The sequence below is a fragment of the Dipteris shenzhenensis genome, chromosome 9 (assembly GCF_047967505.1).
Source record: "Dipteris shenzhenensis isolate YYH24624 ecotype China chromosome 9, Dip_SZ_1.0, whole genome shotgun sequence".
NCBI classification, from domain to species: domain Eukaryota; kingdom Viridiplantae; phylum Streptophyta; class Polypodiopsida; order Gleicheniales; family Dipteridaceae; genus Dipteris; species Dipteris shenzhenensis.
The window spans coordinates 5253160-5397338 of NC_141604.1; the positions used below are offsets into that span (position 1 = coordinate 5253160).

Genomic DNA, 144179 nt, shown 5'->3' on the forward strand with positions numbered 1-144179 from the left:
AAGACATCCATGACAAATGGTATGAAACTTACAGCAAATACCATTCTCCCTAGCATTAGAGATGTCAAAGGATACCAAGTGCTTGATCCTTTACTGCTTTCATTTGCCCTATGCCTTTCAAGTGTCTTTTTTTCTTCCTCAGAAAAATGTGATAAGTACTCATTCTCATCACACGAACACATTGTCTTTGTGTTGTACAAATAATCCTTGAGATTTGTTTTAGTAATTGCTGTTTCATTAAGGTTGAAAAATAAAAAATATATAGCTTCAAACATATTAAGAATTGTTCACAAAACCCTTAAAAGCTCAAAAAAAAGTAACACATATGAGCAAGAACTCACACTTACAGATTGAACCTTTGAAGAGTAGCTATTAGCTTCATTTCTGTTTCTTTCTTTGGAGTAATAAATCTTGCTAAAACTTGAATATGCCATGCCTTTGATGTCTTGAATTTCTCTTCGATTAGAGACATCCATGCAACAGTCTGGTGATTCCCCTCCCACACAAAAAACATCTTTTGAGACAAAAATGACCAATCAACATCATCAACAATCTATGCCTCAAATTCTGCATTTACATCCCTCTAACAAGAGTCCCATGATTGTTCAATTTCATCTATCAATTCTTGTGAAACACCATCCGGAAGTGTTGTAGATAAAATAAACATTCCATTCTGTTGAATATATTTTTCTACCTCTAGAGCTTGCTTTAGGCTATCCATATCAGCTCGTAGGCCTCTCACTCTTGTTTTTACAACACAATGACATAATGGGATCAAGGGAGCAATCTTTCCAGGATTGATTGCAAGAGATTCAATAACATCCTTCCCCTGACCAATATATCAAGTGCAGCAGAAAACTCTTGCTCAAACTCCTCATCTAGTTGTTTATCCTCTTTCTTTCTCTTCTTAGAAGATTCCTCCACAATTATAGTAGTGTCTTCAAAGTCTTCCATCTCCTTATCCTCTTCAACTCCAATTTCAACCTCTTTTTGAAACTCTAGGTGTAGATTCCACTTGCAAACTTCTCTTGCTACTTGTCCTTCCACCTCTCCTACCTCCTCATTCTCCTCTTCCACCTCTCCCCCTTCTCTTAGAAGTTTTTATTTTTACCATCCTGCCAATGTGACACAAATTTAAAAAAAGAAGTCATCGCATGGCATAGAATAGACTTACAAGGTCAATTAAGTCCCAGTGTTACTTCAATAGCATACAAAGAAAGCCCAAGAGGCTTCAAAATAGAAAATACCTGAAGCTGGATCATGATGCTACTAATTGAAGCTGCACTTGACGAGATGATGGGGCTTGAAGAGACTAGCTTTGTAGATCCAAAGGCTGATGAGGGGGTACACTGAGTAGTTATGTTGCCTTTTAAGAAAGAGATGAAGCACCTGTGACTTGTGAAAATGGTGGGGCATGTGGCTTGAAACCCGAGAGGGAGGGCTTGGAAGCCTTAGATGCAAAAGGAGTAAACGAGGTAGTCGAGGCCCAGTACAGGGGCGACTGGCGAACGTAATGGAAGCTATGAGTCCAAGGAGCAAGAGCCTCGAAGTCCAAGCGAAACCAACGCTTCTGTAGCAGGAGTTTATAGGACCGGGTAGCAGCACAACAACGAAAATGGGAGGTACAAGGAGTCTGCAGATTGTGAGGTTTGCAGCGTGGTCAGTGGGTTGCGAGGAGCATGGGTAGAGGGCCTGCTCTTGAATCAATGAATCATCTAACACTCCTCATAGGTAAGGAATTTTGTCATTTATTCTTCTAGCAAGCAGTTCTCTCTCAGCCCAATCCTCTGGCAAAATCAACCAATCATCCATGATGTATGGAATGAAACATGAATCAGAAGGGAAAGTGAATGATGCAAATATATAGCTTGAAAAATCCCACGAGAGGGAAATGGATTTGTGACTCTCTCACTCCTTTTTTATTACCTGTCCACCGTCGAACCAAGCACTATAAGGCACAGTCGTGCTCAGGTTCATGATTTCCGTGAGTCGATGAATCTGTCGCCTTGTCCCACTCAACGAAATTAATGAGTTTTGGTCTCCACTGCACAAATCGGTGACTTAGGTAGTTTAAAAAATTTCTAGCTCGCCCATGTCCTTGGTGCTTATCTATCAAGACTACTTAAATCATGCAACCAAAAAAAGTGTTTCTCACCTGTATGCGAGGATGGAAACTCCCGCCTCGAGAATGTGAGCTAGAATAGACAACATGGAGTCATCGACCCTTGATAAGTCATAGACAAGCGATATTCTGCCAGAGGTTCAAAATGGTTCATAAGATTGAGCAGAGCGGGAGGGAGAGTAGAGCGGGGGAGCATAGTGAGAGGAAGAGAGAGCGGAGAGCGAGGGAGAGTAGGGGAGCATAGCAGAGAGCGAGTGGAGAGCGAGGGAGAGCGGGGGAGCACAGTGAGAGGGAGAGCGAGTAGAGCGGGGTTGAGCAAGGGAGAGCGGGGGAGGAGAGCAGGAGGGAGAGCGAGCAGAGCGAGCAGAGCGACGGAAGGCAGGGAGAGCTTGGGAGAGCGAGCAAAGCAACGAAAGGCAGGGAGGGAAAATGGCCTTTAAAAAATTTTTCGTAAGGGCCTTTGTCCAATTTTAGAAAATGAAAGGCCAAAAGACCCCTTTTGTCGACGAAAGGGGTCTTTTAGCCTTTCATTTTCTAAAATTGGACAAGGAGGAAAAGGCCTTTTAATAAATTTTCCTAAGGGCCTTTGAAAAAATTTGAAAATGAAAGGGCAAAAGACCCCTTTCATCGACGAAAGGGTCTTTTGGCCTTTCATTTTCTTAAGGGCCTTAAGAAAATGAAAGGCCAAAAGACCCCTTTCGTCGATGAAAGGGGTCTTTTAGCCTTTTATTTTCTTAAGGGCTTAAGAAAATTAAAGGCCCCTCCCTCCAATTTTCTTAAGCCCTTAAGAAAATGAAAGGCCAAAAGACCTCTTTCGTCGACGAAAGGGGTCTTTTGGCCTTTTATTTTCTTAAGCCCTTTTGGCCTTTTATTTTCTTAAGGGCACCTTTTATTTTCTTAAGCCCTCAAGAAAATGAAAGGCCCTTAACAAAATAAAAGGCCAAAAGACCCCTTTCGTCGACGCAAGGGGTCTTTTGGCCTTTCATTTTCTTAAGGGCTTAAGGGCTCTCATGAAAATGAATGGCCCTGGCCCTTAAGCCCTTACAAAAATTAAAGGCCAACGTCGACGAAAGGGGTCTATTGGCCTTTACTTTTCTTAAGGACTCTCATTAAAATTAAATTTCACATTGATATTTGTAGAAATAATCATCCCTCTTCCATGATAAAGAACACCTTTGCTGGTAATGGACCACCACATGGCCTCGGCCGACCCAAGTACTTAACGCTGGCACTCGTTTTTATTATTTCAAATCATTACAATCAATGCATTTATTTTATTCACCATGACGAGATGACATATTGGCTATAGAAATGCTACCAAACTATGATGTTAATAGGGACCATGACTTATAATGATTATCATACGAATTCAATTGCTAATGAGTGATCATTTAATTAAACATCATTACTGTGTGAGGTTGATCATTTTTCATAATTGTGAGGTTTGTAATTTTACTGTGTGAGGTTGACATACAATTAAATATCTTTTTGATTAATTTTCAATTAATGATAGAGGCCAATAGACCCCTTTTGGAGAAAATAATTTTTATTTATTGTTAATGGAAGATAGAGGCAATTAGACCCCTTTTGGAGAAAATAATTAAATATAGAGGCCAATAGACCCCTTTCGTCAACGAAAGGGTTCTATTAGCCTCTATATTTAATTAATGGTTCATGAAAGATAGAGGCCCATAGACCTCTTTCATCGATGAAAGGGGTCTATTGGCCTCTACCTTTCATTAATAAATGATGAAAAATAGAGTCCAATAGACCCCTTTCATCGACAAAATAGTCTTTTGATGAAAGGGGTCTATGGGCCTCTATCTTTCATAAATAATATATGAAAGATAGAGTCCAATAGACCCCTTTCATTAATGAAACAGTCTTTTGGCATATTTTTAACATCATAATTTATATTCAAAAGGTTAGAGATGTGCTGACCAACCATTTCTTGTTCATCACAATTATAATTTATATCTATCTATCAACTTTAAAATACTTATATCAAATTGTCGGAATGAATATGTAGCAATAATGAAATGTCATTGCTAGCGAGACTGGCTTGCAATAACTCACATACGTGTCAAAGAAAGGCTAGGGATTAAAAGGTCTAAGAGTCCATGGTATTATAGTATTGTTGTTAACAAATGATAGCTAAATTTTACATCATGGTTCAGTACTATTGTCACACTTGTGCCAACTTTCCCAAGACCAATCTTACAAAGTTGTGACTATAAACAATGGGCAATGTGTGCAAAGCATTTGTGAGCAACTTTTCTTGCAGTAGACTCTTGTTTCAAATGAGTTCTTGAAACGAACACTCTACTCTTGATCTCACCCTTTGGACTTTATCTCATTGAGTTGCACAACTCAACCATTCCGTTCTTATGGAATCTGTCACAATTCAGAATGAGGATAGATCTTTGCATATGTTTGTTCACACTTCCGTAGGTAGAGGATTGTTGTCAGAGATGGTGCTTGCTAGCCATTTTCGATTCACACTTGGATCCATATCTGTCCATCAGCACTTTGGTGATAATGGGTCTAATTTGACAATGGAGCTGCAATATGAAGTCCATGACGATGGATACAAAATGTTTCACCTTGATGCGCAGTTTGGTAATATTTTCACCGTGAAGGGAAAAATATTCAAGCTTGATGACAATGAAATTCAGAAGACTCAAGTGCACGAAAACAAAAAAGATTTCTACTCTATTTGTAACAAAAATGATGAGGTAAGGAAACATGATTCAGCTAGCAACATTGAGAATGACAAACAACATAGTGTCATTAAGATTATTATGCAACTACCTTGCATGAGGCCTATCAGAAGGTTGAAATGCACATCACTGTGGATGAGTTGCCTTCTACTTATGATGGTGATGTTTTCTTTGAGCTACCAGCTACTTCAATGAAACATCGCACAAAAGGTATGGAGTCAAAATTTGATGGTCATGTTTGGAGTGATCCTATTACAACAAATATAGTATTTCCTAGTGTAGTTCATAGAAAGGAATGTGGAGGTCACCTCCATTGTATAAATGCAACTTATGGTTATAAAAAAAGAATTGGGATAGAGAATGAGACACAATGGGATGGGAGATTGATTAGAGTGGCCCCATCAAATGTGTCAATTGAATCATATGGCTCGTTATCATGTATACATTGTGGTCATCCACCAATTTGCTTGGAGAGATGTTACTGTGAAATGTTACTCTGCATGCCATAATGTAGAGATGGTGTGAATCTTACTCGTGCAGTCATACACCATGGCCATCATAATCATCCCATTGGAGATGGTTTGACTAGAAGAACAAAGGATGCCATTAAAACCAAAGTTTCTGAAATGGTGAGGGCTGGTGGTACTATATGCCCTAAAGGAATACAAAATATAATTGTCCAAGGCATTATTTTGGAAACTTTATTGTCTAAAAGAGTGCAAGATGGGATTAAGATGTCGGATGTTGAGCTACAAGATTTGCTAAAACAATGTGAACCTTTGCTCAACAAAAGAAGGTAATTACCATAATATTTGTTATTGCATTGGTTTATTAAATTATGTTATTGACAATGAATATTGACCAACATTATGTCTGTGTATAGATTATCAAGATGGATCGAGGAGGGTCGACATGACTCTCGACCTATGTCAGATGGGCTAGATGGAATTTTATACTTGAAAAGACATTGTAGATATAATTATTTCCAAAGTGTAGTGTTTCTTGAATAATTGCAACATAGTTCATTCAGCAGGTGTCATGTATTTAAAATGTCTACCCAAGGTTCTGGTTCAGGGGATGATTTGGTAAATAAAATGAGACTTGGAGGAGAATCGGGTCATTGTTGGGTGTTGTTTGACTTTGTGAAGCGAATGAAAGATTGGACTACCATGGCTTGCCATGTGTATAATCCTTTTATCCAAGAGTTGCAAACAATTGCAACTTGTGACTTAAAGGTGGAAGATACTGACGCACAAATTCTATTTTGGGATACTCTCAACAAAGTAATGGTTTCAAAAGGGTTTGATAATGCTGAATTCAAAGGGTTCATGGCAGATGAGGCCCAAGCCAATTGGAGAGTTGTACGTGCCACTTTAAATGGTGGCCCTGACAATATAATGGAAGGGAAAGAGCGTTCTTGCCTTTTCCATTGGTAGCAAAGTCTTCATTCCCATGCAAAGGCATGTATAAAAGTTGGCAGCCAAGAGGAATTTAAAATCTGATGTAGATGCTAGAAGGATGCCTCTACAAAGCAAGCTACAGAAGTCGAAATGAGAAGCCTAAGGGCATGGTGGAATGCAGGGCATGCAAGTGATTCAGACTTGCCATGGCTTGAAACTTGGTTTGCATGGTGGCATGCTAGGATTTCCCATTGGGGCCACTACATTATAGAGGTTGGTTTTGTATTTCTCTTGAATTTTTTTTAATCATGTTTATAATGTAATTTTGCCATTATAATATCTCTGCAATGCTTGGTTTGCAGAGTATGTTAGATAACGAGAAGTACTTGATACCTTGAACAAATCTAGCAGAGTCTATTCATGGTAGTTGGAGGGCTAGATTGAACCATGTCAAATATGTTGGTCTCTACAATGCCTCTATCAGTGACCTCTCAAATGTAATTTTACCAAGCTCTAGATACACATCTTTTTTGAAGGGCTAGTTTATCGGAAGTGGGCCGAGTCTAGAGACCTTAAAAAAAAGATCTTCAAAATCTCGAATTGACATTAGTGCCAAAACAGTTGTTGATCTAACAAGTAATGTTGCAAAGGAAATGGGTGTTGTATCTGAAGTATGTTTTAATGATGGAGATGACAAGACTGTGCGAAGGAAAAGGCCAAAGTCAATGCCTTCAAATATATGTGAGGATGATAATCACCGCCCTAAGTATCGTTATGGAAATAAGAAAAGATACTCCATGTCTCCAAAATCTAGTACTAAATTTGCAACAGAGAGTTTTGAGGATGATGATTCCAAGAGTGTACAACAATATGAAGTGCATGATGCAAATTGGGCATTACGAAGAGTTCCTATAACAAGCCAAGCTTGGCTTGGACAAGGAGGAAAATGTAACAAGCTTGTCAATATAAAGGATCGTGAAAATCGACGTGGAGTTGTTGCACCATCATTCTTTGGGAGGATTCAAACACCAATTGGAGTGCGCTCCCAAATGATTTGGTTTTGTGGAAATGATGTAACCCACACGTGGAAGCCATCAACTAGCATTACAGGTATTCCAAGACCATCACCAGGAAGGTAGAAGGTTCAATCGGAACATCCTTGACAAGTGTAGAGATTGCCAAGTTGACAAGCTCGGGGTTTGTCATATTAGGAGTATCAACTCCGATGGTCGGTGCAAGTTGTGCTTCACCAATTCAAGCCCATGCTGAAACAATAGTATTGCATGAAGATCGACCTCGGCGTCGAGATGGCAAAGCAATCAGATGGCGAAACAAAATCTCCAAAGAAATGGAAGATAGAATTCAGAGGTCATTGGTCATGAAATGCATTGTCAAGGACACAACAGTCGTGAAGGCCATGGAGCATGTTGAGCTCATTGTTTCTATAGAAGGATCAATGCAAAAAGGTATTGAATACAAGGTTGACATTTCTCCATTTCCTTCTTGCAATTGTGAAGACTTCACTGGACAATCATGCAAATTGGATGCCTAGATTCCATGCAAACATATTTAGTACATCTTCCTTTCATACCTTGGATTGGATAGCAGAAATAATATGTTTGTTCACCAAGCCACCTTGAGTAAAAAAGAGATATTCCAAGCATTGTCCCACATGCCTTGAGGTTTAGTTTTTGGAGACTGTACTTTCATGATGGTCAACAGAAAATGGAAGGGCTATTATAATAATCCTTTTTCCATGAAAGTTTTGAACCACAAAAATGGTATTTTTTGGGGACTAAACCTTCATGATGTTGAATACAAAATGAAAAGATATCTATAATAATCCTTGTTTCCATGAAGATTTTGAACCACAAGAATAATGTTTTTGGAGCCTTTTGCATTTCTCCTTGTGTAAAATTTTGGTTTGTTTCTCTACTTTTTGATAATTGTGGCAAGATGCTTTGTAGAAAACTTATTTGAAATAACATGAACTCAACACATCTAGTAGCCAAATACCAAACTACGAGTAAAATATTGACTTAAAATTTGGCTATATTTGTTACATTTCCTTTTATACCTTGGATTGGATATAAGAAATCCTTTTTTCCATGAGTAATTTGATAATTGTGGTAGGACATTTTGAAGGATGATTTTACATCACAAAAGTTTGAACATGTCTTTTATGTGATAAATTATGTCTTCATTTTCATTTGCATAGGTTGAAAACTTATTTGAAATAATATGAACATGTATTGGAATATACAACAAATAACAAAATAGAAAATAAAGTGAGTGTATTTGACTTAAAATTGGGCTATATTATTTACATATTAATTATATGGATAGAAAAGATAATATTTTTGGTCACCAAGCTAACTTGAGTACAAAAGAGATCTTCACAGCATTATCTTGCATGCCTCAAGGCCTGGTTTTTGCTGATTGCACACCTTCATGATGTTGAACAAAATTTAAAAGAACTATTATAATAATACTTTTTGCGATGGAGATTTTGAACCACCAAAATAATTTTTTGGAGTCTTTTTCAATACTCCTTATGGAAACCTTGGGCTATTTCTATACTTGATACTTGATAATTGTGATAATTGTGATGGGACGCCTTGTAGGATGATTTTACAATCACAAAACTTTGAACATGTCTTTTACGTGATAAACCATATCTTCATTTGTAGTGATGTAGGTTGGAAACATATTAAATTTGTCAATATAGAATAATTAGAAAACTATGAGTGAAAAATATTTTGACTAAAAATTAAGCTAGTGTAACAAAGATGTAGAATACTAGATTTTGCTAAGGTCGAATGTAATCTTTCTTTTTTTTGGTGGACTATACATCCCTTTTAATCAAAAAAGGGGTCTAGCAACTTCAAGATTTGTTTTTTGGTTATTGGTTATTGTGGTTTATTAGTTTACAAGGATAACCACTTCTTTTATTGAGCAATATGGACCCTTTATATACAAAATGGTTTCATAATCATGGCCTCATTTCATGAACTTCAAGAGTTAGAAAACTTGTTTAGTCAGAAATGAGGATATCTATTTCATTTCTTAAGCAATATGACCCCTTTATTCACAAAAGGGGTCCATACACTTGGATTGTTTTCATAAAATTTGACACAAAAAAAACTACATTCTAATCCAATTTGCTCAAGTGCTCAGATGGTTTTGCTCAAAAATTAGAAATCCCCAGTAGAGACATCCAAGTTTGCATCTTGTGGGATTTGGTGCAACCCATACCATCACATTTACACATTAATGATTATGGTTTCCTGCATCCTTTTCACATTCTCCTATAGTTTTCTTCTTTCCCCAATGCGTGTTATAAATGTAAATAGATTGGTCATTTTGCTCGGTATTTTGCCTCATCCTCACATCCGTGAAGGCCTCTTTACCTCTCCCTTTGGCTTCTCCTCCTCTCCTTTCTAACAAGTTGAACCATCCCCATCATAAAAAAGAATGGATACGGGTGCATCCTCAAGAGAAAGATTCTATTGTAGTGTGTCCAGTGACCTTGTCAAATCCTTTTCAGGCTCTCTCATTCAAGGATATTCTTATGCTTGCTCTTGAAGAACAAATCTCCCCAATGGATACTCCTAATGTTCCCATCTTCTTCTACCTCTACATATACAGGTGTTGATGTTTCTAGTCCGTATGAGCCTTCATCGATTCCGCAGACTCATTTTCTTGGAAAGAAGTCATCTCTACCTTCTCTAGTTGCTGAATCTTATTCATATCAGCTACTACTGTGGATATATCTCCTTCAGATATAGTTAATGTTGATAATGAGGATACAAATGTGGATTTTAGAGAGTCAAATATACAAGGGCCCTCTCATGAACCTAATGATGCCCAACCAATGTCAGATTTAGCACCTACCTCTTCATTTTCCTTGGACACTTTCCATCTCTAGTTGCCATAGATTTTTGACCCTGTGATTCAAAAATTTCGGGTGCCTGCTTACCTCAAGAAGAATCATAAGGGTAAAAAACATCTTCATTTTATTGATGGTGATGTAGTTCCTTTACAACAGTTTTTGCATGTAAACAATCTCACTATGGAGGATATCATGCTAGGTGCCCCCCCTCGTGACTTGTAAACATTATCACTTTTCAGATAGTGTCCTGGCTTTTCCCAAGAGCATACTTGTAATCTTTTTACTTTTGTACTTCTTGGTGGATTTTCACCTCTTTTAAGGTTTCCCACAAAGAAATATAAGATTTCACTTAAATGTGTGTGTGTGTGTGTATTTATATATTTATATCTTTATATTTGTATATATTTATATTTAAATATAAATACAGAGATTGTACTATGCTTTTAAAGCCACATGCATCAAGATTTTAAATCAAATGTTGAGATATCAAGCTCTACCCCCGATATATCTCCTGGATGACTATCATTTATGTCACCGCCTATGTTAGTTGTACTCGTGGTGTAGTTAGACTACCACGTATGTTTTTGGTTTGGGTTCACATATGAACCACGTATTCTAGGGTTTGACATATAGGGTATTTCCCTCTTCTATTGTATTATTGTTGTGTGCAAAAAGTGAAGAAAGGCTTCACCCTCCAACCTTGTGTCCTCTCTCTTTTGTGTGTTGTGAAGAAAGCTGAACTTGAGTCTCCTATCTCTCTCCCTTATTCTTTACATGGTATCAGAGCCTTGTTCATGGTAAGGAGCTCAAGAAAGCAAGCCAAGTTTGTGGTGTCCTGGTAAGAGGACCAGTGTTGCTTTCCTATTTCGAGTTTGGGAGCAAATCTCTGTAGGTAGCACAGCCAGAAGTGCAGGAGTGCACTGTTTCAGATTGAGAGGCCCTTCGCAGTGTGGCGAGAGCGCAGTATATGCTGCGGGTAAGGGCAAAGCCCTTGGTGACTTTATTTTTTTGATTTGAGGCTGTTTCGGGGCCCGTTTCGAAGGCGGAAGTTCTTCGCAGGCACTCAAAAAAAGGCCCTGTTTTTCGCTGTGCGACCACTGCGCAGCTAGTCGGTGGAAAGTGCCACAGAAATTGCATCGTATGCCTGTGTGCAGAGATATTGGGAGTTGCAGATTCATGCCTGTTGCCTGTTGATGCAAAATCGTCACACTAGGAAGTGACTGTGTGGTGAAATACCACTTTCGTCAGTGTTGCAGATCTGCCCCTGTGAGGCTCTTTGCAGAAGTTTTGCTATTTGCCCTTGTGAGGCATTTGCTGTGTTTATAGGTTGCTGTTGCAATTCGTGATTTGTAAAATGTCTGAGAATCTGTCTACCATTGTCAGTGAGAAGCTTGACAAGAACAACTTCCAAGCATGGAAGTTCAGGATGACAAACTTCCTTATGGGAAAGGGAGTTTGGGAGTACATCAGTGGTGAAACTGCAGAACCAGTTTTGGGTGCTGCTCCCACTCCTGCTGAATTGAAGGCCTTTAAAGAATGGCATGAAAAAGCCAGAAAATGCCTGTATTGGCTGTCTGTTAGCATTTCAGATTCTATGATTGTGCATATACAGGATGTAGAGACGCCTAAGGAGGCATGGGATACATTGGTGAAGCTGTATAGCACAAATACCAAAGCACGAAAGATGCAGCTAAAGCAGGAGTTGCACAATGTGCAAAGGAAAAATCTGAATATAAATGAGTATTCCTTGAAGGTGAAAGGCCTTGCAGATTCTCTTGCCTCCATTGGAGCACCTGTTGATGATGAGGACTTAGTGTCCGTGACCTTGAATGGTCTTGGGAAAGATTATGCACAGTTTCGGACATCCATTGGAGTCCGTGAAACATTTCCTGATTTTCAGGAACTTATTGCTCTCTTGTTGAGTGAAGAGCAAAGGAATGGTGGTTCAGCCACCTCAACTTCTCAAGAGACTGCTTTCTACTCGAATACAGGTAGAGGCAGGGGTAGAGGAAGAGGCCGTTTTGGTGGCCGTGCAGGAAATCATAACCAACAGCAACAACAGGAAAACCAGTCCTATGGAGGAGGACGTGGTAGTTCTAGACAGGGGGAGCCAAAGAGGCCGTGGGTCATGGCAAAGGAACCAGCAAGTAAATAGCAGCACAGAATGCTATTATTGTGGAAAGCCTGGACACAAGGAGAATACATGCTATAAAAAGCAGAATGACATCAAAAGTGGGAAGTTGCAGCAAAGCAACTATGCATCATCAAGTGGGCATGGTGATGACAGAAATGAGCACCTTTTGTGATGCAGCACATGGTTAACTCCATGTCAGGAGATGCTGCAGCTTGAATTATTGCAATACTTGCCAATAAAAGATCTTTGCTTAAGAGGCAGGCACTAGCGGAGCTTGTCAAGCTTGAGGGAGGTCAACCACCAAGGGGCCCACCCCACACTGCTCACAAGCGTGAGTGGAAGAAAGCAATGAAGTCAACGAGGGAGGATCCCAATGTGCAGCACGTGGAGGCACGAAGGATCCAAATGGAGCAATATGGAAGCGTGCATTTTGGAGCAGGGGGTGTTGAATCATGGGAGACCCAATTTGTAAGTATCGATCTCTAATTATATTGTTTATGTAGTTTATTAGGAGGTTGTTTCTTTGTACTAACCCCTCCACAAATTGTGTCATCTTGCAGCTTGATATCGTGGGCAGGTACCCTACTCCTGTCAAGACAGCCCACCACCACCACCATCACAGAGGAGATACATGGAGGCACTTCTATGATGACGGGTTGATTACTGAGGAGCAGTATATCCGAGGTACTGGAGCACCTCCCCAGGTATTTTAAAGTAGTTAAATAATGTCAATATTATAAGTAAAGATTTGATTTTACATACATTGATACATGTTGTCCCTCATTTATAAGGCCCTAAGGCTAATCAGGATGAAGAAGATGAGGAAGAAGGGGGCGAAGAAGGGAGAGAGGAAGGGAGCAAAGAAGGGAGCGAGGATGCGGAGAACTTAGATTAGTCGTAGAAGTAGTGCTAGCTACTCCTTTTTATACTTGAAGACACTGGCTTGGCTTCGTGCCTCTCTTGTATATACACTCCTCTTATTTTTTATACTTGAAGCCACAGGATGTGGCTTGGCTTCATGCTATATGTACATACAAGCACTTTTTGAGCTATGAATTAAGATACACTCCTTTTATTTTTTTGGCTTTCAATTTCCTTATGCAACATTCTATTAATGAATGCCTTGTGAACTAAACATTTTGGAGTTGAAATATTTTATTTGGAATTATAATCGTCGGCTATAGACGTGCTTGCAATCATGCTAATTAAAATATAGTTGGCTGAAAGAATTAAATTGCACAATATGAAAATGGGATTCTTGTAACTACATAGCATACACAACATACATAGCAATCTGTTCAACCACACAAATTTCTACTTTTATTAACAAAAAAGATTCTGTAGAGCATCTATAAGCGTGTCTATAAATGCATCTATGTACGTGTCTCTGTTTTTTTTTTAATTTCTATCCGAGCATTTATTTATGCATCTATAAGCGCATCTATAGGTGCATCTGTCTGTTATATAGACACACCTGTAGACACGGGTCTGTAGACATGCCAATAGATGCACAAATAGATGTGCCGATAAGTTTTTTTTTTAAGTTAAGGAAATGCATCTGTGTGCATGTCTGTGGGTGCTTTGTCTTGTTGTGATATAACTTTTTCAAATTAGTATCACACATTCATAATTAGAGGAATTCTACAAGTGTAATTTAAAGTCTTGAAGGTTCTTTTATGATATCCTTCAACTCTTGTATCTTGAATTTAGCATGAATTACAACATAATGAACAATCAAAATACGATTTGAATTTCGTATTCTACATGATATTAGATCCCAAAAACTCATGCTACTCTCCATAATATCCTATTGAAGACACATATAAAGTATGGCTGAGTTTGCAACTTGTTAGACATGTTAAAGAATTTGCAAAAGATCAAAATTTGCCCCATTGTCAACATTCTATCAGCATTCTCTAAAATTACATTTGAGGCCATAAATCATAATAAGTATGATTATCTAGCTCCAAACCAATCAAAAAATATGTCTTATAGTTATCCTTAGACTCTAGAACTCACAAAATAACAAAATACTCATGCTAATTAAGAAGTATCACCATTTTATCTAAACCGAAGAAAACAGCTTGAAATTTTTGTGTTAGATTAACCTTAAACTTTAGGTAGAACTCAAATTAGTAATAGTTGCAACTTTTAATCTATAATAATCAAAACCCCAAAATGGCTTACTAATACTATTTGAATAATTGTAGGAACTGCCTAAGTTAACAGGACACATAAGTGTCCTAGGACATTTTTATGTCCTTCTACCAAACTAGTGCTAAATTAGGGATAAAGTAACATAAAGTTTATGTCAATTCCATGCTCTTGCAGCCAGTCCTGTCCCCCTTGATTCACTGGTGGTGTGGAGATATAGACTCCGTAAAGTTTGGATGGCTACTTCATCTCAAAAGTCAAACTTCACCCTATGGAGGAATTTTGTTTGCAAATTTTCTACCAAGGATCGCCTCAAAAATGGAAACACATATCTCTAGTTTGTTGTTTTTCCTCTGTGGCTTTGGAGAACCATCTCCGTTTATTTTAGAGCTGCCTGGTCCTTTGGTTGCTTTGGCATAGCCTCACTAGCTAGTTTGCACAGACACAAATCCTCATCTAACCAAGGTGGAAAATTGCTTTGCCGGGAGACCATTCCTCATTGACCAAACCCCAATATGTCATCTGGCAGTTTGTTCGAGCCACAACTATTAGCAACCGAGGAATGACAAACATAGAGAGCTCCCCTCGAATTTTGTTGATAGGTCTAGCACCCACATATTAGATCTCTTGGCTTATTTCAGAAAATCAAGCATAGTGCTTCAATATGGATTGCTTGTAAGGTGGATTGCTTGCCTTACAGGCGGCGAGATAATCATCTGATGTATCTAACTCCTTTCTTTCATTAATTTGATTCACTGCGCCAAAAAAAAAAAAAGAACATTAAGTTTAGAGTGTGTAAATTTCTAAATGAACAACGCATTAAACGTTCGGATATTACACATTCCGAAAATCCATACTTGGGCGCCAGCGTGATTGGGTGGAAATCGAACTGTATGAGCCAATTCAACTCAGCGTCAGTAGGGTTCCTCTTCAGTCTGTGGTCGCGTAGTATCTTAGATGCGCGAAAATCCTTCAGATACATTTTGCAGGACAGTGCGCTGTTGAGGTTGTAAAATGAATTGCCAAGGGGACTGTCGACAGTGAAGTATGTGGTGGAACCAAAGTCGAGAACGAAAGCACGACGAAAATGAGGATGCAACGAGCTCCCGTTCGTGTCCACAATGTAAAAGCGTCTGTTGCTATCGATTCGAAGGACGAAGTAGTGCTGATGGTAATTCACGATGTAGACCATATTCTGGGATGTAGCGATCTTTTGATCCCAAACTAAGTCAAACTCTTGTTGAGGAGGAAAAGCTGCTCCAGGATACGGTAAGAAAGCTGAACTCTCATCTTCCGTTTGCGTGATTTCACGCACAGATGGTAAAATTTCCCCCAGGTGCGGATCACGTCCTTGTCGCCAGATACGCGGCCAGACAACCTCAGCATCCTGGAGGATGCGTGTGAGGTCAGAGGAAGAGGGCACTGCGCAGTTAGGATGTTGCAACATCCATCGCGCCACCACCGCGGAGAGCAAAGCGCAAGAGCTAGCGAGTTCAGGCACCGACTGATCGAACTCAGCCGCGATAAGGTTGACGGTCATGTTGACAGCGCCGTTGCGATCGCAGGGGACGCAAACGCGGACGCGTTTGTATGGAAACCCGGGAATAGGAAGGGGTATGACAGGAAGAAGGAAGACGGGTAACTGAGGCAGCAGGTGAATGGGAGGTGGGTTGTAGGAATCGACGTAAGCGATCTGTGCATTTTCAGTCTGTGTAGTTTCAGGCTGCTCGGATCCGGAGGGCTGCTTATCACCATCTTGAGGGTGCCTGTTCACTTTGTTGGGCTTTCGTTTCTTGGACTGCATTCTACGTAACGTCGCTTCCTCAATCTCTCAGGCTCATGTAGATCGATTGCCGATGATCTCTCGTAGATCGATTCTTTTGCGAAAAGGAAATCGCTCGTAAATCGATTGATTGAATCGATCAATTAGATCGTAGCATCCTCAATCTCTCACTCAGGCCCTTGTAAATTTGTTGCTGATGATTGCTTGTAGATCGATTAATTGAATCGATCAATTAGATCGTAGCAAGAGACTAAGAGTCATTAAGTTGGCGCAATGCTTCCTGTCAATCTTTTGGTCCAGACTCTAAAAGTGCTGCTATCAGAAGGCTTGTCTAAATTTGCTTGGCGTGCGCTGATGATGGCTTCCATAAGTCATTAAAACTTGGCGCAATACTGATCATCGATCAATTAGGTCGAGCAGGCGTCATTAATTTGGCGCAATGCTTCCAATCAATCTCATATTAGTCTAAATTGCTGCGGCCTGTCTAACTTTAGCGCTCTACTCAATCTCTTATTAGTCTAAACTGCTGCGGCCTGGATTGAATCGATCAATTAGATCGAAGCAGGAGACGATAAAGTCATTAAAAGTGAGTCTAGTAAAATTAGACGGCTTGCCTAATTGCTCGACGTGCAGCCTGCATCGATTCACCGACTGCTGGCTGGCGGCGCCACAGTCCTTGCCCTAAGTTTTGTAAAACTGTCGGGTGCATTGATTCATTGATTGATTGACGTGGGAGGCACCTTTCCGCTACGTCGCTTGATACCAAAAAAAAACACTGCCTTAATGTGTTTATTAAAATGCTTGTGTTTTATTAGTTTGCGTACTTTTCCACCAATCTTTTCATCCAGCGTCAACTTCACCACTAGCAAGTGTAACCTTTGAAACCGCGAGAAATGACTGTTTGGTTGCTTTTCGGGCACTTTATCAGCATCAGAAAAGCCACTTCACTAACAACTAACCCGGACTAATGGGGCTCTTCCCTTAGAGCGTTTTGACATTCTTGGGTCAAGAGTGACTCATAAGGATGATGATAGAATGCATGTGCTCTCAAACTTTTCAAAACAAGCTTATCTCTCTACATGACTTTAGTGAATTAAGTCATAAAAGACACCTACAAGAAAGCATTGCTACCACGATTGCAAACATAGGAAAGATGTATTTTTTGCCACATCATTTAGCGCAACCTCAAATGAGTGGCATTGATATGGTGTTTAGTCTCCTTATAACACCTTTATACCATGCACAACCACACAAGAACCATTGATGAAGATGCCCTTTATTAGTGTCTTCTTTGGATGCTGATGATCTCACAGCAATCTATAAAAAAAACATTGGATCTATTACATTGTGTCACAAAGTCTTAGTTCAATGATAAAAACTACATAAGATGAATCCAAATAGTGAAAATTTGTAATACTTCTCTATTCCATTGAATTTTTTATTGATATAGTATTTGGAGAAAATTACAAAGTTGATATTTGCATCAATGTAAGAATCGATAAAAGCATTTTTTAAAAATGACTATGTAATCTTGCTTTATTAATCAAACACATGTCAGATTATCTCATAAAATGGATGTGGAAATTGTAGCATGTACTGATAGAGTTTAATGTGGATGAGATATCATTCGCATGGCTGGGCATGTATATTTACTTTTTTCTTACCATCATCATGAGTGTTAAAAAATATGCATTGGTGTGCTCCTAGGATATCTATGTGTCTCTAATCCACACCAAGCTTGGTAAGCACAAGCATGACTGCAATAGAATATGCATCTGTGTGTGTCTTTGATCCACACTAAACTTTACAAGCATAGGTATCTCACTTACATTAAGGCCTATCAAAGTGTCATACCCATAGAAGAGACACATAGGCAGCTAGAAGAACACCAATGCATATTTTTAAACACCCATGCATGGTGCCTGGTGCATGTAAGGAACAAAGAAATATGCATGTCCATCCATGCAAATGATATCTCATGTGGGTGCTTATATACTTTGCATGGGCCTTGATATTACTCACACTTATTTCTCGTACAAGCTATCATATTTATCAGATATCATTTGCATTTCTCAGCATGCATATTTTTGTGTTCTTACCAAGTATCATGCATGAGTGTTAAAAATATGCATAGATGTACTTCTTGCCTATGTATGTATCTTTAATGGGAATGATAATTTTTATATGTCTTAATATTCCTAACATTAAGTCCCATAGAAATATCCATAACCATTAGATACCATTTGGATGGTTAAGCATGCATATTCCCTTGTCTTACATGCATCATGCATGCGTGTTAAAATATATGGATCGGTATACTTCTAGCCTATGTGAGACTCTTTGATTTATATGTTTCTTTGCACAGGCATCAATGTGAGTAATATCCATGCCCTTGCAAAGGTTGGTGTGGATCGTATATCATTTGTATTGGACATGCATATTTCCTTGTTTAGTATCATGCACCATGTGTTTAAAAATATGCATGATGTACTTCTAGCATATGCACAACAAGACAAAGCACCTACAGATGCACACACAAACGCATTTACTGAACTAAAAAAAAACTTATGGGCGCATCTATTTGCACATCTAGAGACCCGCATCTAATAGCACGTCTATATAGCAGACAGACACGCATATAGATGCGCTTATAGACGTGTAAATAGACGCTCTACTAGAAAATTTAAAAAACAGACAGACGCATCATTAAACATGTGTATAGATGCATTTATAAACGGTCTTATAGATGCTTTATAGATGTGCAAATAGATGCTCCTCAAATAGACAGACACGTATATAGATGCATTTATAGATGCACTAATAGATGTGCTACATAATATTTTTTAAATTTAGAGAATGATGTGTATGTTGTGTATGCTATGTAGTTATAGGAATCCCATTTCCACATTGTGTAATTCAGTTCTTACCGCCAATCGCATTTTAATTAGCACTCTTGCAAGCACGTCTATAGCCGACAATTACAATTCCAAATAAAACATTACAACTCCAAAACGTTTAGTTCACAAGGCATTAATTGATAGAACGTTGCACAAGAAAATTGAAAGCTCAAAAAGAGCTTGTATGTACATATAGCACGAAGCTAAACCACATCATGTGGCTTCAAGTGCAAAAAATAAGAGGAGTGTATATACAAGAGGCACGAAGCCAAGCTAGTAGCTTTAAGTACAAAAAAGAGTAGCTAGCACTACTTCTACAACTAATCTAAGTTCTCCACATCCTCGCTCCCTTCCATGCTCCCTTCTGCGCTCCCTTCTTTGCCTCCTTCCTCGTCTTCTTCCAAGGCATTAATTGATAGAATGTTGCACAAGAAAATTGAAAGCTCAAAAAGAGCTTGTATGTACATATAGCACGAAGCTAAGCCACATCATGTGGCTTCAAGTACAAAAACTAAGAGGAGTGTATATACAAGAGGCACGAAGCCAAGCCAATGGCTTTAAGTACAAAAAAGATTAGCTAGCACTACTTCTACAACTAATCTAAGTTCTCCACGTCCTCGCTCCCTTCCACGCTCCCTTGGGTGCTCTCTTCTCTGCCTCCTTCCTCGTCTTCTTGTGCAGGGGCCTGTAAACAAGGGACAACATATATCAATGTATGAAAAATTAAATCTTTACTTATAATATTGACATTATTTAATTACTTTCAAATACCTAGGAGGGTGCTTTAGTAGCCTGGTTATACTGCTCCTTAGTAATCAACCCATCATGATAGAAGTGCTTCCATGTATCTCCTCTGTGATGGTGGCAGTGGTAGGCTGTCGCAATAGGAGTAGAGTATCTGCCCACGATATCAAGGTGCAAGACGACACAATTTGCGGAGGGGTTAGTACAAAAAAATGACCTCCTAATAAAGTACATAAATAATATAATTAGAGATCGATACTTACAAATTGGGCCTCCCATGATTCAACACCCCCTGCTCCAAAATGCACGCTTCCATATTGCTCCATTTGGATCTTTCGTGCCTCCACGTGCTGCACACTAGGATCCTCCCTCGTTGACTTCATTGCTTTCTTCCACTCACGCTTGTGAGCAGTGTGGGGCGGGACCCTTGGTGGTTGACCTCTCTCAAGCTTGGCAAGCTCCGCTAGTGCCTGCCTCATAAGTGAAGATCTTGTATTGCCAAGTATCGTAACAATATTTGACTTGGCCCATTTATCTGTGAACTGAATATTGGGGGGGTTAGGATACCTAGAGCGAACAGCAGCGAGGGTCTCATCAGCCAACCTCTTTGGCTGGTCTTTGTAGTGGATAAAGCAATCTCTATAATTGTTAGTAATTATAGAGCGCATGAGGGCCATGATGTCCTTTCCCTGTGCATCCATCAAGATGCCTCCTGTCTGAGTGATGTCATAGAAGATCATACCATCACCCGGAGGCACGTCTAAATCATTTGAATCATCATCGTCCCCACCACCACCCCTCCCAAAGCACTATGCCATGCATCCCGTACCACTCTCCCTACTACTATGCCTGCTACTATGTCGTGTCGAGCTAGTACATTGGCCACTCATAGCTGGAGACTGGATGGGACTCCATGGACCACTCATAGCTGGAGACTGCACACGGGACTCCGTGGACCACTCATAGCTGGAGAACTGAGTCTCGACTGCACAAGAGTATGCTGACAGCTCTGCGAGATAGAAGGACCTCCTAATGGCATGGGGGAAGGGGCATAAGATGGCATGGGGGAAGGGCCTCGGCTATGTAGCCGACTGGGTTGTGCTGACTCTGCTGGGGTAAGCTCAGTTGGTGTGGGGTTGGGGTGGTTTGGAGTCTATAGTGTCGACTCTTGGGGGGTGTTTAGAGTACTCGTCATGTAGCCGTATAACTCCCCAAGACTAGGAGGGTGCCCTAAAAGGTTATATAACTCCCTAAAAATGGTCTCACGGAGATCAGGTGAGCCTGAAGAGCTTCCTGGCCACATGATGAACTGGAAAAAAGAAAAAAAGAAAAGAGAAGAGAAGGGAAGGGAAGGGAAGCATCTAAAAGTATCGGAGCACGTCTATAGACGCGTCTGAGAAGCGTGTCTATTTTTGCATATAACAGTGTGTCTATAGATGCGGCTATCTGTGTCTGAAAATAGACTAGACGCATCTATAGACATGCCTATAGACACGGTTTTAGATGTGCTGTAAGACGCGTCTATAGACGTGCTCCGATAGATGGACTATTCTAAAAAGTGAAAAAGGACATGTGCCCGACACAAAAGCATAACACTAATACCAAAATCATTCGTTTATTGGATACGACAAAGGACAAATCCAAAGAGAGCAACTTCCAAAGAAGATCAACCATAAAGAGACTTACCTTGGATAGAGGTATGGAAGCTTCTTGTCCTTCTTCAAAGTTGCTTCTCTTCCTTGTTCACCCTCTTCTCCTGTAAGCCTGGAAGTAAGTGTGGGTGCCTTCCTCTTAAGTGTAAGCCTGGAAGTAAGTATGGGTGCCTTCCTCTTAAGTGTCGAACTGCGGATCTATTAATAGCAAAGCAAGCAAGCCACGTGAAGCTTATTTGAAGAAAAACAAAGCAAGCGTGCTAAAAGTAGATTTGAAAACTGCATCTATAAGCGCATCTAATGGCACGTCTATATGCGCGTCTAAATACGTGTGTAATTGCACGTCTAAATACACAGAGCAGACGCGGTTTTAGATCTGCCTATAGACGCACATCACAGAACAAATAGACGTGGTTTTAGACATGCCTTTAGACGTGCCACAGAGTTTTAAAATTAAATATTTGAAGAAAAGCAAATTTTTTTGGGTTGTTTGTTTGTAGGATGTCTTCATCTTCAACAAGGAGCTCCAGTGAGGATGAATCCCTCTGTATCCACCATCGTGAAATGTGGTTTGAGCAAAAAATCAAATGTATGTGTGATCGATGTCGAGGAAACATGTATCGTGCACATAGGATTACACTCAATCACATCTCAAAGTATGGAGAATGGGATGCGACCGTAAACATGGTAAGTGTTAAAGAGTTAAGGTTGATTGAGATACCTATGGGTGTTCATATGTTTGAGTTATGATCCCGTTTTAATTTGATACAGAATGTAGTGCCATACCCGCATATGTTGCCCTATGCTCACCATGAGGAGGCGAAGCGCCAGTGATATGAGGTGGGATCTTCAGGAGGGACCGTTACGGATGCATGGGGTGATGGTGATAGTAGCCCTCCACCATTACCTCATGAAGCTGTGGAGGAGGTGTTTGATGATATGGTGTGGGATTTATATGTCCATCAATCCGAAGGGAGCGATGATAGCATGGAGTAAGACGATGTTTTTACCGTAGCATCGACTCCACTATTTGAGGGGTGCACATTCTCTGTTCTACGTGCCTTCCTTGAGTTACTAAACTTGCAAATTATCTATGGATGAAGCAATGCAAGTTTGAATGCATTACTCAAGTAAGCTTTAAAGTCTATTTTGCAAATATGGTGAATTATGCTAGTGGGTCAATTACTCGAATGCTTTTCCTCATTTATGGTCTTCACGTGCAGGCTATTGTGTAAAATGCTTCCAAGGGAGAATAAATTACCGACCTCAAGAGATATGGCAAGGCAACATGTGACCTCTCTTAGAGGATTAGATTACAAGTGCATCCACGCATGCGTCAACGATTACGTTTTGTTTCATGGACTACATAAGGATGCAAGAGAGTGCCCTACTTGTGGAGAGGCAAGATATAGAGCAAATCTCAAAACTTTGGACGTGCCTCGTAAGATTCTGCGACATTTTCCCATAATCCCTCGCATCCAACATATGTTCAAGTGTAAATCCATTGCAGAGGTCATGTCATGGCATTCCTCCCATCAATCAACCGATGGCAAGTGGAGAACTCCCGCAGACTCTCCTGCGTGGAAGCATATTGAAGACACATGGCCAAGCTTCAAGGAAGAACCTAGGAGCTTGAGACTTGGATTGGGTATGGACGGTGTGAACCCATTTGGTCTCAAAAGCATCTCTTACAGTGTACGGCCAGTGATATTGGTGAATTATAATCTTCCACCCTCTATGGCTATTAAGAAAGGACATGTTATGCTATCCCTTCTAATTCCAGGGAAACATAAAGTCAAAACTCCTGATATTTATTTGGAGCCTTTGATTGACGAGCTAGAGATACTTTGGAGAGGTATCGAGGTGCATGATGTGAGCAGACCTCCCTCATCACGAGACTTCAACTGCAAAGCAGTCTCGATGCATGACTTCCCAGGCTATGGCAAGTGTTCAGGTAAGCATTGCACTTTTAATTATGAGTAGGCAACCGATGTGGCACCTTGAACCCACCTTCAACTCTTAATTGCATCTATTATTCAGGTCTCACTACATCGGGTAGTTTGTGGTCCTTCGCTAGTTGCCTCACGGGCACATGCATTGAATAAGGTCATCTATGAGAATCACCATCGATTTCTCCCACCTGATCATCCTAGATATGTTGCCCCTTGGAATGAAGTCCTCCCACAATCACTCACTGCAGGAGATTGGATGAGAATTTGGGATGGTTCCATGACTCCTCCACCACTTGGCATGTTCCGGTAAGGCCCTTGTAACTATTGTGTGCTATATTGGCTAGAAATAAAGATTGCCCGCTAACACAAACTTTTGTTTAGATGCTCCATCTTTTATCGTTTACCATATTGGTCCCACCTCAAGATCAATCACCTACTTGATCCCATGCATATCTTCAAGAATGTGGCATCTACCATTTGGGAGCATTTGAATGGGACACGAGATTCCGTAGGCATAAGGGAGGATCTACGTACCACAGGGAGGATGCATGAAGCTTGGCCACAAGAGAGACCAAATGGACATGTTTTTTTACCTTGTGCACTGTGGAGGTTATCAAAGCTAGAGATGGCGGCAGTGAAGCACGCTATTACTACAATTCGTACTCACAATAGATGCATGAGGTGTTTGAAGGGAGCCTTTACAAAGAGCAAGAAAAGAGGTGTAGAGCAACTATATGGCTTGAAATCTCATGATTGGCACAAGATGCTCCAAGTTTTTTCCTTTCAAATTTGTGAGTGAATAATTATAAGTAACTAATCAACCACCTCCTCGTGGGTTCAGTTCATACTACCTACTAGTATTTCTCGTAGTGCATCGAAGGAGGTGAAAGATTGTATTTACAAGATGGGCGAGTTTGTGAGGTACTTTACATGATACAAAATATGATGCGTATCAATGCTCCATGCAAGGTGTTCATATTGCTAATATGGTGTACTTTTTCATTTCTAGGTATGTGAGCTCAAAGGAAATAGATCCCACCATGCTTGAGAATGCTCGAGTTATGTCAGTGGAGGTGGTTTGTTTAGTGGAGGAGACATTTCCACGTTCTATTCTCACAAGCCAACTACATCTTATAATGCATTTGGTGGATGAGATTGCTATATGCAGTACTATACATGCACGATGGTTGTTCTTCCTCGAGCGCTTCATGAAGACATTGAAGGGCTTCGTCAAACAGAATGCAAGACCCGAAGGTAGCATGGCCGAGGGTTGGTTGGCACAAGAGTCACTTAAATATATTTTTGAGTTTCTTGTTGATGTGGATAGCTCTCTCCCACGACTATGGCGAGATGATGAAGACCTAAGGATGACCTCTATTGTGCCTCAAGGGAAAGGACACAACAAAGTAATAGACATAGAGTTGCATAATAGTATCAACCTCTATTGCGTGCTTAATAGTGACGTGATGAAAAGATGGGTGACAAGATACGAGGATGCAAAGGCAAGAAGACAAGAAGAAAGGGCCCTCTTTCGTACACACCATGGATCTCATGTGCCATACCCTTAGTATCTAAGAGCACTTCCAAAGGATATTCATGTGGATTGGCTACTTGATGAAATGGAGAAAGAAGAGAAAGACGAGGGGATGCATATCACAATGGAAGAATGGGAGTATGCTAGGGGATGCATGAGCAAGGTTAGTATATAGAATGTTATGCATAAGTTAGGAGCTGTCAATAACTTAGATTGCTTATTTAATTGATCTTTTCTTGGTGTAGTGCACTATGTTCAATGCTATATGGTGTGAGGGCAAGCATTTTCGAACACAACGGATTGATGATAAGAGAAACACACAAGATTGCGGCGTTATTGCTAGCTTTGAGGGAGCCAATGGAGCCATGGATGAATATTGTGGCATAATCCAAGATATTATTAAGCTTGACTTTCGACACCTCTTTGTGTATGTTTTGGATGTAAAGTGGTTTAAAGATGTGGTGGAAAGAGGCCCTAATGCAACAATCAAACGCCATGCAAGTGGCTTTGTAACTATTGACTCCACAAAGTTTTGGCAAAGTAGGAAGAACACACTAGTACTACCGCAACAATGTGAACAGGTACTGTGCACACATATAAAAATACTCACTTTTAAATATTTGATTGTATTTGTGTTTGAATTAGGTTGTCTATAAACCAATGGTGGATAATGATAGATGGTGGCATTTCATACCTATTATGCCACGTTCCAAAGTGATGTATAGTACATTTACTAATATGGAGCGTATGGAGGATGATCATGGCCATGGAGGTGATGATGACCATGATACGAGAGAGAAGGATGATCATGACATAGGAGATACAGATATTGAGGCCATTATCCATGAGGACGAGCCTACCATTGGTGATGTTGATTTCGATGAGCACATGAGTAGCACAAGTAGTAGTGGGTTGAATGTATTTGTAGATCTAAACACTTGTTTGGATTTTGAAGTAGATAGTTTGGTAAGGGTTGATCTCATTGAGGATGAGATTGAACCGTAGCCCATCATTGATATTGGCAAAACTATTTTACATATTGTCTCATTCTCCTCACCTCACTTAATTATTGTATATGTGGGCTTGAAAAAAAGCATTGATGTTTTTGTTAAAATTATGTGCTTTGGTAATCATGGGCAATGTTTGGAAAGCAATGATGTACACCAAAATCTCACTTTCTATATTCTCTATTTAGCATCTAAATATGCGTCTAATTCTCAGTGTAGACATGCAAATAGATGCGCTTATACACGTGCAAATAGACACGTTGATAAACACAATGTTAATTGGGCCCATATTTTCTCAGTGTAGATGTGCTAATAGACATGTTAATACACGCGCAAATAGACGAGCTATTAGATGCACCCATAATTTGTCTATTCAAGCAACACCTATAGATGCACCCACTATTTTGTGCATCTATCAAGCGCATCTATAGTTGCTTTGTGTTGTTGTGATGTGTGTGCTCTCTATATGAGAAAATATTTGACATGGTTCTTGGGTGCATAGTGACCTAGAGGCACACAAATTCTTGTCCCATTACAAGACACAAAGCCATGGATTTGGCCTTACCCTGTTGAAAATTGATCAGCTTAGGCTACGGGGTAAAAATAGGCATACACACCCTAAAACATGGCCTTGTGCCTCTCCAACTGTAATAACACCTAGCACTAGTCTTTATACCATTAGAGGCATACAAGTCTTGTACCATTACAATACATGAAGCCATGGATTTTGCCTTATCCTTATTGAAATTTGATCAACTTAGTGTACAGTAAAAAAAGGCATACACACCCTAAAACACAGCCTTGTGCCTCTCTAACTACAATAACACCTAGCACTAATCTTTGCACCAACTTACCAATTTTGGTCCTAACTTTTACCATCAATTCCCAACATCCCCATGCAAGACTAAATTTTTCCATCAATTCCCAACATCCCCATGCAAGACCAAATTTTGCCATCAATTCCCAAGATCCCCATGCAAGACCAATGTTTGTACACCCACACATGTCCTACTACATGGCACTAGGGTTTTCTGTTAAAAAGTGCATGTGTGGACCTATTTCTAAGACAAGATTTCGTAAGGTACTTGGGCCCATAGCTAGTACATTGGGCACTCATCTCTGGAGAAGGGACTCTCGACCGCATGGGAGTACGCTAGCAGCTTTGTGAGGCAAAAGGGCCTCTTGATGGAAGGGGAGAAGGGACTCTAGAATGCCACAGGGGAGAAGGGACTCTTGATGATCATAGGGGAGAAGGGATTCTTGATGATCGGCGAGAAGGCTGGCAGCTCTGTCGCCTCTACTAGGTTGTCTTGACTCCACAGGAGTAATCTCAGCCAATGTCAGTATGGGGTGGTTTGGAGTTTGTACTGTCGACTCTTGGGGGGGGTGTTTTGAGTACTAGTCATGTATGTGTGGAAGGGTGCCCCAAAATGTTATATAACTACTATAATATGGCATCCTGAAGATCAGGTGAGGCTCTTGAAGAGCTTCCTGGCCACATGATGAACTGTAGAAAAGAAGAGAACATTTCCATCATGCATGCAATCCCGTGATTTCCATCATGCATTCCCTCTTTCTTTATCTTGCCCTCATGTTGCAGTCCAATTTCCCTCATGCAATCACTTATTTCCATCATTCATGCAATCCCTTATTTCCTCACGAATGCTTAAGGCATTGAAAATTCGACTTAAACATGCATGCAAGGGAAAGAAGAAAGGAAAGAGAATGGAGGATGGGAGAATGGAAGGAGGAGGGAGAACTGAGGGAGAAGGGGGAATGGATTAAGGAAAAGGGAGACGGGAAGGGGAAAGGGAATGGGAAGGGGAAGGAGAAGGAGAAGGAGAAGGAGAAGGAGATGGAGATGGAGAAAAATGTTTGTCGAAAAATGTCTGTCGAAGCACATCTATAGATGAAGCAAATAGCATGTCTATAGATGCAGCTACATTGTTTTCCCTAACAATTGATGCGTTGTTAGATGCGCTCTGACAGACATTTTTTGACAAAGTGTTGAACACGATCGATGCCTGACACAAAAAGAACAAAAATACCAAAAACATCCTTTCCCTGCATCAAACAAAGGACAAATATGAAGAGAACAACTTCCAGAGAAGACCAACTGACAAGAGACTTACCTTAAATAGAGGTATGGAAGCTTCTTGTCTTTCTTTAAAGCTTCCTCTCCTTCTTCTCTTATGGCTTCCTTCTTAACCCTCTCAGTCTTGTATGCTTGGGGATGAGTGTGTATCCTTGGAGATGAGTGTGGGTGCCTGAAGCTATGTGTGTATGCTTGGAGACCTGTGTATTGAAAGGAAAGCAAGCACAACAGAATGAGGAAATGAGCAAAATATAGGTTTCAAAACTAGTTCACGTGTCTAAAAGTGCGTCTAAAAGCACGTCTAAACTATGTATTAGATGCACCTATAGATGCATTCCATAGTACAGAGAGAGTACAGACGTGCCTATAGATGCACTTTTAGACGTGCTACAGAGTTTTCTCATTAAATACTCAAGGAAGAATACATTTTTTGGGTTTTTTATCTATAGGATGTCTTCATCTTCAACAAGTACTTCCAGTGAGGATGAATCCCTCCGTATCCACCATCGAGAAATGTGGTTGGTGCAAAAAGTCAAATGTATGTGTGATCGATGTCGAGGAAACATGTATCGTGCACGTAGAATTACACTCAATCACATCTCAAAGTATGAAGAATGGGATGCGACCATATCTTGGGTAAGTGTTAAAGCATTGAGGTTGATTGAGAAACCTATGGGTGTTCATGTGTTTGATATATTATCCTTTTTTAATTTGATACAGGATGTAGTGCCACACCCACATATGTTGCCCTATGCTCATTGTGACGAGGTGAAGCATCGGTGATATGAGGTGGGATCTTCAAGAGGGACCGCAATGGATGCATGGAGTGATGGTGATAGTAGCCCTCTGCCATTACCTCATGAGGCCGTGGAGAAGGAGGTGTTTGATGATACGGTGCAGGATTTATTTGTCCATCAATCCTCAAGTAGGGATGATAGCATGCAACAAGACGATCTTTTTACTGCAGCATCGACACCACTATTTGAGGGGTGCACATTCTCTATTCTACATGCCTCCCTTGAATTACTAAACTTGCAGACCATCCATGGATGGAGCAATGCAAGTTTGAATGCATTACTCAAGTAAGCTTTATAGTCTATTTTGCAAACATGGTGAATTATGCTAGTGGGTCAATTACTGGAATACTTTTTCTCATTTATGGTCTTCACATGTAGGCTATTGTGTAAAATGCTTCCAAGGGAGAATAAATTACCGACCTCAAGAGATATGGCAAGGCAACATGTGACCTCTCTTGGAGGATTGGATTAGAAGCACATCCATGTGTGCGTCAATGATTGCATTCTATTTCGTGAACCACATAAGAAGGCAAGAGTAGGATAGTTCTATTTTGTGAACCACATAAGGAGGCAAGAGAGTGTCCTACTTGTGGAGAGGAAGATATAGAGCAAATCTCAAAACTTTGGATGTGCCTCATAAGGTTCTGCGACATTTTTCCATAATCCCTCATATCCAACATATGTTCAAGTGCAAATCTAGTGTAGAGCCATGTCATGGCATTCCTCCCATCGATCAACCGATGGCAAGTGAAGAACTCCCACAGACACTCCTACATGGAAGTATATTGAAGACGCATGGCCAAGCTTCAAGGAAGAACCTAGGAACTTGAGACTTGGATTGGGTATGGACGGTGTGAATCCATTTGGTCTCAAAAGAACCTCTTACACTAGTGATATTGGTGAATTATAATCTTCCAACCTCTATGGCAATTAAGAAAGGATATGTTATGTTATCCCTTCTAATTCCAAGGAAACATAAAGGTCAAAAATCTTGAATTTTATCTAGAGCCTTTGATTGATGAGCTGGAGGTACTTTGGAGAGGTATCGAGGTGCATGATGTAAGTAGGCCTCCCTTGTCACAAGACTTCAACTGCAAAGCAATCTTGATGTGGACGATGCATCACTTCCAAGGCTATGGTGAGAGTTTAGGAGCATTGAACTTTTAATTATGAGTAGGCAATTGATGTGGCACCCTAAACACACGCAATTGCATCTATTGTTTAGGTCTCACTACATCGGGTTACCATGCATGCCCTGTTTGTGGTCCTTCGCTAGTTGCTTCACGGGAAGATGCATTGAATAAGGTCATCTATGAGAATCACCATTGATTTCTCCCACTTGATCATCCTAGATCTGTCGCCCCTTGGAATGAAGTCCCCCCACAGTCACTCATTGTAGGAGATTGGATGAGAATTTGGGACCATTGCACGACTCCTCTACCACTTGGCATGAGCCGGTAAGGGTTTGTAACTATTGTGTGCTATATTGAATGAAAATAAAGATTACACACTAACACCATCTTTTGTTTAGATACTCCATCGTTTATCAACTACCATATTGGTCCCAGTCAAGATCAATCACCTACTTGATCCCATGCATATCTTCAAGAATGTGGCATCTACCATTTGGGAACATTTGAATGGGACATGAGATTTCGCACGCATAAGGAAGGATCTACACACCACAGGGAGGATGCATGAAGCTTGGCCACAAGAGAGGCCAAATGGGCATGCCTTTTTACCCCGTGCACCATGGAAGTTATCAAAGCTAGAGATGGTGGCGGTGAAGCAAGCTATCACTACAATTCATACTCCCACTAGATACATGAGGTGTTTGAAGAGGGCCTTCACAAAGAGTAAGAAAAGAGGTGTAGAGTGATTATATGGCTTGAAACCTCATGATTGGCACAAGATGATCCAAGTAAGTATGACTTGGCATAATCTCTTTTTCCTTCCAACTTTGTGAGTGTAGAAGAAACTAATCAACCATCGCTCATGTGTTCAGTTCATACTACCTACTAGCATTTCTTGTTGTGCATCGAAGGACGTGAAGGATTGTATTTACAAGATGGGAGAGCTTGTGAGGTACTTTACACTATACAAAATGTGAAGTGTATCAATGCTCCATGCAAGGTTTTCATATTACTAATATGGTGCATTTTTTTCTTTCTAGGTATGTGAGCTCAAAGGAAATAGATTCCACCATGCTTCAGGATGCTCGAGTTATGTCAGTGGAGGTGATTTGTTTAGTGGAGGAGACCTTTCCACATTCTATTCTCACAAGCCAACCACATCTCATAGTGCATTTAGTGGATGAGATTTCTATATTTGGCACTGTACATGCACGATGGTTGTTTTTTCTTGAGCGCTTCATGAAGACCTTGAAGAGTTTCATGAGGTGAAATAGAAGGCCCAAAGGTAGCATGGCCGAGGGTTGGTTGGCACATATTTTTGAGTTTCTTGTTGATGTTGACAGCTCTCTCCCACGACTATGGAGAGATGATAAAGACCTAAGGATGACCTCTATTGTGCCCCAAGGGAAAGGATGGAGCAAAGTAATGGACACCGAGTTTCTTAATAATATCAACCTCTAGTGCATGCTTAATAGTGATGTGATGAAAAGATGGGTGACAAGATACAAGGATGCCAAGGCAAGAAGACAAGGAGAAAGGGGCCCTCTTTCGTACACACCACGGATCTCGTGTGCCATACCCTCAGCATCTAAGAGCACTTCCAAAGGATATTCATGTGGATTGACTACTTGATAAAATGGAGAGAGCAGAGAGAAACGAGGGGATGCATATCACAATGGAAGAATGGGAGTATGCTAGAGGATGCATGCAAAAGGTCAGTATATAGAATGTTATGCATAAGTTAGGAGCTTTCAACAATTTAGATTGCTTATTCAATTGATTTTGTCTTGGTGTAGTGTACTATGTTCAATGCTATATGGTGTGAGGGCAACCATATTCGGACACAATGGATTGATGATAAGAGAAACACACAAGATTGCATCATCATTGCTAGCTTTGAGGGAGCCAATGGAGCCATGGATGATTATTGTCGCATATTCCAAGATATTAATAAGCTTGACTTTTGACACTTCTTTGTGTATGTTTTGGATGTCAAGTGGTTTAAGGGCGTGGTAGAAAGAGGCCCTAATGCAACAATCAAATGTCATGCAAGTGGCTTTGTAACTATTGACTCCACAAAGTTTTGGCAAAACAAGAAGGACAAACTAGTACTACCGCAACAATGTGAATAGGTACTATATACATATATAAAAATACTCACTTTTTAATATTTGATACCTTTGATGCAAGGAAAATAACATGTTTGTATTTGTGTTTGAATTAGGTTGTCTATCAACCAATGTTGGATAATAATAAGTGGTGGCACATCATACCTATTATGCCACATTCCAAAGTGATGTATAGTACATTTACTAATATGGAGCACATGGAGGATGATCATGGCCATGGAGGTGATGATGATTGTGATACGAGAGAGGAGGATGATCATGAGATAGGAGATACAGATATTCAGGCCACTACCCATGAGGACGAGCCTGCCATAGTAGCACAAGTAGTAGTGGCTGAATGTATTTGTAGATCTCAACATTAGTTTGGATATTGAAGTAGATAGTTTGGCAAGGATTGATCTGATTGAGGATGAGATCAAACCATAGCCCATCATTGATATTGGTAAAACTATTTTATATATTGTCTCATTCTCCTCACCTTACTTAATTTTTGTATATGTGGTCTACCAAAAAGCATTGATATTTTTATTAAAATTATGTGCTTTGGTAATCATGGGCAATGTTTGGAAAGCAGTGATGCACATTTATGAGCATGCAGCAAAATTTTACTGTATGTACTCTTTGCTACACGTTTATAAATGTGTCTAAATACACATCTAAAAGACAGTGCAGATGCACTATTAGATGCATTAATAACCATGTTATTAGACACGCTAATAGATGCACTAATAGACACACCCGTATTTTCACTAATTCTATCTATGCCTATAGACGCACTCGCTATTTTGTGCATCTATCAAGTGCATCTATAGTTGCTTTGTCTGGTTGTATCAAGTGTCAAAATTTTAGAGTCCAATACATGTCATCATTCTTTGGACTCTATCAAGAATTAAAAATTGAGAGAGATTCAAAAATTTTGAGAAAATTAAAATTTGAGGAATTCATATTCATAATTAGTTTGTGATAGAAATATTGACCAATATTTGGATGCAAATATTGGTTTTATGTGTGTAGCAATTCCTACATTGAATCCCATCACTTTTATTTTGAGAGCTTGCAAGCTTCTAGCCCACATAGTCTCATCCATCCAAACCTTCCACTGAGCTCTCCCTCTACTTCTTGATTTGGAGACACACTTGCACTAGGTCTGAAGACACATTCTACCCTCCATAAATGAAATTAAAACAAGTGTATCATGTAAGTTTTGTATTTTAGATTTGCGTTATCTTTTTAAATTTTTTATTTTACGGGCTTCTTTTCTTTGTTTCTAGATGAAGAAGAAGAGGGGGAGGAAGATTCATGAAGAGAAGAAGAAGACGGAGAGGAGTCATGAAGGAAAGAAGAGGAAAAGGAAGGAATGTGTAAGGAGGAGAGGGGGAGACAAGAGGAGGCCTCTTGACCTCCTCCTCCCTCCCTTCTCCCTCTCCCTCCTCTTCTCCCTTTCATAATTCATATTTTCTCCCCTTCCATTACCCTATTTAAAATTATCCCATCCTTTATCTATCCAATTATACACTCTACCCATATCCAAGTCCCATTTACATCCCCTACCCTACCTTACCCTCCCAAATCCCTCTTCCCTCTCTCAAATACTATCTTTCCAGTCTATAAAATTCCATGCTTATCCCCTCTCTATGCCCTTCCATCTTTTCCTGCTTTCCCTATCCATCCCTTCCCGAATTGATCCCTTCCCCTTCTTGTATACGCTCTCTATTTTCTTCTGTTATTTCCTCTCTATCCGTATCTATTCCTCTACATCCTCTCTATGCAATACCTTTCTCTCCATCTGCTAATTCAGCCTAGCCCATAATCCTATTCCATGCCCTTCCCCCTAATCTTGGGCCAATGTCCTTCCCTTGCCAGCCATATCACATCCTCTTTTAAACCTCCCAATTTATCCGACCCCGCTTCATATCTATCACTTTCATTCCCTCCCTTTACAACCTTTATCTTTCTCTATTCCTCTCTATCCTCTCTATTCATACCCTTTCTCTCCATCCCCTGATTCAACCCATCTCTAATTATATAGCATCCATCTCCTCTTGAGCTCCTCTCACCCCTTCCTCTCCTACCCCATCCTGTTCCTCTCACCCTTTCTCATATGCTTCTTTCTCCTCTTCATCCCCTTCCCCTTCCTACTCATATGGCTCTTTCCCCTCTATCCTCTTTTTTCCTCTCCCCATACCCTCTATACTCATCCATATACAATCCCCTCTTTTCCATCCATCCTCTCCTTCCACTTCCTTTCCTCCTAAACTCCCTATTGATCCTAAACTTTCCTTCCATCATCCCTCCTCTTCCATCCTCCCCATTCCACTCCTCCATGGCATTCCTCTACCTTCTCTTTCCCTACCCATCCCTTCCCCCTTCCCTACCTTTCCCCTTTCTCATATGCCTCTTCATCCTCTCCTTGCCTTATGATCCCTTACATCCTCTATCTCCCATTCCCCTCTTTTTTTATATACCAAGAATCCCTTTCTTTCGATGCCTATTTAAAGATTATTGTGCATTTCTATTTTTTTCTCCCTGCTCATTAAATAATGGATCATGTTTGGACAATGTACCTTTGAATGCAAGATGGCAAGTGAAGGTTCAAGCAGAGGGGAAAAGAACAGATTCTCAGACACCACGTGACTGATAAGAAGATGCATAAAATTTGCATCAAGAAAAGAGAGCAAAGCACTTAATACAACACATTCATTTGTCTATATATCACAAGCTACTTCAAGGTCTAGGGAGAGAGAGTACGGGTCAACATATATGATCTAGCTCGGGAGTTGGAAGTGACATCGTAGAAGATGGCTCCTAAACTTCCACTTCTCTTGCCTAAGATGTCCCTACGATGTCAATGATCCAAATTGGATCATGTTGGATTCAAGCGGTAAGTGGGTCATCAATCGAATGCATCAGCTCTATAGCTCTGCCTTCAAGAAGGTAAAGAAGGGCTTTCAAAAACATCTTAAAATGAAGAAGGATTGGGTGTTGACCCAATTGACAGATGAAGAGTTTATGTCCCACTAGATTCAGCAAAAGATAGCTGCACTGCTCAAATCCAGAAAAGAACAAATTCATAGCGCATCAAAAAATAAGAAATGCAAGTTTGCTTGTCCCATAGCAATGATTGGAAAAATATTACGAAGGCGTTGAAAGCGGAGCCCAAGGAGTTTGATCAACTTAGGCGTGAGAGACAAGGATCATCGTCTCCTTTTCCTTATAAGTTCATTAGCTTTCACTTCTTTTAGGGTGTTTGTAATGTAGCATCTAAATCATTCAAACTAATAGGTATTTTGGTAAATGTTCATCCATGAAAATGGGCATGGCATATACAAAGGAAGAAAATAGATATGCCTATGAAAATGGTACAAAGGACCTATTTCGAGATGCTTGAAGTGAGCAAGGAACACAAGCTCTTTATTGATGTAAGATCTTCAAATGATAGATTTATTTTCAAATGCTCAAACTGAATAAGCAAAACATATACCAACCTCTAACACATGTGCTTGTTAGGCAACTTCCAGATTGAGACAAACTCTTGGTAGAGTCTCGACAAGATTCCTTAGTAGGAGCAAGTGGAGGGGAGCAACGAGTCTAACAAGTGGGCCATTGTATATGGCATGTAAATATGTAGTAGTGATAAGTAAGAAGTAGGAATTGATCAATTGGCTGTAGTACAAGCCAACAATTTTGTACTCAAATAATGTAAGTATAGAAAGGAAATTGCCAAAGTAGACTTTTATACAAAAGGGTAGATGGCGAAGCCCTAATCTTCATTTAAAACAATTTCATCCTTAAAAAATCGTCAATTATTTTCTTGAAATGGCATTACAAAAGCTAACATTTCCTTTGATTTAAGCATCAAGATTTTTGGCAATACAACTTTGGAAATTTATTAGTGTTGATAGTAGCATTGATATTAAGTTAAAATCAACGTTTAACAAAAATGGTTATATCAATGGAATTATTGACAATTTTTCATCATAAATATCAATTATTGGTGGAAATATAGATGCAATTATTGACTAAAATCTCATGCTCTTGTTTCAACGCCAATATTGATACCCATATTGACGATTTCCAAACTTTATATATTTATGTAATTTTCATAAAAAAGAGAGATACCCATATTGATTATTTCCAAACTTTATATATTTATGTACTTTTCTGTAGTATACATCATTATATTTACCTCTTATCAGTAGAAGAGATCATGAGTCTAAAGGCTAATACCCCCATGCTTGGATGCTAGTTCACTTGCCTAGCTGCTCATGAGTTTGCATTCTTTAAAGATAAAATGCACATCAAAAGCACATATGTTTGCATAATTTCAAGTAACAATTCACCTGAAAAGCACATATATTTGCATGTAGTGTCAAAAGTCATAAATCTACTCTCCCTTCTTCAAGGCCCATGTTTGTATCACCACACAAGACATGGCAACAAAATATTTCAATGCACTAGATTCCATGGCTCCTACTAGCCCATTCTCTTTGATGAGTTTTCCACAAACGGAATCTTTCATGTCCTTCCACTCTAATCACTACATTTCATCTTTTCTATATCCTACACTTCATACCTTTGTACTTTTAAGCATCTATGGAAGACAAACATTTGAAAAACCTAGTCTTGCAATTATTCTAAGGGTAGTAGCATAGATACAATGCTTGAAATCGTTTCCCCCTTAGACCTGAGATATGATATAAGTTAACTTTACAAATGAGAATGTGAAGTTCTCTCTTCTAGGTTGACTTGAGTGCATGACGAAAAATTTGAATACTTACCCAAATCATGAAATAATCACTATATTAGGAATTGTACTTGTCTAAGCAATAAAAATATAAATAACCACTATAATGATTATGTAAGAGGTGCAAGTCACCACATACTAATATAAGAACTCGACAAGAAGAATACCAACTAAGTAGACATATGATAGACTAAAGGCATAGTCAAACTCATAGGTGAGTAATGAGTGAACTATACTGAGGCTGAATGTAATCCAAAGTTTGGTGGATTTACTAAGAATGATTAAGTAAACAATGATGGAAGCACATAGAAGGTGGTAAATTTATGGCAACAATCCTGGCTATTATTGAGTTACTATCAATGGAAAAATACGTTCTTTTTGCTATTCTACCTCCATTCTTCTTCAATCAAAGTCTCTAATGCATATTTCTCTTTTCTTATCTTGACTACAAGCTTCTAAGTATGGCAAAGGAGCCTAGTGGTGAGCATAGATAGTGGCAAAGGAGTCTAGTGGTGAGCAGAGATAATGGGACGAGAAAGAGACTTCAGCAATAATCTTGATGGAGATGGTAGTGAGGATGGATGAGAATAGGATTGGGGGATGCAAGATGAGGAATTGGAGTAGTCAACTAGCTAGATTTATTCTACCTATAGCAATCCCACAACCATTCATCTTATGGTTGATTTCCCCTATGATGTTTCAATACCACCTCTTCATTTTCTATATTACTTCTATATTCAAGTATGAGTTACAATGATGACAACAGAGTTTTGACACTCATGAGTGAAGAAATGTTTTTGGAATCCTTGAGTTTTGTGTGGATCACTTATAACTTTGCTATATTTTTAAAATCCTATGTACCATTTATTTATTAATAAGTCCAAAAGAGGAGTGACAAAAGATTCATCTTTTTCTATGAGAGGTTCATGCAAGTCACAACACAATGCCTACATTCTTGACACTTAAGATACCCTCTACCAACTCACATTAGCTCAAATCTCCTCTGCCAAATTGAAATGTCCGGATCCATAAACTTGAGATACAACTCGGTCTGCTTTGAAGGAACGATAGAACAGTGAGCCCCCTTTTTGCACTACTAAAACAAGACAAAACTTAGTATAATTAAAGTATATAATGAAGCAAAGTAATTTTCAACCACCGCGCTAGTCTAGGATAGTCACAATTTCAACTATCGGGCTGGTTTAGGATAGTCACAATTTCAATCACCAGGTTGGTTTGAGATGAATATAGATGAAGATCGCCTCTGAGATTCATATGTTCATGGTGTTGTTATTCATTGTTCTATAATTCTGCAATGATCTGTGCTGCATTCCAATGGTACAATTTTTGCAATACATATTGTCTTAATGATGTCATGATGTACTCCTACAATATGCTTATGATACATTCATTAGTTTCCTCTTTTCTTGAGAGATGATAGCCTTACCAAATGAACCCCGAAACAGCACCGCTAGCTCTTTCATTCTCTCTCTCCCTGCCTCTCTCTCTCTCTCTCTCTCTTTCTCTCTCTCTATCTATCTATCTATCTATCTATATATGTATATACGTATGTATGTATGTATGATGTATGTATGTATGTATAGACACACACACGCACACACATGGGTATATGTATATATATACAAATTCTCTCTCTCTCTCTCTCTCTCTCTCAGGTATAGTTCTAGGGTGTTATCTTGATTCCTCTCTTCTCCAGATAAGAGATGCTTGGTTGCATTCATTCATGAGGCAATTAGGCATTATGAGCACCTACTCTGATCTCAGAGACATGAGGAGCAGACCTAGTTGGACTCATCTCAGAGCATGATCACTGAGTTCTATCACGTGGATCACACGGATGCCTGCTCTATAGGTCTTAGACATGATCATGACCTAGAGCCAGTGATACGACGGTTTAGATAGAGGGTTGATGAACAAATTACAATTGGGGGCATCCCCTCCATGTTCAGAGTGGCAGCCAGACCGACAGGTGTGACGGTCGCCCTCATTAGATGCAAAGCTGTTACCAGGAGACAGCGTAGGACTGTACCCAATGGGGGCCGATAGCACTCCATATCTGATTTTATGCTATCACTCCCACTCTTGATGACGGGAGGAGTCACATTGTCCTGGAGCACACTTCATTTTGTCTTATGACGATAGTGCAAGATGGTTATGCAGTGGATGATTATCATTATTGTTTGATGTGACTATGTAGGATTCAAGTTTTTTCTATTTCTGTATGGGTGTGGATACTCAGTTAGTAGCTCCACCCCTCTAGCTGGATTCATATAAGGTCTTTTTTCATAGTCTCATAGACCCATTGGTCTTCTGAAGACTTTACTAAATTTTCTTTCCTCTCTCTCTCTCTCTCTCTCTCTCTCTCTCTCTTTGTGATTTTCGTACTTTCTTTATAAGAGATATCTTCAAAATCTCTTATTGCACCTACAAGCTCTCTATACTACACTCGATTTCCATCCACCTTTACACCAATGCGCAATTTCTATTGCTCATGTACGCATATTTGCAATCGCCTTGGAATTTGCCACACATCATGCCATTAATTTGGAAAACATAAAAAAACTTAGTAAAGGCTTTGAGAGGAGCAAGTGCCTTGGTTACAACAAAAATGTGCAACAGCACAAGAGGACATGTTTTCCAAGAGTGAGAAGTGCGTCCTAACTAAGAGCAAAGGAACATGAAGCTTAAGCTGTCATGTGATGTGGTGTTTGATTATAAAGCAAAGCAAGTTTCTTGCCTTCATGGATATGAAGAATCATCTAGAAGAGCAAGCAAATGGTTTGACAATGTCATGTTTGAAAGTTTGCAAACATCCACGCAATGTAAAATATTTGATGACATGGACCACAATCTTCCTTAAGATACAATACTTGTGAATAACTAAACATTTATAACTCCCAGATACATCCAGGAGTTTCAGGGCAGTAACTTGTCCAGCATACTACAAGGGCAACATTAAGGTGGCGAAGAAAATTGTGAAACTTCTTATTTGACTTTTCATTTTCTTTAGGGAGAATGATTCGTCCTAAGAAAACTTGGCTCCAGCAGATTTCAGAAATGGAACTAGTTTCCCAGTTTGATGTAAGGCCATGGTATCTGCATACAAAAATCAATACTTCATGGCATCGACAAGATGTTTTTCATTTATAAAATAGGATTGACCACAAGCTAGGTTTGGACAATTTTTATATTGCAAGCCCAGGGTTTACTTTCCATGCAGCCCTTGATGGGGTGCTGCACTCTTGATATTTTCTTTAAGAAAGCATATCAATTTATGATTTAACAGCCCAAAAATCACTCATCAAAGCATTCCGAGTGGTTTCCATTACATACCATCACATCCTCCAATATGCATGCCGCCTGAACATTGAACAAGTAAAACAGAGTAAGTCACTGTTTTTGCACAGAGCAAGTTGGAAGTTTTTTTTTTTAAGCACGTAGAACCAACATATATCTAGAAGTGCTCATTCATCCACATGCACACACAGACATGCTTAAACCAAAGTAACTAGCAGAATTCATCAAAAAACAATCTACCCAGATGGATACAAAGGAGCCTGCTGCCTTTGCATTAAGTGTAGCAAATTAGAGCAGACATTCACCACGTCTTATGCAAGACATTCATCGTGTATCATGCACATAGGGCTTGAAAATCTAGCTCCCATGTACGTAAGTTACACTAGGTTCCAGGTCTTCATTAAGACCAAAGCGTTCCTGCTGAATAAAGTGGAGCAAATTAGAGCAGAAATTCACCACATATCATGCATACAGGGCTTGAAATCCTAGCTCCCATGTACATAGGTGAGCACCAGGCCTTCATTAACAACAAAGAATCACTACAGACGTCATCCTTGCAGTTCAAAATACTTCGAGAGGACGACTTTTGGGCAAGCATACAGACAAAAAGTAGTTGTGGTACTTGATTGCAAAAATGCAATCTTTTTCAATGTCAACAGGGGTAGGCCCCACCAAGACCACCTTCAAGATCGGCCATAAAATTCTCTACATATTGTCATCTTACTCGCCTCACCATGAAAATAGACTCAATAATCCTTGACTCCCATCTTTGCTCCCAATCAAATTGTAATTTGAAGAAGGCTCTCTCAAAAGGGCTCATGGACGATCTATATAAAACCATGAATAGTGGCATCTTTGCCTATGCAAGCACTCTTGCTTGCAGCAGCATCTGTCCCGAGTGTTTGCTGGTCTCTGGGCAGAAAAAGAATCACAATAGTCCACATTTAACTGGAAAGCAGCAGCTGCAACTCCTTTGCCACGCAAGGACAGAATTGCAGTCAACACAGCTTGAAATTCAGAAAAAGGTACTACGGTTTAGTGATTTTACAAGGCCATGAATTCTCAGTTCAGTACTTCTACTCCAGTCAGGAATGAAAACCTGATAGCCTCAACCAAGCACTTCCCATCCCCAACTTTGGAAGAGGGAAACTTGATGGAACTAGCTATATTTTATGGAAAAATCAAGGTCAAGGGTCCATCTTGGAGATTATGAAGGTCACATGTTTGATGTGAAGACCCTAACCAACAGGACCCAGATCTGGTGGCACTTGATGCTTGAGAAGAAAGGATATACATACCGCTATAAACATCCAAAAAGAGCATAGCTTAGAAGCATTGACCATTTTTAAAGACCATTATGAAATGGTTCAATCATAATGGTCAACACGGACTTGGACCTCTACAACAAGCAGCTTTACAGTCTGAAGATTCAAAAGGAGAAGCGGTAGAGGACTTCTTTGTTGGCTATGGCAAGCAATGGAAGCTCAAAAACTAAGAGTGGAGGCTCAAAAGGGAGCCAACATAACAAAACCCAATGGTATCAAAGCAGGTCGGGAATCCATTCTCTCAGCCATTGACAGCTTTCCCAAGCTATTTGACAGCCTCCTGAGCCCTCATTCCTGCTGGTCTTGCTGATTTCTACACACCCGTGAGTGTTGGTGGCCTCTCCAAGCACTTATGTCGTGAAAACCCTCTTTTTGACGCGAGAAGACCGCAATTTGGAGCATCCACCGCAAAGGGAGCTGCGTTTCGGAGCATTTTCCAGCTTGTTGCAGCAAATTCGACCCACACGTGTGGAATTGACCAAAGTATAGCCTCAAGGCTTTGAACTGCAAAAATATGATTTACTGTCCCAAACACCTGTGAGCTAACAACAGATATTTCCAGGAGGCTGAACTGGGCCTCAAGGCAACACGGTCCCTTTTCTTGCTCAGATGATGAAATAGAGAGAGCAAATAGACTGAAAATATGTGCAGCAAGGTATAGAAACAGGATTACTAGCCGAAATTGAGCTCCCAACACAAAAGCCCCAAATTTTGTTGACCTGAGTGATGACGTGGCACAATGTGACAGTCCTGAACCTGAAATTGACTGAAAACTTCAATTTTTGGAGGGATTTCAGTTGTCAACCTTGTCCAAAGTGTTGTATTGATACGTTGAAGGTCCAGATTGCAAAAGCCCTAAATTTTTCTGTTGGAAATTAGGGTTTGACAGTAAAAACTGTCAAAAAAACAGTAAAAGACTGCAAATTTTGCTTGTGAATCAGCCTCTGGTCCCTTGAACTTAAGGCTGAGACCCAAAAGACCTCTGTAGGTAGAGTATGATAGATCTCAGAGCAAGCATTATTTATTAGTGGCCACATATTATGCAACTCAATGGGCAGATGCCAAGGCCACAGTCAATAGCAAGACAAGCACAGTTGCAAAATTTCTCTTTGATCAAATTTGTTCACGCTTTGGTTTTCCTTTGAAAATTCTCGCCGATGGAAGAACCTCTTTTAGAAATGAACTAATTAAAGATGTGGTGCATAAGCTAAAGATAAATCATAGCATGTCCACACCATACTATCCCCGATGTAATGGCTTGGCTAAGAAAACAAATAAATTGTTGTGTAATTCAATGGGAAAGCTTGAAGACACCAAGAAAAGGCATTGGGATAGGCACTTGGCAGAAGTTTTATGGGCTTACAAAACCACACACAAGCTAGCTATTGGGTTTACACCATTCCAACTACTTTATGGAATAGAAGCCATTTTGCCCATTGAATTGGAGTTACATAGTCTTCGCACTGTTGTTGCAAAAAAAGGAGGATAGGAGGATGCCTATGCTCAACGCTTGGTACAGCTAGAAGCCTTGGATGAATGCAAATTACAGGCCTCGCAAAACTTAGAAGCTTCTCAAAAAAGGCACAAGGCCCGTTTTGACACCAAATTACGCAAGAAGAAAGATATTGCAGAAGGAGATTTGGTCATGAGATTTGATAGCCGTCTCAACAAGCGGCTAGACAAAAAGTTTATCGGCCAATGGGAGGGACCATATCGAGTCAAAAAGAAGTTCACGAATGAAACCTATCAGCTTGAATATATTGATGGCATGGTGATACCCGGATGCACCAATGAGTATTGCCTTAAATTCTTCTATGCTCGACCACCTTGAGAGCCAGCAGACCCTCTCTGTCACTAGAGAGGATCTGCTGGGGGAGGGAAGATGTGACGCCAAAAATTGATATTTTTAATTTGGCATTGGTTTTGTTTTTCTCTATGTTTGATAAGAGTTTGAGTATCAACGATAGCCTAGCGGCTCTTACTTCTTTCTATTTTCTAAGATATTATATGGGATTAAGAGGATGAGTGGAATGGATCATTATAAATACCATAGGTATGAATTATAAATACCTTGGTATGGGGTGAGAGTTATTTGTGTATGGGATCTTATGGGGTTCTTTAAAAATAGAAAGAGTGAGTCATATAAAGAGGTGGGCTCATGTCCATGTGTTCCAGAGCAATCACATGCCAAGTGTGTGGAAGGCATGTGGAGGAGTGTGGAGTCAAGAGAAATCCTTCTATAATTCCTATGTGGAATAAGGAGGATGTGGACATATGGAAAAGAGAGCGTCCCTATGGGCTCCATGTGGGAAGACTCTTGATTTTCTCAATATTTTAAGAGTCTTGAGCATCTTTTGATGGGACACATGGCAAGAGTAGCCAAAAAGGACATGGATGGTGACATACGGGCTTATGTGATTGATGGGGAAAGGAATCTACAGGTAGTAATTGTAAATGGGTGAAGGAGAGTGACGAAATCTCTATAAAAGGAGCCCTCCTCTCCCTTATTCATCATCTCTTCCACCATTAGGCCTCATGTTGCTGTAGCTCTAGTCTCCTCAAGCCTCTTCCATGAGCCTTCTCTCCCTCTTATAGATATTCTCTTATGTAGACTCTTGAGTCCATCTCTCTCTAGTTTATTCTCTCTCTATGAGTAGTCTTTGAGCTTCCACTCCCTCTTGTATGTATGAAACCGCTTCTTCTCCCTTGTGTTTGTAGTATTTTGAGTTGCATTGGAGTGGAGTCTCATCCTATTGGTAATTAAGGTCACTTCAGGTTCTCTCTCTTGAGTGTCTCTTCCCTTTTTCCATTGTTTTCTCTTCCAAAGTGCTCAAAAGTATTGTTTATTCGGCCGCTCATTGCGCATACATGGTTTATCTATTTTCCAAGTCACAAAGGGAGCTCTTCCTTCCCTCCTAGGCAGACTCTATGGGACTTGGATCGTTGATGAAATCTAATCATGGAGGTAGTATTCTCCCAAGTCGGCACCAGTAGAAGGAGTAGGTGTTTTTCACGACAGCTTGAACCCCTGTCAATATTTTGCTCATAAGTTTTTACTCTGTCGTCCGATTTGGACGAAACTTTATCAGCATGAAGCTCTCTTCAAGGAGCATCATCCTATGTCTTCAGTTATTATATTAGATTTCATACCAAAAACCTATGACTCTATGTGTGTGACTGTTTCTTTTTCAAACAGTGTTTACCCCCATCCAGTAAACTGCCCATATCTTTCCGACCGCTTCTCTCTTTCTTATGAAACTTATATCAGAGCGAAGCCCATTTCAAGACGCATCTGGATATGTGTTTGAATATTTTATATCATGTCTCTACTGAAAGTTATGGGTCTCTGTGTCTTATGACAGTTTGGAGAGTGTTTTAAGCTAAGTGTAAAGGTGTCTATGAAGGAGGTGCAATGTTTCCTCGGAACCTACCCATCCGACCCAATCAGCCTCTTCAAACTCCTCGATATATATCAATTCATGTCATGTTGAGCCGCAAGATCTTCTTTCAACAACGTATCGCTCTTCTCTTTGGCGTAGACCGCCGGCTTGCTGAGATTATGGCCTCCACTAATCCTTTCCTTCTCCCTATGCTTGAGTACAACATCACTTGGGATGTTACCATCTTCATTCTCATCGAAGGTAGGAAAGACTCGTGTGGTCTCTTGGTATAAAAGCTTCTTTTTAATGTTCCTTTCCCAATGATAACTATCTCTATCACTCAGTTCAAAAGCAGTAGGAAGTGAAGAGGTGCGTGAAGTTTATTACCCCCAACTTCATGTCACAGTATCGTCCACGAATCTCATAGTAGAATGAACAACGAAAAAAGTAGTGCTCCTCTAACTCCACCTCGTGGCGCTCACACAATGTGCAGATATGACTCTCCCTAGGTATCCCCTCTGCACGCCCGCTGTCAATACGGAGTCGGTGCCATGACACACGTAACTGTCCAAGGGCAATCCTGAGTGAATGCGATAAGTGGATTTGGGTGTACACCGGTGGAATGATGAAACCCTCTGCTGAAAAATGCAAGCAGTGGTCCGGATAGAAGCTGAGCTTCACGCGGAGCTCTGCCTATGCTAGCCAAGTCCTAAATGTGTGTAGCTATAGAAGATCCTCCTGTATGATTGGGTTGAATTCGTTGCCCCACAACAAGACAAATGAAGCATCAATGGTATACTGGAAGGGTGGCAACCTATCTACATGAAAACCCAATCTCTCAAACCACCCGAAGTGCGTGCATACCAACATCTCTGATCACCTTGTGTTGCTAATGCCATAGAAGACGCTAGTGCCAACCAAGGAAGACTGCGTCGCCCTTTGGTACATAAGCCGTACACGCACACACTGTAGAGATAAGTGATAGTCTGGAATGCTACAACTAACTGCAATGGTGATGCTCCGAAATCAGCATAAATGATCTAATGGAGCACCACATCATCAACGTCCAAAAGGATCTGGAGCAAGTATCCGGCAAGGGAACAACCAACACCTCTATCATGAGGGTGTGAGTTTTAATGCTCGCATGTGGCCTCGACCCCGAGGATCAAGTGGCGGGGTCACGGGATGGGAGTGTGCGAGTTTTCCCCTAGGAAATTGTGCCTTGAGGAAAAATGCAAGCTCTAGGGCCAAGAGGGGTCCAAAGAACCTTAGAACTAAGGTTGGTCATTGATGTGCTTTTAAAAAGGTCCCACTAGAGGGGGGTCTAGGGGCAAATGAGGCCCTTGGGGGAAACCCAAGGCATGGGCTGCCACGTGGCAAGCCATGCAGACCCTTTTGGAAAGGAAGCCCAAGGAAGGCCTTGGGCAAGGAAAGGTTAGAGACGGAATCTTACGGGGAGAAGGAAAAAAAAATGCCATGCGCGGAAGGTGACAACATGAGCAGGAGCTTGGCTAACGGGAGCTTGGCTGAGGCCGTACGGGCAGGCTGCACGAACACCGAAAGGAGGGTTGGTCTTCTCTTGCTAAAGCCGTACGATGGTACGGTTGGGTCGACAGATCGTACATGTGCATTCAACACATACGGGTACAGAAGGGCTCCTTGCACGAGCTATACGGAGTAGTTTGGCCATTAAATGCAGCTGTACGGAAGCTGTCTTGGCACTTGTACGGCTGCAACGTACGGATCGTACAATCCAAGGTGTATGGACTGTAGCAGCTTACCAAGTACGGGGTATTCAGAAAGCATGGGCTACTATGGCTATTGTTTGCACAATAATGGCTTTATGACGGTATGAGTTGTACGACATCCACTCTCTCCTCACTTCTTTTTGGGCTGCTACTAAGTGGCTGAGTGGAGGTTCATTTCAGCTTGATCGGGCAGGCCTTGAGTCCATGAGGGTGTACAAATAGCTCATGATTGTGCTCGGTTGAGATTTTGGTTCCATAAGGATGCACCTTTGCACTCGTTCCTTCTAGTGAATGCCCGTGAGCATTGAGTTGGCTATGGAAGAGACTTGCTTGGCAAAGTGATCACAGTGAACGCTTGCAGATATTTATTGTACTTCTAAGCACCGGGCGCAGATCAATTATGCTTTCACCCATTGTTTGGGTATCCCACTTAATCAGTGAACACTTGTGATTGATTGGGGAGCATGTGGCCTTGCTTGGGCTGTAAATAATGGCTCCCATGTTAAAATGCAAGTGTTTGCACTAAGTATGGATGCCTATGGTCACATCAGTGTGACAGCAGAGCCCCACAGGGCTAATGTGTTGTGATACTGATGCCTCCGAGTGAGGGAACAGCATTGAATGCATGTGAGTTGGTACTCGCGATGTAATCTCTTTGTGGCACTCTTCAATTAATAAAGAAATACCGAAAGGGTCACCAAGGCTTTGGGGACAAGAGTGTTCTGCTCCCCCCTATCTATCTGTGGAGTGTTTGCTAAGTATTCTTTTGTGAAGGCTTTTGTTTGGTTAGTGTTTTGCCACCCTCTTGTTAGCCTTCAGGCTGGTTTCAACCTCCTAATGTCCATTAAAAAAACTGAAGCTTGTCTATGTAGAGGCCAAACAAGGTCGGTGAGAGTGGACAACCTTGTTTGACTCCAATGATGCTCAGAATCTCATCTGTCCATCCACCCCATCCGAACCCTGCCAGAGACCCCCTCATAAAGTGCCATAGCAGCCCAGACTATCTCCGGCCCATACCCCAGCTCCTGTAGCCGCCTGATGAGGCATGGTCGAGATACTGTATCAAAGGCTTTGCGGAAATCCACAAAGCAGCAGCATACCCTCTGTCTCTGTGTCCTGGCCTCCTTTATGAGACTCCTAAGTGTCAGGACATGATCCATGGTCTCATGGTCACATTGAAAACGTGCCTGTCCATCTGCTCTGAGCCCCTGCATCTTTGCATAGCAATTGACCTCCATATCTAGCACCAAGGCATATATCTTGGACATGACATGCCCGATCATAATGGTCCTGTAGTTACTAGGATCCATGGGATCCCCTGCCTTGTGGATAGGTGTGATAGTGTTGAGGGTCCAAGTGTGTGCTCATTAAATAGCTTTGATGGGATAGGGCTAGGATATCAACCCCGTATGCAACAAACTCGATGCATAATCTTGTTAGATTTATTGAAATATTCTAGGCAGTGACCAATGTAATGCCAATAAGTGGGTTAGGAGCACTTTTCCCTCATTTAGAGGTTTTTCCCCCTAGCCACAGTTAGTTCACTAACTACGGTTAGTGAATAGGATAAGGTTTTGTCACTTAGACAAAACCTACTCTCTCTTGTACTGCATTCAACTCTTCTATTGCACACTCCAGCTTTCAGCTCACTTGCTCCCATTCTATTGTCTACTCTTTTCTTTCATTTGGTACCAGAGTAGGACCAGCTCCCGAACCTACTCCTGCTGCTTGCCATCTTCTGTCACCTGCTTGCCACCATCACCTCTAAGCCCGTTCAGTCATGTTATCAGTCGTACACTTTGGTATCAGAGCAGGACCAGCTCCCGGACCTACTCTTGCTGCTTGCCATCTTCTGTCACCTGCTTGCCACCATCACCTCCAAGCCCATTCAGTCGCGCTATTAGTCGTACACTCAGTATGGACTGATTCCGTACATTCATACAGGTACTTGCGTCGTACACAGATCTCCAACGAAGCTTGTCCATACATCCATACGGTCAACCAGCTACTCGTCCGTACAATTCGTGCGGTATTCTTGCACGGGTTGTGCAGCTGCTCCATTCTGTACAGCCCCACGTCTGCAAGCGTCGTACGCTTGTCCGTACCTACACGCGTTGACAGCGCCGTTCGTATGGACGGTCACTGCTACAACCACTTGCAATGCACATGATCCGTACAGCAGGCCGACCTGTTGTAACTATTTGTACGTACAAACCTGTGCCTGCTCATCGCCATTAGTTTGGATATTCGAGCCCTCTATTGTCCCGTACAGTTGCTGTGTATGCACCCAGGTGTTCTCAAAGACATTTTGTTTTTTGCAAACTTTGCAATCAGTGTGCAAAACCAGCTCCAAAATTTGGGGCTTCTTTGGTTTTGCTTGCAATTTTGCAGAACATTTGGGGCTTTTGCAGGCAAGGTGCAATTTTGTTGACATTTGGGGCTTTCAGTTAATTTTCCCTGTTCTGGTGGCAATTTCTTGCAAGAAATTAGGGCTTTTGTGATTGGAGTGCAATTTGGCAATGGACAGACTATCTAGGAATTTTGCAAGCAATTTTGGACTCAGATTGAGTCACTTGGCAGGACATTTTGCCATTTTTGGGCATTTGCAGGTTATTTGGGGCTTTTGGACACTTTGCAGGCATTTTGCAGGAACACTTGGCAGAGGTACCAGTGGGTTTATGCTTCTGTCTTGTTGCATTCAAAGCCATTGATTGACTGTGTTTTTTGGGAGTTAACAACTTGCATTGATATCCCAACAGGGATTTTAGTGTGCACCTTCATTCCAAGAAAAGGAATTCTATTTTGTGCATTTGCTGCAATTTTTGGCAGACATGGCCCAAAACAATCAAAATGACTATGTCTTTGGTGTCACCTCGCAATAGAACAAGTTGGATGGTACCAACTACTCCTTGTGGAGTTTTATGGTACGCAACATCTTGGTTAGCAGACATCTTTGGGACTATGTCAATGGAGATGAAACAAGGCCAAACTCTATGTCACTCCTACAGCTAGAGGCAGGGGTAGAGATCAAAATGCATAAGTAATTGGAGCAGCTGCTGCTCCAGTGGCTCCCACAGTAGTGCAGAAAGGATGGGATTCTAGGGATGCACAAGCTCTATCAGTGATTAAGAGGTTCATTATTCCTCACATTCGGTCATGCAAGACCTCAAAGGCAACTTGGGAGATATTAGAGAGTATGTTTGCAGCAAGAAATGATGCCAGAGTTTCCATCCTAAAGAGAGAGCTATCTCATATGCATATGGATGAGGGAGATTCCATGAATACTCACCTCACAAAGCTTCAGGATTTGAGGGAGCAGTTGCTGAATATTGATGAAGTTATTCCGGATTCAGAGATGATTACCACCACTCTCAATTCTCTTCCTCATTCCTATCTTGGTTTCCACACCTTGCTGAATTTGTCATTGAGGGGGGGCAGCAATCCTCTCTCTTTTCACGAGTTGGTAGGACTTCTATTGCAGGAAGAGCAGACACGAAGAAATATGGCAACACGGGCTGGCGAGCATGCCATGCTTTCTAAGTTTAAGCCCAAGGGAAAAGGGCAACAAAAGCAACATGCCAATCAGCCCACACATCAGCATAAAGCTGATTCAGGACAGCCCTCTTATAAGGCTAAGGGTGATGCGGATAAGCCTAAAAAGAAGGGCATTTGTCACCACTGCAAGAAGCCAGGTCATTATATTGGTGAATGCAAGAAGCACATAGCTAAAGAAAAGAAAAGGAATTCAGGTATAGCTGTGTCAGATGCATCAGCTCCTCATGCACATGATGGGAGAGATGTTACAGCCAACTTTGTGGAAGAGCACTATGCCTTTTTGTCTTGCATTTAAGATTTTTCCGTGGGTAGTTCAAATACTACAGCCACTACTGAGGATGATCCCTATGCTTTCTTGACTTGCATTATGATCCTTCAAAGGATGCATACTCTCTCAGTGTTAATGAGACACTGAATACTTGGTATTTTGATAGTGGTGCTTCTAAGCACATGTCACGGGGGCGTGAAATTCTAAGTAATTTAATGTACTACAAGATCGTGACAACTTTGGTTTTAAAAGTCCAAGCATGGGCTTAATAATGTGTAATTAAACGCGGCATGGTGCCTAACACATAAGCGTAATTAATCCCTAGGCCCAAAGGCATTCCAAGGAATTAAAAGAGTGGTTGTTGGGAAATGATGATGTGGCATTTTTAATGGGCCCCCTAGAGGGCCATGTACCTTCAGTGGCCCCCCTAGAGTTCCAAGTGGCTCTAGTGCCTTCTACATGCTCCTTTGCCATTCCTGGACCTTCCTGGGCCTTCTAAACTTCACATGTGTGGTTTTCTCTCTCATCTTCTCCCTTTGTTGAGATTTTGGACTAGTTTTTCAGCATCCTTCAGTTGAATTCCGTTTTTCTTCATAACTCCTCACCCGTTTGGATTCCTCGACTTCCGTTTGGCCCGATGGCTTCCCCTCTGCCTCCCCTTCGTAGTGATATGCTTTTCCCTCCGTGCGTTTGGTAGGACGAGCAGAGCTGAGCACTTCTTTTGCTGGTCGAAATTGCAAAAGTGGCTTTTTCTTAACCTTTTTGCTTCTACCGCCTCCTGGGCCTCTCCTCTTGCAAAGCTACAGCTTTTTGTTGAATTTCGAGTGGTCCCACGCGCTGGTTGACTGGTTTTTCTCAGTTTTGGAGGACTTTCCGGTGATGAAACTTCTCCAAAACCTTCTCAATGCATTCCTCTCTGAAGCACGCTTCTTTTGAGCCCAAGAACTCCCACTTCTTCGCGACAGAAGTGCTTCTTTTCGCATTTTTCAGTGGAATTCTTGCTAGACGGCTCTTGTAAATGCTCTTTCTTCATGCCTTTGCACTCCTCTTTGGCTGAGAATGCAATTGGGCATTGGCTACTATGTCCTCTTGGCGATTGAGGACTTGGTTCGAGTTTTCAGGGCTTGGTGAGTTGTGATTTTGCTATTGCAATTTCTTTTTGCCATAAGCTATTGGTTGGCCTTGTGTGCCGCCTCTTTCTTGGCTCATAGGTACCCAGGCAGTGCTACATGAGTCATTCTTTGGTTGGGTACTTTGCTGATTTTATTTTGGAGCTTTGAAAAGCTTTGTGAATGCCATCTGGAAACCACTCAAAGAGAGTGCAGCTGGGGTGCAGTGTGATTGCATCTGGACAGCCAATGGAATTGCACTCGGAAAAAAGAATGCCTTTGGATTGAGCCTATGGGTTAAGTGCACTTATGAGATGGTGTTCTATGCTTGAAAGCCTTGCGAAAGCTAGTGAATTGGGGCTGCGTGCTCAGTTGCAGGGAAGGTCTCCCAGATGCAACTTGTAATCATTTCACTGTGAAATATAAAGAAATACCGAAAGGGGCGCCACGGTGTTTGGGGCCAATCGGGTGCACTTGTCTATGTCTGTTGAGCAAGGGAATTCTAGCCTTCATCCCTTTTTCAGTGGTTTTGTTTGTGAACAAATGGGTAAATGCCAAATGGTGATCATGCAATGGTTAATGGTTGTGATATATGCTTTGTGAGCTGTAAATAAGTGCTGAAGTGATTAAAGGTTTAGTTCCATTGCCCTCTGAGTGATTAGAGGCCGGTTTCATTGGCTCCATTGCCGGGATACCACACACTTTCTCAAGAGGTGGGCCTCAGTAGTTTGGTGGAAGGATATCTTTGCTGCACTTTTTGACAGCTGAATATTACAACCATAAACATGGTGAGTACCAATGAGCAAGAGAGCTCCACAACTCCTCAAAGGAGAAGGCAGGAAAGCCTTAATGATCTAGCTAGTGTACACCTGCAGGGAGCACAACAAATGCCTTTTGAGCAGGCCACACATGAAGCTACAACTGAGCTCAACAGTGATACTAGTTCTAGCAGTGAGTCAGATGATGCTACTATGTTGAATGCACAGCTTGCAAGTGTAGTGATTGCTTTGACTCAACTGGCTCAAAATTTGGCTCAGATTGTGCAAACAAATGCCAAGAAGAAGAAATCAAGAAAGCACAGGCACGGAAAGAGTGAGTACACACATGCATCAGCTTCTCATGGCAGACCGCACACTCATGCATCAGTTTCCCATGAGGGACAGCCATCAAAAATGACTCAGAAAGTGACTTCCAAGAGAGAGGAATCACCCAAAAGAGCACTTGAGAAAGAGGTACAAAAAGTACAGCCAGTGCAACAGTATGAGCAACCAGCACAAGGCCTTGGTTTGGGTACTTCTACTCTTCAAAATAATAATGTGCAGTTCATAAATGTGGCTCAACCACCTCAGCCATATTTGAGGCAGCAACCTGAATATTTTGGTGCAGATTCTATCTTTGATGCTATGTTGATTTCACCGCCAATTGGGCATAGAAAGCAAGCCATGTATGACAATGTGGGAATGCAGCCAGGCATGCAAGCCACAGCATATGCTCCCATGCCTAATGTTCAGCCAAGCATGGCTCTCCCTAGTGAAGGGAATGCTGCAAATATACAGCCATCTTTGGGACAGCCAATATCAAATGTATATAAAGAATTTAAGGATGGTGGTTCTCATGTCAAGTTTGATACATATAATGGAGTACAGGACAGGTACAAAGCCCTCACATTCCTTCAATAGTTTGATGCTGCATTTCTTGGGGGTTTGTTTACAGAAGCATCCAAGATGAGGAAGGTTGCCACATTTTTGAAAGACAATGCACTTAAGTGGTACACCAACCTTATGCTTCATGGAGATGCACCTCCTACTTGGCTGGAATTTAAGCAAGTGTTCTCTTCTACTTGGCTTACTCTAAATTTTGAAGTTGAAGTACTTTCACACTGGCATGACTTGTCATACAAACTTTGCAAGAATCTTGATGATTATACCCAGAGGTTTTGGGATGTTTTGCTGCCATTGAGCTCTTACAGGCATGTTTCTTTGAAAGAGCAAATAGAGAGGTATTGTTGTGGATTGCCTAGTGAGCTACGTGATTATTGCATCAAAACCAAGGTGGGTTCTATGACTCAATTAATTGAGAATGCAAGGACAGCATATGCATGGATGCAGGAGAAGAATTTGGGCTTTATGGACAGCAAGAAAGAAGACAACAAACGGGCTGCCAAACACAAGGATAAGGACATCAAATCTGAAAATAAAAATTATGGCAAACAACCGTTTCAAAAGGGAGGAAAAGCCCAATTCAAAGCTGGTCAAAGGCGTGGACAGCCTAATAAATAGCCCCGTACCAAGTTATCTGATGAAGAGAAAAAGTCACTCATGGAGCAAAACAAATGTTTTATATGCAAAGGAGAGGAACACCGCTCTTATGATTGCCCATCCAAGTAAAGAGACAGGTCAGATGATAAGAATGGTGATAAACAAGCTGATCGGAAGGGCTAAAGGCCTAAACCTTCCGCAGGCTTCTTCCAGATGTGATTGGGAGTTTGCCACATGCACATGATGAAGAGGAAACGAAAAAGACTGAGATGTGCAGAGCATGGGAAAAAATTAGAAATTAGAATTGTTTGTTTTTCTTTGATTCTGGGGCAAAGGCGAATTTCATAACTCCTGATATGGCAGGAAGGCTTGGCATCAAGCCTGAGGAAATGGGGCCATCCGGCATGTCTGATATGGCCAACCCTGAACTCAACACACCTGTCACTCCTATCATTGGCAAGTTGAGGATGCATATCCAGGGATATCAAGATGCAGAGGACTTTTAGATTATGCCTTTGCCAGAGTGTGATGCTTTGCTTGGGATGCCTTGGATGTACAGGGTGGGGGCTGATGTGCAGATGAGAAACAAGAAGATTTCTTTAACTCATAGAGGCAAAAATCATGTACTTGATGTAAAGTTGAAAGGGGAGTCCATCCCTGTAGTTTCAGCTTCTTGTATTTCCAATGTAATAAAGCGTCATATTTCAGCGTACTTGATTTTTGTCAAAGAGGACAGCCAACCGGTTCAAGAAGGCTCTACTCTTTCTGCTTTAGATAGAGAAAGGGCTGCTTTTATTTCAAATTTTCAGGATTGTTTCTCAGATGCACTTCCTCAAGAATTACCTCCCAAGAGGCCCGAGGATCATCAAATTGATATAATTCCAAGAAGCTCACCGCCTAATATACCTCCCTATCGTGTCAGTAAGGCACAACAGGAAGAGATAATGTCACAAGTGAAGAAACTCTTGGAAAAGGAATTAATACAGCCAAGTAATTCTCCTTACTGTTCCCCTGTGTTGCTTGTGCAAAAGAAGGATGGCAGTTGGAGAATGTATATTGATTATAGGGCTTTGAATAAAGTCACAATTAAGAACCGTTTTCCAATTCCACCCATTGATGATATATTGGATCAGTTGGAAGGTTCCTCAATGTTTAGTCGTATTGACCTTAAAAGTGGATACCATCAGATAAGGATACGGCCTGAAGATGTCTACAAGACTGCCTTCCGCACTTCATTTGGCTTATATGAGTTCCTTGTGATGCCTTTTGGTTTGACTAATGCACCTACCACTTTCAATAGAATGATGGACAGAATTTTTAGAGCACACAGAAAGTTTGTGGGCACTTTCTTCGATGACATCATTGTGTTCTCTAAAAATGAGCAGTCAAGATGGATCCTGCAAAAGTTGAGGCCATAAGGAGTTGGCCAATTTTAAAAAATCTGCATGAAGTCAGAAGCTTTCTTGGGTTGTGTTCATACTATCGGAGGTTTATAAAGTACTTTGCAGAAATTGCTTCTCCCTTGCATGCTTTACAAAAGAAATCTGTACTGTTTCAGTGGGGACCAAAGTTGAAGAGCTGAAGCAAAAGTTGTGTTTTAAACCCGTTATTATCTTGCCAGATCTTGCAAAACCCTTTGCTGTAACTTGTAATGCATGTGGAAACAGCATAGGAGGCACTTTGATGCAGGATGGAAGAGTGGTTGCATATGAGAGTAGAGTTCTCAAAGATGCTGAATTGTACTTGCAGACATACGAGAAGGAAATGTTAGCAGTGATACATGCTTTGACCACATGGAAACATTACCTTCTTGGAGCTAATTTTTATGTGCAGACAGATCATCAGTCACTTAGATATTTTCTCACGCAGAGAAAATTATCTGAAAAGCACATGAGATGGGCTAACTTCCTCTCAATGTTTCATTTTCAAATTGTACATGTGCCGGGTAACAAAAATGTCGTGGCTGATGCACTTTCCAAGAAACCACAGCCTGAAGCAATCTCCAAGAAACCCAGTGTTTCAGCAGTGAACATTGCTTACAACAATGTGTTAGATGGAGAGACTCCTATAGATCTAGTAGGTCTGCCAATGAGTAGCTCGGACCTCTTGGGATCTCGGATTGGTAGAGGGCTGGTGCGAAGGTAGATAGGCGGGGCTGGATGGTGGGTGGTGAGCCGGTGAGGTGAGTAGAGAGTGGGGATATCAATGATGAGGGGATTCCATTAGAGTACTGGAAAGAAGGCTGGCTTCGAGGGAGAGGTGAGAGGGAAGAGAAAGAGTACTGTAAACCAGTATGCGTATCTATGGACTGTGAGCTGGGTGATGAAACAACAGCCGTCAGTGTAGCAACCGATATGGTTGTCGAGGTAGAGGCTCCCGCTGTAGTTGTCGAAGTTGATGATGAGGATCCCAAGGTGGATGCGGGTGGTGATGATGATGATGAGGATGGTGGCCCCACCGAGGTAGGTAATGTATAGTCTTCGTTATTGCTTTGTCATCCACACCGAGTCCGCTCCTATTGACGCGTGTGTTCACGTACTCTAGGGTAAGTTACTTTGAAATTCTATCATCTTTCTTGTTTCTTCCTTTGTCCTTTTCTTTGTCATTCTCTCGTTCGCCTTTTCCCCATCTTATGATGCTAATTCAGAACTCTTTCTTTGTTGTTGTATTGCCAAGTACGTGGGCATCACAATCTTGCAATCCCTCAAGCCGGCCCATCAGCCCATGCACGATTCATTGGAGAGGGCGGAGTGGGAGATTAGGGGGCAAGTAGGAGAGGCGAAGCGGGCAGTGGGGGGAAAGTAGGAGAGGCGAGCCGGGCAGCAAGAGTATCCAACACTGGTGGGCTAGCAGCAGCAAGGGAGGAGCTAGAGGGGTAGAGCGGGAGCCCAAGCTGGAGAGGTGACGGGAGGCCCGAGGGGGCAAAATGGGAGCCCGACATGGAGGGGCAACGGGAGGCCAAGCAAGTGAGACCGAGGCAAAGGGGCGAGCAGAGGACAAAGCAGGGAGGCGTGAGGGTGGAGCGGTGTGGCAAGGAGGAGTAGGAGAGGCAGTAGGAGGTGGACGGACGAAGGGGCTAGGCGGAGGCGGAGAGCCTAGGCAGAGGAGAGCAAAGCAGGGAAGTAGGAGAGCGAAGTAGGGAGGCAAGGGCGGAGAGCCTAGGAGGAGGGACGGAGTAGGGAGGTGAGGGAGTAGAGTATGGAGGCACGGAGGGGCGGACCAAAGAGGTGGGAGGGTCGAGCAGGGAGGGGCGGGAGCAGGTGGAGTAGGGAGGCAGGAGCAGGCGCAACACACACACACACACACACACACACACAAAGACGTTTGCAGAAGACCTCACCGGTCTATGAGACAAAGTACCAACACCAAAAAGTGACCACATCTGGATAGCTAGAGAATCGAGGAGGTGGACAAGACCAACTCCCCTCAATTTATTATAGAGCGTAGCTACATTCTAACACTATCATAAAGTGGTCTTTATAACATCAGTTTAAGACTGAGAGTCTTTGGGTTTGGATTTAAAGTCACTAATCAATGCTTGCCCATCTCAATAAACCGCCCATTTCCTGCCTTGCGTGCTTCCTTTACCTTGGTGAGTTCACTGTTTCTTTGTTTGAGCTGGAGCAGAGTGAGCTCCTCAGATATCCAAATCTTTGTACCCTTATGTGTTTGTCTCAGAATTTTGATTCTTGCTACCTTCCCTCTGCAATAGATATGTGCTGTGTGCTAGTTTGACAGACATTGCGGATATCATTATCATCCCATTCGATTCGTGGTATTTCCGTCTTAAGGCATATGATTATGTCCTCAATGCTTTTCTCCTCATCATCATGAAGGCAGCCTTCTTTCAGTCCCCCAATGCATAAGATCATCTTATTCCGTGCTATAGCTTCCTGCTCTTTTACTTTTACATAAGGGTCAGCTCTATTGACTTTGTTACTGGCGTCAGCAGCTATTTCTTGCTTGATTGAGCTCACGTGAGTGGTGATCATGTCTTGAACTGCGGAGACAAGTATCGGTGCCGGTGGAGATGCATTATATTTGTGTACTGCCTCTGCAATAATTTCCTCCTTTCCAGTACTCTCCATATCCTGCACTTTTCTCCCAAGGGCTGCAAGCTGAAGCTTGAGCTCTCTGATCTCTTGATGTAGGTAATAGATTTGCTCCTGCGGGTCAATATTAACCATCTGCCTTTGATGTGTTTTTACGTAGGGGCAAAGGCTTGAAAGAGGGGGCTAGGGTTGCAAAAACTAGATTGGGCCAGGGGTTCAGCCCAACCTGGAGTCGATGAACTGGAGTGTGGAACTGCTAGTCAAACTGAACTGAACTGAACTGAACTGACTAGACCAGACTGAACCAAGCTTAACTGAACTGAACTGACTGAGCTGAAACTCAACTCGAAATGGCAGCTGTGAACTTTGTACATTGGAGGAGACTTTGTGACGACGAATATTTGGCGGCGAAGCGAAGCGACTTGGGGGAGACGGACTGTTCGGATTGTTAGGAGAGACGGGTTGGGAGAGGCGGCTCGAGCTAGGAGAGACGGGCTGGGAGAGACGGACTGAGACGGGGACACACACACACACAGAACCAAGGGATTTGAGGACGTAGAAGGCAACCAACATAGGGAGTTGCTACTCTCAAAGACTTTCTTTTCAAGATCGCAAACCACTGAGGACATATGCGTCATGGTGTTGACTATCATGAACGGAGTCAATCAAGGAAGAAGATTAGTCTTTTTTACAAGGAACCATGAGAAGAACTTACAAGATGAGTTCAATTTCAAGATTATTCACAAATTAGGAAAAATCAATGCAGGAGCAGATTGTTTGTCTTGATTACCTACCTTGGAAGAAAATCAAGGTGTTTCAACAGAAATACTTGATGCATAGATGTTTGCTATTAGCTTTGTGGATATCGAGTATGATAAAATTTATGCAATATCTCTCTCAAGGAACCTTCCCCCAACACTTGACCAAGGACAAGCGCAGATGGGTAGCTCTAAAAGCCTAGCATTACACTCTAATTGGTGGTAACTTGTATTGCCAAGGAGAAGATGGTGTATTATGTAGATTGGTTTTACCACATGCACAAGAAGTGGTTCTAATCGAGGCCCACATCAAGCCTGCTGCTGGTGGTCACTTTGGTGTATACCTCATAGCTTGGAAGGTGCTCCAAGAGGGACCATGGTGGGAAACATTGTTCAAGGATGCTTATGCTCGATGTGCCAAGTGTGAGGTATCCCAACGAACATGCCCTATTCTTCCTAAACATCACATGCCTTTTCAAACAAGTCAAGTTGGGGAAGCTTTTTAAACAGACCCTTGGAGCAGACACTTGCCCGAGATGTCTAACAGCCTTGGAGTCCATTCAGCATTACATTTGGGGATGCAAACAGGCCCAAAGGGTCTGGAAGGGCATTGCACTCTTGCTTGGTAGGATGGCAAATGTTACACTTCAGGAGAGGCAAGGAAGCCAAGCTACTAGTTCCCAAATGATGTCATCACACAAAGATCCATTCGCTAATGAAAATTTAGATATAATCCAACTTTTCTAGCCTAAATTATGAGCCTGGCCAGCCTAGATTATGTGATGTGTTCTAGACCTGTGCATAGGTAGAGGAATCGGGGAGGAGGGGAGAGGGGGGGAGGGGGGGTTAACAACTATTTATTGTTAATTAAGGTAGTTTGATTAAAAATCCCATCTTAGGTTGGGTGAATTATTTTATTGTTAACCTAATCTGGCGTTGATCTTTGCTTTGCTTTTTCAATTTTATTCTAGCCCTCAAAACTCCCAATTTAGTCTATTCTCCCTCATTATGATGTCTTCCATCAGAGTTGAGAGTACTTGCAGCGTCTGTTTGCTACTCCGCCTCCCACCTTGTACCTACTTGCTCCCTAACTCCTGCTTCGCTACCTAGGCTGAGGCTGCTCCTAAACTATCCATGAGCACTTCTTGGGCCAGCTCATTAAACCCACATGCTCCTATACCTCCCCGACGTCATTTTCTGGCTGCTTCCCATCTCTTACAGAACATGTGACCTGCCGCTTTAAAGACAAGCTTCAATCCTTATCTGAACCCACGTGCTGATTTGAGCACTTGCAACCTGTTTCCACTGTCTCTTTATATGTTGGGAAATTTCCTAAGAGGACATCCTTGGATCCTACTAGTCACACTTGGGGAAGCACTAATATGTTCCATGGATCAAGTTATAATTAATTAACTCATTGGAAATCATGCTTCTGCATAACCACGACTCTGACAAGTATCAGAGTTTGTTTTCTTCCAGTTGAACTAACTTATTAACACTTGGAAAATAGCCTTAGGTCTATTATTTTATTGCCTGTGCGTGTTGAATCGCCTGAGAGCCATTGCTACCCCTAAACTCAGCATGGTGAACACTGGCCTCGGTCAATAGAGGAGATGAGCTCAGAAGAATGTCAAGAAGACCAAGTCTGGCACAGGTAAAATAAAAAGGTGACGCTAGATAAAGAATATGTCCATTAAAACAAGAATACAAAGAAGGCAATTGATTTTGCCACTCCATGTAAAGGTGGGTCGACAATAAAGATCGAAAGGACGGTGGTGTCAGAATCCATTATATTATTACCTTTGTATTTCACATCCGAATTGAAATATAGAAATAAACAAGCTAAATATTAGCAGCTCCCTTCAAAACCAATGTTAAAAGACAACTGTGAATCGAGTCCCCTTCAAATTGTAAATTGCTTCATCCAAGCTACACAACAAGGTCTCTAAATAAAACTATTTAAAGATGTAAAAGATGCTCTCCATTCATATATTTCACACCAAACAGAAAAAGGTAAATAAACAAGATTCACATTGGCAATTCCCCAATGTTGAAAAGAAAATGCTAATCGAGTCAGCTTCAAACTGCAGATAGCCTCATCCAAGCTAGACACAAAGTCTCTAATCAAATCGCTCTATTCCTACTCTATTTTGTGGTTTTGGCCAAAAACCTTTAAACATAACAAGCTCTTAATTGCATCCCTCATGAATGTAGACACAATTCCAGTTAAATCGCCAACACTACAATTCTAGTGAAATCATGAGACTTATTCATCTTTATTCAAACTTACCGATGAAAACATTTGGCACAGTAGATTGTCCGGTAAGCCTCTGCAAAGCACTTTGCACCTCCGCCTCATCAGCTGCATACATGACTTGTAAGTCTCTCTCTCTCTCTCTCTCTCTCTCTCTCTCTCTCTCTCTCTTTGGTCTTTTCATTGATGAGTTGGAAGAGTGGATGAGAATGCATAGCCAGGAAGGGGTTCTCATTGTGGGCTATGCTTTATTATTGCTTATCTATGCAGATGATGCAGTTTTCTTCGCAAAGAATAAGGAAAGCTTGCTGGATACTCTGAGAGATTTCTGCAAACACTCGATATGCATTTCAATATAGACAAAACAAGGTAAAGGCCATTGGGACAGGCAACAAACAAGTGGATGTCACATTTGTAGGAGAGCCCTTGGAAACAGTTGACTCGTATAAATACTGAGGATTGGATTTCACGGGCAACTACAAATGGAATGCATGCAAGGCTACACATGGGAGTCAGCCTGGAGCAGGTATGACCAGGACCTCATCGGATCGACACGAGCCTGTTACACCATATGGACACGCGCTCCTTGATCTGGGCAGGATGCATGATCTCATCATCTACAACGGGCTTGACCTATGGCCCTCCTCAGGTGGTTTTACTTGCTTTCCACACGGGGGGGGCACTAGTGTAGTAGATTACATCATGGGATCCCCTACCTTCACTTCATGTATCACCGACTTCAACGTAGCACCACTCCCACCAGGAGCTGATCACACATACCTATTCTTCACTATTGTCACCCCACACTTAGCCACACCACAACACACACCACATAGGAAGCACGACACCTACCAGGACATACACTTTGATCACAACCTCTCACCGGCCTACTCTGGACGCCTAAGCAGACTCCTAACCTACATCGATCACATGACACTCATAAAAGAGGACCGTGCTGCCCTGATTAGTCGCACACTCCACGAGGCTGCCCTCCAAATCTTTCCCCACACCACACGGTCCACTAGACCACCACCTCTTGGTTCTGTACCCTGCAACAATTGGTACGATGCAGAGTGCAAGGCTTATCGCCGACAGCTCCGACTTGAAACCAAATGTCACCTCCCAAACACACTAGACACGGTACACAAGTACCGACATCTCGTACGTCGGAAGAAGCATGCATTTCTTCGTCGAAATACCAACACGAGAGTCTGGCACACGTATGCACGCCATCTTTATGATATCCCACACCAGTGTTAGAAATGAGAGAGTGAGAGAGCAGGAAGCAAGAGAGCTGAACGTAGTGCTTGCAATAGAAGAAGTTACTAATACAAGGAGTGGGATGGGTTTTGTCTAAGTGACAAAACCATATCCTTCACTAACCATAGTTAGTGGACTAACTATGGTTAGGGGAAAAAACCTCTAAATGAGGGAAAAGTGCCCCTAACCTACTTATTACATTACATTGGTCACTGCTGAATTATACTAATATTTCTAACACCCCCCTGCAGTGCCAATGTCATGTACAAGGAAATTATCAATCACCTAAAGGAAATAAGTTCAGGGCACTCCGAAATGCCTCAAACTTTTCACGTGGAAGTGCTTTGGTAAAGATGTCTGCAACATCGTCATGTGTTGACACATAGATCATACTGATCTCTCCTGCATGCAACTTCTCTCTGACATAATCATAGTGAACCTCAATGTGCTTCGTGGGAGCATAAAACACAGGATTCTTTGCCACTACTATAGCACTCTGACTATCAGTGAGAATCGGAGAAGGACCTCCAATGAAACATGAAGATCAGCAAATAAACGAAGCAACCAAACACATTCAACTGTCGCTGTGAAAGCTGCCCTGTACTCAGCTTCACATGAGGAGGTAGCCACTGTAGAATGTTTCTTGCTCAACCAAGAAATGCAAGCATGTCCTAGAAAGAACCAATTCCCACTGGTGGACTGCCTAGTATCATAGTCTCCAGCCCAATCTGAGTCACTGTAAGCATGCATCTGCAAGTCACCCCCCTTGGGAAACATCAAGCCAAAAGACTTTGTATCTTGCAAGTAATGGAAGATGCGTTTTACAGCTTGCCAATGCATAATCTTTGGGCTGTGAATATACCTGGTCACCTGAGAAACTGAGAACTGAATATCAGGTCATGTATTGCAGAGACAAATGAGGCATCCAACAGCCTGACTATAGAGCGTGACATCAATTGATTCACCCACATCATGCATTGTAAGCTTCAGCCCCGGCTCCATGGGAGTGGACATAGGCTTGCAATCATGCATGTTGAATCTGTCCAAGAGCTTTTGAACATACTTGGACTGAGACATAACAATGCCACATTTCTCTTGAATAAACTGAATCCCCAAAAAGAAATGTAACAAGCCCAAGTCTGACATATCAAATGTAGCTTTCCATTGGGCCTTGAAATCTGCAGTTACTTCCTCATTTGATCCGGTGAGCAACATGTCATCTACATAAAGAATGATGATCTGAATATCCCCCCCATCCTTCTTGATGTAGAGGGTGCTCTCAATTGGACTATTGTGCAGCCCCTTGCTGGTCAGAAAGGCATCAATTTTGGCATAACATGCACGTGGGGCTTGTTTCAGCCCATACAAAGCTTTATTCAGCTTGCATACCTGAAGTACATTTTCTGAAATTTGAAAGCCCGGAGGTTGTTTGACATAAACCTCTTCCAATAAGTCTCCATTAAGGAAAGCTGTTTTAATGTCCAACTGATGAACATTCCATTCAAAATTTGCAGCCATGGCTATAACTGCCCTGATGGTTGTCATCCTGGATGTAGGACCAAAAGTCTCCTCGTAATCTATGCCCTTTTTCTGAGCATATCCTTTCGCAACCAGCCTTGCCTTGTACCGATCAACAGACCCATCTAGCTTTCTTATGACTTTGAAAACCCACCGTGTACCTATGGCATTCTTACTTGGTGGCAAATCCACATTTTATGAATGGACTGCAACTCATCGTGCATGGCATTCATCCAATGCACATTATCTTTTGCTTCTTCAAATGTCTCAGGCTCCTCCTCATCAAGAAGAGTACCTGCATAAGCTGATTCAACTGAATGAGCTCCCTCCATGTGCCTTACTGAACTACGAGTTCTGCCAGGCAATGGAGGTTCAAGCCATCGGTACCACACCAGATCATTCTAGCAGAGTTCGGCGCCTCACCCCTACGGCTTGATGCGGCTTTTCAGGCTATCACCTACCTCCACAGAGTCAGAGATTTTGGCTCCTCCGCTGACGGTCGCCTCCGCCTACCTTGGTTAGCCCTATCCTTCTCTATGGCCTTATCTGTCGATGGGGACCAGCGATGCTGGTACAGTCGTCTTTCCAGTTGGTTCACCCGACTGGGCCTCGACTTAGACCGGTTGCCTCCTTTTCAGTACAGCCTCGACGCTCCACCATCTTCCCTCTCCCCCACTGACCAGGAGGTCAACCGGCTCATTCGGACGGATCTGCTCCAGCTCCACAGCTGGCGGACATGGTTTCTTCATTCCGAGCTTCCTGTGAAGCTCGACTTCTACCGCCGACAATGCCTCCAGATCTCACAGGAGGGCTTCATCACACCTCCGGGTTACACACAACTTCATCTACCACATGCGCTCTGGATCTCCCTCGGTCAGTTTAGGGTCTCGTCACACCGATTACGGATCGAGAGTGGACGCGCAGAGGGTATCCCACGAGAGGACCGCCTTTGCCCACTTTGCGACTTACAGGAGATCGAGTCGGAGGAGCATTTTGCTCTCAGATGTCCTATCTATTATGCCATTCGAGGCCGATACCACTGCCTCTTCCGCAACGGATTCGGCTCGCTCTCACACATGCTACAATTCCCGGATTAGCGGTGCCTTGCCGCTTTCTTACATGAGATGACCCGTCACCGAGATACCTCTCTCCGAGCACGGCGACACGAGCAGCACACACAGCGTGAGGATATCCAGCGGCCTATCACTGACTTCTTTCAGCCACAGGATACCTCTTCTCAGTCTAGCCGACGACGCGGACGTGAGCGAGAGCCAGAGTCACGACAGCTGCGTCAACGGACAGATTCACACATCCAGGTCCATGACATCTCGTCTCTGCTCTCGGCCCGCCCCACTGGGGTTACCGTTGCCCTCATCCACAGGGCCACCCGCCGCCCCCGACGATCGAGCTCGACTAGGCCGCGTGACGTTAGAGGCCAATCATCTATCGCAAGGTTTTTTCCGATTTCCCATTTGATGGCCCCTCTATGACTGGTCTCTGACGATCACCACCTGCACATGTATACTGTATCTCCCTCCTCTGCCCCACTTTTTTGTGCCCCCCCCCTTCTTCTTCTCTGTATCATCTGGAGGTAGACACATATATTTTTTGTATCAGGACTAGACACATAGTCCTTCATAACCTCTTTTTTTGTAGAAACGGTTGGTTGGCCCGTTTTGAGACCACCACCGTTATGCTCATTGTATCAGTTATCTTTAGTCTCATAGACCTTCACGGTCTCCCGAAGACTTTAATAAACTTTCTTTCTTTCTTTCTCCCTAAGAGTTTGAAGCAGCCAATGCGGGACTGTTTTGGCTGCGTGTATCTCTTGAATTTCTTGCCTGACAACTTCATCCACACCCTGAGGTTGTACCAATTCAGCTGCGGGCTGAATCTATACTTGTGGAGCTGGCGGAGGTTGCTGTAAATTCTGATTTTCAGCGGGGGGAACCAAATGCTATAGGAAGTATCCCCTCAAACACATCATCTGAACAGGCCGGAATCTGAAATTAAGCATTTATATGAGCAGAATTTTCAGAGAATATGACATCTCTACTGACAAAAATCTTGCGTGTAGCAGGATTGTAGAGACGATAGCCTTTGCTTTGTGAACTATATCCCACAAAAATGCATTTTAGTGCCTTATCTGACAACTTGTGTCTGAACTCCACAAACACGTGGGCATATGCAACACAACCAAAAACTCTAAAGTGGTCCACTGAAGGCTTTCTCCCATGCCATGCCTCATAGGGAGTGATTGTCTTCAAAGCCTTTGTAGGAGCCCGATCTAAAATATAGTTGGCACACATGAGGCCTTCCAGCCAAAACCTGTGAGGCAACTTCTAACTTGTGAGCATGCATCTATCCATTTCCATGGTGGTGCGATTTTTCCCGCTCAGCTTTGCCATTTTGTTGAGGTGTAAGCCTCACTGTAAGCTTATGCATAATACCTTTTTCTTTCACAAATGTCTCAAATTCATGAGACATGTACTGCCCCCCTCGATCTATGCGAAGTGTCTGCATCTTGAGTCCTGCCTCATTTTCAACCATAGCCACAAAGTGTTTGAAATGCATAAACACTTCTGATTTTGCCTTGAGACCATAAACCGAAGTGTAGTTGGTAGAGTCATCTATGAATGTAACAAAATAGAGATAACCCCCAAAAGCAGGTGTCCTCATGGGACCGCAGACATCACTGTGAATAAGCTGCAATTTTCTTGTAGCTTTCACTGCACCATCCTTCTTGAATGGAAGCCTATGCATTTTGCCAAGAATGCAACCTTCACATGCATGAGGAGGAGGCGACTCCAAAGGAGGTAATGCATCAACCATATCATGCTTCTAAAGTGTCATTAAGCTGCCATAGCTCATGTGCCCAAACCTGGCATGCCACAACTCCGCATTGTGCATTGCAGCAGTGGGAGTGCTAACTGATAATGCAAGATGGGATCTTACTTCATATAAATCAAGCTGAAAAAGACCCCGATACAAAGTGCCAGACAATCTCAAAGCATATTCATTTTCTCTGTCTCTGACTTCACACTTGTCATCATCAAAAACAACCTGAAATCCTCCTCTATTGAGTCAGGACACTGAAAGCAAATTCTTCTTTATACCTGGCACATAGAGTACATCTGATATTCTGAAATCTGTGCCATCAGTGGATGTGAGAATAATGTCTCCCACTCCACACACTGAATGAGAAGAATTATTTGCACAAGTTACCTTCTTCTTGGTGGGTGAAGAATGCAAAGTTACAAACAGATTTTTCTTGGAAGTGATGTGCTTTGAAGCACCACTATCAAAATACCAAGTATGTAGTGTCTCATCGACAGTGAAAGAGCATTCATCCTTTGAAGGATCGTAACTGCAAGTCAAAAAAGCATATGGGTCATCATCATTAGTCGCTGTAGTATCTGAACTACCCACTAAAAAATCTGAAGTGCAAGTCAAAAAGGCATAGTGCTCTTCAACCAAGTTGGCTGCAACATCTCCTCCATCATGGCAATGTGGACCTGATGCATCTAATACAACCATACCGGAATCCCTTTTCATTTCTTTGGCTATGCGCTTCTTGCACTCTCCAATATAATGACCTAACTTTTTGCAGTAATGACAGATGCCCTTCTTTTTCTGCTTCTTTGTATCACCCTGTGCCTTATAAGAAGGTTGTCCAGAATCAGCTTTATGCTGATGTGTGGGCTGATGGGCATGTGGCTTATGCTGCCCTTTATCCTTGGGCTTGAACTTCGAGAGCATAGCATGCTCGCCAGCCCAGGTTGCCATATTCTTGCGTGCTTGTTCCTCCTGCAACAGAAGTCCTACCAACTTGTGAAAGGAGAGAGGATTGCTGCCCCCCCTCAATCACAAATTCAGCGAGGTGTGGAAACCAAGATAGGACTCAGGAAGAGAGTTCAGAGTGGTGGAGATCATCTCTGAATTCGGAATGACTTCATCAATGTTCAGCAATTGTTCCTTGAGATCCTAAAGCTTCGTGAGGTGAGAATTCATGGAATCTCCCTCCTCCATATGTGTATGGGAAAGTTCTTGCTTCAGAAAGGAAACTCTGGCATCGTTTCTTGCTGGAAACATACTCTCCAGTATTACCCAACCTGCCATAGATGTCTTGCATGACCGAATATGAGGTAAAATGAACCTCTTGACAGAAAGAGAAATTACTGAAAGAGCTTGTGCATCTCTAGAGTCCCATCTTTTCTGCTCTGCTGTGGGAGCTCCTGGAGCCGCTGCTCCAATTACCTGTGCTGTATTTGTACCTCTACCCTGCCTCCAGCTGTAGGAGTGACAGGTATAGGCGTTGTATCTGGTCTTTCTTCATCTCCATTGACATAATCCCAAAGATTTCTGCCAGCTAAGATATTTCGAACCATGAAACTCCACAAGGAGTAGTTGGTGCCATCCAACTTATCCTCCTGTGTGAGAACCCCGAACACCTCATTTGAGTTGTTCTGTGCCATTTTTGCCAGATAAACTCAGAAATACAGCAAACTGAACAATTAAAATCCCCTCCTGGGATGTAAGATGCACAAATAAAATCTGCAAAGAAAGATATGCCCACAGTGACAAATATTGTCACAGCCTGCCAAAGGCTCAAAATGCACCACAATGCTCTACTCAATGCCCAAAAATCTGCAAATAGAATCTGCAAAAGGTGGCAAAAGTCTGCAATTTGACTCGTACTGAGTCCAAAACTTTCTGCAAACTTCCAAACTGCTCTTTTACCTGCAAAATTGCAACTTAAATGCAAAAGCCCCAATTTCTTGTGGGAGATTGCATACAAAAGAGGGCAAATGGTCTGAAAGCCCCAAATGTTGCACAAATTGCACTCTGCTTGCAAAAGACCCAAATTTCTTCAAGAAATTGCCCCTGAAAGGCACAAATGAACTAGAAGCCCCAAATTTCTGCAATTCTTTGCAACAAATGCAAAAGCTCCCAAAATGCAAACCAAACAATGGTTCTCTGTGCAAATGCCTACCAAAAAACACCTTCCAAAGTCCACCTACAAAGAAAAACTCTGCACGAAGTACGGGCTCCTCAACTTGTACGGAACTGACAATACGGAAATGTCCGTACGGATTCCGTACAATGTACAGGCTGTGTACATCGAATTTGTACGGATGGCACTGAACTTGTACGAACTGTGTTGTACGGGGCCTGTCAGCTCTGCTGTACGACTTGTACGGAGCTCTGCGTTGACAATACAGGATCCGTACGTGTGTACGGACTGCGGTGCTAACTGTACGGAATGCGGGTACGGAGGCGTGTACAACAACTGGTACGGCTTGGCGATGGGACTGTGCATAAATGTACGGAGTGTACGGGCAGTAGGTACGGACTGGCACAGTACGGACGACGTGACGCGATGTAGCGGAAGACTGTACGGTAGAGGAGCGCAAGTTGTACGGCAGAGTGTACGGTCTGTACGGAATCAGTCCGTACAAACTGTACGGACGACAAGCTGTACGGACCACGAGCTGTACGGACGACGAGCAGGGAGCAAGGTAGCTTGGCAGGAAGCTTGCGGGCAAGGAAGCTAGAAGCAGGGTCTTGCTGCTCTGATACCAAATGTTAGAAATGAGAGAGTGAGAGAGTAGGAAGCAAGGTGCTTGCAATAGAAGAAGTGACTAATACAAGGAGTGGGATGGGTTTTGTCTAAGTGACAAAACCTTATCCTTCACTAACCGTAGTTAGTGGACTACTTGTGGTTAGGGGAAAAAATCTCTAAATGAGGGAAAGTGCCCCTAACCTACTTATTACATTACATTGGTCACTGCTGAATTATAATAATAATTCTAACAACCAGCCCACTCCAGATCTCATACACACACCTCGCCCCACCACTTGCACGTTGTTCACCAGAGGGGGAGTCAAGGACACGACATTGAAGCTGCACAATGGCCGAGCTAAGGATCACGAGGGGCTATGCATTGAGTTTATCGCATATGCGATCGACACGTTAGCCCCGATCCTAGCAAAGCTATTCAATGACGCTATTTGCCTTGGCTTCCCCCGCACCTAGACACTCAACACCATCACCCCCATCCACAAGGCAGGGGATCCCTATTAAAAATGGCAGCGGAAGATGCAAACAAACTGAAGCTACAGAACCACACAGAGAACACTAGAGACAACAAGATGTGCCATAAACAGATCTGCTGTAACTCAGCCCATAAACCAGGGCAGCAACTGAAATACAAGGTATCCTGAACAGGATAAGAAACAGGAGCTGCAGGAGGGGCTGAACTGAAGCAGAGGAAGGGGGGCACAAGGAGGCTGCAGAAGAGGCTGAACTGAAGCAGAGGAAAGGGGCACAAGGAGGCTGCAGCCTGAGAGCACGGAGGCTGGAGAAGCCTGAAGCGAAGAGGCAGGGGCCTGGGAGCGAAGAGGCTAGAGGAGCCTGAACCGAGGAGGCAGGAGCCTAGAAATGAGGAGGCTGAAGGAGCCTGGAAGAGGCAGGAACCTTGGAACGAGGGGAACTGAAGAAGCCTGGAGCGAGGAGGCACGAGCCCGGAAAGAGGAGGGTTCTGTTGAGGGAGCGTGGGCAGCCAACAGAGCAGCTGAGGGGAGGCTCAGGTGGGGATGGCCAGGAGCAAGCTGAAGACTAGAGCCTTGAGGAGCTGCTGGAAGAAGTGAGGGAGATGAGGAAGGGGGAAGACCCTTTTATAGGGAAGGCCAGGAGGGTCGGCCAGATGGCCTAGAACAACCAGCCTGGTCGGTCAGCCAACTGGGCCGACCAGCTGGTCGGCCAGAGGCTGGTCGGCTAGGACCTGGTCGGCCAGGGGCTGGTCGGCCAGCCTACCCCCTCTGGCCCCCCTGCTGTGTGGGAGCGGTGGGGGGTGGCGACGAGAGCGACGAGGCCCATCATCAGGGTGTGGTTCGGAGTAGGGATCCTCAAGACCGGAGGAGCGGAGAGTATCAATGAGCCATCGCGGAACACGTACCGAGCGGGGTTCCAAAGGAGGAGCAGACGAGTTTGAGCCGGAGAAGGAGGCGGAGGAGAGAGAATAGGAGGTGATGTAACGGGGGACGAGGCAAGTGGAGGGATAGAGGGCTCCGGGGCATCGGACGGATCTCCAAGAACAGGAGGAGAGTCGGAGGATGGCGAAAGGACCTGCTCGTCGAAAAGGACATCCCTGCTCACGGAGATAATGCGGCGGCGAGGATCATATAGGCGATATCCAGTGGAGACGGAGTTGTAGCCTACGAACAAGAGCTTGTGGGACTTAGGATCAAGCTTCACGATCAGATTTAGGAATATGAACATAAGCATCACACCCAAATACCCGAAAATGGGAAACATCGGGCTTAGATCCATAGTAAGCCTGATAAGGGGTCATGCCTGGGACTGCTGATGTCGGAGAGCGGTTAAGAGTATGGATCGCGGTCATCATGGCCTCGGCCCAGAGAGACTGAGGGAGTTGACTATGAGTTAGCATGGTCCGAGCCATTTCAACGCCGGTACGATGTTTACGTTCAACCACGCCATTATCAGAAGGGGTACTTGTGTTGGCAAATTCCCGTTTGACACCATGACTACTCAAGAACCGATCAAACTCGAGAGAGGTGAACTCACCACCCTTATCAGCACGAAGAATTTTGAGCGAGTGGTTGGATTCTTTTTCCACCAGGGCTAGCCAAGTCTGGAAACGACTGAAAGCCAGATCCTTGTGGGAAAGAAAATAGATCCAAGAATAGCGACTGAAGTCATCAACAAGGAGCATGTAGTACGAGGCTCCCCCCAGTGACATAATCTGCATAGGGCCACATAGGTCGAGGTGAACAAGACCAAGCGGAACGGTGGCACGGCGAGAGGCATGATGGGCGAACGGCTCGCGATGTTGTTTGCCCAATATACAAGAGGGACAGAGACCTTGGCGAGTGCCGACCTTAGGGAGGCCGAGGACAAGCTGATCACGGAAAGCACGATGGAGAGCATCAATGTGTAGATGACCAAACCGATAGTGCCAAAGGTCGCCAAGAGAGGTTCCTGTAAGGAAGGGAAGGGCGACAAGCTTGTAGATACCATTAGTAGAATGGCCGGTCCAAACCGGCTGTCCGGTAGCACGATCGCAGATGGTAACGAGGCCGCTTCAAACTCAACCTTCATATTGTTTTGACAAATCTGATGAACCGACAGGAGATGAAAGCCGAGAGACGGAACATAAAGAACACGAGAAGAGTGTTTACCCCCTTTGCCATCAGGAATAATATCAAGAGAGCCCTTTGAATGAACAGGAATAGAGTGCTTGTCGCCGATGCAGACACGACCAGAATGAGGGGTGAGATCCTGGAGCAGCGAGGAGGAGGGGGTCATATGCCGAGAGGCCCCACTATCAACGATCCATTCACGAGCATCGGAACTATGGAGAGCCAATGACTCTACTGCAAGAAGGGGTACCGAATTCAAGAGCTCAAGGTGAACAAATGCAGGAGTGGGGGTAAGGAAAGCATCAGCCGCAGCGGCCAGGGGTGCGTCAGCTCGTTTGTGTTTGCGGTAGGGACAATTGCGCCAATAATGGCCAGGAGTGCCACAGTGATTGCAATTACCTTTGGGAGCAGGACGGTCACTGGAGGGATCTGAAGAAGATGAGTTAGTGGCAGAGGACGGGGCATTCTTGGATCGAGGTTTGGGACGGTGGGCCACAAGAGCCTTAGAAGAACCATCAGAGGTTTTAATGAACTGTTCCTCCTGATCCATCATCATGGGGACAAGTTCCTCCCAAGTGATGGTGCTGAGGCGGCCAGAGGTAATAAGAGAAGAATAGAATGCTGCATATCGACTGTCAGTAATAACATGAGATAAGAGAGTAATAGCCATATCTTCGGAGGAGATAGCCTTGCCTGCATGAAGGATGTCCTGATGCATGCTCTGCATTTTATTGATGTGGTCCCGTATGGAAGGGGAAGTAGCCGGATCGAGGCGACGAAGCTGAACTTCCAAGGAGATACGTTTCATGGGAGTGACGCGAAGGTACATGCCATCAAGAAATTCCCAAATAGCACGTGCAGAAGTAAGGTGCTTGATATGATTGAGAACCCCTGGTTGACAATTGAGAAAGATGAACGAGCGTACACGAGCATTCAATTTGTCCCAGATAAGAGAAGCATGTGGATCCTCCTCAGGAGACGGACGAGAGATCCCGGGATCAACAAACTCAGCAAGATCATAAGATTCCAATACAGACGCCATAATACAGACGCCATCTGAATTTTCCAAAGGGAATAGTTGGTCCCATCTAACTGCCGAGCATCTGGAAATGTAGGAAGAGTGGGGATGCGTACAGGCTTGTCAGACTCTTGAAAGAAACTGGACATAGGGGGAACGCGAAGATCCGGAGTAGAATCCTTTGTTTCATCAGCCATGACTGAAACCAATGAGGAGAGCATGTTGTGGGAGACCTAGGGCCAGATCTGCTCAGAGAAGAGAGAGAAATGGGGGGCTGCCACATGGGCAGCACCTCACAGCAAACTAGAGCTTCAGAGGGTGCATCAGGGACAGATGTTGCAGCAGAAAAGGGGGCTGTGTTGGTGGCTATGGAAGGCCAGCCACCTAGCCTTGGTACTGCCCAAGGGAGGGGCCTTATATAGGCCTCCCTTGGGGCCTGGGAGCAGCCCTAAAAGGCCGACAAGGTCAGGCAGCAAACTGACCAGCAGGTCAGCCAAAGTGCCCTGCAAAAGGGCCTCAAACTGAGAGCCCCCCAGTCGGTTTTGGGGGGCAGCAAAGTTGGCCATTTAGGCCTGGACCAGTTGGCCATTCAGAGGGCCTTGGGGCCTGTATAAGCAAAGGCCTTGAGCCTCACAATTCATCCAGCAGCCAGCAAGTTTTGGGAGCAGCAGGAGCAGCACCATCCTCACCCTCGGACCTACATCCAGGAGGCAAAGCAAGGGAGGAGTTGCTGCAGACTGAGCTCTTCTAGGGCTGGAGCCTTGGCTGCCTCCTAGGGCAGCAAAGAGCTCAGGTCAAAAGACGGAGAGTCTACATACGCTCGAGGTGGAGCACGCGGGCTCAAGTTCTAGAGATATCCAGCAGATAGTAGAAGTACGTGGTGGTAAGATCAAAGGACCACGCTCTAGTGGGACTTTGGATCTATCTCTCTTTGCATTGTGTCCATAGTTTTTGGACGGAATATTTTCTTTTGGTAGCTTCTATATCTCGCTGGATCATTGTCTATTGATGAGTCTCCACATCTATTTGAAGCACATAAGTTTAATAAGTTTGTGATTCCATCCACCACACACACTGTGTAAGCTCTTGGGCTATTCTATCAGTCTTCTACTGTGCATACCCTCTGTGGGTTGATTTCTAACAGTATGCAACTCCCCTTTGGGAGAGTGATCTCTCAGCGACGCCTGACTGGAGGAGATTTGAGAGACTACAGGTGATTATGAGATCTTTTGGATGATTCGGAGTATGCCTTCAGTTCCTCGTCAGATAGTACAAGCAAAGTTTGCCATTACACCGCTTCAAATTGATCATATCTTCTAGACGGTGACACTTCTTCATAGGGGTTGGGTTGGAGATTACCAGTAGAGTCATCCAAGAGACTAGTAGATAGAGGGGTTAGCACGGCATGGTATGCACGGGTATCCATATCATATATGGTTCGCCAGTCAGGGTATTCAAATGGACCAACTGCCCCCCTTTTAGTACAATTTGGATGCACCGTCCCCCTTGATCCCCCCAGATGAGATCGATCCAATCATACGATTGGATCTACTCCAGCTCTATACATCACGGACTTGGGGGGGAGACCAGGATTTGCCACCACGATCCAATTCTGCCACAACTACTTCTTGAGAGTATCAGAGGATGGAGTGGTCATTAGAGCCCAGTACCTAGAGAATAGAGGAGTTTCATATGCATTAAGGATTGCATTGGCTAGATACAAGTCTCGTCCCATCAACTGAGGGTCGAGGCAAGGAGAGCAATCAGGTCTTTTTTATCTTCCAAAGACTTTTAATGAACTTTCTTTCTTCCTCTCTCACGGTCAAACAGGGTTGTCCATTGTCACCAACTTGTTGGGCTTATCTAGGTCACCTCCCCCCCCCCCGTGAGCCCCAAATGAGGAAAGCATGGGGAAGGTGTACCAGCAAGGACTCAAAGAGGCCAAAGGCATTGGCAGGGCTGCCACATGGGCAGCAAGGACAGCAAAGAGAGCTGTCAGATGACTCAGCAGTATATTGGAGGAGAGGATACACTGCAAGGACAGTCAACGTAGACCATCAGGGTCAAGTTAGAAGGCTGCAAACAATGCTGCAGATCTGCGCATCAGACTGGAGCTTCAAGACAGGTTGACCCAGGCCGGAAATAGGCAACAGACAGTTGCAGCAATGGTATGCTGCCATTTGGCAGTAAGGCGCATTGATTGGACAAGTGTTGTCTGCAGGATCATGTCAGGTCAGTCCGTAGACTGGTCAGCCTATCTACAGATTGGGTAAGGCAGATTTCTAGCCTCTATAGTGCCTCTATTATGGGCTGTCTACCAGGGCAGCAAGGAGGCTAAGGATCATACAGAAGCTGTGCAGTGCAGTCTGCAGATCACCTACAGGGTGAAGAGCAGCACCCTGCACCTCGGGTTTACAGGTTCTCAGGTTGGCTGCAGTTCCAGAGCAACCAACAGATCTGAGTTTGTAGAGCATTCATCTACAGGTCTTCCACAGGAAGAGCAGAAGCAAGGAGTGTCAACGGAGCACCACTATTCGACCCATTGAAGCTCTAGGAGAGTACACAGGCTGAGAGTGTTTTGAAGGTGCCACTACGAGGTAGAAGAACAGTCTGGAGTCACAAGGATCCATACCTACGCAGCACCCTGCTGCTTGATAGTGGCACACTATGCACCCATTTTGTATATGGCTTTCATCCATCTTTGGGTCAATATAAAATACTATTTCTACTCTGTCTCTCTCTTGAGCACAGTTTGATAGCCATGGTATCCAGATGGATAGGTTCCCCCCCCCCTTTCAGTACAGCATGGATGCACCACCGGAGCTCCTTCCACACGATGAGATTAACCGTATCATAACGGTTAGACCTTCTCCAGCTTCACACATCTTGGGCTTGGGGGAAGGGGGGGGATCAGGAGTTCCCTACCAAGACCCACTTCTATCATGACCACTTTCTGAGGATATCGGAGCATGGTCTCATCATCACGCCCCAGTACCTCGAGGATAGGAGAGTTTCACACGCCTTGCGGATTGCTATTCGACAGATACGAGTCTCGTCCCATCAGCTGCGGATTGAGGCTGGGAGAGCGGCCGGCATACCTAGAGAGCAGCGGGTCTGTAGACTATGCACGATGGAGGAGGTCGAGACAAAGGAGCATTTTCTATGTGTTTGTCCGGCCTACTATGAGATCCGAGGGCGATACCACTGCCTCTTTCAAGACGGGCTTGACTTCGGACCATGAAGGGCCAGAAGGGGGAAGAAGAGCAAGAGGGAGAGAGTGAGAGAGAGAGAAGACTCCAAATGTGCGGGTGTGAAGTGATGAGCCACACCACAAATTCATTAGTTTTATTAAGATTAGGTTTTACCCTATGACAGTCATAGGTGTCCTATCTTTAATAAAGGGTTGGCAATGTGCCTTTACCCCAACAACCTCCCACCTAAAGGCCAATGTGCCTAAAGGGGAGAAAAGAATAAAAATTACAGCAATATACAGTTACTGTATACAAGACCATAAAATAAGAATGGTCTTATCCTAATCCCATGATGTGGCGGCAATGTGCAAACCGCTCTGTAGGCAAGCTCTTAGTGAGCAAATCTGCAGGATTATCATCAATATGCACCTTCACAAGTTCAAGTCGCTTGTCTTCCAGTACCTCCCTGATGAAATGATATTTCACATCTATGTGCTTGGTCTTCTGATGAAAGACCGGATTCTTTGCCAACATGATAGCACTCTGACTATCACAATGCAAAACTGGCATATCTCCTGTAATGCCCAAGTCTCCCACCAGCCGAGTAAGCCATATTGCTTCCTTGCAAGCCTCAGTGGCTGCAACATATTCAGCTTCAGTAGTTGACAGTGCAACACATTTCTGCAACCGAGATACCCATGATATAGCACCTCCTGCAAATGTGAAAATATAACCGGTAGTAGACTTCCGGTTATCTGCATTCCCTGCACAGTCTGAATCTGTAAAACCATGCACCAATGCATCCTGCCTACCATAGCATATGCACAAGTCTTTGGTACCCTTGAGATACCTCAAGACACCTTTCACTGCTTCCCAGTGCCGCTTGCCTGGATTTGCCATATACCTGCTGATGACTCCCACCGCAAAAGCAATATCCGGACGAGTGGCAACCATGGCATACATCAAAGATCCAACTGCAGATGCATACGGAACCTTGGCCATTTCAGCCTTATCATCATCTGATCTGGGGCTGTCCTTACTGCTGAGTTTTAAATGTGGAGGCAACGGGGTACTAATAGACTTCCCCCCCTCCATTTTAAAGCGCTGCAGTACTTTGTCAATGTACTCCTTCTGTGACAGAAACAAAAGTCCCTTGGACCTGTCACGAGTAATCCGCATGCCAAGAATATGATTTGCATCACCCAAGTCTTTCATGTCAAAAGACTTATGCAGTTGTTTCTTCAAAGCACTATTCTCATGCTGAGATTTACTGGCAATAAGCATGTCATCCACATATAGAATGAGTAGCATCAAACTGCCATCCTTTGCCCGTTTGGTGTACAAGCAATGATCGGTCTCACACCTATGATACCCTTGGGACTGCATGAAGGCATCAAACTTCTTGTACCATTCTCTTGGCGCCTGCTTGAGTCCATACAAGCTCCTCTTGAGCTTACACACAAGCTGCTCTTTCCCTTTAACAGCATATCCCTCTGGCTGACTCATATAGATCTCATCATGGAGATCTCCGTGAAGAAAAGCTGTCTTCACATCCATCTGACATAAATCCATGTCGTCATGAGCAACAAGAGCTAACACTACTCTCAAAGTAGTCATCTTGACATGGATTAGTCTCTAGAGGAGCTGAGACCTCGCTGCTGAGACCCAATATTCTAACATAACTAGAGCTACTACATAGCGGAAGCATGTACAATGAGTACAACTTACGATCCTATACATAATGTGGATTTCCACCTCTTAAGTTAGGGTCATCCTTCACCTTTGGGAATGAAACCCAAAAAATAGGTCGAAAGGAAGAGGAAGGAAATATGCAGAAAATGAAGTCCACCTAGATCAAAGACTAGTCGATCGAAAGATGACCACGTGAACAATGATGTGTATGGCTACATGTTGAACATGTCATAGGTTGCCGTGGACTGTGGAGTTGCTCTATATAAGAGGCATCCAGATGTGAGGCTAGTCGATGTAGTGATGGAGATGTGATCTGGCAGGTTGTGACATATGAGTGTGTCAACAACCCAAAAGAACTGACAATAATGTGTGACATATGATGCAATAGAAGTATAATCTTTGTCAAATGATGTGGTGTCAAAGAAGACCTCATAGTCATGGTGGACAGAGTGATCTAGGGGCTAAAAATTTGGGGCTGACGGTTCATGTATGATACATTTCTCTACTAAAGAAAGGCTCATACAAATGACAAGGTATAGCAACATCTCAAACATGTATGCTCAACTGTCATGAGCTGAAGGTCTCGCTTGCTATGCGCATGGCTAAACATCGATCGACAAAGGATGTAGCATCTGTTGTAGGCTCATTGAGAAGGAGCTGACAGTGTAAAGGCCTAGAAGCTTGAAATATCACTAAGAAAGCATAAGATATCACTGGAGCATTTTCGATGCCGAATGCTAATGAAGGGACCAATCTAAAGTCGTGGATCCAACCACTAATTTGCATTATGTAAGGATTGTATACTATAGCCATAAGTGCATGCTAAAACACCGAGTCTCCCCAGGTTCCACTATGCCTGAACTTGATGATGTCCACTACACTGGGGCAGGACCACACTGATGCATAGTTATCCTCATGCTGAGGAATGATCTACTGATCGAAAGAGGTGGTGGTGATAACTAGATATTTACTGTCAGGAAAATCTGCAGCAAAACAGTAAATGTCCCTGCAATCACTGTACCTTCTGACACACTGTACCGTGCTCAAATAGGCATAAACAGTAAATCCAGAATGCTGCAGCTGTTCCACAAGTGCTTTAACAGTGCATCATTGGCTGACAAAGCACAAAACACTGCTGTAAACACTGCTGTACTGGCTGTACTGATCACTTCTCCCACCTCAGATGAGGTATTGCACTGAGTTAATATGCATAAACCACTTGGCATACACCAAAAAAAAATGACACTTCAGCCGGTCACAAAACCTGCAACAGAAAATGGGATAAATCCCAAGCAATCACCCTTCTGCCAAGGGGATAAAATGCATCTGAAGATCTCTGTCGGTAACCCAAGTGCTATCAATCAAAATCTGGGCAAAAGCCCCTTGATCTGACACCTAAACCAAGTGAAGAACACCTCAACACTGAGGTAGCATGCAATGTGAAAATCTCTCTGACAAAATCAACCAACAGTGTAATGCATATACTGCCCTGTGTAGGAATGACATACACAGATCCCAACGTACAAACACTCAATGAGGAACCTTTTGAGCACTGTCAACGATGGATAGTTAGGGACCCAGTAAACTCGATGCGCCCTGGCCAAGCGTGGCTCAACTGAGGTTCTCTGAGTGTTGCACAAGAAATGTGACCTGCAAGAAAATGTCACCTCGACACTGCGGAAATCGAGACAAATGTGTGCTCTCTGGCACCACACTGCCTCAAGGCATACAAAGCATCAACTGCCGGGCAAAAGCCCTATGATCTGCTCACCCGGAAACTGAGATTCAAGCCCAGTAAAAGCATAAAAAACCTCTGCAAAATCAAGGCATTTCCTTCACGAAAACAGATAACTGTGCAATCAACCACACACTGTGGTTCTCTTCACCTCAAGCACGAGGTAAATGAAGGTACTTGCTGTACTTTCAAGAAAACACAGTTTTGAGAACTGAAAGATGATCCTGAATCAAGAGCAGAGAGCTCTTTCTCCTTCTTTTCTTCCAAAAAAAAATCTGCGCCTGCTGTACTTCCTGTACCTGCGCAGTCCTGCTGTACTTCCTGTACCTGTGCAGGGTACGGAATCCCAGAGGAGGAAAAAAAAAATTTTCGACAGTTCTCCCTGATGCACGTCCTGTACCTGCGCAGTGTAAGTCCGTACGGATGTACGGCTCCTGTACGGCGTCCGTACGGCAGGCACGGATGGCCGTACCTGAGCGCGCGCTCTGGCTCTGCGCAGCCTGGTGCTGTGCACTGGCTGCCCCTGCGCAGGCTGCTGCTGCTGTAGCTCTAGCTGCGTGAGCAGCTGCGCTGCTCGTGCTGCTCCGCTTGCCGCCGCACGTGCTCACGCTGCCCTGCTCGCCTCCGCGCTGCGCCGCTGTGTGCTGCCTGCAGACCTGCGACGCCTGTCCGTACGGATGTACGGACGACGTACGTCCGTACGTGCGCTGTCACCTGCTGGCCCGTTGGCCCTTGCAGAGGCTAGGTAGAGGTCGAGGGGGGGTGGGTAGGCAAGGGTAGAGGGAGAAGTGGCTCTGATACCAGTTGAAGGGCCAGAAGGGGGAAGAAGAGCAAGAGGGAGAGAGTGAGAGAGAGAGAAGACTCCAAATGTGCGGGTGTGAAGTGATGAGCCACACCACAAATTCATTAGTTTTATTAGGATTAGGTTTTACCCTATGACTGTCTTAAGACAGTCATAGGTGTCCTATCTTTAATAAAGAGTTGGCAATGTGCCTTTACCCCAACAGACCACTCACATAGCTGATACATTTCCCCGACCAGATCTGCACTGGGCTCTACTTGATTGAGATGCGGAGACACAGAGATTCCCTTGTGCGACAAGCCAGAGATCAGCTACAGTCGATGCCTCAGGACACCGAGCTGGATCACATATATCATGTATCTTGTCTCATAGACCCGCGAGGTCTCCTAAAGACGTTAATACAACTCTCTCTCTCTCTCTTGAAATGGAATGATTTGGAAAAAATGCAGAAATCTTTTATTAGGAGACACCTTGGCATCAAGGCTACTACACCCTACTCCCTGCTACTTCTAGAGACAGGATGCTTACCCATAGAGTTACATGCTTTAAAGAAGGTACTCAGATACATTACAAAGGTCAAAGGCATGGATGCTGAAAGGCTGCCAAAGAGGGCATGGGGAGAAAGTCAAAAGCCCCAAAAGACAAACAAGAGCAAGATTTTGGCATCTGGATGGGCACTAGATCTGAGAAATTGGTTCAGGAAGTGGGAGGTAGAGGAGTACTTGAACTACTCACCAGAGGAGGTAGATGAAGATGCTTTTCATCGTGACCTGCTGAATGCACTACACAGGAAATGGCAAACAGCTAAAAATAGAGATAAGTTCGAGTACTACTGCACATTTATCAACCCCCAATATTGGCCCACTTATGCGGCAAAGGAGTTAGCCACACAGAAGTACATTTGCACACCTATGGCAATGCATAAGCGGAGGGCTTCGCACCCGATCACACCAGCTGCAAATTGAAATAGGAGGATGGAAAGACATGCCAAGAGAGAGCAGAATATGCCAATTATGTGACTAGGGTATACTAGAAACAGAAGAACACATGGTAATGATATGCCCTTACTATGCACACATTAGGAAAAAGTTCAGCTCTCTTCTTAAGGGACATAACAGACTGGCTGATTTGCTACATAAGGCATCACCCTCAGCTTTAGGAACATTTGTATCTAAGCTTTTCAAGCACAGAAACTCACCTAGACATAAAGGTAGTTTCTCTTATTACCCTCCCCTTTGAGGGAGGAGTCTTTATGTATGTAAGGTTTTGTATTGTTTCAGGTCCCATAGGCCGATTTTTGGTCTTCAGAAGACGATAATATATTCTTCTTCTTCTTCTTCTCTCTCTCTCCGGTTATCCGTCAGGATCTACTACAGCTACACACATTTCGGACCTGGTTGGGACCAAGTGAACTCCCAGTGAAGCTTAGCTTCTACAGAGATCACTTCTTACATATCACAGCGGAGGGTTTCATTGACCCACCAGGATACACGTAGATTCACCTACCCCCCTCGCTGAGGGTCTCTCTTAGACAGTGCCGGGTCTCTTCACATAGACTTCGCATCGAGAGCAGCAGAGTAGAGCGACTACCTAGGGAGAGGCACATATGCACACTGTGTGACATGCAGGAGGTTGAGACAGAGGAGCATTTCATCTTTAGGTGTCCTGTTTACTATGAGATCCGAGGGCGTTTCCACTACCTCTTCAGGGATAGCTATGGGATTTTGGCCCGTTTCCTCTCCTACCCGGACCAGTGGTGTTTGGCAGGTTTCATTCATGAGGCACTTAGACACCGTGAGAGGATACTCCGAGCAAAGAGATAGGAGCAAACTTCTTCCTCGGCTGATCCCTCTCAGAGCTCTATCACGGAGTTCTTTCAGCTAGATCACATGGACCCCCAGGAGACGAGGCCTCGACATGATTGTGACCCTGAGCCTGTGACCCAACAGCTCAGACAGAGGGTCAACACACAGATAACACTTGAGGGCATCCCCTCCTTGTTTCGAGTCAGAGCCCAATCGACGGAGGTCACAGTAGCCCTGGTCAGACGTAGAGCTATGACTTGGAGACATGCCAGGACTGCACCTCTGAGTGGCTGACAGCAGTCTATTGACGACTTCATGCCTCCACTGCCTCATCCATCCTGATATCTTGCTGCTGCTGATGATGATGATGCTGAGATTGATATATAGTCGACCATGGACATGACTATGTTGTACTTAGGACTTAGTACTGCCATTCTGCATTTTTGCATTTTGCATTGGTATGGATGCTCATTTAGTAGCTCCACTACCACAGCTTGTTGTATCAGGATTTTCACAATCTCATAGACCCATCGGTCTTCCGAAAACTTTAAAAATCTCTCTCTCTCTCTCTCTCTCTCTCTCTCTCTCTCTCTCTCTCTCTCTCTCTCTCTCTCTACCCCCGCTACCCTCGCTCAGCACTCCGCTACCCCCCGCTCAGCCCTCCGCTACCCCCCGCTCAACCCCCCCGCTACCCCTCTGCTCAGCCCCCCCGCTCTAGCTCTAGCCCCCCACTCTAGCTCTAGCCCCCCGCTCTCAGCCCCCCCGCTCAGCCCCCTCGCTCAGCCCCCTCGCTCAGCCCCCCCGCTACCCTCGCTCAGCCCCCCGCTCAGCCCCCTCGCTCAGCCCTCCGCTACCCTCTGCTAACCCCCCCCCCCCCCCCGCTCAGCCCTCCGCTACCCCTCTGCCACCCTCGCTCAGCCCCCCTGCTAAGCCCCCGCTACCCTCTGCTACCCCCCGCTCAGCCCTCCGCCACCCACCCCCCAACCCCCCGCTCAGCCCTCCCTGGGCGTTGCTGCAGCTAACCACACCCCCCCCCTTTCGCTCCCCGCTACCCCTTCACTCAGCCACTACCCACCTCCCTCCCTCCCTCCCTCCTCCTTTTTTTTTTTTGTTTGGGTCTCTTTTCCGTGTGTGTGGGGGGGGGGAGGGAAACCACAACCACCTTTTTTTTTTTTTTTTTTTTTTAAATCCTCGCCATCTTAGCCTCTCCTCCTTCTCCACCTCTTGGCTGCCTCTCCACTTCAGGCTTCCGCACTACCTCTCCACCACCTCGCACTGGATGTGCCTCCCATTATGGGGGGGGAACTGGTGCTCCTGCTCCCGGCTGAACATTAACACTAAGATCTGCACCCGCACCCCAAGAGAATGGGGGACAAAGCCAAGAAAGATGAAAATAACAACAACAAAAAAAAGCAAACGACACAACTAAATTTGGAGGATGTGAACACACGTTACAACTGAAGTGGACTCGAGATAAACAGCAAGGCAAAGTTAGGACCCGCCTCAGCTTCTTCAGCATCTATCTCTACCTCAACCTCAACCTCAACTCCCGCTACAATGTCAGTTTCGTTTTCAGCTCCAACCTCAGCTCCCTCTATCTCTATCTCTACTTCGACTTCAGTCCCCGCTTCAGTCCCAGCTCTAGTTCCAGTCTCAGCTCCATCTACATCTACGATCAGTGACATACTCATGCCCATGGCGCCGGTTGTTGTTCCCTTTCCCTCTTCTCCTGTTACAGCTCTCACACAGCTTATGACACCTACTTCCGAGGTGTCATACACTGTGCCGCATTACGCTTCACTCTCCCCTCTCCCTCTCAATCAGCCCATCCTCCCACACCCCGTTGGGACTGCCTCACCCATTCCACTGTCATCTCCGTTCCTCACTCAACCACCGTCCAGTTTTCGGACTCAGTCCCACTCTTTCATGCCACAGTCACCACAGTTTCGGCATGGACATGGGTGGACTGACACACCAGAGGCCCGTGAGACCCTACTCACGGAGATACATAGTTTTCGTGAGCGTGAGATGGAGCTGGCTTGCTTCACACGGGAGCAGGTCCGCTTCAACCAGGAGCAGAGCCGCATCATACAAGAGCAGGCTAGGGCCATTCGGGAGCAGGCGGGTCTTATTCTCAGGGACTCAGATAGGATATCATGCAGTTCCATCAGGAGGTCACAGCCATACACACTGTCCCAGGGAGTACCCCGGTGGTCGAGGCACAGATTGCGAGCATGCAATCTGCTATTAAGGAGACTTCCAGATGGGTTGACGTGGCCAAACGGGCAAGGGTCACCGTTTCGGCTACCCTCATGGAGCAGCAGCAGAGAGCCAGTAAGGCTCTCAACATCAGAGTACGCGGGATCCCATGCACTGAGGCTACACCGATGGTAGATGCGACAGGATAGAGAGGGCATGGTGAGTGGGGAGAGATCCCAACCGAGAGCAACCCCTGATCACACGATTTCACGACACTCAAGCACGACTTTCAGCTCTACGACGCAGATCAGTCCTTCGAGATCAGCCAGCGATCTCTATGGATGAGGACCTCACACCTCTACAGGTTGAGGAGAGGCGCTCTTTGCTGCAGCAACGGGATCAGGCCCGAAAGGAGGGGAAGTGGGCAGTGGTACGAGAGGGACGACTTCTTACACGCCCCCGTAGGACACCTGCCCCCTCCCCTACATAGGGAAGCGAGGCCTATGAGACTCAAATATCCGAGACCCTGTCCTGCACCATTTGGAATTGTAATGGTACCTTATGGTCAGAACCAAGGAACTTCTCGGAATCCTATACAGGCCATGACATAGTCTTCTATATAGAGACACATCAGAGTCCAGAGCGCCCTCTCCCAATAGTCAGCGGATATACATGGGAGTCTGCCTACATAGATGAGACGAGGGATACAGGAGGAGTTCGAGGTTCAGGTGGAGTTGCAGTCCTTTTCAGATCCACACTTTGGGGGATCATTTCAGTAGAGCAGAGAGATACACATTCCAGATTTCTTTGGATCCGAATACGACACATGGATAGCCAAGATCTGTTTGTCGCAGTTTGCTACTTCCCCCCGGAGACCTCCCACTTTGCCAGAGATATTCGAGGTGATGATGAGACATCCCCATTTGCTGCCCTTTATCAGTCCATCGTTGACTTTTCTAGCCGCGGAGAAGTCCTTCTAGTAGGGGACTTCAACGCGAGGACAAGGACCCGTCAAGTACCACTTTTTGATTTCAGAGATGATTCCACTCTACTGGCAGATGTGACCTTGAGGAGGCAGGTATGCTACGGGTTTCGGCTGACAGGCGAGGTCCACTCTCATCCTATGGGCAGGCCCTATTAGACCTGGGCAGAATACATGATCTCATTATCTATAATGGTCTTGACAGATGGCCCGCTTCAGATGGTTTCACATGCTTTCCACATGGGGGGGGCTCCAGTGTTGTTGATTACATCATGGGATCCCCTGTCTTCACATCTCGCATTACTGACTTCACTGTAGCACCTCTCCCCCCAGGGGCTGATCACACATATCTTTTCTTTCGCATCTCCACCTGCCTTCGCACAGCACCTTCCACCCCACTCAGTGCTTACTCCACCTACCACGATATACACTTTGATCGGGATCACTCACCTTCTTACTCTGACCGTCTGTACATACTTCTCGCTTATATTGACTTCATACCCCTTTTAGAGGATCGTGCTGCCCTTGTCACCCGCTCACTACACGAGGCTGCCATTCACGCCTTTACCCACACCACCCGCTCCACCCGCCCACCACCCCCTGGAACCGTACCCTGTAATAGTTGGTACGATGATGAGTGTAACGCCTTAAGCCGTCAACTCAGATTCAAAACCAAAAACAGTCTTCCGAGCGCACCAGATACGCTACGTGAATACCGTAGACTGGTACGAAGGAAGAAACTAGACTTCGTTCATCGAAACGAGGAGGAGCTACTGAACATTTTGTTTAGTAACAACTCTAAGGACTTCTAGCGGAGAATTCTAGAAGGACGGTCCCCTCCGCCACTCACTGGCACCCAGATCTAGTTTGATTATGCACGCACACTTTATGACATCCCAAATCAGCCAGTCCCTAGCCTCTCACACATGCCTCGTCCCACATCCTGCACCCTCTTCACTAGAGGAGGGGTAAAGGATGCTGTAATGAAACTTCATAATGGCCGAGGTTTGTTTGGGATTTGCACACACTTGGACTATTAACACTATCTCACCCATCCACAAGGCAAGGGATCCCATGAGCCCGGAGAACTACAGGACCATTATGATTGGACATGTCATGTCCAAGATTTATGCATCAGTACTTGACTCCGAGGTTAGCAGACTTGCAGAGTGTCGAGGACTCAGAGCAGCAGGACAGGCCGGATTCCGGCGTGATCATGGAACCATGGACCATATTCTGACGCTCAGATGTATCATCGAGGAGGCGAGATCACGGAAGCAGAGGGTTTATTGTTGCTTTGTGGATTTTCGCAAGGCATTTGACACGGTCCCGAGAGCCCGCCTCATACGGCGCCTACAGGACTTGGGTTATGACCAGGAGATCATTTGGACTTTACGAGAGAGTTTCTGGCAGAGTTCAGTAGGATTCGGGTGGACAGACGAGATCATGAGTACCATCGGGGTCAAACAAGGGTGTCCTTTGTCGCCTACCTTGTTTGGCCTCTACATTGACGAGCTTGAGACAATGATGCAAACACAAGGGCGTGTAGGTTGCTCTCTTGCGGGCACGCTGATCCAGATTTTGCTCTATGCAGATGACGTGGCTCTCTTGTCTTCCTCAGCAGAGGGGCTTCAGAGACACCTAGACGCACTACAGTCCTTTTGTGAGTCTCATGATTTGAAGGTCAACCTGGGTAAAACCAAGGTCATGATCTTCAATACATCTCGAGCCATCATGCGTCAGGAGCAGTTCACATTTGCAAGTCATCTGTTGAGATAGTTTCATCATACACTTATCTTGGGGTTATCTTCTCCGGACCGAGCTTCACTATGAGGCCCGCGATGCAAGCACGCTTGAGTAGAGGGTATGCCTCATTGGCCAAGCTAGAGAGGCAGTGCTTCCGCTCACACTTTCAGGATCCACGCACCAAGGGGTTGCTTCTTGACTCCTTGGCTCGCCCAGCGGGGATGTACGGCAGTCCTTGTTGGGGGGCAGACTTGTCGGATACAGAGTGGGCCCGTGTGGAGCGGCTACAGGTTCTCATGCTATCACGGATGATTCGTGGTAAGTCATCCGTTCCTCACCAGATCATTCAGGCTGAGTTTGGGTCACCCCCTTTACAGCTAGATGCTGCATTTCAGGTCATCACATATCTGTACCGAGTTAGGAAATATGGGGATTATACCTCGGGGCGTAGCAGGCTACCATGGATAGCTTTATCCTCTTCTATGGCACTTGCAGCAGGAGGAGATCAGAGGTGCTGGTATGCACGTACAGAGAGATGGTTTGAGCGACTAGGGCTCCACATGGATACACTACCTCCCTTCCAGTATAGCATGGATGCTCCGTTCTCTCCCCTCTTATCACACGAGGTCAACCAGGTTATCCGTGAGGATCTACTACAGCTACACACTTTTCGGACCTGGTTGGAACCGAGTGAACTCCCAGTGAAGGTTAGCTTCTACAGAGATCACTTCTTACATATCACAGCGGAGGGTTTCATTGACCCACCAAGATACACACAGATTCATCTAACCCACTCAATGAGGATCTCTCTTGGGCAATTCCGGGTCTCTTCACACAGACTTCGTATCGAGAGCGGCAGAGCAAAGCGACTACCCAGGGAGCGGCGCATATGCACACTATGTGACATACAGGAGGTTGAGACAGAGAAGCATTTCATCTTCAGGTGTCCTGTGTACTATGAGATCCGAGGACGTTTCCACTGCCTCTTCAGAGATAGTTATGGGATTTTAGCCCATTTCCTCTCCTACCTAGACCAGCGGTGTTTGGCAGGTTTCATTCATGAAGCACTTAGACACCGCGAGAGGATACTCCGAGCACGGAGACAGGAACAGACTTCTTCCTCGGTTGATCCCTCTTAGAGCTCTATCACGGAGTTCTTTCAGCTAGATCACATGGACCCCAACGAGATGAGGCCTCGACATGACCGTGACCCGGAGCCCGTGACCCGACAGCTCACACAGAGGGTCGACACACAGATCACACTTGGAGACATCCCCTCCTTGTTTAGAGTTGGAGCCCGACCGACGGGGGTCACAGTAGCCCTGGTTAGACGTAGAGCTACGACCAAGAGACGTGCCAGGACCGCACCTCTGAGTGGCCGACAGTAGAAAAGCCCCAAATTTTGCTGAAATTTTGCAAATGTGACCGAATGTATGATAATCTAACCCAATGTCCTGCAAATGTAACTTAATGTCCTGCAATCTGACCCAATGTACTGCAATCTAAACAAGAAATTGCAGACTAAATCCCAAAACTCCAATATTCTTGCAAGAAATTGCAATCAAAGGAGGTGAAAGGAAAAGAAAGCCCCAAATTTGCCAATGTCGTGCAAAAGCCCCAAAGCTGCAAATGTTTGTAGATGACTGCAGTGAGACCAAGAACCTGATTCAAGCCAATGCCAAAACAAGTACGGAACCTGTGGTGAAACTGTATGGAATACCCAGATCAAGTACAAGCTGTACGATCAGCTACTGAAGGTACGTGTGTATGGGAAGCTGGTACAAGCTGCTGACGACTGATCCGTAGGTACGGTGCAAGTACCTTGCACGGTGTTCCTACGCAGGTACAACTGTACGGTGAAAGTACCTTGTACGACGAACTGAAGGTACCTTGTACGGCGAACTTTGTACGGTACGGCGTACGGAATAGCACGATATACGGATGAAGTACGACGCAGTGTACGGTACACGTACAGAATAGCGCAGAGTACAAAGCAGAGTACTACGACGACGTAGAGTACGGCACAGAGTACAGGTGACAACGGATGTACGGCGACGACGCAGAGTACAGGTGATGCACATCTGCTCACGTACGGACTGTACGACGTAGATATTGTAGGCAGTACGGGACAGCACTGAAGGTACGAGAGGTTGTGGAAGCTAGACGCCTGAATCTTGGACAGCAGCTGAAGAGCCTCGAACACGCTGGGAATGTGTCGACCAGCAGGGCAGAAAACTCTCAATGAGCAATGGAGGACTCGGGGGCTGAGGAGGGCTGGAAGACTAGAGAAATACCTGCTCTGATACCACTGAAGGAACGAAACGAAGAGAGAGAGAGAGTGCAGGTACAAGACGAGTCGATAGAGCAGTCACGTCAAATCTTAGATAAGATGAAGAAACACAAGTACAAAGTACTTGTACCTAGACCTAGGACTAAGTGTCCTAGGTGTCACATAGGACTAAGTGTCCTATGTGGCCTAGAAGGCACTAACACTATAAGTGCCTACACTTATGCCTACAAGGCACATACCATGGCCTATAGGGCATCACTAGAACCACCAGAAGATGGCCTACAAAACAAATCCTAACTGTCCATGTGCCGAATCCCAATCCAAAGAAACCTGGAATGTGCATTTCTCTGTTCTACTGAAATGGTCCCAAGAAGTGTGGATCTGAAAAGGACTACAACTCCACCAGAACCTCGAACTCACCCTGTATCCCTCGTCTCATCTCTGTAGGCAGACTCCCATGTATATCCGCTAACTACTAGAAGTGGGTGCTCTGGACTCTGATGTGTCTCTATATAAAAGACTATGTCGTGACCTATATCAGATTTCGAGAAGTTCCCTATTTCTGACCATAAGGTACCATTACAGTTCCAAATGGTGCAGGACAGGGTCTCGAATATCTAAGTCTCATAGACCCTGCTTCCCTATGTAGGGGAGGGGACAGGTGCCCTACAAGGGCCGGTAAGAAGTCGCCCCTCTCGTACCACTGCCCACTTTCCATCCTTCCGGGCCTGATCCCGCTACTGCAGCAAAGATCGCCTCTCCTCAACCTGTAGAGGTGTGAGGTCCTCATCCATAGAATCGTTGGCTAATCTCAAAGGACTAACCTGCGTTGCAGAGTTAAAAGTCGTGCCTGAGTGTCATGGAACCGTATGATCAAGGGTTGCTCTTGGTTGGGATCTCTCCCCACCTGCCATGCCCTCTCTATCCTGTGCTCAGCCACACCTAGGGTAGTGGCCACAAAAGCAATTGCATCTGCCATCGGTGGAGCCTCAGTGCGTGGGATCCCGTGTACTCTAATGTTGAGAGCCTTACTGACTCTCTGCTGCTCCTCCATGAGGGTAGCCGAAACGGTTACCCTTGAGTGTTCCTGTTTGGCCACGTCAACCCATCTCGATGTCTCCTCAATAGCAAATTGCATACTCGCAATCTGTGCCTCGACCACCGGGGTACTCCCTGAGACTGTGTATGTCTGTGACCTCCTGCCAAAGTTGCAGGATATCCTGTCTGAGTCCCTGAATGAGACCAGCCTACTCCCAAATGGCCCGAGCCTGCTACTGTATTTTGCGGCTCCTCTCCTAGTTGAAGCGGACCTGCTCCCGTGCGAAGCGAGTCAGCTCAATCTCACGCTACAGAGAGAGCGAAATAGAAGTAGAAGTAGAATTTATTAACGTCGTGGAGGGGCCAAAAAATTATCGATGGGACCCATCTCGATACAATGTAAAAAGAGTCTCCTCAAGGACAGGGGTCAGGAGTCTATGAGTTCCTGACGACAGGTAAAAAGACGAGTGACAAAAGATCCCAATGCTGCCGGAGAGGCAGTGAAGAGAACCAATGTCAACTGAGCGGAGTCCCCCAGTATCTGCTGGTAGTCCTCCCTGATATGTGCATATCGAGGGCACTGTAGAGCTACATGTGCCTCCGTCTCAACTGTCTGCGTGTCACCAAGGGTACAGACTCTAGCATGTCTGGGCTGGTATCCAAGCTCCCTGCTCAATGGCAAATGTATGAGATCTGGTACGGAACCTAGCGATGTTTCTGCGATATAGAAGGGGGATAGGTGTGCTAATATAAGACTAAGCATGAGTCTCTATGGACATGTATGTAGACCAACATGTGGGATTTATGTTGTCTTGGTAATATTCCAACTTTACCCTCTTTTCACTTGTCAACCAGTGATTCCGCAAAGTGCTCAGTAAAGACTGTTGAAACTCTTGCATGTTGACCTTTTCAGGCGGCATGGTCAAATATGCTTCCACTTTCCATCTGCTGAACCATTTTCTTATGTCGGTTGCCCATCCTGTGCAGATGACCTTACTTTTGTAGTTCTTTTGAAGCTTTGTGCTGGCATTCCATGCTTTATGAGGCAGCCTATCAGGTTGCATTTGCTGCACCTCTATTAGGTATTGCATAACTCTGATCAATGCATGAAATTCAATCGGTCTCCTTCCCGTTTCCAACAGAAGTATTGAGTATGGAGTAGTGGGTTTGACACCAAGGTGTCTCCTTAAGAAAGCTTTTTGCATTTTCTCAATATCATTCCATGTAGAGGCTGAAATGCTGCCTCCCCATACTTCCACTCTATATAATACTGTCTGCACTACATATGCATCAAACAATACATTTCGAATTTTCCAGTTCCTAGTGTCGGTGTGCCTGCAATCATTCTCAAGCTGGTAGTAATTCCCCCAACCACATCCTTCTATCTATACATTGCCACCATCTGTGATCTGCCGGGATATCAACCCCTAAGTATTTGAAGGTGCTGAATTACACTCAATGATCTGTCCATCAAAGGTGATCTCAGGGGGATGTTCTGGCTGATTGGTACAGACTGCCATCATCTTTTATTTTTCCGACATTTACTTGCAGCCCGCTTTCCCTACAAAAAGTCTTACGCAGTTGTAAAAGTTTGTGCATAGATTCCAGATCGTATGCAAAAAGAACGACATCATCCGCATATAACAACAATAGCACTGTCCAAAGCCCCAATTGCGGTCCTTGCAACCCTTTCTCTACTGCAAATTCATTGATGAGTTCCTCCAGTTGGTCAATGCACATTCCGAACAAGGTAGGCGATAGAGGGCAGCCTTGCTTCACTCCCATATTGCTCTCAAATACATCGGACATACCTTGTGTTTGTTTGAGCCGGCATAATACCTTTTCATAGATGCGAGAGATGCCTACCCTTAAGGCCAAAGGGACTCCTATTTCTTGCATTCTCTTCCATAATCCTCCTCTTGGAACTGTGTCAAATGCTTTCTTGAAATCCACAAAACAACAAAATAAAGTGCGTCCTCTCAGTCTGCATTCATCCATGAGGACCCTTAAGGTAATAAGGTGGTCGGCTGTCCTGTGCTCCTTGCGAAAGCCTGCCTGTCCATTGGCTCTTTTCTGGGCCTCTTCTGCCCATGAGCTGATTTTCATTTCAAGCACTGTACTGAAGAGCTTGGCCAATGTAGAGCTGACCATTATAGTTCTGTAATTTGTGACTGAATTTTTGTCTCCACCTTTGTGTAAAGGCTGGACCCAATTTTCTTGCCATTCCTGAGGGAAACCATGGTGTAGAGCATGTGTTAGGATGTGTGAGAGCTATGCTCTTGCTCGGTCTCCTGTCCATTTCACAAATTCGGCCTGTATCTTCATGTGATCTGATGCTTTGCCATTAGCCATCTTCTTTAGTCCAACTTCAATGTCTTCGAAGGTGAAACGACTAGTGCATGTGACCGATAGATCCTCCTTCCCCATTTCAGTAGCAAGTGCTTGATTGTACAACTTGGTAACATAACTAAGCATGGTTGCATCTGATATATCCCCTATGACCTGTTTCCGTCTGCCTTTCACTTGTTTCCATCCCTTTCTTGGATTTTTTATGAAAGTGACCAAATCAGATTTCTCTCTTTCTAAAATATATTTTCTTTTCTTTTTCCTTGTGAGGGCATTGTATGTCTACTCCAGTTGTTTATGCCTATCTGCATCCAGTATGTATTTCAGCGCTTGGCGTAGTTGTTTGCATTCCTCGTCATACCATTTCTTGTGTGGTAGTCCTTTGACCTGTTTCTTTTTTCTTGTAGTTGCTGCTCCAAATGTTTGTGTGGCTGAGGCAAGTATTGCTTCCTGCAAGGCTGTCCATGTGGGGTTGGTTATTGCTCTCAGCTTTGCATCCAAAGTGTCTGCATAAACTTGGTGTTTGTCGGCTGAAACTGTAGTTGACCAATTCTTGCGTTAAGGTCTCCCATCACTATGACTTGGCCCTTTTCTCTGAGTTCAGCCACATCAAGACATAGTGCTTCAAACGCAGCACTAGGGTCCACTCCGTGTCTACTGTAAAAGGGTGACTCATGGTGAGGTATGTAGCAACCTGCAAGAAAGACAGGGCATTTGCCAAGTTCTATTTTCAGCCACATGTATCTTTTGTATTTCTCCACTTTATGAAGGCTGACTTTTTCTGCCATGTGTTCCTGTATCATGCATGCAACACCTCCTTGCCCTCTTTTCCCCACTTGCCGTTGGTATATTGAGTGCACCACATATCCCGGTATCTCTAGGATCCTGCATGTTTCACTTTCCCAAGTTTCTCCTAAAAGGATGATGTCTACATCGTGAATGAAGGCATTTATGCTTATCCCTTTATGCCAAGGGAAGCCCCTACAATTCCAAAACATGACTTGTACGCATTTGTGTGTCCAGCATGGCTCTAGCATGGAGGAGACACTTGAACTAAATACTTCAAAAGAAAATTGAAAGAGGATTAATCTTCAAGAATCCGACTAACTTGATAGATGAGCCACCATAAGGTGTAAAAAGATCCCTACTAAGAGAAAGCCTGCAACATAGTTGAAAACATAGAAGGATATTGATGAGAGAGATCCATGCTCTAGAGCAACAAAGAAAGCAAGAACAGCTCATCAGGTAGATGGAATCAGAAGAACAACAAAGACATGAATAGCAGAGATTTGCACACATACCATATCATCCACCTACCTAATAGACTTCCACAAAATTACCCTCTATTGGCTATTGCTAGGTCCTAGGTCCTCCTTTAGTTCGCATTTGCAGTGGGAGTTGTTAGCCGGTATATGGCTAATCCAAGAAAGAGGCATTGGGAGGCAGTTAAGTGCATCATGCAAGGGTTCAATTTTAACCAAATGACTCACTTTTTTCGTTGGGGAGGAACAAAATCCTCTTGGAAAATAACAGTTGAGGCCTTGCTACACTACCTTGTGGGTTGCTTCAATGCATGCAAACTTATGTGCATGAATGTGTTTGTGTGGTATGTGTGCGCATCCATGTGATATGCACATGCATACGCTTTGTGTATGCACATTCCTCCAATGTGTGTATGCACATGCACACCTACTTGCTTGCCTACAAGTGTGCTCTTATGCATGAGCATGCTACTTGCATATCTAGATATGTGCATATGAATATCCAAGTGTGGTTATTTTTAGTGAAAGTGTGTGATTATGTCAATTGATACCTCTTTTTTCATACTTGGAATGACACTTTGGTTGCAACAAAACCTTCTTATGTGAAACCTAAGTTTAGATGAGTCACATGAACAGGGGGAAAAATGCAAGTTTTGGATAGCTACTCTTTTAGTTCATTATTCAGGCTGATCTCCAGTTCGGTGCTTCAATAATCAGCTGACAGAAAGATGACAGATCTGATGGAATACAGCAAAGAACTGGAGTGTGTATTCCGATATGGATATGGTTGACCAGCCTATCCATGTTAGAATTATTATTATATTCTAGCAGTAACCAATGTAATGTAATAAGTAGGTTAGGGACACTTTCCCCTCATTTAGAGGTTTTTCCCCCTAACAATAGTTAGTTCACTAACTACGGTTAGTGAAGGATAAGGTTTTGTCACTTAGACAAAGCCTATCCCACTTCTTGTATTACACACTTCATCTATTGCAAACAGTCGTTCAGCTCTCTTGCTCTCTCACTCTCTCTTTCTCACATTTGGTATCAGAGCAGCAAGACCCTGCTCCTAGCTCAACAGCTCCCTGCTCTTTGCTCAACACCCGACGTACAGTCCATACGACCTGCCGCTACCATCGCTGCTCTTCCGTACAGTTTCGTACCTTTTGCTTGTAGTTCGTCCGTACAGCCATACAGCAGCCCACGCTGCTGTCCGTACGCCCGTACTAGCGGCGAAGCTCAATCCATAGAGCTTGTCGTACATCAGCCCGTGAACAGCCGTACAACGTCCGTATGCTGTACGAATTTCAAGTTTGCCGTACAGCCACACGTGCAGTCCGTACCTACCATCCGTAGGTACCTGTGCTGACTGGCCGTACACTCCTGCGTCAGCCAGCCGTACAGAGCTGCGTCAGTCAACCGTACGTCCATACACCTCCAGCCGTACAAAGCCGTACAATCCTGTGTCAGTCAATCGTACATCCGTACACCTCCAGCAGCAGTAGCAGCCGTACATCCATTCAGCACCAGCTGTACTTCCGTACAACAGCAGCCCATTCAATTATCTGCTGTACAATTATTTTGTTTCGGAGCAGATTTTCTTAGCAAACTAGTTGCAGGCAACTGTGCATTTCAATTTGGGCAGCTGATTTGAGAAGGAAGTTGAGCATTTTGTAAAATTTGGGGCTTTTGTCAAACTGTCCCAAGTTGTGCTCAATTTCATTTTATAATTTGGGGCATTTTGTCTTCGTGGGCAGACATTTACAATTGGTTGTTTGGCAGACCTTTTTGTGCATTTGAGCCATTGTTTGGCTGTGAAATTTGGGGCTTTTGCAATTGGATTGCAATTTTGCAAAAGAAGAGCAATTTGGGAGCTTTGCAGGCTTTTTGGACTCAATTTGAGTTACATTTAAACACATTGGCAGTAGAATTTACTCCTTTTGCAGATAAATTGCAAATTGGGGCTTTTAGTCAATTTGCCCCTTTTGAGTTGCAATTTCTTGCAGAAATTTGGGGTTTTTTGCTTTACACAGCAATTTCTTGCATTTTTGGGGCTTTCAGGCAACTTGCCCTCTTTTGGATGCAATTTCCCTGAAGAAATTGGGGCTTTTGGCATTCGGATGCAATTTGGCAATGTAAAAGCATTTTGGGACTGTTGCAGCCAATTTTGGACTCATTTTGAGTGACACTGCAGACAGTGGCAAATTCTGCAGTGTTTTTTGGAAGTTTTGGAGAGCATTTGCAGGACAATTGAAGTGCATTATGAGCCTTTGACAAGCTGTGACAGTAGTTGTCACTGTGGGCAGATTTTTCTTGGCAGACTTCACTTGTGCATTTTATATCTCAAGAAGGGAATTCACTTGGTCAGTCTGCTGTATTTTTTGATATTTTCTGGTATAAATGGCTCAGAACAACTCCAATGAGGTGTTCGGGGTTCTCACACAGGAGGATAAGTTGGATGGCACCAACTACTCCTTGTGGAGTTTCATGGTTCGCAATATCTTAGTTGGCAAACATCTTTGGGATTATGTCAATGGACATGAAGCAAGACCAGATACAGTGACTACACCTGTCACTCCTACAACTGGAGGCAAAGGTAGAGGTACAAATGCAGCACATGTGGTTGGAGCAGTTGCTCCAGGAGCTCCCACAGCAGAGCAGAAAAGATGGCACAGGGATGCACAAGCTCTTTCAGTAATCTCTCTTTCTATCTGTCAAGAGGTTCATTATACCTCATATTCGGTCATGCAAGACATCTATGGTAGCTTGGGAGATACTACAGGATGAGTTTGGGAATGTTCCTGGATTCATCTAGGTATATATACTCGGGAGTATAATCAATGACCAGGTAAGAATGTCGTGGATTTCCCACCAGGTAAGAATGCCATAGATACACGTTGGGTTTTCAAAGTCAAAAGAAAGCCATATAGGTCCATTGATCAGTACAAGGCAAGGCTGGTTGCAAAAGGATATGCTCAGAAAAAGGGCATAGATTATGAGGAGACTTTTGCTCCTACATCCAGAATGACCACCATCAGGTTAGTTATAGCAATGGCTACAAATTTTGAATGGAATGTTCATCAGTTGGACATTAAAACAGCTTTCCTTAATGGAGACTTGTTGGAAGAGGTTTATGTCAAACAACCTCCGAGCTTTGAAATTTCAAGAAATGCACATCAGGTATGCAAGCTGAATAAAGCTTTGTATGGGCTGAAACAAGCCCCACGTGCATGGTATGCCAAAATTGATGCCTTTCTAACCAGCAAGGGGCTGCACAATAGTCCAACTGAGAGCACCCTCTACATCAAGAAGGATGGGGGGGACATTTTGGTCATCATTCTTTATGTAGATGACATGCTGCTCACCGGATCAAATGAGGAAGGAATTGCAGATTTCAAAGCCCAATTGAAAGCCACATTTAATATGTCAGACTTGGGCTTGTTACATTTCTTTTTGGGAATCCAGTTTATTCAAGAGAAACGTGGCATTGTTATGTCTCAGTCCAAGTATGTTCAAAAGCTCTTCAACATGCATGATTGCAAGCCTATGTCCACTCCCATGGAGCCGGGCTGAAGCTTACAATGCATGATGTGGGTGAATCAATTGATGTCACACTCTATAGTCAGGCTGTTGAATGCCTCATTTATCTCTGCAATACACGACCTGATATTCAATTTTCAGTTTCTCAGGTGAGCAAGTATATGCACAGCCCAAAGATTATGCATTGGCAAGCTGTAAAATGCATCTTCCGTTACTTGCAAGGTACAAAGTCTTTTGGCTTGATGTTTCCCAAGGAGGGTGACTTGCAGATGCAAGCTTACAGTGACTATGATTGGGCTGGAGACTATGATACTAGGCAGTCCACCAGTGGGAATTGTTTCGTTCTAGGACATGCTTGCATTTCTTGGTTGAGCAAGAAACAGTCTACAGTGGCTACCTCCTCATGTGAAGCTGAGTACAGGGCAGCTTTCACAGCGACAGTTGAATGTGTTTGGCTGTATCGTTTGTCTGCTGATCTTCATCTTTCATTGGAAGGTCCTTCTCCGATTCTCACTCATAGTCAAAGTGCTATAGCAATGGCAAAGAATCCTGTGTTTCATGCTCGCACGAAGCACATTGAGGTTCACTATCACTATGTCAGAGAGAAGTTGCATGCAGGAGAGATCAGTATGGTCTATGTGTCAACACAGGACAATGTTGCATACATCTTCACCAAAGCACTTCCACATGAAAAGTTTAAGGCATTTCGCAGTACCCTGAACTTATCTCTGATTGATCATTTCCTTGTACATGACATTGGCACTATGACATTGGCACTGCAGGGGAGTGTTAGAATTATTATTATATTCTAGCAGTGACCAATGTAATGTAATAAGTAGGTTAGGGACACTTTTCCCTCATTTAGAGGTTTTTCCCCCTAACCACAATTAGTTCACTAACTACGGTTAGTGAAGGATAAGGTTTTGTCACTTAGACAAAACCTATCCCACTTCTTGTATTACACACTTCATCTATTGCAAACAGTCGTTCAGCTCTCTTGCTCTCTCACTCTCTCTTCCTCACAATCCAAACCTCGGGAAATGAGCTTATCCAAGGCTAAAGACCATATATGCTACCAACTGTAAGTTTGCAAATTTGTTTTGAATCAATGGGTCATCAACTAACACATCCACTATAAGGTAGCCAGGAGGTAGGTCTTGAGTGTGTATGAATGAAAATTCTAAATTCCTGCTTCCATGCCTGAAGTTGCCCGCTTGCCAACTGGTGGCCTCCGAGAGCTTGTTTTTCATCAAATGACATTCAATTCGTTCCATGACCTTTCACACCCATCATTCTTCCAAACCATCTCAAGCACTCAATCTAACCCATATTGCAAGCACATTAAAACTTTATTACGATTCCTTGAGAATTCATCCCATACCAGCCTATACTTTCCCTTTATTCCTAATGCACCTTGAGCACTTACTGACATAACAAAGCATAATGTACCCATCACGGTTATTTCTTACTACTAATTCACAAGAATGCACCACCATTTTTTCTTGAACCCCCCAATTAAGACTTTTTTCTCTCATCCTCTTTGCAAGGCACTCACTATCAAAGCTTTGCCTCACTTCATCATTATACAAACAAGTGAAATTTGTGACCTCGTCTATTGCAAAGTGTTTGCCCCTTTCCTTTTAAATTCCCATCCTAAAGAAAAACACAATAGGATTAAAAAGGTTACCAAGCTCATCTAGTTCAACAATTGAGGCATTTACTCCAAGCTCATTGAACAAGCTTTTAACCCTGCCACAATACCTGTTAAGGATAAAAAAATCACACAGAGAGTTAAGGAAAGAAAATCAGACTCTCTCTCTCTCTCTCTCTCTCTCTCTCTCTCTCTCTCTCGCTCGCTCGCTCGCAGCTTCCCGTTCGTCGTTAGCCTCTCCATTTTCGTTGTAGCCTCCCGTTTTTTGTTGTAGCCTCCCGTCCGTCGTAGCCTCAGCCAACGCGTAGGCATGTTCAGCAGCTCGCTGACCTGCCCGCCCTTGCCCTAGCTCTTGGGAGTATAGCCCCTCGCTGTAGATCTCCCGTCAGCTTCGCCATCGATTCTGAAACCATGAGAAGACTCACCAAGAGAATCACGACATCAGCCCAGGAAGCGACCTGCAATTCCTACGAATCAAGATAGCTGCCACTAGCTACGCGACCAGCCTCAGTCAGCATCGACAATCAGCTAGCTCGACACTCAGCTTTGATCGTCTACAGACTACAAACACACAAGAACGTTTTTTCTTTCTTCCCAAGAAACAGAGTGCATATTCTTCCTTGCTAGATTGGTGGAAGTGGACCGCCTTTTTTTTCCAGGAAACATGGGGTCATTTCAGACCCTTTCAAGTTGAACAAACACCCAGGCCTGACTACTTCTTTTGGGAAAGTGTATGGCACCAAGAACAGCAAGAAAATAGATATGCTTATGAATATGTTCATCGAGTTACAGGCTGAGAATTTCCAACTCCAAAAAACTGTCATGCAACTCCAAAAGAGAGTGGATGCCTTAGAAAACACAGTGGATAATGCATGCCAACAGATGCAAAAGTTTATGCAAGCCAAGCCTGTCGAAAGGGATGCAAAGAATGTACCAGAAGGGAAGAAATGGACTGAAATAGTATCTAAGAAAGATGCCATTGCAGCACATGTTGAAGAACCATCAAAACCAGCTCAAACACCGTCACGTCCATCAACCACAAACCAAGAAGATGCCCATGAACAGAGAGAAAGAGATAAGAGATCTCAAAACATTGTTATCCGTGGTCTACCAGAGATGGATAAGGAAACCCCTCTGGCTCTAGCCAAGGAGGTGACTGAATTTTTTTCAAAACACTTTGCGATGCCTGAAGTGACTGTATATGCAGCCCATCGTGTAGGAAAAGCACAAGAGGACAAACCCAATAAAAGTAGATCCACGGAAAAGGGAGATTATCCTGGATAGCAGTAAAGTGTATCTTAAAGGCACACCTTTCTATGTCAATGAAGACCGCACCCCAAAATAGCAGGAAGTGCGAAGAAAGCAATACACGGAAAGACTAATGACACAAGGAAAGCTGCCCCAAACACAAGATGGGGATCAAAATGTGAAATAGGGGCTCGCAACCCATGGGACACACAAATGCTTACAAGTCATGTTTTGGAATTGTAGGGGCTTCTATTGGCATGAAGGGATAAGCATAAATGCCTTCATTCACGATGCAGACATCATCCTTTTAGGAGAAACTTGGGAAAGTGAAACATGCAGGATCCCAGAGATACCGGGGTATGTGGTGCACTCAATATACCAACGGCAAGTGGGGAAAAGAGGGCAAGGAGGTGTTGCATGCATGATACAGGAACAAATGGCAGAAAAAGTCAGCCTTCATAAAGTGGACAAATACAAAAGATACATGTGGCTGAAAAAAGAACTTGGCAAATGCCCTGTCTTTCTTGCTGGTTGCTACATACCTCACCATGAGTCACCCTTTTACAGTAGACACGGAGTGGACCCTAGTGCTGCGTTTGAAGCACTATGTCTTGATGTGGCTGAACTCAGAGAAAAGGGTGCCTTGGTACATGTGAATACTATACCCATTATCAAAAGCTTCAACATAGGGATGAAATATTCAGAATCGGACCATCTCCCAATATGGATGGATCTTGACATACACCTTGAACATAGGGAGGAGAAATTTTCAGCACATGTAGGAGGTTTCAAAGTAGACCCAGACAAACACCAAGTTTATGCAGACACTTTGGATGCAAAGCTGAGAGCAATAACCAACCCCACATGGACAGCCTTGCAGGAAGCAATACTTGCCTCAGCCACGCAAACATTTGGAGCAGCAACTACAAGAAAAAAGAAACAGGTCAAAGGACTACCACACAAGAAATGGTATGACGAGGAATGCAAACAACTACGCCAAGAGCTGAAAGACATACTGGATGCAGATAGGCATAAACAACTGGAGAAGACATAGAAGATACAGGCATAATTTGTGAAATGGACAGGAGACCAAGCAAGAACATGGCTCTAACACATCCTAACACATGCTCTACACCAAGGTTTCCCTCAGGAATGGCAAGAAAATTGGGTCCAGCCTTTACACAAAGGTGGAGACAAACATTCAGTCACAAATTACAGAACTATAATGGTCAGCTCTACATTGGCCAAGCTCTTCAGTACAGTGCTTGAAACTCATGGGCAGAAGAGGCATAGAAAAGAGCCACCGGATAGGCAGGCTTTTGCAAGGAGCACAGGACAGCCAACCACCTTATTACCTTAAGGGTCCTCATGGATGAATGCAGACTGAGAGGATGCACTCTATTTTGTTGTTTTGTGGATTTCAAGAAAGCATTTGACACAGTTCCAAGAGGAGGATTATGGAAGAGAATGCAAGAAATAGAAGTCCCTTTGGCCTTAAGGGTAGGCATCTCTCGCATCTATGAAAAGGTATTATGCCGACTCAAACAAACACAAGGTATGTCTGATGTATTTGAGAGCAATATGGGAGTGAAGCAAGGCTGCCCTCTATCGCCTACCTTGTTCGGAATATGCATTGACCAACTGGAGGAACTCATCAATGAATTTGCAGTAGAGAAAGGGTTGCAAGGACCGCAATTGGGGCTTTGGACAGTGCTATTGTTGTTATACGCAGATGATGTCGTTCTTTTTGCATACGATCCGGAATCTATGCACAAACTTTTACAAGTGCTAAAGACTTTTTGTAGGGGAAGCGGGCTGCAAGTAAATGTCGGAAAAACAAAGATGATGGCAGTCTGTACCAATCAGCCAGAACATCCCCCTGAGATCACCTTTGATGGACAGATCATTGAGTGTGTCAGCACCTTCAAATACTTAGGGGTTGATATCCCGGCAGATCACAGATGGTGACAATGTATACATAGAAGGATGTGGTTGGGGGAAGTACTACCAGCTTGAGAATGATTGCAGGCACACCGACACTAGGAGCTAGAAAATTCCAAATGTATTGTTTGATGCATATGTAGTGCAGACAGTATTATATAGAGTGGAAGTATGGGGAGGCAGCATTTCAGCCTCTACATGGAATGATATTGAGAAAATGCAAAAAGCTTTCTTAAGGAGACACCTTGGTGTCAAACCCACTACTCCAATACTTCTGTTGGAAACGGGAAGGAGACCGATTGAATTTCATGCATTGATCAGAGTTATGCAATACCTAATAGAGGTGCAGCAAATGCAACCTGATAGGCTGCCTCATAAAGCATGGAATGCCAGCACAAAGCTTCAAAAGAACTACAAAAGTAAGGTCATCTGCACAGGATGGGCAACCGACATAAGAAAATGGTTCAGCAGATGGAAAGTGGAAGCATATTTGACCATGCCGCCTGAAAAGGTCAACATGCAAGAGTTTCAACAGTCTTTACTGAGCACTTTGCGGAATCACTGGTTGACAAGTGAAAAGAGGGTAAAGCTGGAATATTACCAAGACAACATAAATCCCACATGTTGGTCTACATACATGTCCATAGAGACTCATGCTCAGTCTTATATTAGCACACCTATCCCCCTTCTATATCGCAGAAACATCGCCAGGTTCCGTACTAGATCTCATGCATTTGCCATTGAGCAGGGAGCTTGGATACACCAGCCCAGACATGCTAGAGTCTGTACCCTTTGTGACATGCAGACAGTTGAGACAGAGGCACATGTAGCTCTACAGTGCCCCAAATATGCACATATCAGGGAGGACTACCAGCAGATACTGGGGGACTCCGCTCAGTTGACCGACATCAGTTCTCTTCATTGCCTCTCCGGCAACATTGGGATCTTTTGTCACTCGTCTTTTTACCCGTCGTCAGGAACTCATAGAGTCCTGACCCCTCTCCTTGAGGAGACTCTTTTTACATTGAATCGAGACGGGTCCCATGGGTCATTTTTTGGCCCCCCGAGGACGTTAATAAATTCTACTTCTACTTCTACTTCGCTCTCTCTCTCTCTTGGCGGGGGGAGAAGTACTATGGACTACCAGCTCGGTCCACTAGCCTTTGCCTCACGGATACATAATTTCACTATGCCTCCTCCTCCACTCGGGAACGACCACTCAAACCTTGCCTTCTATATATCGGTCACCATGCTAGCCATGAGGAGGGCCCCCCCGCCACCCACTCACGTTCAAATCCATTTTGACACCCTATGTGCGTAAGCCACCTAGCTTCTGAGCTTCCAGTATTGCTTGGAGAGGGGATAGACCTCGCACATGCATCAGAGACCCTTGTCTCATTGATACAGGATGTTGCTTCCAGATCCTTTGATCTTCACGTGTCCCAAATGGGAAGATCCCCCAAAACCCCTGGTTCAACTATGAGTGCAGAGAGATGAGAGCCCACCTTACACGTGAGCGAGCACTGGGACACTTGACTTCACCAGAGGCACAACAGATCTCACACCGAGTGACACGGCGTAAGAAGCGGGCCTTCCTCATATGGATGAGGTGATCAGATCCTTTCACGGAGGAGATCCTACTATGGGATGGGGGTTCTTGTCAAAGGAGAAGTTGCACATCCCCATCACAGATCCAGCAGTCTGGCATACATATGCATGCTCTCTATATGATGTCCCAGGTCAAGCACCACCTGATATGTCCTCTATGGCTAGACCCACTACGTGGCATTTGTTTACTGCGTAGGATGTATGGGCTGCCCTTCTCCGGCTTCATAACTAGAGATCACCAGATCATGAGAGACCACGCACTAAGCACTTTACACATGGACAGGAGATCTTGACCCCGATCCTAGTACAGATGTTCAATCATGCAGTATGCCATGGCTTCCCCCCTACCTGGAGCACCACTACCATAGTACCAATTCACAAGGCAGGTAATCCCATGGACATTGGGAACTACCGCACTCTTATGATTGGCCACACTTTGGCTAAGATATATGAGTCGGTACTAGAGAGGGAGACCAACAACCACACAGAGGGCCACGAGCAGTGGGCTCTTGAGCAGGCAGGTTTTCGAGACAACACTCCACTCTAGACCACATTTTCACCTTGATGGCTATTATTGAGGAGGCGAATTCAAGACATTAGAAAGTCTACACTTGCTTCGTAGACTTTCGTAAGGCATTTGATAATGTCCCACGTTCTCACCTAATCAAGAGGTTACGGGAGCTACAGCTCCCAGAGATCATGATTTAGGGGGTCATGAGTCTATATAAGTATGTCAAAGGGAAGGTACATGCCCCAGGAGGCCATAGTTTCCAACCTTCCTCCCCGATTCTTTCTCGACCATTACATGCCATTTCTTGAACCTACTGAAAGCCTCGTCTTTCATCTTCAGGATGTATATCCATATCCTTCTACTGTAGTCGTCGATCAGCGTCATGAAGTAGAAGGAACCACCCAAAGCTTCCGTCTCCATCTTTCCGCAGAGGTCCGTGTGAACGAGCTCTAGAGGAGCCTTTGCCTTGCTAGCCTCTTTAGGAAAGGGCTGCTGATGCTGCTTGCCCATCATGCAAGCTTCACATACATCGGGCAGATCTGAAATTTCTGATAGGTCTGCAATCATTCCATCATTTGAGGCTCCAAACGGGCCCCGCAACCCAAGAGTGGGCTGCCCCAGGAAATGCTCCGTCTACCCTCAATGCGGTCAGTCAAGGGATGCCTTCCCGCACTTGCATGTAGCCTAGTTGGTGGTGTGCCAACTCTATCTGAAGCCGTCTAGCCATCAAGCCACACATGGCCCCCATTTGGTATCCAAACCAGGACCTACCGGATAACCGAGCTACTCAAATGCCTTCTCCTCATATGGGAGACTTACAAGTAGAGTTAGCTGGTTCCTGTGTAGTTACACGAGAGTGGAGCATTGATATCTAACAACGCCATGACATGTTGCAAAGGACTGCATAAAGAAAAAGGCGAATCAGAAAAACAAAAAGGAGTCTGACAGAGGGAGAGGCCAAAGAAAATGTGGTAATGAAAGAGTTGTTCCTCATGACATCACCGAGTGTTACCGAGGTCAGATATGTTGATCCCGAAATCACAGTGAGGATGTATGACATAGAGATGTGGGTCGACGAGGAGTCCGATGCCTTTGTGAAGGTGAAGGGCAGCATGGAGCGCTTGGTACCTTCCAAGTGTGTGGCTGTCGACACTGACACGAGGGTGGATTCCATGGAGGGCCCTGGGTTCTCATGCTCAGATGGATGCTGTACTTCAGAAGGGGACAGTACAGGATTACACAAGTTTTTGGTGGGTGCCTCAATGAGGTACAAGGTTTGCTTTCACGGCAAACACACAGGCAGTACAACAGTCTAGTATGTACTTGATATTTTGCATTTGAGCCTTTATAGCATGCCGTGGAGAGACTCTGTTCTTCATTTGTCTCAGGTGATACGAGATTGGAAGGAATTGGCCTTCTTCGAAGGCAGATGGGGAAGTATTGGTGCTTCTTCAAATCTCGAACGCAAATTGCTAGAAGGTGATGGACAAAGAGTACTGAAGCCAAAAGAGTACCTGCTTGAGAACTCAGCGAGAGTTCATGGTCCAAGTTATCTGAAAATATTCATTGGTTGCAGACCTTGCCAAAGGAAGGACGGGTTGAAACAGACTCTGAGAGCATGGTGCCTGGAAGACTCTAGGTTGTTCACTCATTATGAGGGGGCAACTCGAAGATCGTGATGGTTGGATTGCTCGAGTTCAAAGGCGGGAACGTGACTGAAGGAGGTGGTGCCAGGAGGTGCTACCAAAGATGGACTTGTGTACCAGGATGGTGTGCGGAAGCGGAACCAAACCTGATGGAGCAGGAGCCACTGGATGAAAAGCCAGGAAAAGATTTTGACATCGAAAAGTTTCAGAGGACTACTACGACCAGGGAGTTACTGGAGCATTGTCATCGATGTGTTGGCATTGGGCCGAGATGTGTCGGTGAGAGGGGGTGTTGGAAAGGTCACCTCCCCATCTGTAAGCCCCCATATGAGGAGAGCATGGGGGAGGGAGACCTAGGGCAGGATGTGCCCAAGAGAAAAAGAGAGAGAGAGGGAGCTGCCACATGGGCAGCACCTCACAAGAGAAGAAGGCTGCAATAGATGGCGCGAATTACAGTGCAGATGGTGGGGCATCCAAGTGATGGAGCGGGCCTGCAAGAGGGCAGATCTGGAGTAGCAGAAGCGCCTAGGATGAGAAAGGCTTTGAGCAGGTTAAAGGGCCTGCAAGAGGTCCTGGCAGCAGCACAAGTGTTGCAGGGAAGGGAGGGGCTGCAGTGGGCAGCACCCTGCCCTTATATAGGGCCAGGAAACTGATCGGCCACATAGGCCAGCCCACAGCCCCATGCATAGAGGGGAGTGGGAGGGGGCTGGCACACAAAGCAAGGCAACACTAAGAGGAGGGAGATGCATTGAATGCAAGTATGATTGAATTCGTTGTGTGTCATTGCAGGCTTTGGCAGGTAACATGTTCCGTACGGGAATATGTATTTGGTTTCTCTAGAAGAAATGTCACATGTACTCAGTGGTTGCTAGGCAGATGCACATCCTTGGTACACGGGAATCCATGCGCAAGATGGAAAATATCCCTGGAACCCCAAGAGGGATGGTACAGATGTGATTGCCAGTCTTTGATGTGTTGTGATGCTAGTTCTCTTATGGGAAACAAGTTGTTGTATCAAGATATGTGCGACCCATACGGTGAGAGACTATTGGTCATGACAGTTCTGGTTAGTGGAGAAAGCTTGTGTATGCTTTCTTTCTCTACTTTGAGCAAATGGATGGCTAATTGGGCACTAGTGATAGCTGTCGGGAACTGAGAGGCTGAGTGGGCTGCTAGTAACAGTTCCACGTTGAGTGCAATCAATCTGGAAGAGAGATGGATGATCATTGCCAAGTTTAGTGAGAGCAGTGAACAGTAAAGGCTATGCAAGGTATGTGGATGCCCACTGGGATGTGGAATGCCCCAGTTGTAAGAAGGAATGTATCCTTTATGTAGCCTGGATTTCAGGGCCTCTCACTTAATTAAAGAAATACCGGAAGGGGTGCCAAGGTTTGGGGCCAATCTATGTCTGTGTCTTTGTGCAGGGGCACTCTAGCTCCCAGTCTGCTAGTAATACTTTCGCTGAATTGTTATTGTAACAGTGTTGACCGGTCACTTGTTGGTTTTACTGCCCTTTAATTTATTGAAGGCCGGTTTCAGGAACTTTGATTTGGCTACTTAATACAAGTTGGATCTATGCTTGGGCTACTAAGTTCATTTATGCAGACACCAAAGAAGACTGATTGGGATGCTGGCATGAGGATCCTCAGGTACCTTCAGGGTACTCATAATCGAGGGTTCCTCTATCAGCGAGGGCAGCAATCCAAGATTCAGACTAGGGAGGAGAGTCAGACACTCGTAGTTCAACCACCAGCCATTGCTTTAACCTCGGTTGAGCAGCACTTGCATGGAGTAGTAAAAGGCACAGTAACCTTGTCTTCGATCGAGGTTGAGTACCGTGCCGCTTGTTCCACTACTTGTAAGGCAGATTGGCTTTACCGATTACTTTGGGGAATTGGGTTTCCACAGACGTCCCCGACCATCATCCACAGTGACAATCAGACTTGTACTGCACGTGCTCGAGATCCAGTGTTCCATGAACAGACAAAGCGTATTGAAATCAAGTATCTTCCACACGGTTGGTATTTATCTTCCAAGTAGGACTCACTCGGTGTGACCTCAGCACCACCATTGGAGAAATTTGTGGTAAGGGCTTTGAACTCACCGCTCGTGGCCTGTTTGAGGCCGTTCGGCATCACGATGGGGGACCAAAAAATAAGAGCTCTCTCTCTCTCTTTTAACTTAAACAGTCATCAATCAAAGCCATAAAGTCCACATGCTACTCATCATATCTTAAGATAAGAAGTCGTTCAAAAGCAAAAACAATGTACTTACGGGCACCAAGTTTTGGAGTATACGACAACGGGATTTTGGGCATTTCTGCTTTTGACCAGGTCTTCAATCTGTCCGGCAGAGGAAGAGCCGGACATGCAGCGAGCAGACATTAAGGTAGGAGAGAGGGGGAGGGCAGAGCGCGAGGAGAAAAGTTGTAAGCGTTGAGAGGAAGACATGAGAGATGCGAAGCGATATCGACATAGCTGCTGGGGGAGAGAGGGAAGGGCGAAAGAGCTATAAAGTATATCCGAGGAAGATGGAGAGCAGGGGAAGGTGCGGAACAAGGTTGCCATTTGGGCAGGTAATCTTAACGTTGTATTGGGGAAGGGCTTATTAGTCTTGATGGTCTCTTGAAACACAATTGTATCTATTGGTTCACGTGGATTCGTGTCGTGTCGGTGTCGATGGTTCACATGGATTCGTGTCAGTGCCTTGCTCTTTAACCTCCCATGCGCTAGCATGAGTTGGTTGCACCAATTTCGGATTCGCTTCATTTATACAATACCATTTCGCCCGACAGGCTTATTGACGCTTCTCTGCTCCACACCCACAACAACCACCCACGCCCATCGTCCCTATACTTCAAGCAGGGAGCTATCTAAAAGCCGAGCATGTGATGGATTTAATGAGTTCAGCGATCAAGAGTGTCGATGATGTTCCAGCTGCACTTTGCATTGCTCGTTCTACCTGTGTCGTCTACTGTTGTAGACAATTGTAAGTACGTGCCAGGGCGAAGTTTGAGACCAATACCCATCTCTTTTCGACAAGCCTCTCGAATAATTTAAATCATTCACCTTGTTTAGTACTCCCTCAAGAGAAACAAAAATATTTTGATCAATGTTGTCCTCCATTCTATAATTAATCAACCCCTCTTTAAAATCTTCCAACTCTCCCTCGTGAGACTGATTCTCATCCTCCTGATCGTCCATGGCTAGGTCTTGTACATCTTTAGCATGTAAATTGAGTTCTCCTAAATCATTGAAACCCTCTGATGAACTCAAACTAAATTCACTTTCCAAAACTCTTGTAGAAGGTGCATTGGAAGTGATACTTTGCAAAGGTCTTAATTAAACTAAGTATATTGTGCCTGCAAAGCTTTATGTGGATCAAGTGTCATTTGCATGGATGTGCATGCATATTTCCACAATTCCTGTTAAATTACACGACGTAGTGGAACAGAAACTGAACAAAGAATAGAGAGTACATAGCAAACTGGAGACGAACAAAATTTTCCTTCAATACTGATGTAGTATAGATGATGGCTCCATCCACCCGTGCACTCCCACAGTGGAGCTTAGATGGCGATCTAGACAGATACTAGGTGAAGAGCTACTAGTAGCTGGAAGATCTGATCTGATGCAATGGACTGGGAAGGTCGCCTCTTTATAGCTATGAGGGCGGTAGTCAAATCAATGTAGTTGGTGGAGCCGACCAGACAACCTAGTTAGTGGAGCTGACCAGACAACCTAGTTAGTGGAGCCAACCAGTCAACCTAGTCGATGGAACCAACTAGTCGTCCATGGAATATTCAAGAAATATTCCCTATACCCTCCCAAACCCCCACCAAGGGGGCCGTTGGCCCCCCTGGAACCCCCCAGCTAGGGGCCAGCTGGCCCCCAGGCCCCAGCGAGAGCAAGAGGCTCCTAAATAATCAAGACAATGTGCCTCATTGTGCTACCAGCTTACCTACCCTGCCTAGCCCATAGGCTAGACTCACATCAACGGTCTCATTGATAAACCTCATCTAACATGAAAGTCAGGATCCATCCAATGTCTACCAGCTTACCTACCCTGCCTAGCCCATAGGCTAGACTCACATCAACGGTCTCATTGATAAACCTCATCTAACATGAAAGTCAGGATCCATCCAATGTCTCGGGCTCACACATGGCTTCTCCTCATATGGGGGCCTTACAACTTGAGCACCTTGGACCACTAGTGGTTACCAGGAGGGTGGGGCATTGAGCATATCTAACAATTCCTACCATTCATCATGCATGAGTGTAAAAAATATGCATTGGTGTGCTTCTAGCATGTGAATGTGTGTCCGATGGATTATGATACTTTGCATAAGACTTAGTGATAGTAAGATACTTATTCTATTTGGATCGGACATTATTTCCATGGTTGGGCATGTGTATTTTCAAAAATATTATCATGCATCATGCATGAGTGTTAAAAATATGCATCATTGTGCTTCTATCATATGTGTGTGTGTCCAATGGGTATGATACTTTGGACATACCTTAATGAGAGTGATACTCTTGTGCTTTCAAATTTTTATGTGGATCAGGTACAGTAAGAAGAGCTACTGAAGTCGCTAGCTCATAGTTAGCTCAAGCAAGCACCGATGCATGTCACCCACATGCACCAAGCTAGGTAGGGGTGATGAAGGGCCCCTAAAACGCACGAGAAGTTCTCAGTCTGAGCCGCTTGATGAGATGCTTGATGAGAAGGGTGAGGGTGAAGCTCAAAGAGTGTTGACTATCGATTCCAAGTTGAAGTCTAATGCCTCACCGGATGTGAAAAGCCAGCGGGAGGGGGAGGCTCCTCCAAATCATGGTGGATCTCCATCATTCGCTAAGGTGCTGGCCAGGAAGATGCGAAGTGGCTTTTCACCACTGCCCGAGGACAAGGCACAGAAAAATTTGCATACAAAAACAGTCCTCACGAGGGCCAAAGAGATGAAGAGGAAACCTTGGTTCGAGGTGGGGAAATGGCATGTAGTCGTTTGTGAGCTCCAACTGGAAGACATTTGGCCTGATCTGGAATGGTTGGCCAAGGGAGCTATGTATTGCTTCTTTACTGGACGTAACCCATCACCAGAGGAGCTTGAACAATTTATGGTCTACGAATGCGATCTTCCCTCCAACTGTTATTCGGTGCGGTTCTTGGGCAGAGGCTTCTTCTTAGTTCAATTCATCTCAGAAGCCATTAGGAACGAGCTCCTTGGTCGGTATTTCATGTTCTCAAGAGCTCCCGTAATGGTGGTTCTATGGTCACCAACTTTCAATGTCGACTATTTTCTCCTCCATGACCACCTGGTGTGGTTTGAGTTCAGGAACCCTAAGATGGTAACCTGATACTTGTACCAATGCATGGACTATATTTCATCCCTTTAAAGGTATAGTTCTCAGTAAATTCAATTATTGAGACCACAACATCAAAGCTCTCAATACAATCTCTAAATTGTTGAAGCCTGCCACTTGCAAATGAAGTTATGTTGAATAGGATAAAAAATCATGAGACTTCACCTATTACACCAGAAGACCCTTTCACGACAAAAGGAAAAATCACAAAGGTCACAGAAGCCTTACCAGAGTCCCAGAACAAAGTGCAACGATGCCAAGTACATCTACCCCCAGTGCTCTTCAAGAAGCAAAGGAAGTCTACCCCAATGCCAAAATGGAGAAAGCTTGGTATCAAGCCTTGAAGGAATGGGTAAGACATGAACATGAAAAATTAAAGGTAGACCAAAGAGCACTAGCCAAGGGCAGGGAACCAATGCTACATAGCATCGACATGATGGTTGAAGTGAGCCCAACCAAAGGGTACCCTGCATGGTTGGAAGGAAAGATTTGCAGGGTGACATCTACTCTGGGCTGGGTTTTACAGGTCCCTCTAGAAAACCAATCATCGACAGGCAGGAGGAAGGCATAGATCCTCTAGGATTGAACACAAGCCATGCCAAACTTTATGGATGTTCTCTTCCTTGGCGGTCCCCTGATCTCACTCTAGAGGTCAAGTTCAATCCCTTTTTGGACTCTTGCTACGTATGCAAAAGGCTTGGTCACTTTGCAAGGAACTGCCCCCTTAAGCCATTGGACATTTCTCTAGCATCAAGAGCACACGAGAACATGCGGAAGGTATAACAAAGGATGCTAGTGTTGACACAACTGAGGTATCAAGACGGGATACGGCTCAAATTCCCTACCCCCCACTCCCAAGGGAAGAGGGCTCCAAAGCCAAGGAAGGGCTGCATGAAAGACCCTCGAGTGTGCCAAACATCCCAACAGATGTGATGGAGCCACAGATGTTGGTTAGACGGAAGGGTAAGGTATCCATGCAACATCATGATTCATCGTTGTCACAAGTGCAGGAGGTCCCAAATATTCAAGGAGTCTCAGATGATAGAGGTGGGTCTCGTAGCATCCCTCAGATGTAGACTCAAAACTTGGAATTAGTCTCCTAGGTAGACCTCATGCAGGATGGGGGCAAGAAGGAGGAAGATATGCTAGACACAAATAATAAGAAGAGATTCCATGAAGAAAAGGATAGGGACAATACTCAAGCAGAGAATGTGGTGGCCAAAACTCAGGTCCCGTCACAAAAAGGTTTGTTGAAAAGGATTAAGGAGGTTGCCAGAGGAGGTAGGGAGAATAAATTCAACTTCTTTAAGGATGTATATAGGGCAATCATGCATTAGAAGTGGAAACAGGCAAGGTGGTGCTAATGTGAGTGTTTCAATGCTTTCCTCAAACATGAGAGGTTGCTGCAATCAGAATAAACAAAGACGATGCATTGTGGTGATTCGTAGGCTACGTCCCAAAATTGTGTTATTACGCGCATTGAAATGTGGGTGTGAGGATGGCTTCTGGTTCTCAGTTAATATGTTAGGCTATGATGCTTTAGTGAATTTCCCGGTTAGAGGGAGAGGTGGAATGACAATCCTGGATCTGAAGTCCCTGAGCCTCCATGAGGTCCTCCGCAAGATGGTTGGGTACTAGGTGCTGAAGTCTTAGTGGAGCGGTTTGTCGTCAGGGTGGCAAGTGTCTACACCATGAATTCCCCCTGTGAGGACGATGAGCGGGGTGACTGTTGGTCTTTCATGGGCTCTGAGATATCGGGTGAACATTGGATCCTTGGGGGAGATTGGAATTTCACTGAGTAGAGTGAGGATAGGACCCATGCAAGCTCCATGCCTACTAGAGTCGAATGTGGTGAGTGGGAAAGTGTAAGCCTCAACTTGGGACTAGTAGCTGCTATAGAATTAGTTCAAGAGGGGCTAGCTGGGTACTCTTGGAATTATAGGAGGAGGGGGGTGAGTTTCGTGCGCCTAGGTTGGATCGCATCTATGCATCCAGGGAAGGGTGGTGGATGCGAGCCCCCTCAAAGGTGAATATATCCTATCGGCCTCAATTTTTTACCACGCCCCTGTCATGTGGCGTTTATCATAAGATTCATGGATCTCCCTATGAAATCAAATAAAAGACTGCTGAAGGTGAAAGATTATTGTACCGCCATTTGTAGATTGTGGAAGGACACCGTGCAGAATGGTTCTGCCCTGAAGGGCAAATGGGGTGTTGCCATGTGTAGGCTAATGAGAGGAACTAAGGAGGCGGTGTTCAATTCAGAGCAGAGAGAAAAAGGAGCTAGGAGGAGCTTAGCAGTGTCAAAATATCTCTTTTGGTGGCTTTGAAAGAGTCCCCCAAGGATCAGTACGTGGCCTCCTTCCTAACAAATTTTGAAAATATAATGCATGATTGGGAGCTCATGGAAGTAGAACAAGCCCGCATTAAAAGCAGGTTGATGTGGTTGGCAGCCGGGGATTATCCCTCCAAGACCTTCTTCTAGACAGTCAAACTCAATAGGTAGATGGACACTATAGACCAGGTGATAGATGCCCAAAGTAACATAATCAATGAATTCAGGCACATCACTGAAGTCTTTTGCATGGAACTCGTTGCAATGGTAAGGGAGACAGCCTCTCAAGATGATAGCTAGCATGAAACTTTGGGGGTGGCTCTCGAAGGTGTCCATTCAAGATTATTTGACTTCCAAAAAAATCGTTTGGCATGGCCGTTCACCAAGAAGGAACTTGAAGGAGCCCTCTATGCAATGGCAGATGAACGTGCTCTAGGACTCGGATGACCATCGAGTTCTACAAAGCCTTCTACGATCTATTCTGGTGTATGACCTTACAGAGATGGCCAATGTGACAATTGAGGTAGGCTCATTGTTGGAAGATATCAACACGAGCCTTATGAAATTGTTTCCAAAATGGCAAGATAGGTTGAGGGTGGTGATTGGTGGCCAATCATGATGCTGAACACCTCATATAAGATTATAGAAAAAACTCTTGCAATCAAAATAGAAGATATTTGTAGAGTGGTGGTCAATAGGGAGCAAAATGGCTTTGTGAAAGATCGAGACATCTTTGAAAATATCCTTAATGTAGCCATAGCTATGGACTACGTAGCGGCATCATGATAAAAAATCCTCCTGTTCAGGATCGACCTCGACAAGGCCTATGACAAGGTGCGCTGGGATCATATAGAGGAAGTTTTGCTAAGGCCGAGATTCACAACCAAGTGTTTGTTAGAAAATTCACTTTGTCTATTTGGGAATGCAGAGGCAGTGCTTTGCCTCAATGGAGGCGCAGTTGGTCGATTTCATCTCCATAGATTTGTACGCCGAGGTTGCCCACTGGTACCCCTCCATGTTTGCTCTTGCAACTGTGCCTTTACTAACCATGCTTAAATGGGAGCAAGTAGAAGGGAGGATCACAAGTCTAATCCTCCCTACAGCGAGCAATTGCGCAGCCAAATGTTCGTGGATGACACGATCTCCATAACCCAAGAAGACCCGGTGTGCGCCAACCGTTTGTTCTAGATCATGGAAGTGTTTTGCGCCGCCTTTGGCTCAAAGTGTAGTTGGCCGAAAACGTTCCTCCTCTATAGTTGTAGCAATGAGCCACCCAATTGGGTTGCTGCTATGGACCTCAAGAAGATCCCTAGAGGTCAAATAGTACGCTACCTAGGTGCCCCGTGGGCTGGGTACGGATGTGTCAATGAGATAGATGTGAGTGGTTCATTATGGAGAAGCTCAAGGCTAAGCTCAGGCATTGGAGTGGTATCACCTTAGGCTGGAATGCAAGGCTCGTAATCATCAATCACATCCTCTCTACGGCTATCACACATGTTGCATCTATCTGACACTTTTCTAAATCCCAGTGGCTAGAGGTGGATTGACTCTTTAGAGGCTTCTTGTGGATGAAAGAAAATGGAAGACTAGGATGCATTACATTCCTTGGGACCTGACGAAGCTCCCTAAACACCTAGGTGGGGTGGGTTTTTCGGACTACAAGATGACAAATACTGCACTGATTGGTAAGTGGATTCCACGTCCGTTTGAAGGACACACCCCATGGTCCTCTATCACCAATTTTTCATTGAGAGATCCAAAAGTAAAGGGATTCTTACGTGTCCAGGCTTATCTTGGTATGACAAGCTTTGCTCTAGCTATCCTATCAAAGTGGTTGGCTTGGATATCATCTCGGGTTTGGTGTTTGCATGGAAAATATGTGTTGAGCAGCTCTCTTAGAAAGGGCAGAAGGGCCTTAAAGGGGACTCTAGTCTCCATGAATCAATTTGGTGGAGTAAGGCTCTGGGTAGAGATCAGGTGAGCCCTCTATCTTCCATGATCAAAAAAGAGCTAGGAGTCTATATCGGAAGAGGATGAGGACTTGGGCAGATGTTTGGGATGCAAAGTCAGCAGATTAGATCCTTGTGGAAATGCCATGGGTCAGATTCGCAATGATCGATGGTGGGGAGAGAGACCTAGTTCAATGGGTGTTTGACACGGTGTCCGATTTTTTGCCTACTAACACAATTATGACTCAGGATTGGAAAGCTAATCAATGGATTTTAGGGAAAACCACCATTTGGAAGCTGTCTGCAGTCCACATCTATAAGCATATTATGGTATGAGGGGGGAGAAGTGGCAACCTAAACATCAATTGGAAACTGAGGTGTAGACCGACTTGCTAGGGGGACAAGTTCAAGGATATATAGTCAAGTTGCCCCTTTGGAAAAGCCATGAATTGTTGGCTTCCAATTAGAGGCAAGCTAGCTAAAAAACTGCAAGTTAACCCATGCTACCCGCCAAGGTGCGGGAAAGATACCAAATTTGTATGCTAGCTCTTTTGGAGTTGCTTGATCACATGTGAAGTGTGGGCGAAGGTCAAAAAGGTGGTTCAAGGCATTGGGCTAATGCACACCTTTGCATTGGGCCCGCTCAGCTTTTTTTGGGGATCCCTGCAAACTACCATCCACGCTTGCATGGCCGTGTGTCAGAGCTATGGTGTTTCTTGCCACTTGGGATGTCCAGTATTGACTAGGATTATTATTTGATGAGAGAGGAAGTAGTAGAGTGGCTTTTGCAAGAAGAGCTATTAAAAGTCATAGAGCACCAACTTTTCACCTTGCTGATTAGAGGTGGTATGATTGTAGTATTTTGAACAATTATTTTTTCATTGGCATTAATTTCCAATTAAACTCATATATGTTATATATTTTAAAGATTAGGCTTTGTTGAAATAAGAAAATTTCAAGATTGAAATAAAATAAATACTGAAAAGTTACAAGGAAAAATTACTTTGTTCTACTTTTCTTGTCCAAGTTTTCTCTATATAGTAAAGTCGATATAGGGAAAAAGCTATATAGGAAATAATTGCTATATGGGAAAATACTCCTATGTAGAAAAAATATCTATATAGGAAAAAACTCCTATATGGGAAATTTGATGTAGGAAAAACTCCTTTGTTTTCCTAGAAGAGTATCTAGGAGCTGGCATAGTTTCTCTACTTAGGACTTTCCCAAGTTCTTCTCATTTGGAGCTATGAAAAGTCATTTCCCCCCCCTTTATGGTGAATGGCTAGAAGTTCCTTGTGATATTCACGATGCATGATTTTTTTAAATAAAAAGAATCATACAAGTACACATGTGCAACCATGCAAATCATACTCGATCCACATAAACATTTTTAAGAAAATTAAAAATTAAAAAAAAACTTCAAGTATGTTAAAGATGAAGGGGGGGTCAACTCGCAAAAAAGAAAGGACCCTTATATAAAACTTGGCCAACTCTTAGGGACTAGTCACCCTTGCCTACACTGTAAAAGGTTGTAGTCATAGATAGAACCTATATCCTTAAGGGCTTGACTAAAAATAGGCTCTTGGTTATACAACAACCTACTAAAGTCTTTCAAATAGACCTTAGCATAGGCCGAGACTCAGAACCTAACATGGACATATGGACATGTCAATTTCAAAAGCTTGATGTAGCTAAGAAATCAAAATATGGTGATTGGAATTCCAAAACTTTAGTTTCTAGGAAAAGTTTATAAAGCATGTTGCTTCAGTAATATGAACAAAAGAGAATCGATTTTGGCAAAAGCACCTCTTGAGCAAGAGGTATTCTCGATTTGATACATACATATGTATGGGATTATGCATAGACCCACAACATCAAAGGTTCACTTTACTACCTAGCTTTCATTGATGACTACAACAAACATTGTTGGGTCTATTTTTTGAATGAGAAATCTGATGTCTTTTCCAGATTTCAAGAATTCAAAGCCATGGTAGAAAACTAGATATGAAAAAAGATAAAAGACATGAGATCAGACAGAGGAGGTGAATACATGTCTTCATCATTCATGAACTTTTGCAGAGTAATGGCATTCAAAGATAGTTCACATGTGCAAATACTCCTTGGCAGAATGCATAGCTAAAGGAAGAATGGTACTTTAGTAGACAGTGCTAAAGAAATGCTCAATGAGAAGCATCTTCCGAATTAGTATTGGGCAGAAGCAATTGCCCCACTACAAACTACTTACTTAATTGGCTTTTGGCTGAACCGATTTAGGATATGACACCTTATGAGGCATTCACTAGATACAAGCCATGCATTGGGAATCTTTGCATAATTGGTTGCATAGCATATGCTCACATTCATGATGATCATTGTAGAAAGTTGGATGCAAAGTTACATAAATGCATCATGGTTGGCTATAGTGAAGAAAGCAAAGGATACAAGTTGTATGATCCCATCAACCAAAAGATCATAATCTCCAAAGATGTAATTTTCAATGAGGAATCAGAATGGAAAACATCACATACAGAGGAGATAGACACACCAATTACTCAGTTACCTACAAAAAAGGTTGATAAAGAAGAGCAAGAATTGCCAAAGAACCCTCTAGAAGAGCAGCAACTCAGACATTCTACCAGAGAAAGCACGCCACCAACCAGATTGACATATGCTTAGAAAGGCATAGCAATTTAGAATGAAACTACCAATTGTGCTCTTATGACTACCATCATGGCTACAAAAGAGCCAGTGTGCTTTGAGGATGCAATTGACAAGCCAAAATGGCAAACTACTATGAATGAAGAAATGGAAGCTTTGTACAAAAACAACACTTTGGAATTATGTGACCTTCCACCAAGAAAGAAGGCCATTGCAAACACATGGTTTTACAAAAGTAAAGTGCGACGGGAAACGCTCACGAAACCTACAAATCCTTGAAAAACACAACAACACTCTTCAAAATTACGCACAAACTCTCAAAACTTGCAAACTAAAGAGATAGAAGAAGCGTGCTGGGTACAATCTCCCCCCATAGGAGTGGTGCTCTCCTTCCACCTCCTATGTATTTATGCATCTCTCTCAAAAAGCTTCTGAGCAAAAATCATACAAAAGCCTCTGTGCTTTCCTCTGTGCACCCTTTTACAAAAAGCCCATCCACCTTCTAGAATAGTTGGCTTTTTCTAAAAATAAATCTTTTTCTAACTTTAGTTTATTCACTTAGCCAAGCCACTAATATTCCAAAATTCAAATATGTACATAAGCTTTTGTAATATCAAAAATTAGGCATAAGCCTTATTCATCCCCGCATCACTGGAGTTGTGCCTATGCGCCCAAAATATGGCGGATCATGCTTGCCAGATGCCATCGCCCGATCAATTACTCTTCCCTTCGATTCAGACAATCAATAGTAATGAAATATTTCAAGCATAAGATAACCTTGGAATTAATCACCACAATCAATCAACCTTTTAGTATTATAGCAATGCGAAATCAGTAAAGATCACATATGAATGGTGCACGCATGTGACACATACCATCTCATGGTGCACCTGATGCTACAGATGAATAAAATCGTACAGATGGTGCACACATGCTACACATACTGTCATTGCGTAAGTGGCGCACACAATGCTACACACTCATACAACCGCAGCCGTATATCCAGCCATGTAGGAGCACACATGCATCACTATGGAACAACGAGCACATATGCATCAGCTGCACGATAAAAATGCTAGATCTCACTAAACTAAATACTGAAGGATTAAATTAATGGGATAATTCCAATTCTCGTAACATCCCTCCTGCTTGAAATCACAATGGCCCTCAATTGCATGACAAAAAAGTAGTCAATAAATCACAGTACTGGCGAAAATATTGCTCAGGCATCCACTTAGCATCCTCAAAGGGCTGGTTCTTAAATGTAAGAAGATAAATAGGATACGAGTTTCCACATCTTATTTGAGTGACTTGTTGATCAATGATCTGGTCTAGCTCTAAGAGCTAGGTCTCTCCTTGAAGCAATGATGCATCGTCTAAAATAGGTTGAACTGGTGGGTCTCCATGGAAAGGTTTCAGGAGGTGCACATGAAAAGAATTATGAATTTTCCAATCGGGTGGTAATTCAAGCCGATAGGCATTGTCATTAATGCACTCCAAAACTTTAAAGGGATCATAGGATTTAGGGGCAAACTTAACTACAGGGCGTGTCCCAATACTCTTAAGTCTGCGTTTCTCAATATGTAACATAGCTAGGTCACCTTTAGCAAATACAACTTTCTTTCTACCCTTGTTTGCACGTATGCTCAATATTCTTTTTGACAGTAGCCAAAATGCTAGAGAAATTTTCAGTAAATCAATTAGCAGCCTATACTTGGTGCTTAAGGCGGGTCAATGGAGTAGGAATGGTCTTTCCATAGACAATTTGGAATGGAGATTTGCAGAGTGCTTAATGTTGTTCTAGGCAAATTGTAATATATGTATAAATTTGTCCCATTTGCTTGGCTAACTAGACACATAAGCACTTAACATGTCACAAATAGTATTTTGTGTGACCTCGGTTTGGCCATTAGGCTCAGGATGAAAAGAAGTGGAAAAATCTAACTTCGTACCAAGATTGTCAAAGAGTGCGGTCTAGAAGTTACTACAAAATTTACTATCCCGGTTTGACACGATTACTTTTGGAAGGCCATGGTGTATAAAGATGTGCTTGATGAACAAATGAGTAGCCTGAACTATGGTCAAGCTCTTCTTACAAGGAATAAAGTAAGCCTGCTTGCTAAATCTATCAAGGATAGTCCAAATCATATCAAAACGTGAGCTAGTTGTAGGAAATCTAGTAATAAAGTCCATAGAAATCTGCTCCCATGGGCCATCAGGAATTGGTAAAGGCATAAGTAAACCTTGATATTTGCGCTTGTAGCTCTTGACTTTTTGACAAATAAGACATTGTGCAACAAAAGTTGCAACATCAACTTTAAGCTTAGGCCAGAAAAAATCTTGAATCACAGTCTGATATGTAGCAATGACGCCTCTATGTCCCATGTAGGGAGGCTGATGTACCTCTTCTAGTACTAAGTGTCAAAATGGTGTAGTGACACACAAGCGCTTTTTGTAGAATAGATAGTCATTATGAATGGAATACAAGGCCATAGGGGTCTCGATCAATAGGATAGTCCACCTTCATAGGCTTAAAAGGGTCTCCCTCGATAAGTGAGATATTATTTATGCTAGGTCAATAGCTCAGTGCATCGGCAACTACATTGTCTTTGCCTGGTTGATATTGGATCATCGGTTTAAAGCTGTCAATAAAGGCAGCCCATTTAATGTGCTGATCCGAGATCACCGACTGAGTAAGGAGATGTCTAAGACTCTGGCAATCAGTCTTAATGAGTAACTTGGAACCTATAAGATAGTGTTTCCAAAGTTCAAGGGCATGCACCATAGTGGCTAAATCTTTATCATATGTCGAATAGTTTAGCTTTGCTGGTTTTAATTTACGTGACTCAAATGCAATGGATGGTTATCTTGCATGAGCACAACCCCAAAACCCTATCCACTAGCATCAGTAACCATGACAAAAAAGGGTCTTGTAAAGTCCGGCATGGTCAAAACTGGTGTGTGTGTCATTGCACCCTTAAGTCATTGAAAAGCTAAATTGTGCTACTCATCCCAAGAGAAACCACGAGTCTTACGTAGTAGTTCGGTCAATGGATGTGCCTTGTGTGCAAAATTTCTAACAAATCTACGATAGAAACTACACAAACCTAGAAAAGATCGTAACTCATGGATATCTTTAGGTTGTGGCCAGTTTACTATCACTTCTACCTTCTTGGGATCTACTGGAATGCCTTCAGTTGAAATAATGTGTCCAAGATATTCAATTTTAGGCTAGAAAAAAGAACTTTTCTTTGGGTTGGCATATAGTTGGTTCTCACATAAGAGAGAGAAAACAAGATCCAAGTGTTTCTCATGTTCCTCTCGACTCTTGCTATAAATCATGATATCATCAAAGAAAACTACCACAAAGTCTTGATAGGGTAGGAAGATACGATTCATCATCCGACTAAATATGGCAGGTGCATTGGTCAATCCAAAAGGCATAACAAGAAATTCATAGTGACCAGTTTGGGTTCTAAAAGCAATCTTGAAAATATCGAGCTTGATCACTCTCACTTGATGATATCTTGGCTTAAGATTGATCTTGCTAAAGATTGTGGATCCTTTCAACTTGTCGAGTAGATCATCAACTCTCGGAATGTGGTATCGATTTTCACAGTGATTTTATTTAAGGCATGATAATTGATGCACATTCTCTTCTTGACAAGAAGAACGGGTACCCCAAATGGTGAGCTACTAGGTCGAATTAGGCCTCTAGCCAAAAGATATTCTATTTGGGATTGAATCTCTTGCTGCTCAGTAGGATTGTGTTTATATGGTGATTTACATGGTGGTGCGCTACCTGGAATAAGGTCAATCTTATGATCCTCAGGTCTAGATTGAGGTAGGCTAGGGGGTAAGTCTTCCATAAAGCAGTCATCATAGGTAGCTACAAAAGGATCCAAAGGCTCTTGCTTAGTTTTCTTAGTCTCACGACTAGCCTCAATCTTATTGACCATAACCAGATATGTCTTCTCACATTTGCGCAAAGCTCTTTTAGCTTGGGTATGTGACAATATAGGCCAAGAGGGAAGATTCTTGTCGCATTATAGAGTCATAGTCTCAGTGTCTTGAGTCACAGTAATGGTGCATTTAAGATAATCAGGTTTGGCATTATGATCGACATGCCAAGGCATCCCTAGAATGAGATCTTGCTCACGCAAAGGAGCGACTAAGAAATCACGGCTCTCAACTAATGGCCCTAAAGTCACCTCAAGATCCTTAACCATTTGTAAACAATTATAATTTGATCCTTGAAAAGTTGATTTGACTTTATATTTTGTTTTTATGGTTGCGAGCCCTAACTTTTCAACTAAACGTTGCGAAATGAAATCATGGGTGCTTCCATCATCAAATAAGACACTATGTTCTTTTTCTTGCAATAGTGCAGTCATATGTAACAAAGAAGTACAAAAATAAGATGCACTTTTACCTAAACAACACTTACCTGAAGGGGTGTAGTCGGCATCTTCAGTGTCGTTGTCCTCATCCTTGCCCTCTTGCTTGAAAGATTTATCATGGGATCCATCATCAATGTAGTTGATCCGTGCGGAGTTGTTGCGCTGACTATTACCGTTGGTACATCCATTGGTTCTCCCTCCATTGCCTCCATTGTTGTTGGTAGCATTCTTTGCTTAGGTACTTGTCTTGTATGTAGCAAGTGGATTCTTTGGACATTCATAAGAGTAGTGTCCCTTCTCTTTGCATTCGTAATATGTGACAAGTTCTTTGGTTCTTCGATTAATACATGAATTAGGAGGTTTCCAATTAGAATTACCATCATATCTACCAACTTTACCTCTTACACCCTCCTACTTGAAGCATGAAGTATGCTTCTTTGCTCGAGGGGTGCGAGTAGCAAAGCTTCTTCCCTGCTTTCTTTCTTACTCTAATGCCGAATCCATAGCATCAAAAGCTGTAGATGGTCGAAGCATACATACATCCACACGAATAGTAGGGCATAAACCCTCAACAAAGTTACAACATAACTCCTTTTGGGATGCTTTCTCAATAGTTTGCAATTGAAGTAGAGAGGAAAGATATTTCTCGGTGTATGTATCCACACTCTCATTATCTAACTGCCTCAATCTTTGCCATTGCCTGCGAGTATCCTCTCAAACTATGTAGGTAGGAAGCGCTTCTTGATTTTATCTTTGAATGCTTCCCATGTCTTTGGAACATGAGTGCTTTTGGCAACCACACTCCACCATAGTTGTGCATTGCTTGTCATGTGACTCGCAGCAAGTTTTACCTTCTTGATCTCTTCATACCGTTCTCCCAAAAAGTATTGATTGAAAGAACTAATCCATGCAAGTAAAGCTTGTCCATCTCTTTTACCATCATATTTTGGAAAAGAAAAAGTTTTGCAATTAATCTTATCAGACTTCTTCTTATCACGAAGCTTGAGTGCTTTCAAGATGGCCTTTCCCACATCACTGGACTCATGTGAAGGAGTAGTGTCATGATGTCGTTGTAGTGAAGTCTTCACATGTTGCTTATTCTTCCTTTGATGTCTCGTCTTGATTCTTCCATGCTCACTATCACTGGTGTCTGATGATTTGTTGCTTCACTTTTTTCATCATCTCTGTCCATACGCTTCTTTATGACTTCAATCATCTCTTTTAACACTCGATTTGCACGTTCTTCATTGGCTTTATGCGTGTTGCATATGTTGCGCATGTACTCAAGTTCCTGCTCAAGGTCTTGTGCATGATGTTTCCGTGCATCTAGTGAATCTGATGCATGTATAGGTTCCTCATCCTCAATCGATATAGGTGGCTTCCAAGTTGTCGTCACTTGGCATAGAGCATCTTCAATATCTTAACGTTGTTGCTTCTCATGCTAATAGCGTTCTCGCCATTCTTCCTCAGTAAGTGTCATCGGTGTTGAACTTCTTCTTGACCGATGAGGATCGTTTTCCACATCCTCATCATGATGTAAATCTTCAGGATAACCTATCTCTGATGGAATATGCCTTCCAGACATAGTTAAGTATGTGCACGGTGCAAAGAAGAAATCACTATGAAAGGAAATACATACAAAAACAAGACTTATCTCAATTCAATTTCCAAGCTTTGAAAGTGGCCATTTGTCGAATAGTATCTCTGTGGGCTCTCGAACTCACACAATTCCAACAAGTGAATCCACGTTGCAAGGTACAAAGCAACGCTTGTGTCCGATAGCTCTTGTAGACTACCTCCTGATCTTGTGAACACCTGCTTTTGAGATTCTCCTCTTCCAAAATCCATTGGGTTGCTCCCTTGTTTGCACTTTTGCCTTGAAGGATATCTTTATGACTAGGAACTCCAAAGAATAGAGCAACAAAGTGATGATCTAGTGGATAGTCACCAATTGTTAAGTGGACTTGAGCTAGAACAGTACCGGGATGGGGGACCTCCTGAGAAGTTTTAAGAGCAATCTCCTAAGACTTCCTCATGCATAGCCAACAGTGCCAACGATGCCTTCGGTGCCAGGTATGCCAAGGACTATGCCTTGGTCACCGCCTTTGTCGTACGCTTGGAGGAGCTAAGGCACGGGTGTGCATTCACAAGCTTCGACTTATCTACATACGACCGACTTCTTTTGCTACGATTTTTTTTCTCTTCGCCACACGTTTTCCTACCTGCAAGCTGTTTTGCACTGTCGTTCTACGCTGTTCGCTTCTGCTACTTCAAACTTCATTGTGCTCTTGTACACCATGTCCACAATCTGATGCATGCTACATTTTCTTATTCGAGAACGTGGGGTGTGTGTGCTTCCTGTGCTATGGACGATGAAACCTTGGCTCTGATACCATTGTGATGGGAAATGCTCACGACCTATCTACAACATATGATCGACTTCTTTTGCTATGATTTTTTTCCTCTTCGTTGCACGTTTTCCTGCCTACAAGCTGTTCTGTGCTGTCGTTCTGCGCTGTTTGCTTCTGCTACTTCAAACTTCATTGCGCTCTTATACGTGTTATCTGCAATCTAATGTGTGCTACATTTTCTTATTCGAGAATGCCAGGTGCGTGTGCTTCCCATGCTATGGACGATGAAACCTTAGCTTTGATACCACTGCGATGGGAAACACTCACGTCCTATCTACATATGACCGACTTCTTTTGCTATGATTTTTTTTCTCTTCGCTGCATGTTTTCCTGCCTGCAAGCCGTTCTGTGCTGCTGTTTTGTGCTGTTCGCTTCTGCTACTTTGAACTTTGTTATGTTCTTGTATGCGGTGTCCGCAATCTAATGCATGCTGCATTTTCTTATTCGAGAATGCGAGGTGCATGTGCTTCCCGTGCTATGGACAACGAAACCTTGGCTCTGATACCACTGTGATGGGAAATGCTCACAAAACCTTCAAATCCTTGCTCATGCGGAAGTAGAGAAGGAGCTTATGCGGAAATAGAGAATGAGTTTCCGCATAAGCTTCTCTCATTCTCTATTTCCGCATTTATGCATGAGCTTATGCGGAAACTTAAGCATAAGCTCATGCTTATGTATGAGCATAAGCATGAGCTTATGCTCATGCGGAAATAGAGAAGGAGCTTATGCTTCTCTCATTCTCTGTTTCCGCATAAGCTCATGCATAAGCATAAGCTCATGCATAAATAAATAGAGAATGAGCTTATGCGGAAATAGAGAATGAGAGAAGCATAAGCTTCTCTCATTCTCTATTTCCACATAAGCTCATTCTTATGCATAAGCTTATGTTGAAATAGAGAAATAAAGAAGGGGGAAACTTAAGCATAAGCTCATGCTCATGCATGAGCATAAGCTCATGCTTATGCTCATGCATGAGCATGAGCTTATGCGAATGAGAGAAGGGGGAAATAGAGAAGGGGGAAAGAGAGAAGGGGGAATGAGAGAAGCATAAGCATAAGAGAATATTATGCTTATGCTTATGCTTATGCTTAAGCATTAGCATAAGCATAAGCTCATGCTTATGCTCATGCATGAGCATGAGCTTATGCGAATGAGAGAAGGGGAAAATAGAGAAGGGGGAAAGAGAGTAGGGGGAATGAGAGAAGCATAAGCATAAGAGAATAAGAGGGAAAGGAAATAGAGAATAAGAGGGAAAGGAAAGAGAGAAGGGAAAAGAGATGAGGGGGAAATAGAGAAGGGGGAAAGAGAGAATAAGAGAAGAGGGAAAAAAGAGAAGGGGGAAAAAAGAGAATAAGAGAAGGGGGAAGAAGGAAAGAGTGGGAGGGGAAGAGAGGGTTCCTACGCCCATCACTGCAGCTAGCACTTAAGGCGCTAGCTGCAGGCCAATGCAAATAACAAAAATAATAAATGGAAAAAAGAGGAAGCACTTAACTGAAATAGTATGTCCCGCTCGGTGTAGTGGACTGGCCCTATAAAAGAGAGAAAACAACCCATTTTTTCAAATAAGATGTTAGTGGAAGGAGGAGATTACAAAAGCAACTTCTTGAAGGGAGGAGATTGAGGAGACAAGGAAAGGAGGAGATTGAGGAGACAAGGAGAAAGAGAAGGAAGAGAAATACAAAAAAAAGAGGTGAGTTTTCTTTCTTTCTTGAAATCTCATTTTTTGTTTCAATCCTTTCAAAACAAGCATGAAAACTAGTTTACAGGTTTAGCAATACAAGAAGAAACACTCACAAAACTAAAGCTAACAAACAAACAACCTACATTGTTGAAACAAACTCACCGCTTGAAGAACTTTCTTTCAAGAAACCAAAGAGGGAAAAGGATAGAGAGGGAGAACAAGAGATAGGAGAAGGGTGAGGAGTGGAAAATAGAGTGGGAGGTTGCTTGGAATAGGTGGGAGGTCGTCGAAAATAGGTGGGAGGAGATTTTGGGTTGCTTACTTGAGAGATTAGGGAATGGTATGAGCAAAATGCCGCACGTTTCGGCGTTTCGGGTTTTAATCCACAGCATTGCTATATAGCGATGCTAATCCGTTGCTATATAGCGACGTAGCATCGCTATATAGCGACGTTTTTAATTAAAAACGTCTCTATATAGCGACAGAATAGAGGAAAGCGTCGCTATATAGCGACGCTTACTGTCATTTTTTTGTTGCGGCATCAAGAGAGGCTCAAATATGCTTTTTTATAATTGTCAATATGTCCTCCTCATGCTTATCTTGTGATTTTATAAGTGTAGATGGAAGGGACGAGTGGAAGCTCATCCGATAATGCGCCAACGCCCGGGAGCACGAAGTGGCTTACGGAAAGGTTATACTGTCATTGCACTCATTGCAAGCGAGAAGTACGACATCAACGTCGTATTATCATGTGCCACTTGCGGATGTATGGGGAGGAACCGAAACCAGTACTCCCCGTTGGTGTGGCACATGTTGATGGCTCATCGGTAAGTCAAAGCTATTTAAGTTCGCAATCTTATTGTATACCAGGAAATAGAAGATCTTATATTTACATGAAATCTTAAAACAGGATGAGGAGGGTGACGAGGGTACACATATACCTTCTCGTGCTTACAAGAAGATGTTAGAAATGCTATATTCAAGATCTGTGGTATTGTGAGGTATGCTTACTATCAAATCGCATTATGTATTTTCTTCATGGACATGTGAAATAGGTGGATATCTCAAATATCTTACATATGCATGGACATGTGAAATAGGTGGATATCTCAAAAAGAGATATCTATATCGAGCATCGAGAAGGCTAGGGTGGAATCCATCAAAGCCGTATGCTTGCTTGAGAAGCACTTTCCCTCGAGCATTATGACAACTCAAGTCCACTTGCTTCTACACATAGTTGATGAGGTGGCTATAGCAGGTACCGTTCATAGTCAATGGATGTTTTTTCTCAAGCAGTTTATGAAAACTTTAAAGGGGTTTGTAAGACAAAGAGCAAGATCGGAAGCAAGCACGGCAGAGGGATGGCTTGTGGAAGAGTCATTAGTATATATCATAGAGTTTCTTGCATCCACGGATCCTGATATGCCGCAAGCTTGGCACAACAAGGATGATGATCGCATCGTTGGCGAGGTTCCCCAAGGAAAAGGGATTGAAAGAAAGATGAGCGAAGAGCAAATGGAGAAATTCAATAAGTTTTGTATCCTCAATAGCCCTGAGATGCAGAAGTGGATTGAGAGATATGAAGTGGCCAAAGCAGAAAGAATAAATGCAAGGACGAGATTCAAAGTAATGTACAGGCGATCACAACCATATCCACGAGATCTGGCTCTTCTCCCTACTCACATGTCACTTGATTGGCTACAACTGGCTCTACGTAAAGCCGAACGTGATGGAGAGACAATAAGCGAGCGCGAGCGATAGTTATCATCTGGATGTATGGTGCATGTAAGTTTCTTATCTCTTGACGTAATTAAGTAATTATTTGTGGCAATATATGCTATAAAATAGGTGCATCTTCATTATTTTAATGATGCTCTTTTACAGTACAAAAAGTACAGTGCATTATGGTCATATGGACGACATTTTTGCGTGGAACGCATCGATTCAAAGAGAGTCACGTATGATTGTGGAGTCATGGCTAACTTCACACAAGATAGCCGAGCAAGTGCTTTGGATACCAATCTTCTCTCCTCACAGTTGGATTATTGTGGAACCATATGCGACATCTATGAAATTGATTTCAGACAATTTACTATTTTCATTCTTGATGTAAAATGGTTTAGAACTACTTACAATGGTCCCCATGCGACAATGAGAAAAGATAGTAGCGGTCTCTTTGCAATAGACTCCACCAAACATTGGACCAATGAAAGTGATACTTTTGTTCTTCCCGAGCACTGTGAGGAGGTGCATACTAATGATTTAATTAGTCGAAGATTTCGTTTTTAAAGTCCATTGATATATATATAATTGACGACATTTGGCACCCATCTTTAATATAGGTGGTTTTTCATCCGGATCATTCTAATCCAAGATGGTGGTACGTGATCCAAGTTGCACCATGAAGTAAGCAAATTTTTGAAGATCGAGATGTGGATATGGAGATGCCACTACCAATGCCGGATCCAATTGATGAATCTAGTGAAGAAGATGTAGATGACCATATGAGCCAAGAGGAAGATGCGCATAATGACATCGCACGGGAGGAGGATGGAGATCATGATATTGACGAAGAAGACAACAATCATCAAGATCAATCACCACACTTAAGCTTTATTGAAGAAGATGATCAAATACCTTTAGGTGAACGTACGATGCTAGAGTACGATGATGATATACGAGATCAACTCGGTATAGAGTTGGAGATAGACTTGCTTGGTGCCTTAGACTTGGCTCAAGATGAAACAGTTGATGTAAATGCTCTTATTTGATTTTTCTCATCTCAAATTTGGACATGAATATATGAGCTTCAAAGGCTTGATGTACATGCTCTCATTTTTTTATTCTCTATGAGTTCAAACATGTATGAAAATTTAAAAAAATTTGTCATTGGAAAAAACTAACTTTTAAGGCCTATAAAAAAAAAAAAACCTCTCTATAAAAACGTCGCTATAGTATTTTGTCTCAGTATCGCTATATAGCGACTTTTAAAAGTCGCTATATAGTGACTTTTTAAAAGTCGCTATATAGCGACTTTTTCCATAAAAGTCGTTATATAGCGACTTTTAGCAATAGTCGCTATATAGTGACGATTTACAAAACCCACTTTTTATACCGACAATTAGCGCTAAGCGGGTGCTAAACGTCAGTACGTAAACATCGCAATAGGATCCGTGTGTAGTAGTGAAAATTCACCCATGCATTAAAAAATTGGTGACAACAGGAAAAGTAAAAGATGCCCAATGCCCATGCATTGAAAAATTCATAACAGCTAGCAAAAGTAGTAGCATGAAAAATAAAAGACACCCATGTATTGAGAAATTTGTGATAGTAAAAGTAACAGCATGAAAAATGATACATATCCATGCATTTGGGAAAAAGTAATAGAAGAATAAAATCTGAGAGCTTGAGAAGGTTGCTTGTCACTTCAATGAAGAAGAAATTCAGAAGTTTTGCTCTCAAGACTCGAGTCTCCACTTGATGTAGCTTATCCTACACCTCGATCAAGGGCAAAAAATCCATTTTGGGCATGGAATTGCATCAACAAACATTAATGAGAGATGGGAGTTAGATCTTGGGAATTCACAGCCTATCTTCCTCTAGATCAGACGTAGAAAATCCATTTTGGACACAAAACTGCATCAGCAAACGTTTATGTTAACGAGACATGGGAATTAAATTTGGGGTAAGCAACTGAATGCATCAAGGAGCATTATGTAATTAGAGATGCGAGTTTAGAAAGTTTCTAGAGCTTAGTGCTCAAGCAAGCTAACATGATCCAAAATAGACATAATGTTGTTACTCATGCACATACCTAGAGGCTAACAGCAAACGTCAAAAGATTATGATATACAAACCTTCTATCTAACACTACTAAATCATCAAATGATTATGATTTACTTGCAATCCAAGAGTCTTGGAGAGGGCTTGGAGTACAATGAATATAGATTTATTTACCCAAACCCATGGACTAGCTAACCCATTCTCTCTCTCTCTCTCTCTCTCTCACACACACACACACACACACACACACACACACACACACATGCATGCACACACAGACACAAACAACTCTTATTCTCCCTATTCCATTTTATATCAAATTGCACTACTACACACAGGCCCTATTCTGATGCTTAAGCACCGATGTTTAGTGCATGCGGGGCGCTAATCATCGATAATCAAAGTGGGATTCATTAAGTGTCGCTATATAGCGACTTTAGACAAGTGTTGCTATATAGCGATGTTTAAAGAGCGTCGCTATATGGCGACACTTATTAGACTTGTGAATGGTCATTATATAGCGACACTGAGATAGTTTCCTATAGCGATGTTTTACAGAGAGTGTTTTTTCCCATATTCACCTTCAAAGATAGTTTTTCCCAATGACCTTTTTTTTTTTCTTTTCATACATGTTTGATCCTTTGAGAGAATAAAAGTATAAGAGCATGTACATCAAGTATGAAGCTCATATATTCATGTCTAAGTTTCAGATGAAAAAAATCAATGAAGAGCATTTACATAAACGGCTTCATCCTGAGCCAAGTCTAATGCGCCAAACAAGTCTATCTCTAACTCTATACCGAGTTGATCTCCTATATCATCATCGTACTCTAGCATCGTACGTTCACCTAAGACTTGATCATCTTCTTCAATAAAGTGTGGTGGTTCTTGATGATTGTCATCTTTTTCTTCAATATTGTGATCTCCATCTTCCTCCCGTACGATGTCATTATGCACATCTTCCTCTTGGCTCATATTGTGATCTTCATCTTCATCGCTAGATCCATCTGGATCAATTGGATCCGGCATTGCTAATGGCATCTCCATATCCACATCTCTATCTTCAAAAATTTGCTTACTTCGTGGTGCAACTTGGATCATGTACCACCATCTTGGATTAGAACGATCCGGATGAAAAACCACCTATATTGAAGATGGGTACCAAATGCCATCAAATATATATATGAAATTATGCTTAAGTACATGTATGAAAGGATCTTTAAAAATGAAAGCTTCGATTAATTAAATCATTAGTATGCACCTGCTCACAGTGCTCGGGAAGAACAAAAGTATCACTTTCATCGGTCCAAAGTTTGGTGGAGTCTATTGCAAAGAAACCGCTACTGTCTTTTCTCACTGTCGCATGGGGACTGTTGTAAATAGTTCTAAATCATTTTACATCAAGAATGAAAATACTAAATCGTCTGAAATCAATTTCATAGATTTCACATATGGTTCCACAATAATCTAACCGTGAGGACAGAACATTGGTATATGAAGCACTTGCTTGGCTATCTTGTGTGAAGTTAGGCATGACTCCTCAATCATACGTGACTCTCTTTGAATCGATGCGTTCCCTGTAAAAATGTTGTCCATACATGACTGTAATGCACTGTACTTTTTGTACTGCAAAAGAGCATCATTAAAACAATGAAGATGCATCTATTTTATAGTGTATATTGCCACAAATAATTACCAAATTACGTCAAGAGGTAAGAAACTTACATGCATCATACATCCAGATGATAACTCTCGCTCACGCTCGTTTATTGTCTCTCCATCGCATTCAGCTTTATGTAGAGCAAGTTGTAGCCAATCAAGTGACATGTGAGTGGGGAGAAGGGCGAGATCCCGTGGATATGATTGCAATCGCCTATAAATTACTTTGAATCTCTTCCTTGCAACTATCATTTTCTGCTCTGGCCACTTCATATCTCTCAATCCACTTCTGCATCTCCTTGCTATTGAGGATACAAAACTTATTGAATTTCTCCATTTGCTCTTCGCTCATCTTTCTTTCAATCCCTTTGCCTTGGGAAACCTCGCCAACGATGCAGCATATCGGGATCTGTGGATGCAAGAAACTTCGTGATATATACTAATGACTCTTGCACAAGCCATCCCTCTGCCATGCTTGCTTCTGTTCTTGCTCTTTGTCTTACAAATCCCTTCAAAGTTTTCATAAACCGCTCGAGAAAAAACATCCACTGACTATGAATGGTACCTATAATGGCCACTTCATCAATGTGCACAAGCAAGTGCACTTGAGTTGTCATAATGCTTGAGGGAAAGTACTTCTCAAGCAAGCATACAGCTTCGATGGAATCCACCCTAGCCTTCTCAATGCTTGATATGGAGATCTCTTTTTGAGATATCCACCTATTTCACATGCCCATGTAAGATATATTCATAATCAGTCTACAGATTATTCAGCTTAAATTAAAGAAAATGCAATCAATGCGATTTTATAGTAAGCATATCTCACAATACCACTGATCTTGAATATAGCATTTCTAACATCTTCTTGTAAGCACCCTTTTACTGCTGTAATTGGGAGGATGAACTATCAAAGCAGCAAAGAAGTCATGTCAATAATATAACATAATCATAATTACACTAACGCATCACGATTATCGGTACACTAATCCAACAGCTTAGAATACCTATAAGAGCTTGTGCCAATCATGGGACTTGAGCCCACTAAGCGTATTGTCTTTTGAAAATGCTCCTTTCAAGCAATGCATGTACCCTGTGGGTGTTTAAAAAGAGGCAATGTCCACCTCGACCACTGCCTCCTCTCTCAGGGAGAGGATCACAACAACACAAAGCAACTATAGACGCACTTGATAGATGCGCAACATAGCGGGTGCATCTATAGGTGTTGCTTGAATAGAGAAATTACGGGCGCATCTAACAGTGCATCTAACAGTGCCTCTATTTGTGCGTGTATTGACGCGTCTATTAGCACATCTACACTAAGAAAATACGGGCCCGTCTAATAGTGCGTCTAATAGCATGTCTATTTACACGTGTATTGGCATGTCTATTAGTGCATCTACACTGAGAATTAGACGTGTATTTAGACACAAAACAGAGAATATAGAAAGTGAGATTTTGGTGTACATCACTGCTTTCCAAACATTGCCCATGATACCAAAGCACATAATTTTAACAAAAACATCAATGCTTTTTGGCAAACCCACATATACAAAAATTAAGTGAGGTGAGAAGAATGAGACAATATGTAAAATAGTTTTGCCAATATCAATGATGGGATACGGTTCAATCTCATCCTCAATGAGATCAACTCTTGCCAAACTATCTACTTCAAAATCCAAACAAGTGTTTAGATCTACAAATACATTCAACCCACTACTACTTGTGCTACTCATGTGCTCATTGAAATCAGCATCACTAATGGTAGGCTCGTCCTCACGGGTAATGGCCTCAATATCTGTATCTCCTATCTCATGATCATCCTCCTCTCTCGTATCATGGTCATCATCACCTCCATGGCCATGATCATCCTTCATATGCTCCATATTAGTAAATGTACTATACATCACTTTGGAACGTGGCATAATAGGTATGACATGCCACCATCTATTATTATCCACCATTGGTTGATAGACAACCTAATTCAAACACAAATACAATCATGTTATTTTCCTTGCATCGAAGGTCTCAAATATTTAAAAGTGAGTATTTTTATATGTGTGTACAATATCTGTTCACATTGTTGCAGTAGTACTAGTGTGTCCTTCTTACTTTGCCAAAACTTTGTGGAGTCAATAGTTACAAAGCCACGTGCATGGCATTTGATTGTTGCATTAGGGCCTCTTTCCACCACGTCCTTAAACCACTTTACATCCAAAACATACACAAAAAACCGTCGAAAGTCAAGCTTAATAATATCTTGGATTATGCCATAATAATCATCCATGGCTCCATTGGCTTCCTCAAATCTAGCAATGACATTGCAATCTTGTGTGTTTCTCTTATCATCAATCCATTGTGTTTGAAAATGCTTGCCCTCACACCATATAGCATTAAACATAGTGCACTACACCAAGACAAAATCAATTAAATAAGCAATCTCAGATTATTGAGAGCTCCTAGCTTATGCATAACATTTTATATATCGACCTTGCTCATGCATCCCCTAGCTTACTCCCATTCTTCCATTGTGATATGCATCCCCTCATCTTTCTCTACTTTCTTCATTTTGTTAAGTAGCCAATCCACATGAATATCCTTTGGAAGTGCTCTTAGATACTAAGGGTATGGCACACGAGATCCGGCTAACTCGGGAGATGGAGACGAGTCAGCACACTCATGCTCCTTTAGGTCTCCACTTGGTCCGGAGACACAGTATCAGTCAGGTCCCTTTCCCTCTCCTAGTCCCACTGCTACTCCTCGCTCCGGAAGCGCTTGCGCATGTTCCACTCCTTCAGACTCTGCTACCGTTAGTCCCCCTTACTCATCAGGGGATCTCTTCTATCAAATCACATCTGCTGGAGAGATAATAGAAGATAAAAAGGGCAAAGAAGTGATGGCCACCATGAGAAGGTTGATGAGTCATCACTTCAAGAGCGGCATAAATACCAATTGGCGGTATCAAGATGGCCAAAAGAAGCAGGTGGTGACTCGGGGGGGTCACTTGTCATATGTAACCCTATCACGTGAGTTCAACAGATGGGTTTTTATTAATTCAATTACTTACATATTTATATATACATAAGGAAGTAATTTAATACCCAAAGGTTAATATACAGAAGGGTGTTTTATATTGAAAATTTTCTAGAAGCTTGCAACATGTGACATGGATATTTACGTAGAGTGGCTTATGTCATGGGACATTTTGAAATGCTATTACTGGCATTTTCCTTTTGAAATGAGTAAGCGCTCCTATTGCATTTTCTTAAGTTCTAGAGAATTCTAAAAACCTTTTCTCTTTATTGCTCTTTTTGGCCTTTGCATTAGGATGAGGTTAGGATACTATGCTTTCTTGAATTCTAGAGAATTCTAAAAACCTTTTCTCTCTTTATTGCTCTTTTTGGCCTTTGCATTAGGATGAGATTATGATGCTATGATTTTCTCTCTTTATTACTCTTTTTTGGCCTTTTCATTAGGATGAGATTAGGATGCTATGAGGATGCTATGCTTTCTTGCATACATTGATCTCTAATCTTGATGAACACCATTAATGTTGAATTTATTTTTTGAAATTTTTTTATCCCGTCACTCTCTTTTTTTTTCTTTCTATCCACAGAGGGATTGCATTGAATCAATGGTGGAGGACTATTTTTGAAGTTGATGCCTCTTATACTTGATTTTCTTTGGTTCTACTCAGTCTATTTAGCACTGCCTTTGTAAAGATCCTTCAGGCTCTCAAACAATTGATCTATTATTTAAAAAAGAATAAATAGTGGAGAGCCACTTCTATAATTAAATCCATCGGATAAAACCTGTGAGAGTAAAGAAGTAAGGTATTTATTTTGAGATAGCCCTATTCAAAAGGATTCTCCCACTTGGGAAAATATAGTATCCATATAGCAACAAGGGATCAAAGCAAAAGGAAAAATTTTCATTGAGTGAGAATCCCATTATGCTTGAGGGTTTCTCACGCACTTGTGCCTAGAGTTGTAGATTAGCAAGTACCATGAGCATCACTACCAGTGACAGTTTGAACTAGAATATGGTAAACATGATCAATTCAAAGTAAATGAAAGAATAAAACTATTTCTAGGTTAGGAGAACATAAGCCCTTGTGTCTGATACATTGAGAGCTAAAGAAGGCTCTTATATATGGTATCTTCAAAGATTAAAGAAGACCCTTTCTAGCTTCTTAGACCATATCTTTTCTCGAGGTATTATATACGCTACACAATGCCTAGAAATGGCATCTTGTTGTTTGCGGCATATGCTACACTCATGCTACACAATGCCTAAAAATGCCTAGAAATGGCATCTTGTTGTTTGCGGCATCTAGTGGTGGATTAGTTATTAGAAGGACAATGCTAAAATCTCCCTGAGTTGTCATGGATGTGGTTGTACATAGGTGTTAGCATGGCGTTGGAGCATAGGTCCCAAATGCACTTATATTGTAGTCATACATGCAGTGATGAAGCAATAATCTATGTGCATATATAATTTATATTATTGTCATGTATTAGATGCTAATTTTGTGATGAAGGGATGTAGAAGACCGGAAGATGTGGCTACTCGATTAATTTCTTTGTTGCAATCTATTATGAGTTGCATTCTTCTTGGCAACTTATTTTTCATTACTTTCGGTCTACATCTTCTTGACATAGGTGGAGTGTATCACAGTGTGGTATGACATTAAGGCTGTTTTTTTTTGTGACTAATATCTTTCCAAGAGCGTCTCATGGTACAACTTATAGAACATATAGATGACTAGAATTCATAACATGCCATGAAGAGAAATCTTTGTTTCCGGATTGCAAAGTTCTAGAAATTTGTTTAATGGGCCTAATTGTAGTTTTGCACTGTTTTGCATAGTGTATCTCGAACATAATGAGTACCGTTTTGTGAGCATTTTGTTGAGAATTTGTAACTCTTGTAATCTAGATGATATGAGAGTGATTCAAGCACCTATATTTTTCATTTTCTAAGTAAAAAATTCACATGCATAAAACCAATTCACATTAAATTTCACAAATTGGCATTAAGGTATTGGCACTTTTGCTTAACAGAAGATGACATAAGCTATTTTGATTAACATAATGTACAGTTTTAATGAAACCTAGCATAATCTAACAAGAAGTAGCTAATCTAATGTACACAGGGTTGAGGGGGGCACAAGGAAACCTATTGAACCACCTCCCTTTCACCATAGCTAGGAATCTTGGCTCAACCTTGGTGGACGGCAGGGCAATCACATGGCTAGGCAAGTTGAAGCAATGGAGGTGTAGGGGGGAGAGCAAATGCTCGCCAAGAGGGCTATTACTACCATGAGGCAAGGGGAGACACAAGGCGTTGCTAGCAGGACTGGAAGAGAGTGGGACAAAGAAGGCCAAGGGGCATCCACCATGGTTATATGCCTATGAAAGGGAAAAATAATTTTCACAAATATTTGGTGTGCGTGGAAACTATGGAAAATATGCATTGGTCCACATGTACGAGACATGTACTTTTGGCCATTAATTAGCTATTGCCTTGTCAAGATTTTTAATTCTTGACATTGATTCCACCCATTACAAGCTATGGATCTTATGGGGTGGAATCTACATTTGCTAAATGCCTATATCTCCATCCTCTTCCGTCTATCATCTATACACCAATGATAATGCGACTCTTGTGTTCATAACCTATCTGCCATCATCGATCACAAAGTTTCATTTCTTTGGCTAGGGCCCTGTCTCACCCTGCCCTACTCCTCCCCCTCCTCCTCTTTTGTAGTGTGCCTCTAGCGTAGAGCAATGATAGGAAACTTGATCTGCTCTTGGCCTAGAGGGGTAGCCATTGTTGCAAGGCTCAATGTCGCCTCATATTGGAGCCTTGGTGCCTCCATGATGAGCATCAGAGCTCTGTCTGCTAGCTCCAATCATTAGTCGTGCCTTCTAATAGAACACCATTGTAACACATAAAATTAAGCATACTAACCAAAACATCCTAAATGACATGCCAAAATCCCTTGTAAAATTCAACAATGAAGCCATCTTGTTTTAGAACATTCTCACAAGTCCTCTCCCATTCACTGTCAACCATAGGGGAAGAATTGTCGATGATGCAATCGCAAAATCAATCCAACCATGATGTCTAGGTTGTGCAATATTGTGAGAATATTCTTGAATATGGAGTAAAATGGTATATGAATAACACGGTTGCAAGCTCTCTACAAGCTATGAAGGTGCAATCTTATCTTGATCTTATCTTGATCTTGCCAAATCTTGCTAAATCTTGCTGCCAAAATTTAATGGCCCTTAATGGGCCGCCGCTTTTGAAATCCCCTCCTAATCTTGTTCCATCTTCCTCGCCATCTCCTTCTCCCCCATCCTCCACGATCCTCTCTTGCTAAAGCAAGACTCTCTCCCCCATTCCGGCGGACCTTGGCAACGCCCTCCGCCACGGAACTCTCAATCTAGCAGACAACCAGCTTACCGGAGCTTTCCCTTCCTCTCTCTCGGAGCTCACTGCAGTCTCCCTCTCTCGCAATCGTTTGACTGCGCTACCACGGTTTAGCACGAACGTGAACAAGCGATCAGAGCTAGCAAGCAGACCGGCAAGCCATTCATTGAGGTACTCGCTCTCTTAGATACGCTGCAGCTCGTGCTTATGATTTCGCACTTGTCTGCCTTCGAGGCCCCGATGTGCATCTAAATTTTCCGAATTCGCCTCCTCAAGTGCCCGCAAATTGTTCTTTCTCCACCAAAGAGATTCAAATTCTTGCAGCTCGAGCAGCCGCTTCTTCACCTACGATTCCTCCTCACTTTGGTAACTTCACTACCCTGCACGCTCTGGATCTCTGCTGTGTGAAGTTTTGCGTGAGTTCATGCTTGTTTTCTGTCATCACTATAGGCAATAACAACACTTTCTTATTAGTGAAGGAAGCTTTCTTATTAGTGAAGCTGTAAAGAACGGTGAAGCCCACATGGCTTCTTATTTCTCACGATCGAATATGCAAGCAGATACAGTACAAACACTCCACCTTATGAATCCCGGGTATGCTAGGTATACAGACGCTTCAAATGTTGAAAACCTGGTGTCTGTCAGTCCTGCAGGTGTCGGATAGAATAATTCAGCTGGAAACAACAATCCACAACAGCAGCAATATATTGGATTTCCTTCGCCTCCTGCGGCAGCACCGAGTCCTTTGGGACAACCGTCCACATTAACGACCATGTACAGCACAGCTTTGGGCCGACAGAGTACTTCAAGTCTCTTCACAAATCGAGCTAACAATCATCCATACAACTGGACTACAGTGAATGAGCTTTCATTCCTACCACAAAATGATGTGGCACAAATTAATCAGTCATTGGCTGCCAGGCTCCTTTCCATGAACTCAGGTCAGCATTCAACCTCTGATATGCTCCAGTCTAACGTGAGACATCAGCCCCTCCATGACGAGCAGGCTTCAATGCTGAATAGAAATGCTGTTTCACAAGCCTCTACTGGGCCTAGCCAGGGTCTCTCTCTTTCTCTTTCACCACAGCAGCACCCAGTGCAATTGCAATACCATAGCATTCAACCTGATGATTCAAGCATGAGTAGCACCCCTGGCTTAAATCATATTACTGCTGAAAGCAACAGTGATAGGGGAGAAAGAGCCCAAAACAAATGGGTAGGGAACTTGAGCCATTTCCGAGCGTCTTCACGAGATGGACTGCTAGGAACGAGTTTTCAGCATTCTATGAATGATGTAAGTAGCAGGAACATGCAGGTAGAATTAAATGTCCCAACGGTGGTCAGATCTGGAGGTTCCCTCACTGGTTCGAAGTACTTAAAACCAGCACAGCAACTCCTCGATGAAGTAGTGAGCGTTGGACGTGGAATCAGAAACAGTCCATCAAAATACATAAAATCTCAGTCTTGGATGGCACCTAGCTCGCATATGGGTGTGTCAATTGTCCCAAAAAAGAGCTTTTCATTCCCCTTGTCACGTAGGCACATCACTTGCCTGGCTTTTCATAGGAAGTTCTAAGTTATTACAAAGTTTGCTATGAAGAACTCTAGGTTGCCGAGACACTAGCATGGCAACCTTTCTCTAGGTCATTCTTGCTTTGCGCTTGCTACATAACATCAAAATATGGTAGCATTTGAGAAGAGCTGTAGGATAACGTGGTTACAACCATCCCTTTACGGTTTATTGGAGACTTGATATTAGACCACTCTGCTCACGATGTAATTTTTGTGGGCACCCTTCCCTTTAGAAGGTTCTGTTCTTCATGCTCCCAGCTTGGCTTCGCGGTTCTCTCTTTGCTTGCCTGACTCCTGCTGACTCCTTGTCTGGTTGAGCATGCAACTTGGGTTGCTCATCCATAGCTTAGGATTCCTCATTTACCTTACTCCTTTCCCTTTACCTTACATAAGCTCTCTAATAAGTTTGTTCATAAAGCACTGCATCTCGAAAAGGCAGTTTTGGGAATGACTATAATTGAAATAAAGGTATGATAGCTTTTCTTTCTCTGCTCAATAACCCATTCGTTGGCAAATTTTCGATAAGTTGATAAGCTTTTTTTGGGGGGGGGTTTCTTCTTCACGTATGTTCGAAGTAGTGTCGTCTTTTCATATAGTATGTCAATGTCATAACTTCTTTATTCTTGATATTACATGACTATTAGATATCGACGTAGTGTCGTATATAGCCTTTCGACATAATACGTCGATCATCTGATTTGTAATGTAATATTTGAGTCAATTACTTGGGCCATGCATTTGCATGGTGCTTATCTTTCCGCATTGGATCGTATTACTCGATTATATGTGCGGTTAAGTAAGTAAGTCTGCATTTCGACATTTGGTTGTAATATTCAACCTTTGATGTCGTTACAAGGACTCCTTCTCATTGTTTTGAAACTAGCTCGACACTTGGTCGTATCATTCGACTGTATGTGTCGTCTCTCAACCTTAGAAGAGTAATAGAATTCAACACTTTGTCGTTTATTCGACTTTTGGTGTTGTTTCTTAGATATATAATTTATAAAATAAGTAGGCTTCAACACTAGGTCGTTTATTCGGCTTTCAGTGTTGTCGTAGCTTATTTCATAAAACAAATGTTTAAACTTCGACACATGGTCATTTATTTGGCTTTCAGTGTCGTTGTAGGTTATCAGTGTTGTATGATAGTTTCGGCTTCAACACTTGGTCGTTTATTCGACTTTTGATGTTGTTGTCCTCTTTGGAAATATTTTGTGTAGAATATAGGGGACCATCGCATAAATGCTAGTGTGTAGAGGTTGTAAACTTTCCAATAAATATACATCTGAGATTCATGCTCATACATCTAAGGTAATAATACTAGAGCCAATGATATTTGTGTCTTTCATTAATGCCTATCCATGGGGTCTTTGAAAGCTGCTTATGTATAAGGATTCTAAGTTGAATCTTATCTTTAATCAATTGTGGGTCATCAACCATTGGATATTATTTGAAATACTCTTCCAATGTTGATTATCTAGTGTCTAACACACACTTCTCCACACACTCAAATGGTAGGCCCATGTAAGCATGATGCAAATTTCATAAGAATGGAGTTCGTTGTGTTCTTTATTGTAATTAACTTTGTGTTCATTGATTATTTAAAATATGAATATATTTTAGATTCTCTCTCAATACTTGGTTTTTTCATGCATGTTTTGCCAGAAATCCTTTTGTGAAAAGATGCAAGCAGAGGAAAGGAAAAATTGGCTCAAAGTCATTAGGCGGCATCTTTGTATAGGGATAAGTAAGATGAGCAAGGAGCAAATAACAGACATAACTAGCAATGCAATACGGATAGAGTGTTTCTACAATGAGGTCATAGCCAACACAATGGGAGAGACGTTGCCCAAGAGTGAAATGAATGAAGGTGGAGTACGTCACATGATCAATAGCATCATAGGAAATATGAAGAAATGTGCAGAAGACTTGCGAGATGATGTGCCTCCTAATATTGACATGGAAAAATTAGGTTTTTGGGATTTGAAGTGGAAAGAGGAGAAGGGTAGAAGCAAGAGGGCAAAAGACATAGATTCACATTTCACTATTTCGAAGAGAGTGCGATATGAGCAATCAAAACATTCATGTGATCCAACTTCTGAGGCATGGTTAGCTATTGACGGTAGTCGCGGGGATGCTTCTCACAAAGCACATTCATTTAGGAATGGTGATTGTTCAATTGTGTTAGGTATCCCCCATGAGGCTATAGAGGAGGGTGAGAATCTTGGTGCTGGCTCATTTGGAGTATGCTTTAAAGTCACTTTTAATGGCATCTCTTTCTTTCCTCGAAGTATTACTTATGCGGCAAAGCGCTACAAAGGGAACATGTCTCACACCTTAAAGTCATTTGACAAAGAATATGGAATGCAAATCTTACATCCAGGTATTGTCAGATGCATAGGATTTACTAGAAGCTTGCCTTGGATCAACATTTTTCCATACTTCAATGGAGGGAGTATTGGAGACATGATGATGCAGCTACCCTTTGAGAAAGGGACTTTCAGAAAGCAAGTGTTATGCTTGAAAGGCAATGGAGTCACTAGGAGAGAACCAGATCCAATACTAAGTGATGTACAGCTTACGAGATTAAAGGCATTTGTGGAAGCTACCCCAGACATCATACACGCATTGGTTGATGCATTAGCAGCTGTACACCAAGAAGGCATTATACATTGTGATCTACACCCTTTCAATGTCATGCTAGATTTTACCAAGAATCATAGTCCACGGGTTGGCATCATTGATTGGGGATTGCTGCTTCGATACAGTGAATCAAGAGAAGCTATTAATTTTGTGAAGCGTACTCCAGATATGGATGATTTGACTTATAAGATCAAGAAGAGTACAGCAATAAGACAAAATCGACTCCGGCCTTGGCAAGCTCCAGAAATAATCGACCCTGAGAACACCAATGCTTACAGTAAAGAATCAGATGTGTTTGCCATGGGATACATGATTAAAGAGGTTATTAATTTTTATAAGGAGTGTAAGGAATACTACTTCAAAGAGGATTACACAAAACAGTCAGCATGGAGTGGCAAGTTGCGGCAGATTTATTTCAATGCAACTAACTATATGTTTGTGGAAAAACAAAATAGAATGACACTGGCCGAGATGAATAATCGACTAGCAAGATTTAACACTCAACCCCATGCATGTTTGCGGCCTGCAGTTGAGATGATGCCTCAGTTTTATTAATCCGATTTTATTATAAAGCTACTCTTGGACAATTATGTTTATAAACTATAATGTTACTCTTTCAATGCATTTTCAAAACTAGTATATGCATCTATACTATTTGAATTCAATAAAGAACTATAATCTATATATTTTTTAAATTCTCAAATTTTTATCTTCGTGCTGTAACTTCTTGCATTTTGAATACTAGTATATGTGTTTATAGTATTTGAATTTAATAAAGTGTAAAGTGTCTTAGAATGTATTTTTATTTTTTTTCAAAATTTTATATTTTTGTATTAGAATTGTGTATTAATTTGGGAAGAGTTTGTGTTTATTATGGTTAAACTCAAACCCATGAGTCATGCATACAAATTTTTATTATAATGATCAAATTTAAACTCACCAGTTATGCACAAATTGGCAATCTAAATTTTGCAGGTCATGCACACACAGGTGGAGGGGGGTTATAATTAAGGTTCTCATTTTATTTTGAAGTACATCGGTCTCCTATCATGGCATCTTTTTTCAAGATTCAAGTGATTGACTATGATAATAAGGAGGAATTAGGTGTTGTTAGGGTGACAAGAGACACAGGTCATCCCACATTCTCTCATGTTCGTGAACAAATTGAAGGTGATGAGCTT

General features: G+C 43.2%; 1 protein-coding gene across 1 annotated transcript; it reads right to left on the bottom strand.

Annotated features, from left to right (window-relative positions):
* Positions 1 to 39755: 39755 nt before the first annotated feature.
* On the bottom strand, positions 39756 to 109134 carry LOC147898116 (monothiol glutaredoxin-S10-like). Its single transcript, XM_087379678.1, has 5 exons — positions 108384 to 109134; positions 99192 to 99265; positions 60951 to 61022; positions 40244 to 40270; positions 39756 to 40006 (listed from the first exon to the last, which is right to left on the bottom strand). Exons 1-5 carry the CDS (start codon positions 108875 to 108877, stop codon positions 39936 to 39938), a joined length of 738 nt encoding a protein of 245 aa, XP_087235804.1. The 5' UTR covers positions 108878 to 109134; the 3' UTR covers positions 39756 to 39935.
* Between the last annotated feature and the right edge of the window lie 35045 nt (positions 109135 to 144179).

Bases quoted from the DNA above. Each gene is read 5' to 3' on its own strand.
- LOC147898116 (XM_087379678.1), bottom strand. From the start codon at position 108,877: ATGAAGCGAATCCGAAATTGGTGCAACCAACTCATGCTAGCGCATGGG. The intron at 61,023-99,191 runs GTAACCTTTTTA...TCATGTATGCAG, and splicing joins TGTTGAACTAGATGAGCTTG to CTGATGAGGCGGAGGTGCAA. The intron at 40,007-40,243 runs GTATGTAATGGA...TTTTGTATGCAG, and splicing joins GCATATTGGAGGATGTGATG to ATACCATGGCCTTACATCAA.